Source organism: Notamacropus eugenii, chromosome 7 (assembly GCF_028372415.1).
Source record: "Notamacropus eugenii isolate mMacEug1 chromosome 7, mMacEug1.pri_v2, whole genome shotgun sequence".
Lineage (NCBI taxonomy): Eukaryota > Metazoa > Chordata > Mammalia > Diprotodontia > Macropodidae > Notamacropus > Notamacropus eugenii.
The window spans coordinates 145,188,624-145,321,803 of record NC_092878.1 but is presented as its reverse complement, the minus strand read 5'-3'; the positions used below and the strand labels follow the sequence as shown (position 1 = coordinate 145,321,803).

Sequence of the window (133,180 nt, the reverse complement as noted above, 5' to 3'; positions counted from 1 at the left end):
CTTCTCCCCAACACTTTCCACCTCTTACTCTATGAAGATTAGTCAAATCTATGCTATCTACCATTGCTTCTGTAAAGGGTAACACAATGAACTGCCCTGTTCTCTGTTCACATTTCTGTGAGTCCCTAGGAAAAAATGCTCCCTTCAGTGACCACATTCCCTTGTACTGTTTCCCTCTATTAGAATATAAGACCCTGGACTGTCTCATTTTTGACTGTGAAGTCCCAGAGTCTAGCACTTGTAGGTGCTTGATAAACGTTTTTCATTCAGTTATGTTGGCCAATTACAGAAAAATATACCTATGAGAAGCAGCAAGATATATTGAGGAAAGCACCAGACTAAAAGAATTTGAGATCTAACACCATCTCAGCCTTTTATGATTCAAGTTTATCCACTCGCTCATCCATTCAGTAAATTAAATGAATATCTGCTATGTTCTAGGCCCTAATGTACCTATTTAATACCGACAAATCATTTTTCCTCATTTCTAAAATGAGGGGGAATGGGATGAAATTTCTTCTAGCTCTCACAGTCTAGGATTCTAGTTATTTCATGTGTATCACATGAGTTAGTTGCATTCCAAATAGCCATATTTGTAAAACATATACCAATCTCTCCTGTGCTTTGGAATGTAGTAAGAGTATGGTGTGTTGTGCTGGTTTGGATAGCATTGCAAATAACTGAAAATTCCTCACTGAAGGTTACTGTAAAGTGGCTTCCTAGTGTATATGAAGACTGATATGTTTATATGCTCTCCCTACCTGAATATCAGAAGAGTTTAAAAACAGTTCTAGGTGATAAAATACGTAAGAATGCCTATTTATTTGTGGGGAAATGTCGTTCATTTTTCTCTGACGTCAATGTAATCTGTCAAGAGATGAAGAAAGGAAGAGCCAATTTTAAAGAAACATCATTATAAATTTCAAGGCAAAAGCAACAGCGTATGCTAGAAATGTATTAGTGATCACTCTATCACACTGAAGCCGAAAAAACCAATGGTAGAGACAATTGACATTAAGTAGGTTTGACCAAAGTATTTGAGGTTCAGTTGCTATAGAAATGGGTCAGTGTAAGTCCCTGGTTTTCTAGCTTGAGGTGGTAAATGCAGAGCAAGTATTGGAATCTTTTCAGGTCTGAAGTCTTGTTTGGGAATCTGATTATCTCTAAGCTTTTATGGGAGTAGACACATAAAAGGAATTGTTTTATGGTTAGAATAAATGACTTGCACTTTCTCCCCTTACGACAAGTCAGAGCCAGTTACCAAACAGCCTCTAAAATCCAAATAAATTCCCAACTATGTAAACCTATCTGTCCCAGATGATAGAGTATTTATTTTAATCAGCATTTAATATGACCAATTTCCCAGAGTGAAAGGAATTTTGACAGTCTTTTGGAATTCACTGTAATAGGATGTGATCAATGGTAGTTTATAAATGTCCCCATCATTTTTATCTCTACAAGATGAAAGATGTATGATAGCTGTGATAGGGCCATTTGGGAAGGTCACAATTCCCACAGGTGAGCAGAAGGTAGAATCACGGAAATGTGTTCTTAAGAATAATGTCTTTCCCCAACCCCAGTCCATCCCACATTCATTTTTAAGTAGGTCATATGTTTAAACACAATTGAAGACTAGGTCCTTAATCACAGGTCTTTCCTAAAGAACTGAGGAGGGAGGGGGAAGTTCTGGTCAGGAGTCTACTGAAAGAGCCAAATCTGGGAGTGTCACAAGAGAGTCTTCATCTCACATACAACAAGGCGCCAGCTGATGAATTAGGATCCTGGATGTTCTTTGGGATATTATCTGCCTCTCAGGATTAGTGTGAGAAAAGTACTCCGAAAATCCTCAAGTATGATCATTATGGGAGGAGTTGTAATTATTACTGACATTACCTCCATATCAACCATATCTCTCTTATAGATTCCCAAAGATGTGTGTCTATCTTGCAAGAGTGTAAAGTTCAAAAGGATTCAGAGACCAACTAATCAAATCCCCAGATGAGGAAACTAAGTACCAGGGATGCTAAGATACATGTTAAAGATAGCTCAGGTGGTCAGTAGAAGAACTAGGATTTGAACTCAGGTCCTGTGACTGACTCCAAGTTCAGCACTCTTTCCAATGCACACTTTCCAGTGCTGCCTCCCAGAGACTATTGCCAAAGAACCAGGGTATCATCTACTACAGGGACTTCTTTTGTTACCATCTTAAATCTGGATCTAATCTCATTGAGTAAAAATAGCTACCTAAGTCACTATCACCTTTAGAAACTACTTTGCTAAAACTTGTATTTGAAGTGTAGATGCCGTAAAATCCAGCATTTTGGAAACTGAACTGGGATTTTAGGTTCCAATATGGACTACGATAACCCCAGAAATTTATTTCCAGTTAACGAGATATAAGTGATAGGCATTTGTCTTTAAGCTTTATTTTTCCTTTATGCTGTTTCTGAATAAAAGTGTCTATCATCAATCATGTATTAATCTCATGGGCAATTGTCATATAGAAGACCTATGTATCAATATAACATGTTGTGAATAGCCATATTATTCATTTATGTAGTCTATGTGTTTTCATTTTCCCGTATTCTGGTGGTTCGTTAATGAGTGACTTAATCTCTTCTCTAACAAACAGTAACTAATGCTTGTACATTAGTTTCTTCCTGAGCCAAGGCTTGATTAGACTATCCTAAGCTAAGAAAAAGTCTTAAATTGCATTTATTATTGATCAGTGAGAAAGCATGGAATAAGCAGACATCTATGTATTTTTCTTGGGTATTTTATTTTAATGTAGTTGGTAGAAAATCCAATGATATCATCTCCTATAAACCAAAACCATGACAACAAAAATATAAAAGTTCTTGTAAATGTTTTAACTGAGAATTTCATGCTTGTACAGTTTGCCACAATTCTATATATATTTGTAAATGGAAAGAAACTTTAAAGATGCTTTTAATTTATTTTATGTCTATTGCCTTCCTGCACCAGTAATAATTTACACTTTTAGATGTTAAAAGATTGTTTTTCATTGTAGTTACCAATGAAATGAGAAGACTCATGTCTTTAGTTTTCATCTAAAAGACATACACAGTGCAGTGAAAATGGGAAGAATATTGGGTATATCAGCTTTGCATTATTTGCATCATTTCCCTCTGATGTTGGAGAACTTTTCACTACAAATTATGAAAATAATAAAATTACCTAATTGCAACTTTTTTCCTTCTTTCTTTTTTATACTTAGGGAACACTGAATTTTCAAACAACTTTTTATTTTTAATATATAGATTATATGATGGCTTGTATGCTTGGTGATTCAGACAGGCTTAATAGTTTCTTTCAAATGATATTTAGAAATGTAAGGTTCAAAGGTACAAACTACTATTAAAACAATATAGCCTAGGAATTGTGCAAAGAAGGTGACATGTTAGGAGACAGAGAAGCCCAGATTTCCATGAACACCACAGTGATGTCCTTAAAATGAACTAGAAGGAGCAGTAATAAACAAAAACAAAAAAATCAGCTACAAACTCCTCCATTCAGTCCAGCATTGGAAAAAAAAAGTGTCAGAATCCTATGGAAGTATATAGTGGAGATAAGATAGGGGAAGTAGATGACTGATCCCACAGTAGAAGATGGGGCTGGAATAGTGTTCGGCATAGGCAATCAAAAGGTACTATTATTAGAAGGAAAAAGGGAAGGATTATTATGCAGATCTAACACAGGGACCCCATCAAAGGCCAAAGACAGGGCAAGGATAACCAATAGGCAACTCACACCTATCTATATCCAGGCAGCCCGTATATAACCCAAAATCCGAGCACCTTTGGCCCAAATCACAGAATGAAAGAAAATCAGAAAATTTCTGCAGAATGAGACCTGCTCAGTCCCTGAATTCAAGATCAAGAGTATAACATCATCAAAGAGTATAGGCATGGAACCTGAACCTAAGCACATGCCCCAAATTCCAAAAACAGGTCGAAGATGCAAGCAAACAGGGGAAAATGTCAAACACAATGAATAGATAGATAAATAGATAGATAGATAGATAGATAGATAGATAGATAGATAGATAGATAGATAGATGGCTTAGACTTAAATATCATCTTAAATTTGGATATAATTTTGTTGAGTAAAAATGGCTACCTAAGTTACTATCACCTTTAAAACATGTTTTGCTGAAAACTCATATTAGTAGTGGAAATGTCACAAAATCAAGTATTTTGGAAATTGAACTGAGATTTTACATTGCAATGTGGATTACAATTACTCGAGATGTCCAAGATGTAAGACCAAAAGAGAGTAAATCCACAATAAGTCAAAGTTGAGCCTCAGAGAAAAGGATGCCTGGTCACAAGAACTATATAAACTGGAAGAAATTAAACAAGAATTGAAAAATGGAATAACTAGGGAAGAGAATTAATAATATAGAATAGACAATGACAAATCTTACTTAAGGAATTCAACTCACTAAAAATCAGAACAGGCCAAAAAAAAAATTCCAAGAGACAAGAAAACATATTCCAACAAAAGCAAAATTTAGGTGAACAAACAGAAGAAAATATAACAAATATAACATCAAAAACAACGGACTTGAAAAACTGGTTAAGGAGAGATAATCAAAGAATTGTTGGACTGCCTGAAAATAAAGCCCAATAAAAAAATGCGGGAATCATTTTTTTTATAACTAATTTATTTATTTTTAGTTTTCAGCATTCACTTCCATTAGATTTTGAGTTTCAGATTTTCTCTCCTTCTCTCTCCTACCCTCTCCCCAGATGGCATGCAATGCAATATAGGCTCTATTTATACATTCATATTAAACATATTTTCACATTAGTCATGATATAAAGAATTAAATGGGAGGAACTATGAGAATGGAGAAATGAAACAACAAAAGAAAAGGAGAGAAAATAGTATGCTTCAATCTCCATGCAGACTCCAAAATTCTTTCTCTGGATGTGGATAGCATTTTCCATCATGAGTCTTTTGGAGTTGTCTTAGATCCTTGCATTGCTAAGAGCTAAGTCTACCAAAGTCAAACCTCAAATAATGTGGCTGTTACTATGTACAATGTTCTCCTGGTTCTGCTGATTTCACTTAGCATCAGTTCATATAAGTATTTGCATATTCTGTAATCCAGCTGCTCATCCTTTCTTATAGCACAATAGTATTCCATTCCATTCATGTACCACAACTTGTTCAGCCATTCCTCAATTGGTGGGCATTCCCTCAATTTCCAGTTCTTGGCCACCACAGAAAAAAAAGAGCTGCTGTCAATGTTTTTGTACATGTGAGTCCTTTTCCTGTTTTTAATTATCTCTTTGAGATATAGACCTAGAAGTGGCATAGACATCTTTAAAACAAGTCATAAATGAGAATTGTCCATATTTCTTAGAACTAGGATGCAAAAAAAATAGAATCTACCATTCAACTCTTAAAATAAACCCCCATATTACAATCCCCAAGGTTAGAGCTTCCAGGTCAAAGATAAAAATGCAGCAAAGACCAAAAAAAAAAAAAAGTGTTTATCCATCCTTTGTCTGTTTTGGGTGAAAGTCAGGGATGCCTATTTCCCATAAGTCCCTTCACATTTTTATATTCTTCATCTAATACAAAGATAGCAAATTATTAAAATAATGAGTTCCCTCGCTTTCCTCTTCCTTTTCCCCCAGGATAATCACTATCCTTAGCAATCATCAAAGCAAACCAAACCACCCCCAGACCCTTTAACTATTTTAGTTAACTTTCTCTACAACCTTGAAACAATAGAGCTTTGAGAACACACTTGTTTCTCCCCTCCCCTACTAGCATGTAAACAATGCATCCTCATATAGTCCTCTATAATTTTGCTCAGGCTGCTACAGCAGTGGCTGCATTCTGGGCTACAACAGATTTACTGCAGAGGGACAAGTTTCTGGACTTGATGTAGAGCTTGACTCCACCTCTCATCTCACTTCTCCTCCCAGAGCCTTGGAAACACAAACCATAGCAATCAACCCCATAGTAGCAGTGGAAACTCTTTGAAGTACTGGTGCAAAAGCAGATAACTGTGGAACAGAGGGAATGGACAGAAGACCAAGTCAGGGAACCATGTGCAGGGGGGGAAGCTGCATAGAACTTTACTGAGCCTGAGAGAAAAAACCCAGTATCCAGCTAGGGTCAGTTGGGTCCCCCAAAAAGTTACCTGAGGCAGAGACCTAGGCTTGCGAACCATGGATACTCAGTATGGAAGGAGGCTGAGATGCTTTGAGATCCACGTCCCAAGGAAGCTACCACCAGACAAGAGGGAGTTAGAAAGTGAGCCACAAGGAGAAATAAAGGGGGAAACGACGGGAATTACCAAAGAGCCCAGGAAGAAGAAAGACCTTGAACATAAACAGATAAATCCATAGGGAAGACATTAACAAAAGAAGGAAACATGGCCTCTAGATTCAGTAAACTAATTCAGGCATCTCTGAATAAATGCTGGAAAACTAAGTAAAATGAAGTTTCACTTGATGAGACAGAGGGTTCTGTGGAATATAAAGAAAACATGAAACTACAACATGCTGTTCCTGAGTGGTTTCCAAGAGAAATGAGAACTGTGAGAACAAGAATTTATGACCTGCACAGTAAAAGTAATGGACAGAAGAGAAAAAAAATTGCATCTGTGATGGAAAGAATTAACAAAGAAACAGGAGAGATAAATAGACTAGGATACAAATATATAGAAATGAAGGACAATATAGAAGAGAAGCCAAAAAAAAAACTTTTTACATGCTCACTATTCAAGTAAAACATACTGATCTCGAAGACAGGATTACTGGAGCCAACCTAGGGATCATAGGCGTCTAAGGAAAAGATGACAGGTCAAAAAAAATCTGAATATCATAATATAAGAAATAAAATAAGAAAACTTCCCCAAGCTCCTGAATACAAAAAATGAAAAAACAATTGAAAAAATTCACAGATTGTCTCTAGGGAAAAAAACCAAGGCTAAAATCTCCAAGACATGTAGTGGTTAATTCAATTGGGAAACAAGTTATTTGAGTGATTAGGAAAATGACTTACTGTTCTGTTATCACCATAAAATGCAGGAGAATCAAGCATAATGTGTTCTAAAGAGCAATAGACCTCAGGATACTTCCCAGAGTAAACTCCCTGAAGGGAAGGTAAAAAAATTTTATGTGGATTTTCCAGATTGCAGGATGCTGCACCCCTTAACCCCTTCAATGTGGAAGAGATAGCTATATAGACATAGATGGGCTTTTTTAAGTCACAAGAATCATCCAAAAATCAAAAACCAAAAGTAAGCATGATATACAATGGGGATACACTTGATCCGTTCCTAATAAATATGAGAATGAAGGAAGGATGGCCATCTCCCCACTTTATTTGAGGTAGCTCTAGAAATTTATTTAGAAAAAAAATCTAGACTATTAAGGGAAATTATGAAAAAAAAATAGAGATGGAGAATAGCTCTTCCAGATGTCAAACTATATTATAAAACAACAGTAGTCAAAACCATCTGATATTGGTTCAAACAAAAAGATAGATCAGTAGAACAGATTAGAAAAGGAAGAATCAGAAACAATGGAACTCGGTAAATGATAAAGTGGAAAACATAATCTACTTAGAAAAAATTCCATATTTGATACAAACTTCTAGGAAAACTGAAAAGTAGTCTGGTAGACATTAGGCTTTGACTAACACCTTGCACCCTTCTCCACAATGCATTCTAAATGGATATGTGACCTTAAAGTTAAAGATCATACTATAAAAAAATAGAAAAGAAACAGATTCTATGCATATGTTTCATCCTAACCAAACAAGAGACAGAGGCAAATACGAAATATAAAAGAAATAACTTTGATTACATCAAATTGAAAAGCTTCTGCACAGATATTTCTTTCATTTGACTCTGGACATTTTCCCCAGCTGTCCCTCATACCTGGAATGGTCTCCCTCCTCATCTCCAACCATTGACTTTCTTGACTTCCTTGTCCCAACTAAAATCCCATCTTCTAGAGGAAGTATCTCCCATCCCCTCTTAATGCTACTGCCTTACTTTTCTTCATTATCTCTTTATATTGGTAGAGTTGTATATTGATTCATCCATTCTGGAGAGCAATTTGGAACTATGCCTAAAGGGCTATACAACCATGTATACCCTTTAATCAAGTAATATCACTACTGGGCCTGCATCCCAAAGAGATAAAAAACAAAAAAGGAAAAGGACTCATCGGTGCAAAAAAACTTACAGTAACTCTTTTAGTGGTGGCAAAGAATTGGAAATTGAGGGGATGTCCATCAATTGGAGAATGGCGGAACAAGTTGCATATGATTATGATGGAATACTGTTGTGTGTTAAGAAACAATGATCAGAATGTTCTCAGAAAAACATGGAAAGACTTATATGAACTGATACAAAATGAAATGAGCAGAACCAGGAAAATATTGTACACAGTAACAGTAATATTTTATTATGATCTGCTATGAAAAACTTAGCTATTCTCAGCAACGCAATGATCTAAGACAGTTCTGTAGGCCTTATGATGAAAGATGTTGTCCATCTCCAGAGAAAGAACTGATGGAGCCTGAATGCAGATCAAAGATACTTGTTCTTTATTTTCTTACGGTTCTTTGTGTGTATTTTCTTAAACAAAATGACTTACATGGAAATGTGTTTTGCATGACCACACGTGTATAACTTATGTCAAATTGCTTGCCTTCCCAATGAGGAGGGAAAGGGAAGGAGGGAAAGAATTTGGAACTCAAAATCTGAAAAAGAAAAAGGAATGTTAAATTTGTTTTTACAAGTAATTTGGAAAAATAAAATATTAAATAAAGTGGAAAAATGTTTCTATGTATAGCTTGTTTGTGTATATTTGTTTGGTTTTTGTCTCCCTCATTAGATGGTGAGCTCCTTGGGGTTGTTTTTTCTCCTTTTTTATCCCCAGCACTTACCACAATGCCTAGAACATAATAGGTGCTTAAGAAATATTGATTGAATGAATGAATGAATGAGCCCATGCACCTAGGAAAAGAAGTTGTTGTTGAGTTATTTTTCAATCATGTCTAACATTTTGTGGCTCCATTTGGGCTGTTATTAGACAAGATACTGAAGTGGTTTGCCATTTCCTTCTCCAGCTCATTTTTCAGGTGAGAAAACTGAGACAAACACGATCAAGCAACTTGCCCAGGGTCACAAAGAGGGTAAGTGTGTGAGACCAGATTTAAACGCACAAAGATGAGTCTTTCTGATTCCAGGCCCAGCAAGCTATCTGTTGCACCACCTAGCTGTCCCAGGATATGAAGAGAAATGGTCAAATGGGACTTCAGTATCCTTGTGATAGATGTGACATCTTTGGGGGGTATTATTTCTAGAAGATATTGTAGGTCTTCATAAGACTGATCAATCTTGACCTCTTCAGCATCAGTGGTTGAAGCATAGACTTGTATTACTATGATGTTGAATAGTTTGCTTTGGATTCCAACACATATCATTTGGTCATTTTTGAGATACTCGAGTACTGCTTTTCTCACTCATTTGTTGACTATGGAGCTCATTTTTTCCAAGGGATTTATGTGCAGTGATAATCTGAATCAAATTCATCCATTCCCATTCATTTAAGCTCACTAACACCCAAGATGTCATTTCATCTTTTCATTTCCCAGTTGATCACATCCAGTTTATCTTGGTTCATAGAGCTTACATTCCAGGTTCCTATGCAATAGTGATCTTTATAATATCGGACTTTCCTTTTGTCACCAGATGCATCTGCAGCTGAGCTTCCTTTCAACTTTGGCCCAGTTGCTCCATTAGCATTGGAGCAACTTGCAGTTGTCCTCCACTTTTTTCCAGTAGTGTACTGGATACTGTATGACCTGAGAGGCTCATCTTCTGATGTTATCTCTTTCATCATGTTAGTATTGTTCATGGGGTTTTCTTGGCAAAGATATTGGAGTGGTTTACCATTTCCTTCTCCAGTGGATCAGCTTCTGTCAAAATTCTCCCCCACAACAAGGCAGTGATCCAGAGTAAGGTGGTGGGGTGGTGGGGTAATGAACACATGTTCATGTAAATGTGTCCATTTAATGTCTAGTCAAATGAATCACTGAAAAGTATAGAAATAAAATTCTGAGAAGTGTGTTGACAAGAGTATACTACTATACTATGTCCACTATCAAGTGTCAAATCAATTTGAAAAAAATGAAAGAAATGACCAAAGTTGTATAGAATTGTGAGACAAATACTGCCCAAACATCATATTTATTTTGCATAGTGTCCTACCTAGCAAGCCATACTGAGGACTTTCCATGTCACAAACTTTGAGATCATAAATTTTTTTTAGACTACCACAGCAAATAATATTCTCTTGGTTCAAAATCCATGAATGCAAAATGATCAACTGAGGATACTGGTCCAATCTCATCTTTTTACAGAAGAATAAACTGAAGCCCAAAAGGGGAAATGCCCTGTCCAAGGTCACACAGCTAGTTTAGTTAATAGCATAATTAGGTTCCCCTGACTGGTGAGATCACTGGAATTAGAACATCTAGGTCTGAATCCCAGTTCTCCTACTCACTACTTGTGTGAACTTGAGCAAGTACCACAACCTCTTTGGGCATCAGTTCCTCATCTGTTAAATGAAGAAATTAAAAGGTTCCTTCTAACTCTAAATCTATGATCCTTCAATCCATTCTACCTCAAATAAAAATTGAATTCACTTATATCCATGTCCAAGATAAAGTTAGTTATTTTGAGTGAAGATAGAACACCCATTTAAGGACTGAGTCACAAAGACATACCAGGGAAATGCTAAGAGAGCAATTGACCAGAAGGTAGGTCCAGGCAGACTCCATGGGGTGGGGAAGAAAGGCCTTTCTTTGTTTTTATCAGACTCCTTTGTCTATATTAGCAGCGGCAATCATCAGATAAATACTGCACCTCCAGGACAACCACTGGTATGGTATTTCCACCTTCTTCAATTGATGTACTATTTCGACTCAGTCATGTCACCACTAGATGGAGTCCAGATATTAGCCCTGGAAGGCTGGCCAGTGAATATACACAAGGAAACTAGGTTGCAGAATTGTGGGACTGCTAGAACCCAGTCCTCAGTATAAAAGCATTCCCAGGCTCAGTTTCTCCTTTCTGATAATAAACACAACTATACAAAGGACAGTAGGACATGGGGGGAGGAAGAAAAGGGGAGGGAAAAACTTGGAGAGAGAAGAGGGTGATGTTTATTTTGGCAAGACATCATTATTGGGGCACAACAGCCCAACGAACTACAATGGCTGAATGTAATGGCATTTAGTGAAACACGGGAAGTTTCATATAAATTGAAATATCAAAAGAAGCAGGACAACATATATAATGACTTCAGTAATGTAAAGGAACAAATTAAAAACCAGTAATGGTCCTGAATAATGGAAAATATCTCCTCTTTCTTGGCTGAGATGTGGGAGACCACCAGATGACAATGTTCTATATTTCATCAGACATGGTCACTGTGTTGTACATTTCTGCTCAGTTGTTTTTCTTTGTTTAAGTCTGAATTCTTGGGTAGTGTGTGGGGCAGAATGTTTTGAGAAGTTACTGTGATATAAAAAAGAAATAGCATAAAAAGATATTTTAAAAATTTCATCTTTCATTTATCATCATTCCCATTGGAACACCTCTATATTCCCTTCCTTACATCTTCCCCTCTGCTGATAGACTCTCTCTGAGGTCCTTCAGGGCCACTAGTCACATTCTCCATGAGGTCTTTCCTGATCTTCTCCGCTGATCAAGAGTTATCTTGTACTAATACAGTCATGCACAATGACTAGCATTTATATGTCTATGTAAGGTCTGCAAAGTACTTCACATGTTATCTCATTTGATACCTGCACAGCCCTCCCTCACTCAAAACGAAGTCAAGTGCAAGCCATGTCATTATTTCTCTGATGGTGCGGTCTTCTTCGGCAATGAAGAATGAACACGCACACCACAATCCAGTGAGCTTGGTGCTATCATTCCCATGTTGTGGATGAGCAAACTTAGGCAGGTAGTGTCTATGGAAGAATATGAACTCGTCTTCCTGACTATAAGTTTAACACCATCCACTGTATACACCGACTAGCTATTTGAAGTTGTCTCTTAATAGAATATAAGTTCCTTGAGGGCAGGGACTGTGTAATTATTACCTTTATATTCCTGGTTCCTGCACAGTACTTGGCACATAGTAAGCATGTAGGCATGGTAGACTTACCGTTAAAGTGCTGTTTCCTTTCAGAGAACAGAATGGAATGTTGGGGATTCATCAAAAAAATGGAGGGGCTAGGAAATAAGAAATACAGGTAAAGGGGTATAGAAAGTTATTTGGCCCAACAGGACAGAGGAGAGGATGGAGACAAGGGCAGAGAGAAATGATGGAGGAGAGAGCAGATTGGTGATGGGGGCAATCGGAATGCTCGGTGTTTTGGGGTGGGGGGAGGGGACAAGGGGGGTGAAAATTTGGAGCCCAAAATTCTGTGAAAATGAATGTTAAAAGTTAAATAAATAAATAAAATTTTAAAAAAAAAGGAGGGCATTACAGTTTAGATAGTTTTCATTTAACCTAGAGCAGATGTCCCCAATATTTTTAATAATGCATAGCTATCAGTAAAACATTTGGAGAATAACCTCTCAATTTTGTATATCTGCTTATTTATAATTTATATATATGGGCTACTGTACCAATAATTATGAATATTATGAAATTTGAACAAAATAGACATTTTTAAGGATGAAAGAAAAGTGAAATATATTCAAATCTAGTGTCAGTAGGGAGACACCAGAGTTTATTAAGTAGGGGGAAAGTGACATGGTCATATCTGTGCTAAAGGAATCACTTTGGCAGCTGAGTGAAGGGTGGACTGGAGTGAGATAGAATTCAGAGAGGGGTGAGAGGTGATGAGAAGCTAATCTAGGCACGAAATGCTATAGAGGTAGAAAAGAAAATATTTAGCACAACTGATATGTGGGGCCAGGGATAAGGAGGTGTCTGAAATGACACTGACAGTGTGAATCTGAGTGATTGGAAGATCAGGGGTCCCCGGAGTTGTGGGTTTGGAAGGAAAATTAATATATTGAGGTTAATGATAAAGACTACACCACATCCATACCTTCCTGGGGGGACACTTACCGAACCTACAAGATGATTGTAGAATAAAGGGTGAGCACAGTTAAAATAGTTCTAACAGGGAGACTTTTGTCTTCACCTCCTTCCTGCCTTCTTTACAGATTCCTCATGGGAAAAGAAGTCTTCTACATGATTCCAAAGAGAGGTGTTTCACATCAAGCCAGTTCTCAACTGTCACTTCCAACAACCAATTTAACTCTCATTCTCCCACTAGTCTATCTGTAGCTCTGCCCTTAATGAGACTGTAACAATTTTCTATACTTTCTTTGACAGTTGTGTCAGAAGTAGATTGGAAATGCACCCGTTGATACACCTATTATCTTACCTTGAGGGCAGTAAATATTTTAGTAGCCCAATTTTCCTTGAATATAGGGTAATAAAGGGAAGTAGTGTGAGAGAAAACTGGAGAGGTAGGTTAACACCAGGATACGAATAGGAGGCTAAGGTATATTCTATCTGGTAGGCAATAGATAATCTTTGAAGATATTTAAGGAGAGGAATAAAATCAGAGTTGAGTATCAGGAAGAAATATATAAGCCTATTTCTTCTCATCTGATATTCATTGGAATCAGACAAATCCTTATTCAACATTAATCTTTATAATCAACTCTCATGTACTTGACAATGATTACTTTCTCATTTTCTTTAGATTTTATTAAGCCCTTACCCCGTGAGTCTTTCTTCACACTTACATTCTTTTATCCAATTTCTTTTTACTTCAATGTGTGAAATTTCATCAGTTTGGAATTTCCCTACAATGATACAGTTTGCATTTCATCCATGTCTCCCCATAGTAAAGCACTCTGGCTGCCCACCTACCATCCCTTTATGACATCCTTGATTCCTTCAGAGTTCCTGGTTAGTTATATGGTGCGACGTGCTCACATACCATGTGGCTTTCCATTGCCTTGTGAGTGAATCTAATTCTTAATTCTTCGGAGGCAGTGGTCTTCCACTTTCCACTGCCAGAAAGCAATACTCGTAAAGTGTTAGCATCAAAAAATGGACCTTTGCTTTCATGAGAGACTTTTGGTCAGTAAGAGATTTAAAATCTGCTTGGAGCAACCCAGTAATTTCTTCATAGCTTCTCAAAAACAAACAGATGCCAAATCAAACAGAGAACACTAAGGCGGAAAGGTTCCATTCCATATTTTTGTTGTACATTCCCATTAGCATACCTTAGCACTTACCTGCCATTTAAAATAGCAACATAATATTGTTGTTTTATATTCACATAGGTAGGTTTCTCTGAGTGATTCTCATTTGTTCTGCTTTATTTCCAAAATGGGGTTTTATTGTTACCTCATATACAATTTCTTCTGTGTATTTTTCCATTGTTGGCTAGCTCCTTTGTTCCTCCATGAAAAGTTTATATCTTCAGTAGGTTGTTACCCAAACAAATTCCAGTGTTATTTATTTCTCACTGTAATATTTTTCAATTTAACAAGGGATATTTAAGTAAACAAAACTATGTTGTTCTTCATGGCATCAAAAACACAAAACATTCTGGACCATTTTGAGCTAAGTATTTGCAGATATTTCAAATGTCATGAACTGTTTAGTTAATCTTGATGGAAACATGTTGTCAGCACCAAAGGAAAATTACAAATGCCTTCAATTATTCAGGGCACTAGGATTCCAAATTATTTCTTCCTCTTCCTTAGAGTTTCCATAGCCAACAAGCCAATGTGCCTACCATGTTTAAATTCAAAATAAGTTTATATCATCAAATTTGAGTCATACATTTTAGTATTCAAAATACTATGACAAGCCAATAAATCTAAAAAGGAGAGAAATATCTTCAAAGGCCTATTATGATAGCCTTTTAAGACTGCCAACAGTCAGTAGTTATATGAGGCTTTATGCAAAAAGTTTACAAAATCAAATATTTTATGATCAGTGACTTTAATTTTTAAAAAGTATTAAGAGAATGTAATGGTGATGATAGGGCTAGGTAGGCCTTTGTAGGAAGGGGTCCCTCCCGTAGAAGTGAGCATGTGCCCTCACCCCTTAAAATCCCCAAGGACTGACCTTTCACATCCACAATGACTGACCATTGGCAGCTGGGAGAAGAGGCAGAGTCACTACCTTACAGAGGTCTGTAAGTGAGTTGCTTTAGAGCTCACCTTTATTAAACCACTTTTATACTTTTTGTTTCTCATGCTTCCTCTCCCTTATACTTCCCTCTGTCCTGGCTGGAGTGAAAGAAGGAAGTCAAAGGAAAGGGAAAGAGGTTATTTTCTCTCCCCTTGAATAGGAGTAGAAAATGAACTTTGCCCACAGCTGGCCTTAGGTGTGAAGGCCAGGAAAGGCAGTTTCTGCACCTGAATTCAATTCCTATCTGTCTTTCATCTTCCTTTCCTGAGCACAGGTTAGAGATGAACTATCCTGAAAAAGGATTGTTTCCAGCCTTGGGATTGTTGCCTCTTGGGTAATGCTGAGTTCAAAAGTCAGGCACCAGGCTCTCAAAGTGAGATTTCTTTAATAGTGTGTTTGTCTGAGAAGCCCACCAGCAATGCAGCTGGGGGCACTAATGTGAGGTCCTGTGGAGCCAGGAGCTCTGTACCTCCCCATTCCTCCATGATACTCCTATGTTAGCAGGAACAATTTCACCCAAGGTAAATGGGGAGGGTTTGTTCAGCAGTTCCCCAAAGGCTCTTACTTTCCAGACAAACCCAATGGGCTTTTTGAATGTTCTGTTTTCTGTATTTCTTCATGGGCACTTCTGTCCTTTCAATCTTATATATTTTCTATGGTTCTTAAATTAAAGCTGTTAAACACATCTGATCTTCATACTTTACACTGTAGGAGAAAACTCAGTCACCCACCTTTAGGAAGATCTAGAAATGATTTATAACTAAATTCTCAGGGAGAATTAGCAGTTAGGGCATAATAGTCCCAAGAGAGAAACTGACCCATGGAGTCAAGCACTCAGGATCAAGTTTAGGACTGGATGTTCCCAGAGTCCTTTTGAGAGAGGGCTGAGACATGAGTGCTAAGAATACTTTGCACATTTTGTGCAGCACACATCTCAAAAATTTCTCTAATAGTTATGTATTCCATTTCATCATTGTGTAACCAAAAGTCAAGTGATGTCACTTGACCCCTCTAGAAGCTGACAGGATTTAAATCTGGAAGAGATCTTAGAGAGGGAATCCAATTTCCTTTTGCAGGTGAGGTAAGTGAGGTCAGAAGAGGAAATGAATTTTCCTAGAGACACACAGTTCATCATGTGCAAAGGCAGGATCTGGATCCAGGTCCACAAGCCTATGCCTGGTGCTATTTCCACTATCTTAAGAAAAGTTTCAGAAGGCTCAAGTACATAAGATTAAACTACAAAGTGAGATTAGGGGAATGGAAAATTTTTAGAGGGTAAAAGAGGAGAGTAAGTGACTTTCAAATATCAGAGAGGTTAGGGTAGCAATGGTCAGTTAGTCTAGTTGAATATGTAACAAGTACAAACGTCCTGGAAATTCAAAGGGAGATATTTAGGTTATAAAGAAGGAAGGACTTAATTTCAGGGAAGGTTGTGAGCCAGAAAAGCTCAGTTAACTAAAGTTTCCTCTAAAAATAGGTTAGTCATTTTTGGGGGAGGGGCGGCAGGGTGAATTTGTGCCAGTTCTTCCAGGAGGTGGTATGGAATACACTTACACACATATATGTGTGGATGTAAATAGTGTGTGTGTGTGTTATACATATAATCCCTTAAATTCTTTTTTCATATCATGTACCATATCCTGGGGGAAAAAATTGTAAGAGTGTACAGCCTCTAGAAAGCAAGTTTGGCTTTGAAAAACAAGAAAGGGGCAGAGCCAAGATGGCGGAGTAGAAAGACGCACATACACATAGCTCCGAACCCACAACCCATAGAACGGCTAGAGGGGACCAACTCACGGTGAATTCTGCACCCAGAGGCCACGGAATATTGGAGCGAGGGAGATTTCTGTTCCGGAGAGACCTGCAAAACTCTCGCGGGGGGTCCTACGCGCTGCGGACTGGGCGCCGGGACTGGGAACAGAGGGCAGCCCAGCAGCGGCCGTGACACAGTGAGGAAAAGATCCGAGCAGGCGTCCGGGACAGGATCTCCAGTAGCCACGCGGGTCCCTCCACCCATAGAGGGACCTGCAAACCTCTTGCAAAAGGTCCATCGCGCTGCAGACGCAGAGCTCAGCCCAGACCTGCTGCGGCCGCGGCTCCGAGAGGTACAGATCCGAGCAGGCTTCAGGGACGGGATCTCCAGCGGCGGCACAAACCCCTCCACCCACAGGTGACGGGGGTCGGTGAGAGAGTCTCTTTGGCGGGTCCAGAGGGGAGTGGGGTGCCCCCATGGCTCGCCCCCCCCCCCACGGGAGATAGAAGCTGAGAGGCGGCTGCAGACAGGGGCTCCCCAAGCGGGCTGGAGCCTGCATCCATTGTGGAAGGTCTGTACATAAACCCCCTGAGGGAACTGAACCTGAGAGGCAGCCCTGTCCCAACCTCACCACCTGATCTTAATCTCACACTGAATAGCAGCCCTGCCCCCGCCAAAAGCCCTAAGGCGGGAAGCAGCATTTGAATCTCAGTCCCCAAGCACTGGCTGGGAGGACCAGGAGGCGAGGTGGGTGTGAGGAGAATATTCAGAGGTCAAGTCACTGGCTGGGGAGAATGCCCAGAAAAGGGAAAAGAAATAAAACTATTGAAGGCTACTTTCTTGGAGAACAGACATTTCCTCCCTTCCTTTCTGATGAGGAAGAACAATGCTTACCATCAGGCAAAGACACAGAAATCATGGATTCTGTGTCCCAGCCCACCCAATGGGCTCAGGCCATGGAAGAGCTCAAAAAGAATTTTGAAAATCAAGTTAGAGAGGTGGAGGAAAAGCTGGGAAGAGAAATGAGAGACATGAAGTCAAAGCATGAACAGCAGGTCAGCACCCTGCTAAAGGAGAACCAAAAAAATGTTGAAGAAATTAACACCTTGAAAACTAGCCTAACTCAATTGGCAAAAGAGGTTCAAAAAGCCAATGAGGAGAAGAATGCTTTCAAAAGCAGAATTAGCCAAATGGAAAAGGAGATTCAAAAGCTCACTGAAGAAAATAGTTCTTTCAAAACTAGAATGGCACAGATGGACGCTAAGGACTTTGTGAGAAAGACAGATATCACGGAACATAGTGAGAAGATTGGAAAAATGGAAGATAATGTGAAATATCTTATTGGAAAAACAACTGACCTGGAAAATAGATTCAGGAGAGACAATGTAAAAATTCTGGGACTACCTGAAAACCATGATCAAAAGAAGAGCCTAGACATCATCTTCCATGAAATTATCAAGGAAAACTGCCCTGAGATTCTAGAACCAGAGGGCAAAATAAATATTCAAGGAATCCACAGAACACCGCATGAAAGAGATCCAAAAAGAGAAACTCCTAGGAACATTGTGGCCAAATTCCAGAATTCCCAGGTGAAAGAGAAAATATTGCAAGCAGCTAGAAAGAAACAATTCAAATATTGTGGAAATACAATCAGGATAACACAAGATCTAGCACCCTCTACATTAAGGGATCGAAGGGAATGGAATAGGATATTCCAGCAGTCAAACGAACTAGGACTAAAACCAAATATCACCTACCCAGCAAAACTGAGTATAATACTTCAGGAGAAAAAATGGTCTTTCAATGAAATAGAGGATTTTCAAATTTTCTTGATGAAAAGACCAGAGCTGGAAAGAAAATTTGACTTTCAAACACAAGAATGAAGAGAACCATGAAAAGGTGAACAGCAAAGAGAAGTCATAAGGGACTTACTAAAGTTGAACTGTTTACATTCCTACATGGAAAGACAATATTTGTAACTCATGAAACATTTCAGTATCTGGGTACTGGGTGGGAGTACACACACACACATGCACACACGCACACATACGTAGAAACAGAGTGCACAGAGTGAATTGAAGAGGATGGGATCATATCTTAAAAAAAAAATGAAATCAAGCAGTGAGAGAGAAATATTGGGAGGAGAAAGGGAGAAATTGAATGGGGCAAATCATCTCTCATAAAAGAGGCAAGCAAAAGACTTATTAGTGGAGGGATAAAGAGGGGAGGCGAGAGAAAAACATGAAGTCTACTCTCATCACATTCCACTAAAGGAAAGAATAAAATGCACACTCATTTTGATAGGAAAACCTATCTCACAATACAGGAGAGTGGGGGACAAGGGCACAAGCAGGGTGGGGGGGAGGAGAGAGGGGAGGGCATGGGGAGGAGAATGCAATCCGAGGTCGACACTCATGGGGAGGGAAAGGATCATAAGAGAATAGAAGTAATGGGGGACAGGATAGGATGGAGGGAAATATAGTTAGTCCTATACAACACAACTAGTATGGAAATCATTTGCAAAACTACACAGATTTGGCCTATATTGAATTGCTTGTCTTCCTAAGGGAAGGGGTGGAGAGGGAGGGAGCTAAAGAAATTGGAACTCAAAGTGTTAGGATCAACTGTAATGTTCTTACCACTAGGAAATAAGAAATACAGGTTAAGGGGTAAAGAAAGCTATCTGGCCCTACAGGACAAAAGAGAAGACGGAGACAAGGGCAGGGAGGGAGGATAGAGGAGAGAGCAGATTGGTCACAGGGGCAATTAGAATGCTTGGGTTTGGGAGGGGGGAGGGGATAAAAGGGGAGAAAATTTGTAACCCAAAATTTTGTGAAAATAAATGTTAAAAGTTAAATAAAAAAAAAGAAAAACAAGAAAAACTAATGATAAAGGAAGGGAATAAATATTGATATAATGTCTATTATGTGCCATGCAGCGTGCTGAGCAAGTTTTTACAAATATCATCTCATCTGATCCTCACAACAACCCTGGCAGGTGTAGGCTATTATCATCCCCATTTTACAGTTGAGGAAACTGAGGCAAACAGTGGTTAAGTGATTTGTCCAACGTCACGTAGCTAGTATGCGCCTGAGGCTGGATTTGAACTTCCTGGCTCCATCTCCACCACTCTATCCATTGCACCACCAGTTGCATCTGCTATAACACAATAATACCAGAATGAAATGACTTAGGTAATGTTGGATAGTCATAGCGACAGCAAATTTGTTGTTGTTGTTGTTTTTTAATTTAGGATTACTCATGTTCTCCAAGAATTACAGCTGTGAAAATTCTATGAGGAAAATGTAGCTATTAGAACTGTACAGAGATACTTAATACATCCACTTCTTATATTTGTACCTTCTCAGTTTAAATATGTAATTTAAATATACGTATACATACATATATATTTACATACAAGAAAATTACAGTATATACAATCAAATGGGAAAAGAAAAGCATTTTAAAAGATCTTAAGAAGTTCTTCGATAACTCCATCCTATTAAAAATGGTACTACTATATACAGTATACAATTTTAAAAAATGAATTCCATAAACAAAATGTTTTCTTTGGTTTAGCAAAATGATCCCAAATGAGAAAACTTATCTTGTTAGTTCTATCGATGTTGGTCCTTGAAATGCGACTCTCTTGTGTTAGCTGCTTCGTGCAAGGAAAGGGATAGAAGCACACAGCTGATTTTCTTCACTCCAGAATTGGACAATTCACGACAATTCGGTGAACATGTAGGACCACTGGAGGGGTGAGCCCATAGGTCATCTCACAGTGCAAAGTAAGACTCAGTGGTCCTACCAAAGTGGGAAAGCTAAGTCTCCTCTCTCACTTAGGATTTTCCCCACTGGTGGATATTCAATGGAATTCATCAGCATGAATTCACGTGGTTCTAATGTTGGTGTTCAATATTATCTATGATGCTGCAAATGTTTCATTTGGTAGGGCAGTGGTAGGAGGAAGGGAATGGAATCCTTATTGACTCATTTACTTAAAATTCTGTTATTTTACCAAGCTCCTGTTTTACTTTCAAATTTTTTAAAAAAGAGAAAAAAGTAGTTCGTTCCTCAAATGTCTTTATAAAGAATTATTGACTCATTGCTGATCATAATAATAAGCATTTATATAACTGGATTTCCTTTCAAATGAATTAGAGTAATGGTCTTTTCCTTGGATTTTCTAATGAGGACATTCATAGACATGGCTAAACATTTCAAAGCTTCAGAGTCAGTTTCCTGAGCTAGTGAAATTTATTTCTCCTTTTTTCAATGATGAAGAAATACCTTTTCAGTTTAGTTTCCATGTGCTTTTTATTTTAAGTATGAGAAAAAATAGATTTAAGGCCATGAAGCAGAGGGGAGAGTGATAATAAGACGCGATATCTCCCCATTGTCCAAGGGAGGGTGTTGCCTCCTTATACACTGTATCTCCCTTTAAGCAATTATTTTGTTTCCAATAAGGATTGTTTTCATGAAGGTATCAGGGCTAATCCCAGAAGATAGAATTATCTTCTCTTTTACAGGCTCACTTTACAGTATAACATCACAAATTTAGAATTGTAACTTCAATGACCATCTAGTCTAACCCCCTCATTTTATGGATTAAAAAAAAGGGAGGTTAAGAGAAAATAGGTGTCTGACCCAAGGTAACCTGAGTAGCAAATAGAAAATAGAGGATTTGAACCCAGGTCCTCATATTCAAAATTCATCAGTCTTTCTACCATCCCACTTTTATAATACACTATGCTGAAGCTGGCATGAGAAGTACTTCACTAAAAGTAGAAAAGTCCAAGATCTTCAAATATTCACGTTTTCCAGCATCTGCGTTTGACATATGGGATTAGTTGGAATTGTCATTTCGGACTTTAGGGACTGGAGGCTACCAGTACAATCTTTATACTGCCAGCGCCTTTTTATTTGCTCGTAACCAAACAAAGCTCCCAAGGGCTCTGTGACAGACATTTCTAAGGAGGTGCAAAGATGGCTATGAGGTGACTTGAAATGATGGAGCTGCTTCCTCTTTGTCCTTGCTTCCTCCCCCTACAAGACGTCTTACTGGCTCTCAAAAATGTTTGACTTTTGAAGGAATCTTAGGAAGGGAATGTGGGAGACAAGTAGAAGGCAGAAGAACCTGTGCTTCTTTCCCAGGAGTTGTTCTGGAGTAACCTTCGACATTTGGGGAAAGTGAAGGATACTGTTGATCGATACTGTGGCTAGCTAGCAGCTTCCCATTTAGATACTGGAATTCAAACACCCTCCCAATGAGCAGGGAATCCATGGGAGAGGAGTCCTCTTCCCTTGGCAGGCTTTATAAAATATATCATCATGAAACAGCTTCACACTGCTGGAGGGCGTCAGAGTGGGTGATCTCTTCTGTGCCTCTTCTGTGGTGTGTGACGAGAAGAAAACTCTTCCTTCAGAAGTCCTTATCCCAACCGGACATTTCATCTGGGGGTACTCCCTTCTCAGGGGGGTAGCTGTCAAAGTAGCTATGGTCAATGGGTCCATTGAGCTAAAAGGAAAACAGTGAAAGCAATTGTAAACAATATCAGTGTCCCAAATATGTGGTTCTCGGACAGCCAAAACGGTGACTTTTATGCTATGATCACTCTTTCTTTCTAACCAAAATAGAGAATATCCCACAACAGAATTTTTGAATCATCAATTCAAATCTAGATAACACAAATCTCATAACATAATTTTTCCATCTAGACCTGTGATTCCACTGGGGTGGAGACCCTAACGTGTCGAAACTCCTACTGGTGAAAGCTGATCCCCGGTATCAGATGGCTTCCTGGACGCAGGGAGGAGGAGGAGGAGGCCCAGAAGGAGTTAAATTTGGATCTTGTTGGCTTGAAGGCTGCCCTCCACCCTCTATGTCATTAGGCTCCCTCTTTTTATAATTAATATCACAAGTTGTTTCATATACTGCAATTCCAAAGGGTCTTTTGTTATTACAGGGAAGAGATGAAATGTTAAAAACAAATCTATTTAAGCCCATCCCTTCTCTAATCTGCACCCACAATGACCAAAAGAGAATCAAAAAGAGTGTTCAACAAACTAGGTATCCAAGGAATTTCCTTTTTTTCCCCTCTTCTTAAATAAAAATTTAAAACAAGGTCCCGAGACTATTTCTAGAACACACACTAGGAGTGCTAGGTCAGGTTAAATGTCTAAGATCCTTCTCCATCTCACAAAAGCTCCCTCATGTGTTATTAACCTAGGATTCATGAATTTTTTTAAAAAAAATATTTTGATAATTGTATTTCAATACAATTAGTTTCCTTTGAATTTTTTGGATACATTAAAAAAAATGTTATTCTGAGAAAGGGTCTCCAGGATTCCCCAGACCACCAAAGTGGGTCACAACACAAAAAGGTAAAGAATCCTATTCGTGGAACATTTTTTCAACTCGATTCTATGGAATCTTGCTGGTCCATGTGATGTGAAGAAGGGTTCTGTGAGAAAATTTAACTACCTGTTTTTTTTCTCTAAAACGCTAAATATAAAATTATGTATTATAAACATTGTTACATGTATCATATTGTTATGAAAACAAAATTTATGTTAATTTCCTCCATTTTACTCCCAGAGTTGTCTAACATCCACTTTATCTGGATCTCTCCTCACCCTCTGTTTTTTTCATTCCCTTGGGCCATGGATTAGACTTTGTCTATAGATTCTAAACCAAAAAAATGTTCTATGGCCAAATCATTTTGGAAAATGCTGCAGTAAAGACATACTTCAGATTTCTCCCTTTTAATCAAAATGGGATTCCCATCCTAGCGCTTTGGAATCAAAGGGTACCTTCTGTAATATTAATGGGAGTTGAAGATCTTCCCCTCCCATTAATGGGACTCACATAGAACTCATTAAGGAAAGCTTGCTTAGGGGAGATTTGCTTGCTTGAACACTTTCACACCTTTTGGTAATTAGGCAATGGGTTGTGATGCCTTCTGGATCCCTATATATTCTGAGGTTAGCATTTTGCTTTGGGGCTCACTCTTTGGAAGAGTATTCTCATGATTTGGCCAGATGAGCAGCTGCTAAGAAACCCCTCCCCCACTTTGAAAACACAAATGTTGGTGCTTGTCTCTCTGGTAACTACGCAGGTGTTGCTTTGGTCAGACAGCTGGATCTGTCTGTTGATATGTGCTAATTTCTCAGAGAGTAAGAAGCTCTGTCTGTTGATCGGTGCAATTTTTTCTGCTTGTAATTTCTGTTTATATTTTTGCTGATGTTCAGGGTGTTAACTTTTCCCCTGAACTAAGTGAATGATATATATGTTTAATTAAAGTGATTGTTGATCCCTTTAAAGTTGCTTTCCTTTAAGAAAAAGGAGATCCAAGAACCTGTGCTAGCGGTCATCCTGGGTGTGCTAGGGTGCTTGCTGTTACACTTCATGGTCCCTTAAAGCAGGAAGACCATCCCTCACAGTCATTTATCTCCCTCCACTATTTTCATTGTGGTTTTTTTTTTTATCCCTCTGACAATCTGCAAAAATGGTTCCCATGGAAACAAAAGAGTGGTTAGAGTACCTCTCTTTTTAAGGGTGATGGCAGGTTCCTTGCCTTCAGTCCCTCCCAGTTAAAGCCATTCAGCCACCTCAGAAGAAATGGGAAAAAGGGGGTTACCATTATGATAAATATGTAATGAATTTAACCAAATTCTACAAGAATTAGCCTTATAAGACTTCCTGATATGATATCCACATCACAGGAATAATATGATGTACCACATAGCTAACAATTTAAAGTTTTATGTGCTGAGGTACTTAAAAGAAAATCTTAAACTATAATGGCAAAAAATAATACAAATTTTAAAATTAAAAATTAAATTACGATTTTGAAAACCAACACAAAAAACCACAGCATTTTAGCAGTTGATTTAGCTGACCTTTTGGCTACCAACATCTAAAAAATCAGGGCTTTCAAATACAGAAACAAATTAATTTCCCCATTAAAAGTCAATCCCTTCCTAGAGGTTAAGCTTATTAAAACTGTAAGAAGGGATGAAGTTAATTATTCGGAGGCTTTAAATGGGGCTTCTCACAACTTGCATCCAAAAATTAGGCATACTAGAGTATCTATGAACTTCTTTTCACTGAGATATAAAAGTTATTCATTCTGAAACTATTAGAGGAATTACTGTTAGCTTTATTATTACAATTGTGGCCCTGGATATGACAAAGAAAATGATGGATAATATCTGGAAGTACAAAACTAAAAACTAGAAAATAGCTTTTGACTCAATAAGGAAAGCCATTTAGAAACACAACAAATTTTACTATTTATTTATTTTTCTGGGCAAAGAGAAATAAATAATTGTGATACCTGTGCCTCTTAATGTCATTCATTCCACTCTTCAGGTTTCCCAGCCTTTCTGTAGGATTTTGTCTCAAAAAAAAAAGTAAAAGTTTATATGAGTTTACAAAAATTTCACTTCAGTAAAGAAGCAATGTCAATTTTCTTCCTTTCACTCATATAGGTAAATTGGTGTGTCTTTATAGCAGAAACATTCTGAGTTTGTTAGAATATGACCTATTAAAAATATTTTCTTGTGTGACATTTTGGGGCATTATTGAGATCTACTGAAAATTAAAACAAGAATTATAGAAATCTTCCATCACAAGAGTTAAGGGAAGGATTTTCTGGGGGGAAATCTATGTAAAATGTAAAATTTGGGGATTTAAAAATAAAGCAAAAGGAGGTTTAGTTGATGAAGTCTGCAATAGACTATATGAGACTTTTAAAACTCATGCTAAGAATAACATGGATGTAAATCACTCACCACCTTACTAACTTAGAGTTCAGAATACTCTGTTGCACTGTACCAGAGAAAGATATTTCTCAAGATTAACCCTGACTGATGAAGAAACTGCAACTATCTGTGCAGCATGAAACCAACTCATGGTTTTAGACCTACGTATCCCGGAAAGTAAAATGTGGCCCCTCTTTCTGTGATTACAAAAGTTAGATATTGATGGAAAAGATTCTGATTTTCAGTCCAAACATGATTTTATCTGCAAAGGGAATTATTTACAATATTGCAGTTACTGGGGCCCTGAGAGGTTATACAACCTGCCCATGGTCCCATAGCAAGCATGCATGGGAGGTGGTCTTGAGGGCAGGTATTCCTGACTCCAAGGCTGGCCTTCTCCTCAGTAGATGATGCCATCTCTCAGTGAACCAGAAAGACACGTAAAATTAACCAAATGCTTTCTATTGTGGAGAAATGAGCATGGAGACTTAGGTTCTTATAAACAGAGGCTGTTTCAATCATACGCTACTCTCATTGGTTATGCTACCTGCAGAGCCGGCGAATCAAATCTTCAGGGCGTCGTGTTACCTTCTTGGGAAAATCTATTTTCTCAATTCCCTTGAGAATCAAATTGTAAGTCATCATTTGGTCAATCCCAGAAAATGGAGGACTAGAGAAATGAAAGAATAGAAGATATTTTTAAAATTCCCAATTAGAAAAAAAAATTCAAGCTCCAGTCTATGAAAGACCAAATTTAATCAGAAAAAAAGTCCTAAGCATTAATATAGAAACTATTTTGGGGGCTATACCTTAGTTTATACATGTAAATATTTTGATTATTGTTTGGTCTTAAATGCCACCCTGATTGCAATTCTTAGACATTTGGCCTAATGAAACTGCTTTGGACCTTTCACCTCTGCCACCTATTGATTGAAAAGATTAGGGAATAGTCTTTTGGGGCAGTGGTGTCCAACTGAAATTTAAACAGGGCCACTTATTCATACATAAAGGTCCCTGCAGGCCCATATTGACTTCATTTTAAAGTGTGATGTTACCTATGTTTTACTGTATTTTTATTTATTTTGCTAAATATTTCTATATTGCATCTTATTCTGGACTGATCTGTACTTGGGAGAATCGTCCCCATGGAGTGTTTGACATCCCTCCATCAGGGTGTAGAATCCATTGCACTCAAGCTTAGCCACGCGCTATTTCTTATCATCCCGGCCCTCAGCTCAGTGATTAATTTTTGCAAATGTCTCCTAAATTGATACTTCTTTTCTTCTAGGACAAAAAGAATTGCACTTATTAGAAGATAGCACTTGCATCAGTGGAAAGTAAAATATTGTATATTATTTATTTTATAAATGGCAACTGACTTTTAAAATATTTCTTTAACTGCAACCAAGTTCCTCTTCTAAAAATCTTTTGCTTTTAAAATAAAATAAATTTACCCTAAATGACTTTTCCTAATGTACTATCCCTCCCAAAGAGCCATCTCTTATAACAGAAAGAGGAAGAAAACTGGTTCAACAAACTAAACAAACAACACATTAAAAACTTTGAAACTGGAGTAATTGTTTCTTTGGGACCAAGCTTGGTCATTGTAATTTTACAGCAACACATTCACCCTAATTATTTTACTTTTTTTGCTTTTTAAAATTCATTTTACTTTCAACTCCAAATTATCTTCCAAATTTCCTCCCTCACCAAAAAAGCAGGGAAAACAAAACTCATTACAACAATGTATAGACAAGGAAAACAAATTCTTGCATTTACCAGGTCTAAATATGTATATGTGTGTATATATAAAATATGTTACATAACCCATATCTGTGTATATTTATGAATGTGTATACAAACACACATATATATGCCTAAATCTGCACTCTCTGTCCATCACCTTTCTCTCTGGAGGTGAGTGGCATGTTTCATCATGGGTCTTCTGGAAGTGAAGTTGGCCACTGTGTTAATCCTGTGGTCAACATAATGTTCCTAAGTCTTTCAAAGCCTTTACAATATTGGTGTTATCATATAAAATGGTTCCACTCATTTCACTTTGCATGGTTTGTACAAGTATTTCTGAAACTATTTGTTATTTCTTATAGCAAAATAGTCTTTGATCACATTAATGTTATAATTTGTTCAGCAATTCCCCAATTGATAGATACCCCCCTGATATCCAGTTATTTGCTACCATGAAAAGAGCTACTATATTTTTGTCCATATGAGGGCTTCTCATCTTTCTCTATTCTTTTGGGGATATGGAACTAGTAGCAGTATTGTGGGGTCAAAGAGTCATCACAGTTTAATGATTTTTGGGTGTTGTTTGAAATTGCTTTCCAGAATGGCTAGACCTTTTCAAAGCTCTACCAATCGTGTATTAATGTACTTGTTTTCCCACAGCCCTCCAGAATATATCATTTTACTATTTGGTCAATTTTGCCAACCTAGGAGTTACTTTAATTTGCATTTCTATGATTATTCGTGATTTAGAGGATTTTTTTCATATGGCTATTGATAGTTTCGATTTTTCTCTGAAAATTGCTACTGACATCCTTTGACCATTTATTAATTGGGGAATGGCTTTTATTCTTATAAGTTTGACTCAGTTCCCTATCTGTCTTAGAAATGATGGCTTTATCAGAGAAATTTGCTGCATAGATTGGTGCCTAATTTCCTAGTTTTCTTCTCATTTTAGCTACAATAATTTTGCTTATAAAAAAACTTTTTAGCAGTAATCAAACTGTAACTTTGGCATCCTATGTGCCTCTTTATTTCTTGTTTGGTCATGAATTCTTACCCTATCCTAATTTCTCAATAAATTTTTGAATAGTGAGTTCTTGACCTGGATCTTTGGGTTTAGACTAGATTCCCATGCTCATTTGTTTCTATATGTTGTGTACCTCATCTGTTCCACTGAGGACCTCTCCATTTCTTACCCAGGACCAAATCCTTTTATGACTATAACTTTGTAGTATACTTTGAGATGTGGTACTACTAAGCTTCCTTCCCACTTTTGTTCATGAATCTCCTTTATGTTCTCAACCTTTTGTTCCTCCAGATGAATTTTGTTACTATTTTTTCTAGCTCTATAATGTAATTCTTTAGTGGTTCGATTGACACAGCACTGAATAATTATTGTCATTTTTACCATATTGGCTTAGTTTACCCCTGAGCATTTAATATTTTCTAATTATTTAGTTTTGGTAATGAGTATTTTATAATTGTGTTTAAGAATTCCTATGTGTGTCCTAACAAGTAAAGTCTCAAATATTTTATGCTATATGCAATTATTTTAAATGAGGGTCTAATTTGTCTAAAATTCACTTCTTTTAGCTGTTGTTGTTAGATATATTAACATTGGGGGGGGGGAGTAAATTGGAGTCTCCCACTGCTATAGTTTTATTATTTCTTCTTGCAACTTATTTAATTTTTAAGACTTCAGATGTCACATCATTTGGCACATACATCTTTAGCACTGATTTTTGTCACTGGTAACTTCCAGCAAGAGGAAATTTCCCTTGTTATTTCTTTTCTTCAGGATTACTATCACTATATTTTCTATTATTAGTGCTCTGAAGTCATGATTGCTACCTCTTTCTTTTTAACTTGAGTGAAGCTTAAAAATTTTACTCCAGCCCTTTATTTTTAGCTGTGTGTGTTTCTTTTAAGTGTATTTTTTGTAAACAATATATTATCCAATTACAGTTTCTAATCTATGCTTCTATACTCTTTATTTTTTATGGGTGGGGGTTATCCCATTTGACAGCTGGGATTGCTAAGTATACATTTCCCTCCATCCTATTTTTATGCTTTTCCTTCTCTTCATTTCCCATCCCCCTTTAAAAGTTTGTCTCGCTTCTAGCTAATTTCTCACTTATTCTCCTTCTCCCCTTTCTCTTACCTTTACCCTTAACCTCTTTCCTTCTTGTTTCTTTGTTAGGTAAAGCATGCTTCTGTACTGAACACTCTGTGTGTGTGTGTGTGTGTGTGTGTGTGTGTGTGTGTCTGTCTGTCTGTCTCTCTGTGTCTGTCTCTCTCTCTGTGTGTGTCTCTGTGTCTGTCTCTTTGTCTGTCTCTCTCTGTGTCTCTGTGTCTGTCTCTCTCTTGTCTCTCTGTGTCTGTCTCTCTCTGTGTCTGTCTCTCTCTGTCTGTCTCTGTGTGTCTCTCTCTGTCTCCCCCCCCGTGTGTGTGTGTGTGTGTGTGTGTGTGTGTGTGTGTGTGTGTGTGTGTGTATGTGGATCCTTCTCCCCTTTGATCAGTTCAAAGTGAGGTCCAAGAGTCACCTGTTCCCTGCCCTTGGTGTACAGAGTTGTACTTGAGCATTCCATTTCTGTGTGAAAATTCTCCCCATTCTTTCCCCTTCCGTTGCATTCCTCTTCTCCTTTTCCATTTTTCTTTTAAAGTCATCAAAATATAACAGAATCACATTCCACCCTCTATTTCATTAGAGTTCTTCTGTGACCCCTGACAAAGACACAGTTCTGAGGAGATATATGTATCACTTCCCCATGTAAGAATATAAATAGTTTAACTGTTTTATCCCTGATGAATGCTCACTCATGCTTATTTTTCAAATTCTTCCTTTACTTCTGTGTTTGTATATCAAACTTTCCACTGACTTTGATCTTGTGATCAGGAGTATTCCATTTTCCACCCCACACCACACCCTACCCCAACCTGCCCTTGCAAGATAATATCCAGTACTGCTGGACAAGTTATTTCTGGCTGTAACCCTAGATATTTGGCCTTTGGGAATATTAGATTTTAGCTCTCCACTCTTTAAAGTGATGAACGTGAAATCTTATGCAATCCTGAATGTGGTACCTCAGCACTCAAATTCTGTTTTTATGGCTGCTTGTACTGTTTTTTTCTTGACCTGAGTGCTTTGGATTTTGACTATGGTGTTCCTAGGAGTTTTCATTTTGGGGTTTCTTTCAGGAGGTGATTCTTTCCATTTCTGCTTTGCTTTCTGCTTTTATTTTATTTTTATTTATTTTGCTTTCCAGTTCTGTGAGTGGTTTTCTTTAAATCTAAGGTTAAATATTTAAAGATTTCCTAGAAGATGAGTCTTAAATGATCTCTTCTCAATCTGTTTTCTAGGAGAGTTGCTTTTAAAATCTATGAAATTGTTTATTTTCAATTTTTCAATTAAAAATATTTCTTAATGTCTCATGTAGTCATTAGCTTCTATTTGGTGAATTCTTTCTTAGCTAAGGTTTTATACCTCTTGTTCCATGCTATTAATTTTCTTATTTTTCTTCCATAGTTCTCTTTTCTTTTCTCATTTTTTTCTCTTACTACTCTCATTTGGTTTTCTAAATCATGTTTTATCTCTGCTTTTCCTAAACTCTTGCTTTATCTTTTCCAAAAATTCTGTTTGAATTTGTGCCCAGGCTGAATTTTTCTTTGAGGTTTTGTTTGTCGATGTTTTGAAGTCATTGTCTTCTCTTGGGTTTTTGTCTTGACTTTCCTTATTACCACACTACCTCTCTATGGTGAGATTCTTTTTTGCCTGTTCATTCTTACAGATTCCTTCTTGACGTTGGACTCTACGTGAGGGCTAGCACACCTCTGAAGGCAATGTCTGGGCTGAGTTTCTTTCCTCTTGCATACTTCTGCTGCTTTCCCATTTCACACTTTCACATCTGTAAACTTTCAGAGCTCTCACAGTGATGTGATCTGAAGTGATCTTTTTCCTGCCCTCCTGCTATGGGCTCTGCAAGTTGCTGAACTAAGTTTGTCTCTGAAAGTTTCAGTAGACTGTTACTAGATTCTGAAACTTGAAGGCTTGGCGGGTTGAGAGGGAATGAACTACGGACTCCCGTTTAGTCTGAGGTTTCTGCCACGATTATTTCATTGCAAACTTCAGCACCGGCTTGAGGCTAGACCTGAGTCCCTGCCCTGTTATGGGGACCAGAGTCACACAGCTACTGTTTGCTTGTGAACTTATTTCACAGTTAGGATAAATAATTGAGTTTAATTATTTTTTTATTCTTCCTTGTAAAGTCTGTTCCACTGACTGGCTTTTTTATTTTTTTAACTAGTACTAAATTGTTTTGATAAGAAGATGATGATTTTGCCTGAACATGTGATTTTACTGATATTAGAGATATCCAGATGAGGAACCCCCTCTACCAATACAGGTCAATATTCTTTGCAACTTCTAGGCTTAGCGAGCTGCCTACTGCACTGTAACATTACATTGCTTGCCTACAGTCATATAGTATATTTCAAAAGGTAGAACTTGAACCCAGGTCTTTCTAGATCTGAGTATCATTCTCTATCCACTCATACCATGGAGCTTTGTAGTCTAGAGTCTGGAAATGCTTACTTCTCTTTCTTCCTAATTTTTTCATTATTTCCTTTGATATTATAGATCTTTTCTTCTTCCAAATAGTTTTCATTATTATTTTTGTTCAATGCTATAAAACAGATGTCAAACATATGGGCCACATGCAGCCCACAACACTCCCTGGTGTAGTCCAAACCAGATTAAAATGTAATTGGGAAATATTTCACAAAATAAATAAAAATACAGTAAAACATAGATAACACTAGTTTGTGGTTTTCTAAGCCAATTTGAGGCCTGCAAGGAACCTTACGTACAGCTTTGTGGCCCTTGTTTCTATTTGAGTTTGACACCACAGCTGTAAAATATTGCTCTGTCAATTTTGTTGGTGTAACACTATGCCAATAAATTAATTTGGGTAGTTCTGCCATTTTTACCATGTTGGTCCATCACAGCCATGAGCACTGAATATGACTCAATTTAGTTAAGTTGCTCATTAGGTGTTCCTAAGGAACATTTTATAATTACATAAGTAGTGCGTGTTCTTTGACATACTGCTTCCTAGATACTTTGTTCATTTTCTAGTTGTGTTGACCCCTTCTAGGTTTTTGTTATTGCAGTGTTTCCCCCCGCTCTGACCTCAAACTGGCAGGTTGGGTTCCTAGAGGAACAACTGCTATCTCGTATTCTAGGTTCTAGGTTCTTAGGTCAACCTATGTGTGACCACAACTAACAAGGTAGTCCCAGAACCCAAACCACTGTGATTCACGTTAACAATCACCTGAAATATTCAATTAGCTCCCCAAAAACGACATTTACTCAAATGGCATGGTAAGAATAGTAGTTAGAACCCACCCAAAAGAAATTCAGCCAACACACAAGTGGGCATAACCTTAGAGTGCAAAGTTGGTATGGCCAAGTCATTAAGGGGATTCTCAAAAGCAAAATTGCAAGGTCTCAAATATCTTTTCTTCGGAGAGTCTCCTAAAAGGTCCTTGCTGAATGAGGTGTTCATGGCACTGATGGAGCAGTCAGGACTGCTAGGCTGGGCTGACAACCACAGAGAACAGATGAGCGAGTCAGCCAGCCCTGCTCCTCGAAGGATGTAGTATTTGTTGGATGCGTTGGAATGGATTGGTTACTCAGCTGTGCTGGTTTGGAAAGCATACACAGACAAGTTTACTCTGTCTTATAGCTGATCACAATCAGGCAGCTTTCATTTGTACTCAGGACTAACGAGGTTTTCCTTCAACTCTCCAGGATATATCACGCCCTTTCACACTTGGCCCAGTCTAACACATCTATTTCCTTAGTTTTCTTCATCTTCTCCTCCTCAACCTTGGATTGTCCATCCAAGGTACAAACCGGAAGATTCTCTTTTGTTTGCTGACACTGAATGACATTGGTGTACATGAGCCATGATGTCCTACTACTGCCAAATTACTGTTCTAGTCTAAAGCATCCTTGCTATGTGACTTCAGGTTCTAAAATCTCTAAATTCTGTAAAATTCCAAAAGCAGTGCTTTTAAATTTTCTAGGAGTCTACCTAGTTTCTGATTTGGCCAGAAACTTGGCAGGTCTTCCCCTCCCTGATTAATTCTTTCAGGAAGGCAAAGTAGACCATCTTTACCTCGATCTTTATTTAGCTTTAACTACTGAATGGGCGTTGCCTCAGACAAACTGAGACCGGGGAAAGATCTTAACTGAAAAAGACCAAGGTTTCCTATTGTGTCCTGGGCCATCACCAGTTTTTCTGACCTATGTCTTGCCACTAGTATCTGATGACTCTGGAGGAAGGGTGAGGCTGATGATTTTGCACAGCCTGCCTCACTTAAATCTAATTCACTTGCAAGTCAGGACATCACCCTCCTGATCTCATTGGTCCTCTTTGAGAATGAAGGACAAACACCAAGGAGTCAACCTTTTTTCCCTTTCAGATTTCTGCCAGTGCCCTGGTGCTTTGGTTATATTTCTAAATCAAACGTCTCATGTTTCATCTCTGAGGCAACATGGCTTGGGCATTTCACATTGGCCTGTGATACCACTGCAGTGAAACACAATATGCCCTAAAACATGGAGGCCTAAACAGCCTCTGCAGTCATATCCTTGGCACTTGAGAGGTCTTTTATTCCAGGTCAGTCCTGAGAGTATCTGTCTGCAGATACTCCCTCTGATCATCCCATCACTACAGTATTCTCTCATTCGCTGTGATAGTCTTGATCATCGGTTACCATGGACCTTCTGAAATTCCATTATTGACAGGAATATCAGAGGGGTTCACATTCTCAGGTAACTCACAGAAAAAAAAAAGGCATCTTGTCATTTTCCTGCTACTTCTTAGCTGGTACTTTTCAACTGCATCTTACAAAATGCTCTCAATATCCTCTCAAGTTCTATAGTATTCTCCTATGCAGGAGTTCTCTAGGCAGCTCAAGCTGCATTGCTATGGATCAGAGCTCGATGGATGCAATATTCACATTGCTTATATCAGTCTCTATATTTGTAATGGACCCAATAATGCATCAGATAGCAGTACTTTAGCATTCAAACGAGCAAAAGTCATCTTGTAGGATGATTCCTTATAAGGGGAACACACCAGAAAAGAGGATGCTCAATTACATCCCAGAACAAAAGAAAAGTGTTCATTTTTCTCTAGGGGATTCCTAGATAATTAAGGGGTCCACAGACAGAACCCCAACAATGTCACACAAAAGTTCCCACACCATAGGGTCTTTGAGATCACGACCCCATTTTGCACAGATTAGGTGTCCAGGGGATGACCAGTCCTTCTAGTAATGTGTGTGACCATTCCTACTGCTATAACTCATGACCTCAAACCAATGTGTTTGCCATTAACAATCAGCCAGTAGACTCAACCAGTCCTTTTTTTACCCATATACTCAAATGGCAAAACAAAAACAGACGTTACAGACTATCTCTGCCAAAGCCTGGAGTTCTCTGTCCCACTAAGAAACAGAATGAAGAACTGGAGGGAAGGAAGAATGAGACCAAGGTAACTCCAGTTTTGTTTCTACAGGGCTATGGGTGCCCTTTCCTTTGAAGGGAGGCCCTGATGTTGGCAATGACTGTGATCTCAGCTGCTAGGCTTACTACCTGGCTCTCCAAGAAACATGGATTCCCAGTGATGGTGGCTCAACCAGATCTGCTTCTGAAAGCACAAGGCTAGTGTTTCTTCTAGAAAAGAATAATAGCTGCTGGGGGGGCGGGGGGGTCCTCATCACAGGTGCCAGAATGGACAAGTTGATTTGTTGGACTCCCTGGTCTGGCTCTTCAACGGTCCTGCAGCTTCAGGCTTGGAAGGATGTGAAAATCTGCTCTTTCAACTCAAATGCTACTAAGATCTTTCAGAAAGGTGGAGACCTTTTGGACTAGTGTTGGAAGAAGCTTCTCTAATTCAGCCCCAGACGCTACTGGCTTTCCAGGAATGGGATGGGAGAGGTTTCCCCTTTGTCCTTCTTCCTGCTAGACAATTCTTCCTGTTCAGTCTGCATCCTTCAGTGCAACCAGATTTATGATGACCATTTCCCAGATTCCTGCTGGATCTTAAGTGAAAGGAGTGACTGGAAATGAAAAGACTGAAGTAATTTGTGCCCAGAGATAAGGTATTTGCCTTTTTCGTATGCAAATGAAGTATTCAAGACCTCATAATCCCTTCCAACTAGTAGAAAGCTTCCCTTAAAAGTGAATGGGGTTCACACTTAGATTTAGTTTTCTCTGTCTTTTCCTCTTATTACCTTCAACTTTGCTAAAGTCAAAACTGAGCTCACTCTTTCATTACATAGAAATATTCTTGGTTTTTTCTGGTTTCTTTACTAAAACTGTTACTTAACTCAACTAACTGCTGTTCTCATAGATCCTAATCTAGAATTCTCTAAGTAAACCAAAACGTTATCAGAAAACGGGAAGATGCGTGTCTTCTCTTTGCCTACCTTGATGCAATTTCAGTACTTCTACAAACCTTCCGGTGTTTCTCCAATTGTCTCTTATCACACAAATCTATTCTTTTTCCTACTTGAACATTGTGCCTCCCCAATACTTGTGTTGGTTTTTCATACTTAAATGTTTTCCTTGTTTTTCTGGTTTGTTTTGGGGTTTTTCGAGCTTGTGGTTTTATATAGTTTATTTTTTATGTTAAAGAAAGATTCATCTCTGCCTCTATGAATGTGACAAGCACAAATGGGGTGTTGTACTTCAGTGGAGATTTTTTTTTCCAATTTATTGATATAAACATGTCCTTTTGGATGCTTCCTTTTCAATTTGATTATGTTAATTATTTTCCTGATGTTGAATTATCCTTGCATCCCTGCTATAAATCCAATTTGATTGTAATGAACGTTTTTTTGATAAATTATTATAGTCTTTTTGCCAAGATTTTTTTTTAAGTTTTCAGTTGATATTCATTCCTAGCCTTTGATCTATGATTCTCTTTGTGTATTTCTTCCCTGGTTTAGATGTCACTGATGTTCAGTCACGTCTGACTCTTCCTGACTCCATGGACCATGCTATTCATGGGGTTTTCTTGGCAAAGATACCAATGTGGTTTGCCATTTCCTTTTCCATTGAATCCTTTTGCCAGACAAACTGAGGTTAAATGGCTTGCCCAAGGTCACATAGCTAGAAAGTGTCTGAAGCTGGATTTGAACTCAGGTCTTTCTGACGCTAGGCCCAGTGCCTTATCCACTGAGCCACCAGCTGCAGGTTTGGATATGAGGTCTATTTTTATCTCACAGAAGGATTTTGATAGAGAACTTTCTCAATTTTCCAGAATAATTTGTGCATATGAAAATAACTTAATTTTCTTTAAAGATTTATAAAATAATCTAGTCTAGGACTTCCCACTCTTTTCCCTCGTCTACATCCTTGGGCAGTTCCTTTATAGCTACTTCACATTCTTTTTTCTGAAACTGGATTATTTCAGGTCTCTAGTCGGTCTTGTCCATGTGGACATTTTATATTTTTATTCATAAACTTCTATCTCTTTTGAGTTCTCAGTTTAGCTGAAATGTAATTATAAACAACAGATTCAGATAATTCTTTTAATTATTTTCTGGGTTTGTTTTTTTTTTTTTCTGTTTTACTGTGGTTCCTTTAAGCACATTATAATTTCCTTATTTATCTCTATTGGTGGCATAAATTCTTATTATTTCTTTGCCTCATAGCATGATCATGACTTCCTGCTATTTCAGATTTGCCTGATGCATAGCCAATGTTGGTCTGGCCTCTCATTCTGAAACTACTGACTTTGGATTTTAAGAAGTGTTTCTTATACAAAACAGTTGTAGGACCCCTTCATACTCCTGTATTCTATCAGCCCCATTATGGCTTCACTTGTATGTTTACAGACTCTATGATCTGACAGTTTCAACCATATTCTTACTAGTGAAGAAGGCTGATCAAGAGAAATTTGCGATCAGCTTAAAGAGCTTAACCTGTGAGGAGCTTTTATTTTGGACTTGGATTATGTCTCATCAGTTACGAATAAACCAGTTGGTTTGGATTACTCTAAATTGGAGATTAATTGATTGCTTTGGGGTTGGGGGGATGGAGCATTCCCCCCACACCTGACTCAAGAAAAAGAGGTCAGTTTTTGAGTTACTCCTTCTGTACTTTTCTCCTTTTTTGGAAAACTAGAAGCACTGAGAACAGATCTAAAGCTAGTGGGTGGGAGCCTGTCCATCACTTTCTCCTGGCCTGGGAGTCTGTACCAGCTGCCTTGGGGCAGAAGAGTATCTTAGCATGTGCAGTTGGAAGACATGTGCTTTGGCCCTGTAGAAAGACCCCAGCGGCTGGCTAATCCAACCTACGTTCTGCATAGCACCTCCAGCACAGCACACCCCACAAGTGGCCACACAGCCTTTGTCTGAAGACCTCAGAGATGACACTTGGCATCATCCTATGCAGTCCATTCCTCTTGAGCTAGAGCTGTTAGTAAGCTTTCCTGACATCCGGCTTATTAGACCCTAGCAACTGGGGTCTCAGCAGTGTGCTTTCCATTACAGCAGACTCAATTAGCTCTCAGCAAAGACAGTTACTAAGATGGTCTAGTAAAAAAGCAGGAGAAACAAAATATTTTCTCTAAACCCTGAAGGGCAGTCTTCCAAAAATACTCACAGTATTCTTGAGAAAAGGGAAACTGATCTCGTAAGTACGTATTGGCTCGTACAGCACATGTGTAAGGGGACTCATTTGGCAAAAGCTACTCACTCTTCTGTTAGACCTTAAATTCCTATGTCTCCTCAAACAGTCATTCTGCAGGAGTGTCAATCCTTGGTCAAAGCATTTCTGCCCTGTGGGCTGCTCCCCTGGGCTCCCTGGGTCTGTCCCTTTCCATACCATGGTACTTAATTTCATGAGCTATCTTTCTCTTGAGTCCATAGCTGGTTCTCTTTTCTCCTCTCAAAGGTCAGGTTCTTTAAGCTACTTTTAAGGATGACTTTCCCTGGGTATCCAAGTCTGTCTAAGAGCAGTGGTTCTCCAAGTATGGGTTGTGGACCCGTGGAGGTCCCCTCAAGCCCACTGCACAGTCAAAATAATTTTCACAATAGTACCAAGATATTGTTTGCCTATTAAAATATTTTTCCCTTTTCCAAATATGTATCTGTGTGAAGCCAGATTTTCTACAAACATTCCAACCAAAATAACGTATCACTACAAAATGAAGACAGAATCAAATTAGAGGATCCAGCTATCTTCTATCAATTCAGACATTAAAGAAATTTGTAAAAATATAATGCCACTCCTAATTTTTTTTAAATGTAGTTATTTTTCACACAAAAAAATTAGTTTGGTGAATTGATTAAAATAAGCAAGAAAAAAGGAGGAGAGAGGATAAATAAACAAGACAGCAGACAGTTGTGATTTCACTACTGTTAGCAAAGTGATGAGCCTGGAGCTGGGGTCAAAGCACAGAATATGCCCTGGCACCACCACACTACAGAATGGGTGCCAAGGGGCAGGGACATTCTTTCCCCTATCCTTTGTCCCTCTCTCCTGAGGGAGAGAGCAATATATTGTGGGTAATATATTCACCTTAAGCTTCCTGCTTCCCTTTTGTCTTGGGAAGTGGTAACCTTTGTTCTAAATGTTTATTTATTTCTTAGGCCAGTAAATGTCATAAAGTTAATCATCATAAACCCAAACTGTAATGATTCTACCTAGAGTCTATCTAAATTTCTATGTATATCAATATATCTATAAAATACCTACCAGTATTGACATGCCTATCAATATTGATATTGATTAACATTTATATCAATTTAAATAGCTATCTATCGATGAATTATGTGTGCAGTGTGTGTGTGTGTGTGATTTCTGGTTTAGAGATGAGACATTTTTGCCTAACTGAATTAGATTGGGAGTCTGGAATGATACATTAAAGTAGTCGGAGAGCATGAGGAGACTGGTGTCACACATTGCACTCCTGGCAAATAACTTGAGACCAGGACAGTCCCATTTTTTAAAAAGCCATTTTGAAAAGCCCCCAAAGCACTTGAGCAAAGCATTTTCTTCTCCCTTTTCCCAGGGGCAGTTGTTTGCTCTGCAGAGTTTGAAAAGAGAAGGATACACCCATAGGAGAAGGAGTAGAGAGTTGCTTGGAAAGGGAAAGCCCCTGCCTCGGAGCAGAATGAGCTGAGAGGGAAGCCCACCCCAGCCAACGGGGGGAAGTGCGCCCCAGCATCCTCAGACAGAGCCACTGATTTAGTGTGCCTCGGTTGCAGCACCACCTGGTGGCTGATACACAGACTAGACGCTTCTCTGCATTCATTATAAGACCATTGATGGATTACTTTCAAATGGAATGAAAAAAAGGCACTTACTTGCCAGTCAGCAGTTCATAGACTAGAATTCCTAGTGACCAAAAATCCACACTGAAGTCATGCCCTTTGTTGAGAATGACTTCAGGAGCGACATACTCTGGGGTCCCGCAGAATGTCCATGTTTTCTGTCCAGATCCAATCTTCTTAGCAAATCCAAAATCCACCTGGCAAAGGATGGAAGGTAACTTTTCAGCATCTCTCTAGATCAGGCTCTCCTCTCGTCCTCAAGCCTGACAAGTTGTAGCTCTTACCTTTTCAGGGACCTGAAGAGTCTAAATCTGTCCCTCCCTAGTCTACTGGAACCCTCTTCCCCGTGCTTCAATATTCCCATGTGTGACACTGTCTTCACTGTCCTTGTCCCCTCACACACTCCTACCTCCCAGACCTCAAGTCTGGCTGACTCAGGGAGCAACCCCCGAGCCCTCACAACCATACATCTGTATCTATCTGTCCTTCCAGAGGAGAGCTGAGCCAACTCTGCAGACCCTTCCCAGGACCTAGGGAGTAGGCCTCCTTTGGGACTTAAGGAGATTTCCTGGCAGAATGGAACCATGAAGCGGGAGGTTCAATAAACCAGGAAAAGACCCTGATCTGAAATGTTGTGCTTTATCATCAGAATGTTTCAGTGACTAATTTCCTTGAAATGGGGTGACTCCCAATGAGGAAACTCCATTTACCAAGGTAGCTTGGCATCTGCTTTGCAGAGGAGAATCTTATTAGGTGCCTGGAGGCACTGTCAGTTATGGTCACACAGACGATATGGTTCCTAAATAGGACTTGAGTCTCACTCTTCATCTACCCTCTACTACAGAAGGGTCGAACACAGCCCACGGTGCTCTCAATGATGTCCCAACCAGAACAAAATGTAATTTAACAAAATAAATGATGGTACAATAAAACATAGATATCTAAGTCTAAGTTAACATGTGGCCTGCAGGGATCCTTGGGTACAGTCCTTTTTGAGTTTGATGCCACCGGTCTGTACTGCACAAGGACTGGATGAATTAAAAGGCTCCCTTCCCCTCCCCACCATAGATATAACATACATATATATTGTATCTGGGTAAAAAGGCACTTGATTTCTTGATAATGTTGACATAGTCTTAACCAAAAAGAAAGAAGATAATGCCAGGTTTTGGATTTAGCAACTAGCCTCCAAGTTAGGAGCCAAACATTATTTATTTTTTGAGAAGGAAAAGAAGAGGAATAAAAGGGAAAAGAAAGAAAATGAAAGGGAATGAAAGTGGAAAGGAAGGTATGACACTACCACAGAGATAGACAGCTAGGCAGCGAAATGGATAGAGCACTAGGCCTGCAGGCAGAAAGACCTGGATTCAAATCCAGTCTCAGACACTTACTAGCTATGTTACCGGGAACAAGTCACTTAATTCTGCCTGACTCAGTTTCCTCATCTGCAGAATAGGGATAACAAGAGCACCAAACAGTGATGTAATATTTGTAGTGTTTAGCATAATGCCTAGAACATGGTAAGTTTCAGCAGCTCCTCAGGTGGGGACACCGCCAATTCTATTATCTGATTCTCAGACGTCAAAAACTCAAAGCTCTTCACCAACCTTATTTCCTTCCGGCAGATACTTTTCTACTTTATCGATGTTCCTCCACAAAAACATGGCACCCATTACTAAAAACCATACCACAAATACAATCTAACAAAGTCAACAAAACAGCAGGGCCATCACTTGCTTCCTCCTTGACACTAATAAAAAAATAATAATGATAGCTAACATTTGTATAGGACTCACTGTGTGCCAGACCCTGTATCTCATCTGATCCTCACTCTGATTCTGGGAGGTAGGTGCTATTATTATCACCGTTTTACAGATCAGGAAACTGAGGCAAACAGAGATTAAGTGACTTGCCCAGAGTGACAAAGCTAAGAAATGTCTGAGGTTGAATTTGAACTCAGGTCTTCCTGACTCCAGGCCCTGTGCTCTACCCACTGTACCACATACTTGTACCCTGCACCTAAGGGAGCATTAGCTTTCTTAGTGCCCACATCATACTTTTAATTCATCTTGAGCTTGCAACTCAATCCAATTTAAAGATCTTTTTTTCAAAAGAACAATTGGATAGCCCATCTTGTACTTGTGAAACTGATTTTTTTCACCCAAATGAAAGTTTCTACATTTTCTCTATTTATTCTCAGCTTATTAATATTGAATATTAACAATTAATATTCAGACCAACATTCAGACCTGTCACTATCTTTTAGAGTTATGATTCTATTAGCTAGTGTATTAGCTGTTCCTCCCAGCTTTGTGTCATCTGCAGACTTCAAAATCATGGGCATTTAGGCTGCACAGGACAAGCACAGATCCCTGGGGAATTCCACCAGAGACCTCCTCCCCATCAACCCATTCATAACTCCCTCTGGATTTGGCTATAACAATCAGTTCTGAAACCCCCTAATTGTACTACTGTCTCATCCATACTTTTCCATCTTTTCCACAAGTAAAGTTCCTTGGTGTCTCTCATTATAAGTGCTTTTAAATGTACAAGGTCCAGTTGACCAAGAAAATGTATTTTCCAAGTTTTAGGGTGGCAGCTGAAGTCAAAGAGTTCAGATAAATCCATCCTATTAGAGGTGCCTCTGATCCAAGAATGAACACCCAAGTCAGGGAAGATCCTCTCACCACCTTGAGAACACTAAAGCAGCAGCATCTGAAATGGGATTCCTTCACCCACGTCGGATTGCTCACTAGGACTATCGTACATTTATGAGACTGTCCAGGATATAAAGAAGCAATTTTGAAATGAGTGGAGCTCTTTATACCAAGCTGGGGAATTGGTGTGGGACTGCCTACCTAACTTTGCACGCCTGGAGTTTAATGGACAAGGGAGCAATGTTTAACTTTATTTTTATGTCCAGATAAATGAAAGTACAATCTTACGTTTGAAATTGCTTTTTTACTCATCTGTTCATTGCATTTAAATTCTCTCTATTTATGGAAGAGAGGAAGACCATTAACGCGTTTGCAAAAGTTGCTAGAGAAATACGTTTTAGTGGAACAACTGATTCCATGGAGACTTTGACTTGGAGGTCATGGAGCAACAGAATCTGGTCACCACTGACAGGCGTATTTATTGCTAGAAAACCTCCAAAGTTCATCTGGCAGCCTTTGGTTTATTACCTTTCATTCCGGATTCATGGGAGTGAGGAGATACTTTAGTAGGAAGAATCTTAGAAAAAAACCTTTCATCCACTAAACAAAATCGTACTTGGAGAATCTGGCTTTGCATGTGTTGATCTTCACACATAATTTGTACTGAGATGGAAATCTCCAGTAATAAGATGGCAAAAACCTGACAAAAGTGTTGTGGCAAAGTCTGAGAGACATAATTTCTGGGTTATTAATAATCATTTTATTAATTATGGCTAGCAAATAATAAAAAATGAGGTCAATTGCCCTCCCAGAAGTCAGAGAACCCTTGGAGACCCCCTGGATGCTTAATCTTAGAGAAGGAGCTGCTCCTGAAGGTTGGAAATCAATCAACTGGTTAACAATGAGAGAATAAATATTATAGTGAGAGATGGGTTTATTCTAATGAGGAGCTGGAGGATATGTTTGGTCTGGTCACTCTGGGATGAAGAGATTCATCTCCACACCCAGATCATTCTACCTCCAGCAAGTCTATACAAAAGGATCTACCTTCCACGCAGATCATTTAGTGTAGTGGAACAATGGGCCAGAACTCTACCCTTTAATTAGAAATTAGCTTTGCCAGTTGGGTGCTTCCTTAACACTTCCTTAGCTTCCTTAGGCTTAGGATACAAGTATGTGGTAGCATGGATAGAGCACAGGGTCTACAGCCAGGAAGACCTGAGTTCAAATTTGACCTCAGACATTTCTGAGCTTTGTGGAGAACGTTAACTCAATCTCGTCATCAGCCCTGTCCTTCAGACACTGATGCCTCTGAAGACTGTGACCTAGTCTTAAAATACGGAAATAGAAAGTGGGGGGAAAAACCTGGTCCCCCCCCCACATTAATTGGTTAATAATCATTTCTTTCAGTGTAATACACTATTAAAACCCACAAAAAGTGATTAAAGATAAAACACTGAGATTTCAAATATCTTGATAAAGCCTCAACATTTGGAAAGGGTAAAACTTATCTATTGTAGCTATCTAGTGCCAAAGTCTCCAGGAGATATTCGTAATTCCTTACGTTTTCTAGAACTGGGTCACAAATCAGATGCTTGTGTCTGGACATGATTAATTTTTCTACTTTCTTAATTCTTCTATCTAAAAGTGCACAAGTTAAAAGGGGGGTAAGGGAATGTATTGTAAATGATAAAAAAGACAAAGATGACGTTATGATAAAGATGGAAAATGACATGAGAAGAAATGTTTCATAGCAGAAAACAGCTTTTCTGTAGGTTAATGGTGATTCACTTATGTCTTAAAGATAGGGAAAGGGAAAGTGAGACTCATTACAATAAGATTAAAAACTTCTAGGTTAACCTTGTGGTGGGTCTTGAGAAAAAGCATGGGAAGAAAGAGCAAGGAGGAAAATGTATAACTTAATATTATTAGTAGTAATTGCTTCATGAAATACAAGCACAGTTGGTTCCAGAGGCAGCAGAAGACCTAAGTCCACATCCAGCCTCAGACACTGACTAGTTGTGTGACCGTGGGCAAGTAATTTCATCTATTGCTACAGTTTCTTTTCATATAAAATAAGGATTATATGAAGTAGCATCTACTTCACAGGGTTGTTGTGAGGATCAAATAAGATAATATTTGTAAAAAGCATTTAACACAGTGCCTGGAGCACAGTAGGTCCTATATGAATGCATATTCCCTTCCCTTTATAAAGTTTCTTTTTAATAACTGAAAGCTGTAAACTATTAACCCTCATTCAACCTGTAGATTGTGGCTTCTGGAAGAGCTTTCCATATACAAGAGTGCATTTCTGTCTAATTTGGTTTCTCTAATACCTATGGAAAATAACCTTAAAGTACTTATTTCCTTTTGATGGTTTAACTTCAAAAATCTTCAAAGAGGTTAAGAAGCATTAGTAAAAGGGACAGGATGAAGAGAAAGAATGATTATCACAGTGCTAGAAAATAAGATTGGGAAATGAACATGAAATACAACTCGTCTTGAATCAAATTATTTTTGTAAGCTCCTTCTAAAAGTCTGGATGGTAATTAGAGAAACTCTGAGATACCACCTCACACCTATCAGATTGACTAATGGGACAAAGAAAGAAAATGATAAATGTTAGAAAAGATGGGGGAAATTGGAACACTAATGCATTGTTGGTGGAGTTGTGAATTGATCCAACCATCTGGAGAGCAATTTGGAACTATGCCCAAAGGGCTATAAAACTGTGCATACCCTTGGACCCAGCAGTAGCACTACTAGGTTTGTATCCCAAAGAGGTCATAAAAAAGGGAAAAGGACCCATATATACAAAAATACTTACAGCAGCTGTCTCTGTGGTGATGCCCATCAATTGGGGAATTGCTGAACAAGTTATAGTATATGATTGTGATGGAATACTACTGTTCTATAAGTGATAAACTGGAAAAACTTCTATGAACTGAGGCTGAGTGAAGTGAGCAAACCAGGAGAACTCCGTACACTCAGCAATAAAATGATCTAAGACAATTCTAGAAGACTCCAGATGGAAAATGCTGTCCACATCCAGAGAAAGAACTGTGGAATCTGAATACAGATCAAAACCTACTATTTTCTCTTTTTTTCTTTTTTTGTTTCTCGTAGTTCTTCCCTTTGTTCTGATTCTTCTTTTAAAATATGACTAATGTGGAAATATGCTTAATATGGTTGTACATGTATAGCCCACATCAGATTGCATGCCATCTTGGCAAGGGAAAAAGGGAGGGAAGGAGAAACATTCTGGAACTCAAAATCTTATAAGTGAATGTGGAAAACTATCTTTACATGTAATTGAAAAAAATAAAATGTTATTAAGAGGGAAAGTGCTACAGAGAACATATATAAATAGAAATCAAAAATTACAAAAACAAAAACAAAAGTGTCAATGATTTTAAAATGCAAAGCATAGTTGTTTAATTCTCTCATTAGTTTCTCATATTCTTCCTTGGCTGGAACATATGAGAAATGATGGTAGCTATAGCAATAAGAAAGGAAAAAGAAATTTAAGGAATTAGAACAGGCAAAGAAGAAACTAAGTTATCACTCTTTGCAGATGATATGATGATATACTTAGAGAATCCTAGAGGATCAAGTAAAAAGCTTCTTGAAAAAATCAACAACTTTGGCAAAGTTGCAGGTTACAAAATAAACCCACATAAATCATCTGCATTTCTATATATTACTAACAAAGACCAACAGCAAGAGGTAGAAAGAGAAATCTCATTTAAAGCTATGGTAGACACTATAAAATATCTGAGAATCTACCTTCCAAAACAAACCCAGGGACTATATGAACACAATTACAAGAAATGAAATTATTTAGCTAACCTCCTCCTTTTACTAGTCTGACTGTCCAGTCTCAATATCTTTTGCAGGGTCATCACCTTCATGGGTAGGTACATACATAGGGCAGCTAGGTGGTGCAGTAGATAGAGCATCAGTGCAGGAGTCAGGAGGACCTGAGTTCAAATCTCACCTCAGACACTTGACACTCACTAGCTGTGTGACCTTGGGAAAGTCACTTTACCCCAACTGTCTCATCCTGGGTCATCTCTAGTAATCCTGATGATTATCTGGTCACTGGATTCAGATGGCTCTGGAGGAGAAATGAGGCTGGTGACCTGCACTGCCCTCCCTCACTCAAAACAAAGTCAAGTGCATGTCATGTCATGAAGACCATAATGGCATGGTCTTCTTCAGCAGTGAAGGACGAACACACTTTAGGTATATTCTTACTGTGGGTTTACTATGATGTATGTATGTATGTATACACACACACACACACACACACACACACACACACACACACACACACACACCCTTATCTCTCTCCTGACCTCCAGTTCCACATCTCTAGAGGACCTGTTAAACATCTTCACCTAGATGGCATCTCAAACTTACTATGCCCAAAATGGAACTCATTGTGCTCCCCAAACACTCTATTCATTTGTTTTAACCTATAAAATGTCATTTATTGGGTTTTTTAAATCTTTTTATTTAAAGTTTTGAGTTCCAAATTCTATCCCTGCCCCCTCCTTCCTGAGACAGTAAGCAACCAGATATAGATTATACAGGTGTGATTATGTAAGACATCTCCATATTAGTTGTTTTGTACAAGAAGACTCAAATAGAAGGGGGGAAATGAAGGAAAAAGTGAAAAGCAGCATGATTTGGTTTGCATTCAATCAATATCAATTCTTTCTCTGGAGGTACACAGTATGCTTCTGTCCTTTGGGATTGTCTTGGATCGTTTTATTGCCAGAAGGAGCTGTCATTCACAATTATTCATTGAACATTGCTATTACATGTACCACGCTCTCCTGGTGCTGCTCGTTTCACTATGCATCAGTTCATATAAGACTTTCCAGGCTTTTCTGAGATCATGCTGCTTGTCACTTCCCATAGCACAATGATAATCTATTATAACCATATATCACAGCTTGTTTAGCCATTCCCCAACTGATGGGCATTCCTTTAATTTCCAATTCTTAGCCACCACAAAAAGAGCTGCTATAAATATTTCTGTACAAATAGGTCCTTTTCCCTTTAAGGGGATGTCTTTGGGATATAGATATAGCAATTCTTTGGGTATAGTTCCAAATTGTTCTCCAGAATGGTTGGATCAGTTTACAACTCCACCAACAATGCACTAGTGTCCCAATTTTCCCACATCTCCAATATTTATCATTTTCCTTTTCTGTCATATTAGCCAATCTGATAAGTGTGTCCTATCAATTTGATCCTCCTAATTTTCCTGTTATTTTTCAGGGTATCACCAATCAGACAGTATTCCAGTATTATAATCTAGGAGTCACTCTCAACTCCTCACTCTCACTCTACCATATCCAATCAGTTGCCAAGAGTGCCTGTTGCTTTCTCCTCATCTCTCCCATCCTTTCCCTTCTCTCATTCATTCACACCACAACTACTGTAGCTCAGGCCCTCTTCATCTACTTACTGGACTATTGTAATATCCCCTTAACGTCTCTCTCTGCATCTGATCTCTTTTTTCCCACTCTCTTCTCCATAAAGTTGTCAATTTGATATTCCTAAACTACCCACCTTACCATGTCACTCCTCAAGAAGCTTCAGAGGCTCCCCATTGCCTCTAAAACAAAATACACACTCCTGTTTAGCATTAATGCTTTCACAACCTGACTCCAGTCTATCTTTCCAGGCTGATCACGTAGGATTCCCCCTCGAGCATCTCACATCAGTCAGATAAGACGTGTCTCCTTGTAGATGACATTCCATTTCCAACCTTTATTCCTGAACAATTCTTTTCATAATAAGTTATAGTCTAATCATACCAACCTCATCCTTTTCCTTTGTCCTTTGAGTGACCCAAATTTTATTTTTTTTCAGAGACTTTGATATCACTTGACTAGATACATTCTCTGGTAAAATATTGATATATTTAAAACAAGTTTTTGTTTGACAAAGAATTTAAGAGTCATTACAAGTGAGATATGATGTTGTAGAGTGGACAGAGTACTGATCTTGGAGTTAGAAAAACCTGGGTTCAAAACCTGTCTCAGACATTCTGTGCTCCTGGGCATGTCACTTAACCTCTGCTTGCTTCAGTTTCCTCATCTGTAAAATGGGGATAACCACAGCGATTTACCTTCCAGGGTTATTATAAGGGTCAAATGTGATCATGTATGTAAAAGTGCTTTGCCAGCCTAATGAACTCTCTTTATGCCAACTGTTATGACTAGGAGCTATTTCCCATTGGCAGTCTACCATGTGCTGTCCCTACTCCGTTCTGGGTTCACTTCATTGTCTATCTACCACTTAAGATAAGTGGCCTGTGGGACCAGCTTCTCTCCTCTTGCCCATTACTGTCTAAATGATAAGCATACTTCCTCCACTTGAAATTTCTTGTTGTGCATAGGTAGACCAAACTCTGTTGAGTGTTTAGGGATCTCAAACAGCACAATGTCATTGGCAAACTAGATCATTTAGAGAGCCTCGCAATCTCAAAGGAATCCTAATTCCATTCGGCTCTGCATAGGACATCCTGAGGCAGTTAGGTGGCTCAGTAGATAGAGTTCTGGGCCTGGAGTCAGGAAGATCTGAGTTCAAATGTGGCCTCAGATTACTACTATGTGACTTACTACCTATTTGACCTTGGGCAAGTCACTTAACCCTGTTTGTCACAGTTTTCTCATCTGTAAAAAAAAAGCTGGAGAAGGAAATGGCAAACCATTCCAGTATCTTTGCCAAAAAAAAACCCAAATGGGAGCACGAAGAATTGGACATGACTGAAAAACAGCTGAACTATAAAAAAAAAAAAAAAATGAAAAATGTGAAGCACTGTAGAAGGGTTGGCCATTATTATTACAAAGTAAAAATAAATGTATGTGCTCTAATGCCAGCTCCTCAATCCTATTGTCAAGTAACACCAAATAACTAATAATACTCCTAGCTCTATACATTTATTCAAAAATACTCCTGCTCCTTAGAGTTGCCTGGACTGCTTCATCTCCAACCATCTATGTCTTTTATTTACTTAGATATCTGGTTTAAAGCTAACTTTTCCAAAACACCTTTCCCAATTTTCCCCATCCTGTACATATTTTTCCCTTCCTCTACATTCCTTTGCCATCAGGATAATGTAGCATGCGCAATTAACCACCCAAAACACTGTCTTTCTTCTTTAATATGCTTATACTTTTAAACATGTTTCTTGTTATATTTTTTCCTTGTCTCCTCAACTAGATTGTGTACTTCACGAAAACAAAAAAAATGTCAGAGGGGGAAAATAAAACTTGCATGCCAGAGAGGCTAAGCCAGGTAACAGTCTAGCCAAGACTTAAAGCAGGTCTCCCAGAGCTCCTAAACCATGCCTCTTTCCACCATCCCACACTGCTTCCCTCATCATTTTTTCCTACCATCCTCCATACTAACTACCATGATGTTCATGAAACTCTCATCAAATAACTTGAAATACCATATAAACTCAATTTTAATGACTAAATAACACTTTGTAAACCTTTTGTAAATTTTCTAGTTTAACCATAAAATTTCCAGGTAACAAAACAGTATTCATCATAACATTTTAGGTGGTTAAGTGAGTAGTTTTTTTGTGGGGGGGTGTTGGGAAGAGTGCCAAAAGGACCCTGTAAATATGACAGCTGCACCAGATTAAAGAGAAGGATAGCAACCATGTACCAACTTTGCATTGAGAAATTCTGCAATCATTCACTTGCTACAGTAATAATCTTACCAGTTTAAGGTATCCCTCAGCATCTAGAATTAAATTCTCTGGCTTTAAATCCCTGTAGATAATACCCAGGCGATGCAAATAATCAAATGCTTCTGTCACACAGGCAACACAGAACTTAGAAGTGGCTTCATCAAAGCTGCCCCTGCAATCAAAATCATTTTTACAGTTGATACTTCCTAGTCTATGAGAGCTATTCCCCAATTAATAATCAATTAACCAATTTGAGAACAGTTCTTAAAAGAAGAATTGCAAAGTGAAAAAAAATTATATGAATCACTAATGCATGAGAAAAATGCAAATCAAAATACCCCTGAGATTTTATCTCATTACTAGCAAATTGGTAGAGATGACCAAAAGATGGTAGTATTAAATGTTGGAAGGTTCGTGGAGATACAGCAAATACACTGCTAGCAGAACTGTGAATCGGCCTAATGATTCGGGAAGTAATTTGGAATTAGGCTCAAAAAGTGACTAGCGTCCATATCCATGACCTAGAGATCCGTTAGCTAGGTATATACTCTAAGAAGGTTAAAGGCAAAAAGAGTGGTGCCAAATATACCAGAATACTGACAGCATCACTACTTGTGGTAGCAAGGAACTAGGAACCTACTCCTGTATCCTGCTTCAGTCACACACAAGGATGGTCATACTCTTGATCTTTCCACCTCCCCAAAACTGATCACCATTTTCATGTCCACGAACTCTAAAACTCCCTTATGTGAATACCATCCACTGGCTTTCTACCTCTCTCTCTGCCTTTTAACTCCAAACCCACACCCTGTTCTTCATCCATACTGTAACTTCCAAACCCTCAACCCCTCCATTGTCTCAGCCCATGACCCCTACGCAAGCTAGACTTGACTCATTTCCCCACTTTGAACCCTTTGTGAATCAGTTTGACTCCACACTGTCTCTTCTCTTGGGCATCTTGCCCCCTTATGATACCAGTGATCTTGCCAAAACAAGATCTGTCTTCCCTCCTATACACCCACTGCTACTGACCAAAGGCGGAGAAAACCACAAAACTTTGTCGACTACAAATTTGTTATCAACTGGACTATCAATGCTTTAAGGCAATTCTTTTGCATCTCCCATCAACTCACAATCTCACTTCAGTAGTTCTTCCAAGCCTTTTTATTCCTCACATGGCTCCCCTTCCCCCACTCCCTCAGCTGAAAACCTGGTTTCATATTTCAGTGAAAAAATTTAGACCATTCCCTGTGAGCTCCCTCTTCTTACCTCTTCCTCATCTCACATCACCCAAACATCTGCCACTGCTAAATTCTCCATCCTTGTCTCCATTCCCATCCCTGACCCTTCTCCTTGACAAGATAAACCATGCTAATATTGACACAGATAAAGTGACCTAGGGCTCTGGAATCCAATTCTTGATTCTACAGAAAGGCTTGGGAAGATTGTGTTCATTTTTAATGAGCATGACTTTTAATGGCAATGTTTTGGACAGTCAGGAATTTAGAACAAAACTATTCCCTGGTTCACCACCATGTTCCTATCTTGTGCTAGCCCATGACTAACTTCATACACTAACTTCCCAAAATATAGTAATGATTAGATTTATAAATATGCCATCCCATTAGGCTTATAAAAGTCTTAATATTTTTGTGTTGATGCATAGATACATTTAGAAATCCTTTCCCCTTGATTTCTGATGCTTCTGTATACTGAGTCAATCAATCAATGAGAATTTGTTAAGTGCCCACTCCGTGTCAAGCACTACTATACCAGTGCACCAAAACTTAGAAGACTTCTGTATCTTCTTCACCCATGTGGATCTATGCTGCTATAATAAATCCTTATCTCTCTCTACCTCTAGTATCTTTCATTTTTAAAAAATATATTTTTATTGATATCATTTGTTTTTTTTTACATCACCAGAATTACTCCCCATGTCCCTCACCCACACTCCTCTCAGAAAATCATTCTATATTACAAATGATATTTTTGAGAGAAAAGAAAAGAGAAAAAAATCAGAAAAATGGATCAATACATCAAAAAAATTGGAAAATGTGTGCAAGACACTTCACCCAAGGGCCTCCCAGCTCTGCAAAGGAGAGGGGTAGGATTGTCTTAGCATATCTTGTCTTTGAGGACATGTTTGTTCTTTGGAATTTTCCAAAGGTTACTTTTGATTGTTTTGTGGTGCTAACTGAATGCCCAGTAGATATCTTAAATTCAATATGTCCCAAACTCATTATTTTCCCCCCTAAACTCTCCCTGCTTCCTACCTTCCCTATTATTGCAGAGGGCAAAACGATCTTCCCAAAACCTTAGGCTCACAAAGTAGGGGTTATCCTTAACTCCTCATTATCTCTCCCCACTATATACACAAACACACATACATAACACACACACCCCTACACATACACACACAAAATCCTCCGCTGATTTCACCTTTGCAACATCCCTCAAATATACCCCCTTTTCTCCCCTGACACTTTCCTAGTCTAGGGTAGGTCTTCATCACCTCAGGTCTTTCCCCATTCTGATCTACCTTCTAGCCACCAAAATGAATTTTCTTAAAGGCCAGATTCAATCATGTCACTTCCCTCTTCAGTAAACTCCAGTGGTTCCCTATTGCCGACCTTTTATTTAGCATTCACAGGCCTTCATGGACTCTTACCTTTCCAGTCCTCTTATATCTTACTCCCTGCCAGATAGATGGATAAACAGATAGACAGATGGATGAATGTTTAGATTATAGATGATAGATAGATAGATGATAGAATAGATAGATGGACAGATAGATAGATAGACGCACAGACAGACAGATAGACAGACAGATAGATATACACACTTCAATCCAGTGACTGGCCTCCTGGCTGTTCCATGAATAAGACCCTCCATCTCTCTGCTCTTCACATTTTCTCTGCTTGTTCCCCATCACTGGAATGCTCTCCCTCCTCATCTCTGCCTACTGCTTTTCCTGACTTCCTTTAAGTCTCAACTAAAGACCTTTCTTTTATAAGAAGTTTTTCCCAACCCCTCTTAATCTACTGTCTTCCCTCTGTTTACTATTTCCTCTATACGGTGCACTGTAGCTTATCGGTATATAAATGTTTGCTTTCCCTTCAGACCATGAGTCTCATGTGGGCAGGGACTGTCTTTCGCTTCCTTTTGAACCCCCAGCACTTAGCACAGTGCCTGGCATACAAGCACTTGATAAATGCTTACTGGACTGACTGTAACCGATGAGATATTTCTGGTCCCTTGCCTCTTGTTGCCTTGCAACTCCCAGTTATAAGTCTTTCCCTTCAGCACTGGAGTTTATGTTTATTATGATTCCCTCACTGTGTTACTCTGTGTAGTAAGCCTCCTGCTCCCTCTCCCCACTCTGCCTATTTCCCTGCTGAGTTTAATCAATCTCTAAACCATACTCTGTGTGTGGGTGTAGGTGTGTGTGTGTGAGTGTCTGTGTATGTGAGTGTGTGTGTGTAGGGGTGGGTGTGTGTATGTGTTTCCTCTACCTTCCTTTGTCCAATCCACATGAAAATGAGGTTCATGGGATACATGTGCCCCCACAACACCCTTTTTTCCATGTTTAGACTGATCTCATGCACCCCTTCCCAGCAGTCTCATCCCCTTTCTCTTTCCTTTTCCAAAGATCATAAAAAACAGGATAAAACCATCCCACATCTTTACTCAGTCTTAATTTTCTCTATCACCCTCACAGAAATTAGCGCAACCAGAGGTCCAATTCCCATGCAAACAAATTTGCAAACCTTCTTTTGTCTCCTGAATTTACATTTCAGTGTTCTTTCTGGTGAATTTTTAGAACTTTAATGGGGTGTTTGTAAGGGAACTGAGCTCCTGTAGGTCGTAACACACTATCATCTTCCCAGCCTTAATATTTATAAACTCATCAATAAGCCATGAGAATCCCCCAATGACTCTCCTTACTCACAAACAAATTAAACCAGAGTTGGAAAGGATGGCTACCCCTGCATTCTGAAGAAAGTTGGGGAGAGTCAGCTAAGGTGGAACATTTAGATCTTTGCTATTTTTGCAAACTTTCCAAGCAAGACAACAAACAATGGGAATCAGGACCTTGTGATTCCCCCTGAGCACAAATGAGTTTTTTAGAAGTGATGTTAAGGACGGAAGTTGGTAAGCAGGAGGATGTTTTAAACAAGTTCATCCCTACTGCATCCTGGGCCATCTCCAGTCATCCTGATCTGTATCTGGCCACTGGACCCACAGGGCTCCAGAGGAGAAAGTGAGGCTGGTGACTTTGAACAACCCTGCCTCACTTAAATCCAATTCACATGCAAGTCGTGACATTACCTCCCTGATGCCATGGTGTTCTTCTAGAACAAAGGACAAACAACCACAGAACAACCCCTACTACTGTTCTATGCCTGGCTGGGATACTCTTGAGTAAGGACTAGAGGGGATGCCCTGAGGCAGGGAAAGTGATACCCCAAGTCTGGCTGAAAGGAAGATGAGATGGTGTCAAGGGTGAGGAGCTTGTTGCAGTGCAGTTGTGTCCAGCTCCTCCTGACCCCCTGGCCCATGACACACCAGGCCCTTCTATCCTCCACTATCTCTCCAAGTCCAAATTCACGGTCTTTGTTTCTATGAGGCTATTTATCCATCTCAGCCTCTGCCATCCCCTTTTCCTTTTAACTTTGATCTTTCTCCACATCAGGGTCTTTTCCAATGAGTCCATTCAAGAATAGTTACCATACTTCTCCTTCATCCAGGGCCTCATCACCTCACACCTGGACCACAGTGATGGCAGTTGGTGTGTGTGCCTGCCTCTAGTCTCTCTCCACTCTAATCCATTCCCCATTCAGTTGCCAAAGTGATTTTCTAAAGCACAGGTCTGATCATGTTACCTTCCTACTCAATAAACTCCAGTGGTTCCCTGTCACCTCCAAGGTCAAATACAAAATTCTTTGTTTGAAGTTCAAAACCCTTCACAACCTGCTCTTCCCTCCATCTTTGCACGCTTCTTACACCTTACTCCTCTTACCTCCATGTGCTCTGAGATCCAGCCACACTAGCCTTGCTGTTTCTCACACAACACTTCATCTTTCCACCCCAGACATTTTCACTGGCTGGAATTCCTTCTGTCTCTTGCCCTCTTTAAAGGAGGCCAGCTTTCTTTAAGTCTCAGCCAAAATTCCACTTACAAGAAATCTTTCCCAATCCCCTTTAGTAATCCTGTCCTCCCTCTACTGATTATCCAATGTATCCTACATAGATACTGTTTGCAGATAGCTGTTTGTACCATGTCTCCCCCATTAGGCTGCAAACACCTTGCGGATGATTCATCAACACTAGTTGCCTGACTGATTGAGTGGCTGGTAAGCTAAACACCTCTCATTGTAGACCTGTCACCTCCACAAGGGGATGGGCTCTGTGGCCTCCCAAGGTCCCGTCAGTTCTAATTCAATGGTCTTATGAGGCTAGCGTTTTACACCTAGTTTTGAAACTTGATTTTCCCACCACTACTACTCCCCTTCGTGATCCCATCAGCCCCCACGAATTTAATTACTGCCTCTATGCTGATGATTTTAAAATCTGTCAATCCTGCCTTAATCTCTCTGCTGACTTCCAATCTTGCTTTTCCAACTACCTTTTAGACATCTCAAAGTGGACATCTTGTAGACATCTTAACTCAACTTGTCTAAAACAGAATTCATTATCTTTCCCCTTAAACCCTCCTCCTCCTCCTACCTTCCCTGTTACTACTACAGAGGCCATCACCATCCTCCCAGATGCTCAGGCTCTCAACCCAGGAATCATCCTGCACTTCTTAGTCTCTCTTGCCATCCCTCCCCACTCCCATCCAATATATTTCTAAAACCTGTCCATCTCACCTTTGCAACATCTCTCCTCTGACACTGCCACCACTCCAGGGCAGGCCCTCTTCACTTCTCTCCTTCATTGCTACAGTAGCTACTGCTGGGTCTGCCTGCCTCAAGTCTCTCCCCATTCCAATCCATCCTCCAGTGAGCCACTATGGTGATTTTTTTTTTTTAATGTCACTCCCCTGCTCCATAAACTCCAGGGCATCCTATTGCCTCCAGGACCAAAAACAAGATGCTCTGTTTAACATTCAGAGCCCTTCACAAGCCAGCCCTGCCTACTTTTCCAGTCTTCTCACACCTTACTCCAAGTACTCTTCCCTCCAATGGCACCGGCCTCCCAGCTGTACCACAAACAAGACTCCATCTCTTGGCTCCAGGCATTTTCTTTAGCTGTCTCCCATGCTTGGACTCCTCAGCTCCAACTACTGACCTCCCTGGCTTCCCTAAGTCCCAGCTAAAATCTTGTCTTTGATAGGAAGCCTTTCCCAACCCCTCTTACTTCCAGTGCGTTTCTTCTGTTAATTCTTCCCTCTTTATCCTCTACAGAGCTTGTTGGCACATATTTGTTTGCTTGCTATCTCCTCTATTAAACTACAAGCTTCTTGAGGGCAGGGATGGTCCTTTGCCTCTTTTGTATCTTTTAGACCTGGCACACAGTAGGTACTTAATGAGTATTGATTGATTGATTTGGCATTCTCTACCCCCATACAACTCACTGATGCAATTCATGCTGAAACATTTACTTTCTAAATTTAATTTAATTAAATAAAATGAATTCCGTTTTAGACATTAAATAGACATACTGAAATTAAATTAGACATACTGAAATATTTACTTTTCTTGGATTGCTCTTGGCTTTTCCTTGTCCCTTTTTTCCTCTTATCAGACAACCTCCTCTCATTTTCCTTGTGAATAATATGTAGCTGTCTGGAGAACAGATCTCTTTTTTGTAGCTACATATGTGTAAAGAGGTATATATTTAAATAATTACAACTTTATAATTACCTGTCTCTTAAGATACTCCACAGTTCTCCACCTAAGCAGGCCTCCAAAAGCATGTAGACATACTTTCTGTCCTTGAAAGTGCGATAAAATCTGTGAAGATAGACAAGATAATCGTAAGCATAAGTTTAGAAATATCTAACCCTAAAATTAATTAACCATATCATCAATTACATGCCTAGGTACTAGCACCGAAAGTGTCTTGATACAGCCATATGAAGAAAAGTGGAGTATTGTCAATGAATCTAGGCCCTTTTCAATATCCCCTCTCTGCAGATGACGATAAGACCTTTAGAACCTCCCTCAATTTCTGGAGTTCAGTTCTCTATCTGTATTTGTGTGCTGGATATTTCTACCCATATGTCCCAGAGATACCTTAAATTCCAAAAATTCAAAGATAAACTTATCATCTTCCTCCTTAAACTTGTTACTTTCCAACTTCCATATCTCCACTGAGGATACTATTAGCCTCCCAGAATTGAAACCTCAGGTTAATTTCTGACTCTTCTCTGCCCCCTTACTCTCACATTTAATAAGTTGTTGAGTCATACTGATCCTCCATCCACAATATCTCTTTTATCAGTCCCCTCCTCTTCACTCACATGCTGATTTAGACCCTTATCTACTCTCAGCTTGACTTCTATCACTGCCTCCCAACTGGTCTCCCTTCTGGCCTTTCCCTTAGCCATCCTTCACAGAGATGGAATGTGGGATTTGTTCCGTGATGTTTGGATTCAGTCAAAGGATTGTATTTGAGAACCACATATGACCTCAAGCTTCCAACTACACCACTTGAATCAAACAACTCTTTTTCAGGTTATCAACAATCTTTTAACTACAAAATTCAGTGGCCTCTACTCAGCCTTCAATCTCTACAGTTTTTGCTACTGTTAAACCTCCTTTACCCACTTCATTTTCTTTGGCAAGATAATTGGGGTTAAGTAACTTGCCCAGGGTCACACAGCTAGTAAATATCAGGTGTTTGAGACCAGATTTGAATACAGATCCTCCCGACTTCAGAGATGGTGCTCTATCCCCTGTACCACCTAGCTGCCCCTCCTCCCCACATCTACCTCTTGACCTTCATAATACTACTATCTCTTCTCGTTCTCCTACTTGACCACCTTGCTCATTCTCCTTTACTGGAGCAGTGTCCTTCTGCCTACTAAAGGTGGATTCCCCCGAGGCCTTGTTCTATGCCTCCCTTGTCTTCTCTCTCTCTCTCTCTCTCTCTCTCTCTCTCTCTCTCTCTCTCTCTCTCTCTCTCTCTCCCTCCCTCCCTCCCTCCCTCCCTCCCTCTCTCTCTCTCTCCCTCCCTCTCTCTCTCTCTCTCCCTACTTCCCTTGATAGGCTCATCATTTCCCAGAGGTTCAATCATCTCTATGTGATTGATTCTCAAATCTCCATATCTAGCTGTAATTTTGGTCCTCACTCTGAGTCCTGCATTTCCAACTTTTTGTTGGGCATTTCCTCTTGGCTATCCTATAATAATCTCAAACTAAATATGAAAGCCATCCCTCCTCCAAATTCCCCCCATTCTGTTGATGGTACTTTCACCCTTCCTGTAACCTAGGGAGTTCCACACTTTGAGTCATCCTTCACTCTCCCTATTTATTTTCACCCAATATCTTGTTGGTTGGTGAGTCCATCTTAGCCAGCTCTGTCCTGCTCTCCCCACTCACCCTGCAGCTTCCTTGGTTCAGGCACCTACATTAATTACTGTTACACTGGTCTAACTGTGCTCCTCATTCCTGTCCTCTCACTTCACAATCCAGTTTCTGCACAGCCACCAAACTGATCTTCCTAAAACACCAATTTTATCATTCCCCTCCCAACCAATCCATAAAAGTCATGAATGGCTAATTACTGTTCTGCTTCAGTCATTGGAAATAAATGTCTAAAGAAAAATGCTTGAAGACACCTGCTGTTGACTTACTGTACAATAAAGGGGGAGCGAGTCTCTTCCAGAATCTTCTTTTCTGAATAGACATGCTCCTGTTGCTTGGTGTCCACAATGTGCTTCTTCCTGATACATTTCATAGCAAATGCCACATTCTCATTTTTCACTTTAACCTAGGGGAGAATATTTTTTTAAATCCTTCAGTGATATAATAAGAAATGGGGAAGATTGGTCATATGGGCTAAGAGAAATTCTAACCTATTTGACATTAATTTATTCATTAAATTGCATATGAGATTTTGAAATTCTTAGCTTACTAAGATTTGGTATATAGATTTCCTCTCATTGTCTGCAAAATTAAGGTTGTACTGATCTTTGACCCTGAAATTTCAATATAAAAGTTAGAAATAACTCTGGCTTAGTGCTTAGCCTAGAGGAGAGTGACACAACAACAAAGATGTGAAAGAACTTGGGATGCTACCGAGGGAATGAGAGGAAGAAAAGACTTGGAGGAGGGGGGAGGATGAACATGACAGCCATTTTCCAGTGGTTGAAAGACAATGATAAGGAAAGCTGTGGATTTAGGCTCAATGTAAGGGAAATGTAAAGGTAAATGTAAGGGAAAAGTTCCCAACAATTAAATCTGTCCCAAGTGGAATGGTCTGCTTAGGAAGTAATGAATTTCTCCTCAATAGATGCCTTCCAGCAAGGTGAGGTATGTTGTAACATCGTTGCTTCTTAAGTAAGGGGTTGGACTATAATGTCCATGAGGTCGCTTCCAAAGCTGAGAGTCCATGATTCTTCAAAACGTCATCGTGACCTGACTGTGTGACATGAAAACCCTGAACCAAATGATAAAAGAAGAATTTCTACTTCATAAGCTTAGAGCTTCAAATTAAAACACTAACTCAATCTAGACAGCTATTTTCAGAATTTCCCTTTTAAGGCAAGAATTTAAATGGTTGTGTGTATGACTGAAAGCACATGTCTGTGACGGGTTAAGAGACTCACACTTAGGCTATATGTGATGGACGAATGAGAAGTGCAGAAGCACAAGTGTTACCAGCCAGCAGTCAATGCTGAATCACTACCTGGGGGGAACACGATCACTTTCCGGTGGCCAAATCTGTTCTTTTCACAGCTTGGATAAAATAACTCCGCAATCGTGATAAATCACTCTAAAATCTGATATAAGGCAACATACTAAAAATAATTCTTTGAAGTAAGAAACAGAATGTTTGCCAGCTGAACAGAGATGTGGGAGCTACTAGAAAGGGTTTTTACTAGTATTCTTCCAGAACTGTTAGAACCAAGGGTTGTAGCAGATGGAGACTATCAACTTGGTTCCCTGTGGACGCTATTGTTTAGAAAATGGTTCAACGACAAAACCACTAAGGGCTCTGTCCTTTTAAAACCATGTGACCTCAGTAGGGTCACAGCTCTACATTCCAGTATATTCTTAGAAATTTAATCTGGTTGTATCACTACTGGCCCTTCACACAATTGTTATAAAAAACTGAGAGGTGACACAAACAAAGTCAACTGCAATTAGACCCTAAACTCTGTGTTTTTCATCTTAAGATGACAAATACTACAGCTGTCCTCAAGTAGTCTTTATAGCTAAAGTTCCTATTTAGACTATAAGATTTTAGATACCCCAGAAACTGGGAAAGAAGGAAGGAAGGAAGGAAGAAAGGAAGGAAGGAAGGAAGAAAGGAAGGAAGGAAGGAAGGAAGGAAGGAAGGAAGGAAGGAAGGAAGGAAGGAAGGAAGGAAGGAAGGAAGACAAGAGAAGGAATGAGGGATTATGTTATATTATGTATGTGGAATTTTATGTGTATAATAATATATAACATGGATATGTATGTATGTCACTCCACTACACAATAAGCCCTTTTTAAGCCTAAAGCCTAAAGTGTTCCCCTCCTTTGTGGCTTTAGGGAATTTATTTTAGATGAAAATTTATGGGTTCAATCACAATCACTCCCAGTCCACAGTTAGGAAAATTCCTAACAGTTAGGGAAGAAGCCAGGCTTTTTAACTAAGTTTACATTTATATCTATTTCTAGTTAACCCCTAGCCTCTCTGTGGTTGAAGCAAAATTCAGGTTACTGGAAATGTTTGGGTAATAAAACAGTAGATTATATTATAGTGTCTGGATAAACAGGCACTGGGAAGGAAAACTGGAGAAAGAGTAGGCTTTTTCTGGAGCCTGCCCTCACTCCCTGAATAGGCCGGAGTCTTGGTGGCATCAGCCACAACCTTCTGCTCTGAGATGCCTGTGGAGCTGAGGGCCCTCCTCCATCACTCCCTTCTTTGCCACAGCTCAGTCCCACCTTCTCTCTTCTCCTTTGGCCGGTTGCCCTGGGGCTGCTGGTTCTTGGCACTGTTCGGCAGCTTCTCTCCTTCCTCTCTACTTCCAGTCCTCAGAATTTTGATCTGTTTCTGAAATAACTCATTCCATTTATACAAACTAACTGGAACACAACCAAGTCTCTCACACAACAGTTTGAATTTGGAGGACTAAGTGACAAAAAGTACTCATACCTGTGACACACTGAAGCAAATCCCTAGAGGTATTGCAGGAATCAACAGAACAACCAAACTTCTGGACGCAGTACGCCAAGACCCTACCAGTATAAACGGATTATCAACTTTGATTTTAATGAATTCCTGTCTCTTTAATCTGATAGCAGAAAATTACAAGCAGCAGACTGGAACTCAATACCTGTGTACACTTTGACCATTCATACAGGTTGTACAGAAACATCTAGACTGGAGTTAAGTGGTCACAGTGAATGGCCTAAGAAACCTGGCCTTTCAGCCTCTGAAACAGGCCCAGGGAAATGTGATTCTGAGGATTTCCTGGTAGCAGATACATAAGCTGAGAAAGAGAACAACCATGTTCCCAATGAGTGAATGGTATGTGTCCAAAGAGGTGAGTCATAAATCAAATTCGTCAACTCTCAACTACTCTGGGAAAGAGCGAGAAGATTCCCTAATCTGTGAGTAATAACTTCTGAGAACATCTCAAGAACCTGTTGGTGAATTGGTATCATCATTCCAGAGTCCATTATCCTATCTATCTATATATATATATATCTCTATATATAGATATCTATATCTCCCATAGTAGTGATACTAAAGAAGAATGGAAAAATACATTTGTGCGTTGACTACCACATTTTGAACCAAAGAACCAAAGTGGTCCATTGTACCACCAAGACTCCAAGATATCATGGGCTGTTTATTGGGCAACCAGTAGCTTTTGGACTGGACCAAAGGCAAGGCAAGACAAGGAAAAGACTGCCTTCATCTACCCAGCTGAATCTCACTAGTTTTAGCATGTGCCTCAAGGAATCTTGGGGGTGTTGGCTACTTTCCAAAAACTAATAGAAAAAGTAGTTAGAGATACGAATTGACAGTAAGGACTGGTAGACCTTGATGACATTGTTGTCTTTTGGAAGACCGGAAAAACAAAAACAAAGACAGGTGAAAATGTTGGATTGGCTTGAGAAAAAAATCAGTTGAAACTTTACAATAAGAGAATGATGGTTATACAAAGACAGCTGCATATGTCACCTGAGGCCTATTACCCCATTCACAAGTTGGAGTTCCTCACAATGAAATGGGCAATCACTGATAAACTTAAAGGCTAAGTTTATGGAGTAAAGTTATAAGATTTGGCTGACAACTGACACATCCTGATGACTGTCAAGTTGGATGCTGTTTGCCAAAGAAAGGAGGCAGCAGTAGCCAACTCTGAGTTCAGCATATATCAACAGCCAGGAAAGACTAATGTAGATGTGGGTGTCCTGTCCAGAAGGCTATGGGACACCAAAATTGGGATCATACCTGAAGAAGCCAGGATACAGACAGAGAGCGAAAGAACTGAAAGCTTGGGATGTTCCCCAATAGGCATGCCACAAGCAGACATGAACTTCCCTCCCTGAGCCAAATCTCTTTTTCCTCAGCTATCTGTGGATTCCTGACAAAGAGATCAGAGGGCCAACAAAGGACTGTATGAATTAGCATAATCCTAGAAGCAAAATGCTAAATATCAAAGGGCTCAAGTGCCAATCCCTTGAAGGTTGAAGACAATGGCAAAAGTTGGAACTGGGCAAAACTGACACCAATCCTGAGTGTGGTACCAAGAAACAGTTGATACTACCCAGAGAATTCTACTCCAAGGTCAATGAGGAATTATATGATGCTTTTGGACAAATGGGTCCAGGAAGGGCACTAGAACAAGTACAAAACAGAGGTTCCTAGTCCAAGATGGCCTCATACAGAACTGAGAAGTATCAGGCTGGTGTCTAGCATGTATAAAGAAAAATATTCCCAAGTACTTCTATATATTTAAAATTAGCACCAGTAAAGAACTTTTTAACTCTTAATCTATCTTTAGAACTTTTCTCTCTTTATCTCTTGCTACCATACAGACAGTAAGAACACAAGTCACATACTGATGGTAACCAATCACTCCACAAGTATGTATAAGCATAATGGAAAGATTTCACAGTTGCTAAAATATTGCTAAAATAATAATTTGGTATATGGGCTTCTGAAAGTACTCTGTTCAAAAATGTTCTAGCTTTGACTGGCATTAGGAAGACTGTAACATGTCTTTACCATCTTCAAGAGCACCTATAACACAAATCTTTCAACCATGTACTAATAGACATGCTGGGCACACGCAATTTTCATGCCAAAATTCCAGTGAAGCTAATACAAGGCTTTTCCTGTACATGATACAGTGTCAGAAATGAAGCCACTCACTCTACTCTCTATGTATTGGTACTGGGGCATGCAGCACGCCTATCTATTCATTAGTGTTTTGGAGTCTCTGAAGGTAGAAAGACTTCAGACACCCACAATTTGTATACCTCTCAACCAAGATAAAAACTGAAACAAGCTTACCACCTAGCTTCAACTTCAGTCCAAAAGAATGCTAAAAGAAATAACAAAATGATACTCAAATTCAATACCAACACCTCAGTGAGGTGACAGCATTCTGCTGAGAAATTTGAGTGTCCACAGAACACACAAATTAGCAGATCTATGGAAAGAATCCTATGCTTAGTAGTATAGAGACTGGATGGCTTGTTTTTAAAACCATTCTAGAACCTTGTGGGGGCATTCTAAGACAATCGACCACAATCACTTATTACCAATAGATGAGTTAGACTCCCTAATGAGCAAATTGAGACTAATAAATACTTATCTCAGGGAATTCTAAGCCCACAAGACCTCCTTCCAGCCATACAGTCTTGACACTCACTAGCTGTGTGACCTGGGGCAAGTCACTTAACCCCAACTGCCTCATCCTGGATCATCTCCAGTCATCCTGATGAATATCTGGTCACTGGATTCAGATGACTCTGGAGGAGAAGTGAGGCTGGTGACCTGCACAGCTCTCCCTCACTCAAAACAAAGTCAAGTGCAAGTCATGTCATCATTTCTCTAATGGCATGGTCTTCTTCGGCAACGAAGGACAAACACACACATGCTACCTGACCCAGAGAGTAGCTCAGAAACAGACATTTTAAGTAAAGAAGATTTTGCATACTGTACCTCAAGAACCAAGAGCAATGCTAGGCAGCCCTGGCCCCCTACTCTATGACAGAGCACTGTAGTTTTGATAAGGACATAGATAGATAGACAGACAGATAGATAGATACATAGATGATAGATAGATAGATAGATAGATAGATAGATAGATAGATAGATAGATAGATAGATAGATAGATAGACAGATAGATAGATACCATATATATTTACCTATTTGTATATTCATATAATATGCTATGTATGTATATATTAGAAAGAGATAGAGAAAGGTAGCACACACATTGCTTATGAGATAAAAATGAAATCTCTAAGAGTTCCAAGGTGAGCCCTATTAAGCCCACTAACCTTTTTTTCTTACTGAAATAGGTCTTTAAGTTGAAATTCTATATCTATATTGATATCTTACAGTCCTCTTTGGGTGCTCCCCTAATTCACATTAAATAGTACAAAAGCTGTGCTGCTATAGGAAGCTTTCAGTAACACTTGTACTAGTTAACATTTACCTTGTAGTACAGATCTGCAAGTGTGCAATGTTCATCTAAATTCTGGTTTCCTTCCAACCTAGTGCAATGGGATATATCCTGGAAATCTACCTGATGACTGAGGTAATATAAAGTACTAAGGGGTGAGGGAAACTCATTTTAGGGACTTATACACATTAAATATTAAAATCATAATTTTCACTTGGATGTTTGAAACGTAAACCCCTTACAAGTTCAACTCTGCCGAACCCACCGACACCCAGTGTGGTGACAATCTCGAGGTTCTGGAATGGGGAGGAAGAGGAGAATTTGGCCACTTTCTCCTTCAGCTGAATCATCTCTAGAGACACAGTTTTGTTCTGCCTCCAGCCAGACATGGATCTCCTATGGGGAAAAAGTAAAATTATGAATTATTCTTCTCCTTAGCCAAGGATAATACTATATGTGAAGGGCCATCTTACCTTCACCTAGTGGTTTACTGCCTAGAGCTTCTGCAAAGACAATCTCATTTTTGATGCTAGATCACATGGGGGGAAATTTTCTAAAAGCACCAAGAAGCGGCCAACTTGGCTTTTAAGAGCCAGTGATTTTAAAAGTGTAATCAGAAACAGATTTCCTCTGTTTCATTAGAATGTCACACTGCAAAACTTCCCAAGGCAACCTGGGATTTTCATAACATCTTAACACTTCCTATGGATAATTATAATCATTGCTATGTGAACCATTAAAAATCAAATGTTCAATTTGTTTCCAAATATTGCTGTTCTAAAATAGCTATTCATCTTTTCCGATTAGCATTTGTTGCTGTGGGTTGGATGCCAATGAGCTGTCAGTACTAACATTGTACAACAGGATGCAAATTGCCATTATCTCCCTTACAAAAATGTGTGGGAATTTGACTGAATGTTCTCATTCTAATTCAGGTCTTCAATTTTCTGTTAGTTGTGGCTGTGTGATTTGGAAGAAATTAACTGGTGCATGTAGGCCTGGGCACTTATTAACATTAATAGGTTCTGTCTGCTTCTGCAGAACATGTCAGGAAAGTATTTGCCTCAAAACATTCTCAGGTAAGCTCAAAAGAATTTTCCATTAAAGAGAAAAGTTTCTTGATTGCTCATCAAAGAGGCGCTATGGTGTCGTTTCCACTCTGCCATATTTTAAAGACCTGTTTGAGCCCAGACAGTGCAGAGGAGGGGAGGGAAATGCCTTTAATCAAAGAATGTGCTACAGAAATCAATCAATAAATAATCATTTATGAAAATGCCTACTATGTGCTGGGGATTTTGCTAAGCACTGAGGGTACAAAGACAAAAGAAAATAATTACAGAACCATATTTGTAGGCTTGGGATGGAAGGGCGGTAGTGTCTGGGAGGATTAAGAAAGCCCTCCTCTAGAACGGGGTCAAAAGGCTGAGGACTTAAGGATCTAGATGGCCACACGTGGCCTCGAGGCTGCAGATTCTCTACCCTGATCTAGAAAGCAGTGCTTCTGTAATTCACATGTCATTTCCTCCCCTAGGTTCTCAATTATTTGACCTCAAGGATTATTTACCTTTTGTCTTTGTACCTCACCTTACAAGAATTTAGTGATTTCAAGGTGAGAGAGAGTACACAGATGTAAGAAATGCCCGGTGTGCAGAGCTACAGGTGGCCGGGAGGGGAGGACTGCAGAGCGTGTGGAAGGGAGGAATGTGCAAAAATCCTGGGAAGGCAGAAAGAGCCAGGGGATGGAGACTTAAGTCCCAAACACAGGGGTTTCTGTTTCATCCTAGGGGTACTAGGGAGCCACAAGTATTTCCTGAGGGGAGTGGGTGAGTGACACACTGAGATCTGTGCTTTCTCTTGGCAGCTGTGTGGCAAATGAATGGCTCAGAGCATAGAGAAGCTCCAAGTAGGGAGTGCAAATAGGAAGCTATTTCAGTAGTTCAGTGAGAGATGATAAAGGTTTGAAGCAGGTAGAGACTGTGTGCGTGAAGAGAAGGGGACATGTGTGAGAGATGCTGAAGATATCAGAGTATCTTTAGGCATATCATCAGAAGCCAAAAAGATGATCTTTGGTATTCCATCCCTTATAAGAACAGATCAAACAAGGCCAAAGGCAAGTAAGAATTTTATCCACTCAACTTTGGCCAAGCAAATGACTGCTCCCCAAAACAGGAGCTTGAATTATCAAATTTCTGGCCATTTTTGTCCACCTCTGCTGAAAGATACTCAACCTGATACTTTTATATATGAAAATTTGGCCATCAAGTCACATTACAGTTTACATGTGACAGATAATTTCTTGTCAATGTACATGACAGAAGCTATTTTTTCCCTCCTAATCAGTGACAGTGGATGTCTATTTGGTTTCAAGCAATATGCAAAGTAATTTTTCAAAAACAGGCTACCTTGGAATGGCTCCTTGGGTTCTTTGGAATTATTAAAAACAATACCCTAACTCTTTGAAGCAGTCGGCATTCAAAAAAAGTTTTTTGCTCTTCTCCCTCATCCTTCATTCTCAGGTATAATGAAGAGAGGGTATGCAAAGCCTATTTTCCCCTCTACAACTAAGAGGGGAACTAATGCTCTCCAGAGATGAATGATACTTTTGGGGGCTAGAGATGGCACAAGCATTCTCTCTTGGAATGTAACCCCATTAAAAGCAAGGATTGCTTCCTTCTTTGGTCTCATCGTCACCTACCACAATGCCTGACTTATAGGGGCTGAATTAATGAATAAATGTTTGTTAGTTGATTCTTAGACATTTTCACTCCTAGATTTCACACTTGTAGAGTAGACTAGATGGCAATCCAAGGAGATAACTTATTCTTAGGGACCTTCTTACCGGGAACACCTTTTTCACACTTCCTACATCATCAACAGAAAGGGCAAGTGTGATATCGATCACCCTGGGAATTTGGCAATAACCTTCCAAATCTATTTGGATTTTCTTTCCTATTTCTCACTTGCTATTTCCTGGCTGAAGAGGTATCCAGGGGGATTGACTGGGGACTAGAAGCCTCTTCTTACCTCACAGCAACTCTGATTGGCTGGATGGTTTTCCCTTCTTTGTGAGCTGCCAAAAATTGATGCCCACTCTGGGTAAAACCTCTCGCACTTACTTGGCATGCCTCTTTTCATCATCACGGTTCAGGTTAGCCACATATCCCTCAAGGTACTTCTGGAGTTCTTCAAAGGTCCCAACTGTTTGATTGAATGTTCTAAAAAGGAAAATGCTGACAGTCACCTTTCTCCCTATACCAATTAAAATATAACTGTTTTTAAGTTGATTTAAGTTGCAGAGCATTAGCTTTGTTTTTCTTTTGGCAGTGGCTCTGGGCCTTTTGTTTCATTGGTATGGGGAAGTCCCAGTATGGAAGATCCCTTCAACAATGCGCTGTTCAAATTGTCTGTAATTTGTAAAGTCTTGTAGATTGTCTGGGATTCATATACTTGCCCAGGCCCTCACACCTGGTGTAAAACCAGGTCCTCCCAACACTAATGCTGTTTTACTGTGCTACACAGCCTCTCACAGAATACTAACAAAGTTATATGGGGTGTCCCTAAACTATGCCATGAAAACTTAAAACTGCAAGAAGACTTTTAGAATCAGTTCTCTGGGTTCAAGAAAGTAATTGGGGTTATCAGTGAGAGGGTAAAGATGCCCTCTGGATTTTTCCACTGAAATCTAGGAGAAATGCAGCGGAACAGTTCATTCTTGCCAACAAGCCTGTATTATACTGGATATTTTGATCAGAGAGGCCAAGGACCTTAAATGCAGCTAAATGAGGCTTTTGTCCACTGAAAACTAAGGATGACATATTCTTCTCCCTGACCCCAAAATATTTTTCTTCTCTTCACATTTCTTCTTATTCTTATTTCTACCAATACCCCAAGAAGCCTTGACTTCATCTCATTTACGTCATTCATTCATGACTGAATCCAAACTTGAAGTTTGAAGATGGACCAAAGATTCAGTCAAAGGGTGGCACTTGAGGGCCTAAAGGGCCACATGGGGCCTCAAGGCCACAGGTTACCTGCTCCTCACTGTGGGTGTACCCTGAACTTCTGTCATGCACTCTCTTCTACTTCTGCACTCTCACTGTCTCTTGGCTATTTCATGAACATGGGTTTAATTATGATCTCTATGCAAGTGACTTACACATCTTTTTATCCAGGCCCACTCTCTCCCCTGAGCTCCAGTCTTGCAACAATTGCCAATTATTTTGAACTAGAGGATTGACTTGCAGATGAGTATATGGATCAGTATTTTTAAGTAGTGATGCAGGGGAAGAATTTCCCCTTGGAAATAGATAACAGCAAGGATTCCCAGATCATTGATAGCCTTTCCCTAACAATAGGAGGGTACTCACTCTCGATCAATAACCAAGCATGCTACATCATTTTCCTCTGCGATGATGTTAGCTGATCTGACGTCATCACTGTTAAGGAAAATAAAAGACATGTTCCACTTCTGCTATAGTATCTTGTATTTTATATAATACATAATTTATATATGCATGTTATATATAATTTATGTATAATATAAAATTATATATTACAATATATAATTATATATTATATTAGATATACATATAACAAAAGCACCAATGTTCTCTAAGTAATAATATCTCTGTTATATCACTTTCAATCAATAAGTGACAAGGAAGACTGATTGAAAGATGTACAGGCAATGGGGTATAGAAATCTATTTTGCCCTACAGGAAAGTAGAGGGGAGGAGGATAGAAGAAGGGTGGGGGGTGATAGAAGGATAGAAGATGACAGACTAGGGATAGGGGTGGGTGGAGTGCTTGCTATCCTGGGGTGGGGAGTGGGAAGAGATGGGGAGAAAATTTGGAATTCAAATTCTTGTGGAAGTGAATGTGGAAAACTGAAAAATAAATAAATTATGTATTAAGAATACTGATTGATTACTTAGTATTACAAATATCAGGTAAAAGAATTTCACTAAGTGTCCACTTCTATCTGTAGCATTCTTCATTCGTGTGTCTTCCCTTTTTCAGGGGCTGGTAGCCTCCACTTTGAGGTTTCAATAATATAACATACTAATAATCATGCCATCTACATCCCTATGTCTGATTCTTATCTCTGCATCCATCCATCCATCCATCCACCCATCCATCCATCCATCCATCCATCCATCCATTCCATCCATCCACTTATCTACCTCCCTACTTTCCTATCTATTCTATCTATATTTGGTCCAGTTTTGTGACTTTATTGGTACAAGGAATTCCTGGTGTGAAAACTCCTTAAACCACTGCAGATAAGCAATTGATCTGCAACTGATAGTCTGAGAAAGTTGCCTTTGGCACTGACACCGACACTAAATGACTTGTGGTCCCTAAGTTAGTAAGTATCAGATTAAGGAAATGAACCCAGGTCTTTCTGACTCTCTCTTGACTATGTAATACTGCCTCTAACAAAGCTACCCAAAAAATAAAGATATTCCCACTACATTCAGTAATGGAAACACAAATATACACGTGTTCACTAGTCTGAGAGTCACCGTCCTAAGGTGACCCCCAGAAGAGCACATATAGATGGGGGGAGGTGGACTGACAACCCCCTGCTCTCCAAACAATGCAGCCTGTATTTCCTTGAGGACTTTCTGCTATCATCCCGAAGAAGCCCTGTATCCAAGTGACACCTCTTCTTGTTCTTTCATATTCATTAGAAGCCTGCTAGAATAAAATAGCAAGAAACTGCAAAACCTTTCTTGGCAATGAGGAAGATGGCTCATCCATAACTGGTACATAGGAATTTTTAGGGATACTGATTTCAGACTTAGATTGTGGGTCATGTATCAGACATGGAAATTCCAGTTACAAAACAGAGGCAGTCCTCCAAATTCTCAAGAGAAAACAGTGCTTTAAATGAAATCTTGAGAGCTTATAAAGTTTATTTTTTGAAATCACTATGTGAACCCTTGCTGGGGATGGAAGCTCAATTCCATGTGGACAGTCTCGGGCAGGTAAAGGTGGGAACTTCTAAATCTTAGAGTTCTCACGAGGCCCCCCAGGAAACGACTGGGAATCGAGGTGAACCGAGCTATCTCGTGTATTTCCGCCTCTTCCCGTGAGAAACGTGATGGGAGAGAGCTCTCCCCACCCTCGAGATTGTCCCGGATCTGGGCACACCTAACAGGCACGGTATTCAGATGCAAACTATGCGGCTGGAGAGCTTAATTGGAGTCAGGAAAGCCTGAAATCTCTCTTGGGCGGAGGGGCCACGTGTGAGGACAGAAGGCTCCGCTTTTCCTCTCTCCGCTCTTCCCTCCCCCTCTCTCCCCACTTACACTTCTACTTCCAATCTCTTATTGTAAGATCTTTGCCTCCTTGGGAGATTCTTCGCTCCCTCCTAAGGAAGAATTCCCCCTGAACTTGTAACCAGAACCCTGAATAAAGCTCAACCCTTGTTCGACTCTGATAGGTCTCTTCTCTCATACAACTATCCGGTTTGACCAGCTGAAGACCTCCGATAGAGGTAAGGTAAGACTCGGGTAGCCCACAGGCCTCTAGGCCTGGCAAACCCTAAGGATTTATTTTGAACAGATTCTAAAAGCACCCCTGGGGTTAGTTTGTGTCCAACCTTAGAAATACAAAGAAAGCCATTCTGGCATGTTGAACAACAGTACCTCTAAGTAGTGACAGAACCAAAAAGCAAACAATACTGTTTGTGATCATTTTCTTTCTCTCTGACTTTAGCTTTGTGACACTGAAGTGGCTTTGGGGGTTGTTTGGCCATTACAAGAAGTTCAAATCATATTCTTCATTGAAATAATGAAAATCAAACTAGATAAAATGTATGACAAAATCTTTTTTAAACATCCAAAGGAGAAGATATATCCTTGTTCAGGGAGCAGTTTTAAAATCACAGCATCTTCATGAAGACTTGAGGTAATTCAAATCTTGGTAACCTGATTCACAGGCTTTGGAGGAAAAATATGTTAACGATTAAAATTAAATCTGCTTAAATTCAGGATGACTCATTAGGCAATTGTATATGCTCAGCACAACCAAAGTAGCTTCTTCCTGTTTCTTACAGACATTTCTATACCTTTACACTCTGCCTCCCATGACTGGAATGTATCCTCTCCTCATCTTTGCTGCTAGGAATCCCTACATTCCTTCAAAACTAACTCAAATGCTGCTTCCTATATGAGACCTTTACTCAACTTCCTCCCCCAAACTGCTTCTTTCTCCACAAATTTATCTGGTTTTTTTTTACATGTTAATATCTACCTATCTCTCCTGTCTGTCTGTATTGTATGTATTGTCTCCCCAGAACAGACTATAAGCTCCTTGAGGGTAGGAACAATTCAATTTTTTGTCTGTATTCTCAGCACCTAGCACAAAGTAGGCAATTAATATATGTTTATAGATTGACATGCATAATGCATTCTTATTTCAGATCTCATGACACATGAAAAATAGGTAGTATAAATTCAAAATTAAATTGCATTCTGTAACTAATATTTTTGAAATACACATAGCCTTAAGGAAAACAATTCAATTTGCTTTTAGCCTTTAACAATCTTTTTTCAGATTGTTTTAATATTATCAACAACCTAAATTATCAAAGATTAGAAGGTAAAAGTTGTCAGTTGGGAAAAAGTCTTTTGTATCGAATATCTCTGATAAGGGTCTGATATGTAAGATATATAGGCAACTAAAGAACTACATATGACCACAAGTCCTTCTTCAATGGTCAAAGAATATGGAAAAAAGTGAACCAGGGCCACGCAGCTATTGTCAAAGGATGTGTATGTAGGACTGTAGAACTAGAGATGAACTTCTTAGTCTCTTCTGATAGAGCACCACCTTTATGTTCATTTATTCAATTGCCCATTTCATCTCCTATACAAACTAGATCACTCTAAGATCGAGTCAACTGAAAAAAAATGTTTTAAAATTTAACTTAAATGTGTAATATTTACTGGTCTGGGTTAAGCAGAAACAAAATTTTTGCACAGGTTAGATTGGTTCAATTCATAAAACAGAATCCAAGATAAGAAATACATTTAAGAAATAGGTATATTGGGGAAAATTTTTATGACCAAACAAGGGAATAGAAAGGATCATAGAAAGACAAAAATAGGTAATTTTGATTATATAATATTTAAAAGGTTTTTGCACAATCAAATCCCACAAAGCCACTATTAGGAAAACAATTAGCTAGGGAAATTGTTGAAGAAAGTTTCCCTGATAAAGGTATCATTTCATATACCTTTATCTATCTATCTACATATATGTGTGTGTGTGTGGGTGGGTGGGTGGAACTGATACAAATTTATAAGAATAAGATCTATTTCCTGCTTGATAAATGGTCAGGTTATGAATAAGCAGTTCTCCAGAGAAGAAACCCAGTCTATCTATAATCATCTGAAAAATACTCCAATAATTAGATGTCAATTAAAACAATTATGAGATTTTGCCTCACAACCATCAGAATGGCAAGGAGGACCAAAAAGCCAAATTATTCATGTAAGAAAGGTCTCTGGGAAAATAAGCACACTGATATTGTATTAGTAGAGATATGAATGGGTCTAAGCATTCTGGGAAGCAATTTTGAATTATACACAAAAAGTTACTAAACAGTCCTTGCCCTTTGATCCAGGAATGCCACCAAAGAAAAAGGAGCTGTCCTATATGTACAAAAGTACCGTGGCAGCTCTTTTTGTGGAAGCAGGAGACTGGACACTAAGAGGATGTCTATCAATTGAGGAAAGGCTGAACAAATAGTAATATATGAACACAACGGGATATGACTGTGCAGAAAGAAATGAAATAGATGATTTCAAAGAGACGTGGGAAGAACTGTATGAGCTAATGAGTCGAATCAGGAGAACGAGTTCTACAATAACAACAGTACTATAAAAATCAGTCATTTTGGGGGACTTGTATAAACTGAAGAAAAATGATCAGAGCTACAAGAACAACTTGTATAGTAACAACACTAAAAAAGCTCGAAAAATTCTGATCCACGCAATGATCAGCCATGAAGGAGAGGTGATGGAGTCAGGCTGCAGAATGTGACAGATAAAGAGATAGATTAGATGGATGGATCAGATGGATAGATAGATAGATAGATAGATAGATAGATAGATAGATAGATAGATAGATAGACAGATAGATAGATAGATAGATAGATAGACAGACAGCAGACAGACAGATAGATAAGACAGACATTTCTACGTGTATACATACATAAAACACTCATATACAATACATATATTATACATACACACACTTGACTATGCATGTTTGTAAAAGGATTCTTTCTTTTTTCAAATGGGATGGGAATAGGAGGGAGAAGTAGATTTCTATTCATTAAAAATATAATTTAATTTTAAAAAGAAAAATGTAGACATATTCTCAAACAATGCACCAACCTGATGAGCGCCTTTTCTCCAAAGTAATCACCTTTTTGCAGTATTTTAATCAGCTGAGGTTGATCATAGCCTTCAGTACTCTGAGTGACTTTCACCTGGGTAACAATAAAACAAAAGAAGTTCACCAAACTCACGTTTTCATGACTCTGTTATCCATAAAAGAAATAGGCATGCTGAGCACATAGAGGGCATTCAATAAATGTTCTTTGAAGTCATTTACAAATTCTGATGGCAGCTCTAGCATGGCACAAGACTCAAGTCAAGTCCACAAGAATTTATGAAGCACAATGATAGGAAATAGAAATAAGAAAATGTCAGGATAAACAGACTCAGGAATGTACATAAAACGAATATTTCTTCCTCCAGTCTCTTACTAGGGCTGGTGAATATACATAATAACAGTGGGGGTTCTGGATGCTTATCTTCTAACAACAAACAAAAGGAAGGGTGTTTTGGTTCCAATAGAATTTTCATGTCAGTCTAAATCTTAATTTTAGATATACACATAACAGTTACAAACACATTAAAAGGTTATTTGTTTATTCACTAAAATTATATAACTGAGGAAATGAAAGACCAAGATCAGAAATGGAATTTATAAATCTATTCAGTAACTTAAGGAAAACTTTCTCATGTGATTGACTAGAAAGGTTTCCCAATAATGAGACAGTAAGGGAGGGGGGTTTCTTAATACAGCTTGCCTCTTGTGTCACATCCAGAATTGTGGGACAAGAGCTAGCTGCAAATGCCCGCTAAGGCTCAAGTGCAAAAAGTCACAGTGTTTAATCTCATGTCTAACTAAATCTATAGAATCTTGACAACTATATTGACTCATTTTGGCTGACAAATGAATCTCCATACTAAGCTGAATCTTCTAATAATGTATATGGAAACCATGTCAATTAGCTCAAGAATTTTTTTAAAGTATATTAAACAGAACATAACTCTTTTCAAACATTCCAGATAATTCAATAAAAGCGATCACTCTGATTTATTTAGCTTTCATTCTACGGCCACCAGAAGTTCAGTTAAACTCTAAAGTAGATCAAAATTGATCCAAAATAGCCCAGACAATCAGGTCAATGAAATATCAATCTTTCTGGAGTCCTATTGCACAGGCCCCAGGCTTTCTGTTTCCTTTTTACTCCCCTAGAATTCTCAGGGTTAATTGCCCCCTGTCTCTGGGGAGATGAGACACATATTATGATATAACCTTCCTAAGCACCAAAAGAAGGTCACTGAGAGGTAATGTGGCCACTGATAAAGGCAATCATGTGGCATGGGGAGTGGCTGAAGAAATGGAGGAGATGAGGAGAGGGGGACAAGATAAGGTCATCCTCTTCAATAATCTAAAAGGCTATAATGTAGAAGAGATTAAACTTGTTCTGTTTGACCCCAGAGATCATAACCAGGAACAACAGATGAATATCACAAAGGCTCAAATATAAGCTTAACGTCAAGAAAAATTCGGGAACTGTCTAGAAGTCAAAGGAGATGGCTTTAGATTCCTCCTCACTGTATGCCTTCATGCAGAAAATGGATGGCTCCTTGTCTAGGATGTTGTGATGAGGATTCTTTTTCTGGTATAAGATGGATGAGATAACTGAGGTCCCTTCCAATTGTAAAGGAAATTAAAAGCAGTAAGTAAGAAAGTCACCTCAGGAGCCCATTCACCAAAGTTTTAGAAATCTTCCTGGACCAAAGGGCCCAAACTTATTTCCCAGATAAATCCATCTGGAAGCAAAGTTAATTCCAACTATACGAGGCCTTCTCCAGTGTCTTGACTCACATTATTCCCCACTTAGTATAGTGGAAGTGTGAGAGTTAATTTGAGGGGCTCTAGGTAATTTTTTTTCCAGGAAATGAGATAGGGATATGCTTTATTTATGTGAATTTACAATTAGTTTAAATGTGTTAATTTTCAGTGGAAATTGCTTGGATGGAAATCCTGTTTTCCTTAAATTTCTAAGATATTACATTACCACAGTTTTTCTTCAATATGAATTCTATAATGTCTCCTCTCAAAGAAGAGCTTCACAATTTCACTTCAGTCGTAGCTATTTCCTGTCTGAATCTACCAATAATGATTAAACAACTTATTTTCGAGGAAAACCTACCTTCATTTTTCTGTCCAGTATGAATTACCTGATGTTTTATAGACCGCTTTTCCTTTTCCAGGAAAGGCATAACAACATTTGCTTCATTTATATGATTTCATTCTGGTATGAATTACCTGTTGTTCCCTAAGTTCTGTGCTCTATCACAAGGCCTTCTCATGGTCATTAGATTTATAAGGTTTCTCTGCGATATAAATTCTCTGATATTGAGTAAAATCTGAGCTCCACTTGACAGCCTTTTCCTATTCATCTCATTCCTAAGGTTTCTCTTCTAAATCAACTTTCTGATGTTCAATGTTTTGTCTTCCAACTGAATGTCTTCTTACATTCATTACATACAGAGTGTTTCTTTCCAGTATGAATTCTCTGATATGCAACAAGGTATGTTTTTTATTGGAAAGTCTCTCCACATTTATCACATTTATATGGTTTTTCTCCAGTGTGAATTCTCTGATAATCATTAAATCTTGTCTTCCAGCTGAAGGTCTAATCATATTCATTGTACTCAGATGGTTTCTCTCCAGTATGAATTCTCTGGTGCTGATTAAGTCCTATCTTCTAGCTGTAGATCTTCTCACATTCATTACATTCACATGGTTTCACTCCAACGTGAATTCTCTGGTGCTGATTAAGGCTTGTCTTCTGGCAGAAGGCCTTCCCGTATTTATTAGACTCAAAAGGTTTCTCTCCAGTATGAATTCTCCGGTGATCAGTAAGTATTGTCTTCCAGCTGAAGACTTTCCCACATTCATTACATGTATTGGGTTTCCCTCCGGTATAAATTCTCTGATATTCACCAAGCTATTTTCAGGCAAAAGGTCTTCCCACATTTATTACATTCAAAGGGCTTCTTCTCCACTGTGAATTGTCCAATGTTGAGTAAAGTTTCTTTTCCAAAGAAAGGCCTTTCCATATTCACAATATTCATTAAGATTTTCTCTCATATGAAGTTTCTGATTTAAACAAAGTGTATTTTCTGAAGGAAGACCTTACCACATTCATTACTTTCAGGATCACAGTCCTACATAGATCTCAAGTATAAGAATAAGGTTCCCTTTCTTTTTTGTTATTGGAAGGAGACACAGAAAATGTTGATTGAGTGTTCCTCGTCCCCAATCCAATCTTCATATTTTCTAATATTTAGATCTGGTTTTATTCTTCCTTGGTTTAAAAAAAAAATAACTTCAGTATCTCCTTGTTGCCTATCATGTAAATTTTAAGTTTTCTGCTTGACTTTCAAGGCCTTCCATAATCAGGGGTCATTCAACCTTTTCAGTCTAATCTCATACTCAAGTGCAAGTCATGTCATCATTTCTCTGATGTCATGGTCTTCTTCAAAAACAAAGGACAAACACAGACAGACAGACAGACTCAGTCACCTAAATGTGTCAGGTCTTCACTTCCCCAGGTCCAGTCCTTGGCTCACACTATTTCCTTTGCCTAGAATGGTCTTCCTACATCCTTCACTTATTGAATTCCCTTCCATCCTTTAAAACCAAACTCAAACTTTACCTTCTCTGTAAAAACTTCCTTGATCCACCTGATGAATAAAGACCTTCCCCCACAATCTCATCTAACACTTTGCTTCCACCTTCATAATGTACTTAATAAATGTTATTTTATATCATAATTTTCTGTGTTTGTGTCTATCTCCCTATTTGACTGGAGGTGCTATGAAGCCGATGGCTATGTCTGAACTAAACCCTGGATGTTCCCAAGCACTGTGCCCTGTACATAGTAGGCCCTTGATATATGTTTGTGAAAATTGTGGTAATCAACTGTTAAAAGAGTATTACAGTGGAATTGGCACTGGAGTCAGAGGACTTGTGTTGGAACCCTAATTCCAATTAATTACCTAGCTAATCTTTTAAACATCACTAAATTTCTCTGGGTAGAAACCTGGGCTCCTTCATCTTTGAAAAGAGATTGGACTTAAGGATACCTTAAGATACCTCTCAGCCCATGATTCTACCCACATCACATTACTTGGAGCCAAAATTCTCCGCCATCACAATGAAAATGCTCCTGTTAGGTGATGATATCACTTGTACGTCTAGACTGTGATGTGGTTACACCTGAGGTGTAGCTCAAGTCATTATGATGAGATGACGACATGTATATAAAGCCACGGCGAACTTGGGTTCACTTTGCATGACCGAACATCATCAAATCACCCAATCACTTAAATAGGGCTGTCTCTCTCTTTTCTCTCCAAAAAATTGAATATTCCCATTTCTCTTTGTGTTAATCTCTTCCCTTATCTGGAGTCATAGTTAATTAACAAATGACAATTATTGAGCTGGTAAAAGACCTCAAAGAAGATCAAATAGATCAAAAAAAAGGCTGATCTCATACCAGGTACGCAATGTTTAAATATACATAATTATATGTACATATATATTATTAGATATACTTATAGAATGTAATACATATATATGGGAGAAGGGCAGACAGTGACCCTACTATACATGTATTGGGGTATAAGTTGAATTGGAATATGGGTCAATTTGAACTTTTCAGTTAAAAGAAAAAATTCTCAAGTTTTATCCTATATTTTATTAATAAAGGTCAACCTTCATCACATAGTTTCTTTTAACAGGCCACAGCTGTTTGGCAGAGAAGCTCCTTTACCCTGCTGCTAAATATATATGGGAATCATATATTTAGAGCTCAAAGTGGTCTGAGAGGTTGGTAGGTCTAATTTCTTTATTCTAAATGGTAGCATTTCCCCACCTCCCCTCCCCTGGATACTCCTTCCATTTTGCTGTTGCAGTGGCAGGCTGGGTTCCCTTGGGTTCTAGGGCAACCCCGTGGATCCATACTTCTGACACAGTTCATCAATTCCCCTAAGTGTGATTCCCATTAATGATCAAGCAGTAGTACCTCTTAGCTGACTAAAGTGACAGAGTAATAAACAATAGCTACCCATTTTCTCCATAAAGCTAGGGCATTATCCCACAAATACACACAGGATACTCAGGAAATATGGGCCCAGACTTAGAAGGCACAGGTGGGAGGATACATGTGTGGCAAAGGCATACATATGGTGAGTCATATATGGTAATGAGGCACACGCATAGGATAAAGTGTGGCAATGACAACTAACAACTCAGACTTTCTTTGCAGAGCCACGTGCTGCTCCCCTCTTCCCTGCCCCATCTTGGCTGGGTGGTTTGCTCCATTGTTTCCCATGGTCAGCTACTCTCTATATCCAGCTGTCTTCTTGTTTTCCTGGGGTCCTGTTTCTCAAAGCAGCTTTCTGCCCTAACCGATTGCCTTTTACCTGTGTCTGTCTGACTCTTCCCTCAAGTGTGCCTCAAACTCCCGCAAACAGACAATTTTTTTGAAATTTTAAACTTTCTTTTAAGAGAATTTCCAAATACACAAAAAAAAGAGGATTCTATTTGGAAACTGCAAATCTCCATCTTATACAATATACTTTCTTTAAAAAAAAAAAAGTATGCAAGTTTTACATGTTACTTTCCAAGCTGTCCTCATCATCTGCACTTCCTTCAAAATTTCTCTGTTCTCTTCTGCACATTTTTTAAAAGGTCCAATGGCCCCTCTTTTTTGGCATCATTGTTACCATCATTAACCCTCCCTCTACTCCTTAGACCTCCCCCATTATCCTAGAAAAAGAAAAAGGAGGAAGGGGGAGTCTTTGTCACAAATAAGCCTAGTCAAGTAAAACACATCCACACAAGGATCATGTCCACCAAAGGATGTCTGCACCTTGTACCCATCATCTCCCTGTAAGAGGGAGGTAACATACCCCACCATGGGTTCTCTGGAGTCAAGGCTGCACACGGCTTTGATCAGATTTATTCAGTCTTTTAAACTGATTTTTCTTTACAATGTTGTTGCTTTGTTTAACTTATTCTCCTCCTTGGCTCTCTTCCCTGTATCAGTTCATAACATGCAGGATTCTCCAAAACCGTGTCTTTCATCATTTCTCACAGCACAATAATATTCCATTACATGATTATACTTCGATTTGTTCAGCCACTCACCAACAATCCAAGGATCTTTCTTCTTTCTCTCTCCTCTTTTAATTCCCCCCATCAGGACCAAGACCTTCCCTTAGATTTTAGTTCTTTTCTCCCCATCCCTTTCAATCTCCCTTGAAGATCAGGAAGCTTCTTGTTTTGCTCTTTCAACACACATCTCCTCCCCATTCCTATTTATTTCTCTGCTGAGCTTAATATACTTCCACACTTGACTCCGTGTGTATTCGACCCTCATTTGTCCACTTTAGAGAAGAATGAGGTTCATCTGATGCCTACCCCTTTGTCCACATTGGTATATGTTTTTTCTCACATCCCAATTATGAAAAGTAGTCTACACCAGGGTGCTTCTCCTTTTATCCTCCCTCCTCTTTTGCTTCTTAAAGCCCTCAGAAGTGAACCAAGGCTTCCCTAGTAACTTAGTTTTTCATTTTTAACTCCCTCAATATCTTTTGAAGACATTAAGGTCCTCATCAGGAGGAAAGATTATCATACAGTTGAAGGAATTATCATATTATCATAAAATCAATGAATTATATAGTTCCTTCCAATTGCTAAAATAAATATACTTTTTTAGGTGTCCTTGGACCCTTTAATTTGCATTTTTAATTCTCTACTCAGCACTCATATTTTCATCAGAAATGTTCTAAAGTCATCCATTCCATTAAAACTCCATTTTTTTTGCCTTCTGTAATATTGCATCCCAAGAATTCCTCTGGATTTTTAATAGAAGCTGCCAGGTCTTGGGGATCCTGATCCCGACTGTGATGACTTGGTACTTGAACTGCTTCTCGCTGGATGCTGACAGTACTTTTTTCCTTTGACATGGGAGCTCTGGTTTTTGACTTTGATATTCAGGAGATGATCAGTTAATTCTTTATCTTTGCTTTCTGGTCTTAGTAGACCTGGGAAATTTTCATTTATGATTTCTTGAAATAGAGTATCCATCCAGGCTTTGTTTTTAATCATGGTTTTCAGGGAAGTCAGTTATTATTAAAATCCTGTCCTTGACACATTTTCTAGATCAGTTATATTTTATATCTTACATTCTTTTTCTTTTTTATCTTTATATTTGGTTACGTAATTTTTTTCTATTTCATGAAGTCATTGATTTTTGTTTGATCTATTCTGGTTTTCAGGGATTCTATTTCTTGGGAAAAGTTTTACTTTTTCTTCAAATCTACTTATTCTTCTAATTCTTTCCTCCAAAACTCTTATTTTATTTTTAATCTCTTGCTTAATTTTTTCTTCTAGGCGTTCATGTAGTCCTTGTGGAAAATCTGGTTTTCCCTTTGAGTTTCCATTTGTAATTTTTAATTGAGTTAGACTTCCAACTTTTTTTATACTGGTCAGTGTTTTTCCTTGATTTACTCATCTTTTCAGCTTTAGTTATTAATTGGAACCTCTCTCCCAGGAAAAGGCTCTGCTCCTTGCTGAGCAAAGTTTTGGGTGGGACATTTGGTCCAGCATGGTCTCACCATGGGTTCCTTGAATTCTGCTGACCTTCAGGGTTAGACCCCAACTGAATCTCTGAGATTCATGGCTCTGGATCTTCAGGGCTCTCTCTGGTGTGTTGGAACAGAGTGCTAAGGGCCTCAGAGCACTTGGTCCTCCCCAGGGCTTCCAAGGTCCCCATCCTGGAACTTTCAGTCAACCTTGGGGCTTTCTCAGGTGAGCCTCTGCATACAGTAAACTACCCTCTGACCATGCTGGTTTGCTTTGCTAGGGGGTCCCCTTTTCTTTCACTATGGGACTTCTGGCTAATGTTTTGTACAGTTCTGGAGTGGAAGAAGCCACTGGAGTGTAAAGTTTCTCATCAGATTTCTGATCATCATTTCATCTCCTGAGAACTTTAGGATTTTGCTAAAAGAGGTATGTGGGAAGTAGGTCTGCCTCCTGTTCAGACAGCATCTCAGCAGAAACTCAAAATAACAAACTTTTGAATGGAAAGATGGAGTGTTTCCCTCTCTCCTGCGGGGTACCATGACCAATGGACCTAGAGTGAGGAGAGGTCAGCTACTCATTTTCTATCCAGCATGCATGAGTAGAGAATGGTCCTTCTGAGCAGACAGGCCAACTGTCTGCCCAACCTCCTCATTAGGGGAATGATTCTGTGGGTGACAGTGGTAGGCTGTAACTATTTAAAGCCTCCAGGGGTCATAGCTAATTGCTCCAGTAAATCCTGTTCACTTCTTCTGCCATTTGAATAAAACTGCTAAAAATGGGCTGGTAGAGGGAAGGGCTCAGATTCTGTCTGATGGTTCAGAATATGTCAATGCCAATTTGTTTTATCCTTATAAGGCCATCTTATATTGCTAAAACAGAACATAACAGTTATTTCTTTGGTTTTATTTTGATGACTGTCATATTTACCACTCCTTTTGCTAAAATGAAAAAGGTGCTTCCTTCCTCGCCCTCTCTGATGATGTAATCTCCTTTGTCATAATATTCCTGTTGGGATGAGAAAAAGAAAAGTATTAGAAGAGAGAAGTATTTCAGGGAAGAGCTGAAATAGCATTTCTAATCTTTTTGAAATACTGGCTACACAAGGCATCACTCTCTGCTCATTGTGGGTCCCAAGTCTTTCATCCATCACAGTCACAGGCCTTGGAAAAGTAAAGAGTCATAGCCAGCTCTGGCCTTTTTTATTGCCTTCCTCACTGAGATCATCTCTGGAACTTTGATGAAGAGACAGACTCAGGATGTCAAGGGAATGAGAACCCAGTTCCAGTCATTCCAGGTCACTTCACATTTCTAAGTCATAGCTATTTTTTTCCCTAAAGACAGAAAAGGAAGTAAAATTATATCTAATGGACTAAACCAGACCAAATAATACAAGTGCAGACCAGAAGAAAGTGAATAATATTTAAATAAACAATGTATTCTATCCATCAAGAGATAGGGGATTTCTGGATGACACAACCCCACCTCCCTGAAAGGCAACAGCAGAGAGGACATCTAGAGGCCTAAGTCTTCAGAATTCTCTCAAGGGAATGTCTAGACAACAGGGCAGAGGCAAAAGTAAGAGCTTCTCTCTAACTGCTCCTAAAGCAAGGGCAGAGTGATGCAAAACATATTTTATGTTTATAGTGCTTGATTTCCCCTTTTTTTTTTTTGCTAGTGTGACTAAACCAATTATCCAAAGCAAAACTGGTAGAAAGAACTGGGAATTGGCTCTTTCTGAATCTTTAATTTGAGCTTGTCTCATAAATTCATAAAGCTGTAATAATGTTATTTATTTTAAAATGACATAGTTAACAATCTTAATTTCTTCCCTATCCTATTATCTAAAGCAAATTCCTAATTTTTGGTAGAAAGTGTTTGGAATTGGCTTATTCTATGCATTCAGTATCTTGATCTTATTTCAAATATTCATAAAGCTGGGAGGGGTTATTTATCTAAAAATGATAATGATTAATAAGCTTAATTTCATTCCCTGTTTATTCCTACATGCCTTAAAAAGGGATGAAAAAACAAACTGCCTTATTTATGTAAATATCTAAGAAGTATCTACCAATTTAAAACCCGTTTACACTGATGGAATCATGGTTGTCATTGCCCTAGAGGTTGAACCTTTGGAAAGCCTGCTGCCCTTGACAGCTCATTCCTAGTAACTACTTACACAATCACTGAACTTCAATGCTGAAAGAGACCTTAGAAGATTATTCAGGGAAAGCTACTCATTGTTTCACCCTCAAGTTCTAGACTATGTATGCCCCCACATTTGTGTGTGGATCAGTGATAGCTAGACCTCAAAGGAACTACTTAACCTTTGGTGAAATCTGCATTCATTATGCTTTCCTTTCAATACGGAGTGGAACTACCCAGGGAAGGAAGTTTCCTGTATTTAGGTTAAGTAAATGACATGGATGGTGGAAATTGAAGACTATTATTTTCATGAGAACTTAGTATGCATTCTAACATTTTTTAAATTAAAAAAAATCAGAAATGAATTTGAATAAAAAGACAGTTTGTGGCAAATTCTGTATACATGTGCGAGCTACCCAAATTTCTGAACCTTAACTGGCTCATTCTATAAGGCCAGCAACTAGTAAACTTTATGAGAAACATTAAGAGATGCTCCCCTCTGTAACCTTTGTGCCTCCTGCCTCATTAAAGGTCCATTTGGTCAGTGCTTGTCACAGAGAGTTAAGTAACTTTATTATCAATACCATCAATATCTGTTTGCAGCTCAGAAATGGACAATCAAATCACATGTTTCCTTGGGAATGGGTTTGAGGAATGGGTCTCCAAGCTGCTTCCATTCTGTTCTGCATGGCCCACTTGGCCAGGTGTGTTGTTGGTGTATTATCATTGAAAGATTTTTCAATTTGATTCTGAATTGTAAAGTGCTTTATTATGTTCATCAATAAATTTTCACAATAAACCAATGGCATATATTAATATTATTCCTAATGCCATTCTGCATCTAAAAACAGGAAAGGTTCAAGAAAAGTCCCCTAAAATTAACACATGGTTAGTTTTATTCGTGCCAACATTTTGGATGTCTTAAAGAGCAAGTTTATATCAAACACTTAGTGACCCACCATGGGCAACCAGGTGGTGCAGTGAATAGCAGGCCTGGAACCAAGAAGACTCATCTTTGTGAGTTCAAATCTGGCCTCAGACACGTACTAGCTGGGTGATCTTGAGCAAGTCACTTGCCTCTGTCTCCTCATCTGTAAAATGAGTGAGAGAAGGAAATGGCGAGCCACTCTAGTGTCTTTGCCAAGAAAACCCCAAAAGGGTCATGAAGAGTTGGGCACAATTGAAAAACAGCATTCTGACCCCCATGCATATAAAAGAATGTCGCTCATGTCACAAAAATGCCTTGCTCAAGACTATACAGCCAGATGTGGATGCAGCTGGCCCTGGAACTCAACAAGACAGCCAGCCATACTGTTCTAAAATAGATAAGTGATTGCTTCTTGATAGGATTAGACAATTGAATTGCAACTGGTAAATACCAAGCAGCTTTCAGAGCTCAATGGACTCCATTAGCCCATTGTTAATTACTTTTGCCCTTGAGAATTTTCATTCAATAACATTTTATTTTGGATGCCAGATACAAACATAAAACATTTTCTGAATTATTTTGGTACCTAAGGACAGGCAAAAAGAGACACTGCCATAGTTTAATAGAAAGTACAAGATGAGACTTTTAAACTTGTAAAATCTGTAAATGATCCCTGGATTTGAGTTCCAATATACACATTCTGTAAGTACGTCCTGTAACTCTTTAAAGATGCTCACATGCCGTTTAATTTTAATGATACAAAAATTCAATATTTGTGGTCAGCATATAATTCTCTGGTGAATCTCCTTTAGAAATACCATATTAAAAACAGATTTCCTTCTCTAAAGGAAAAGATAGACTTTTTTAGTATACGGGGGAAACACACTAAAATTAGAATGAATTATTAATTGGTAACATCTGTGAAAGGTCTCAGGAGACAAGGGGCAAGCAGTCTTTTCCAAAATGACTTTCAGAACAGAAACCTCTGGGGGGGTTCAAGGTCAGGAACTATATCATCATGGTACATCCTTGATAATCTGCTAGATGGTTTTCATGAATTGTGAACAAAAACATTAGTGATGTCACAGGCGCTTAAGGATAAAGTAGTCTCCATTCACTTTTCAAGAGATATTACTCTGCATTATCTTCTGGGATTGAAAAAGACATAAACTTATTAACAATCAACACTGTATGGATTTTTCTCCACTGAGATTAGTCTTCTAAAAAGTTTGAAGGCTAGATGTGACTTCAGTTACTATTCTAATCCATCTCCAATGAATTCAGTAAGCATTTCAGTTTTCATTACCATTAATCAATCACACACACAAAAAAAAATGATGAAGGAAAGCTAACGTATCCAACTTTCTAATTTTGAGATCTGAAAAGATATAAATATGATGGAATAAAAATTACAATATATCACAGCGACAACCACAATGTGCGAGGAATTTTTCTGTTAGACTTAGTCCTTCACAGAAATGCAAGGACCTAAAAAATTCCCAGTGGATTCTTGAGGCAAAACACCTTCCACATCCAGAGAAAGAACTATAGAACTAGATCACAGAATGAAGCAGACCATTTTCTCTTGCATTGTGTTTTGTTTTGTTTTATGGTTTCTCCCATTCATTTTAATTCTTCTATGCAACATGACTAAGATGCAAATGTATTTAATAAGAATATATGTGTTGAACCTATATAAGATTGCACGCAATTTCGAGGAGGGAGTGAGAAGGAAGTGGGGAGGGGGGAATGGGGAGAGGGGAAGGGAAAAATCTAAGATATATGGAAGTGATTGCAGAAAACTGACAAAAAATAAAATAATTAAATTTTAAAAGTTTTTAAAAATTAAGGTACATGTTATAAATGTATTATTTTAAGAAAAATTAACAAGTTTTGGAATAAAACCAACCATCTGAGTTTTTCTGAACATATTTCAATAAGGCCCTTTTCTAAGGTGTTAAAATTAAAAGAATAACATCTGTGGGTATTTTCTTTTTCTACATAAAAGTTCATTTTCAAGGACTGAAAATAAAAATGGCATTATATTAAAGTACACTTACATATACTGATTTTTCTTCACTTTATTACAAGATATATTTATCATGTACTTTTCTTCATTCTAATGCTATCTCAGTTTCATTTCACTGATAGCTATCCATTATGCCAACTCTAAAAGAAATTAAGATATTCTTCAAATTCAAAATTCTTGTGTTGTCAATTTCATTGCTGTGAGTATCCTGTCTACTAAGAGAGACTGAAACCCTTCTATGCCTTAGTAAGGTTTCATGAGTTCTGTGGATAAAAAGATCCATCCCTTGAGGACTAACCTACTGGAGATGAGCCTCCCCAAACTTAGCTAGCCTGGTCTTCTGATCACAGATACATAGTTGGTTACAAAGACCATTCTCATAGCCTTCCCAGTTTGGTAGGACCTACTACACAGAATTAAAAATTAACTGTCATCGTCTTTGAGATCGTAAGTCACATCCATAATGGGTCATCACAGTAGGATGTTGGAAGAGGATTCTGATATTAATCTCAGAAAATTAAATGTCTGTTTATGTTAACATTTTAATTAACAAAGTATTTTTAAAAACTAAAAGAATGGTCAGCAATAAACATGCAAAAAAGTCTCTAAATATTTAGAAACTATTCAACTAAGCCTTTTCCAGTTCCTATCTTGATATGAGTATTTTTACTTTAGCAAAACTATTTATAACTGTTAGTTAATGAGCTGCTTATTTTGAACAATATTTAATACAACAAAATTCCAGTTTGACAATAGAATCTAGAGACAGGGTTAAAGATCATTTAAATGAAATTTAGTCTATCAACAAAGTTCTTTTAAAGTGAGGAAAGAATGATTATCTCAATTGAATATGATCTAGCATAATGCTCAAATTCTTAAGTGAATAATTACGTTGAACTCTAAATGCTCTTACCACTTCTAAGCAGTCGATGATCTTGGTGAGTTTATCTTCAGGTAAATTCTTCAGCAAACACACACTGCCAAAGGAAAAAGAAACACATTTAATTTCTTTTTTCTACTAACAATTCATGCATAAATCATATCTATATTTTGACTTATAACATATATACAGTTAATTCTGTAAAAACAACTTTAAGATGTAAAGCATATAAATTGGGAGTTTTAAGGGTTAATTAAGTAAATATATGATGTTTGAGGGGATGGGAGGATGGAGGAGGAAGAGAAATTGCCAATCCCTATCTATTCCAAGAAAACCAGAGAAGTGAAATGAATTATCAAAGGCTTTGAAACTGCCTAATTAAACCTTCATTACTCATGTACATCTCATCTCCTCTGCTCTACACTAAAGTCCATGAGGAAAGAGCCCATGTCTTCTTAGCCTTTGAATTCCCATAGTGATTGCCATGGGGCCCTGAATATAATAGGAATTAAATAAGTATTTCTGAAATGAATGGATAGAAAAATAAATAAATCTAACATTCCTGTATTAAAAATGAATAGCAGTCAGAATTATCTTCCTCTTTCATTCCAGTATCTTTTCTAACCATTCTATTAACTCTTTGAAAGAGAACTCCATCTGGAGGGGAAACAGATTCTAATTTGTCTGTAATTAAATCATGATCAGGGACTGAGAAATAAGAAAATTTAGGACTGGAAAACTGTTAGTCATGCTGTATTATCCTTTAAAATTACTGGTAGACAGAGGCATGTAAACAACATAAAAATAGTAACAGTGCAAATAATTAGCATCAGCAGCCGCTAGGTGGTGCAGCAGATAATTCAGGGCCTAAAGTCAGGAAGACCTGAATTCAAATCTAGCCTCATACACTTCCTGTTGGTGTGACTGTTGAGCAAGTCACCTAACCTCTCTCTGCCTCAGTTTCCTCATCTGTAAAATGAGGTTAATAATAATAATACCTGCCTTCCAGGGTTGTTGTGAAGATCAAATTAGATAAGCACTTAGCGCAGTGCCTGGAACATAGTGGGCCCTTAACAAATGCTTTTCCCCTTCTAATAATAATAATGATATACCTTAAATAAAATACAATAATACCAAAACGCAATGTTCCAACAAACAGTCATATTTTGAGCAATAAGTCAAACTTTCACTATGATAAGAGAAGTTCCTACAATACATGATTCAATGCTGTTCTTTTAGGCAAGGAAAATGTGCAAGATTTTTAGAGTATACAATTTTAATAACACGAATGAAATTATCTTAAAATTGACACCACAGGGGAAAGGGAGACAGAATGCTACATCAAAAATAAAAACAATGGAAACGGTGACTTTGCACCAAAAACATTTTCTCAAAACACATTCTTGGAAAATACAAAGAGCTACCTGTATGCTGCTAACAAAACCAAAATACATTTAAGTGAAACATTTTTTAATGAAATGTAATAAGAGAAAATAGTTTTCATGAGGGATCTTGTCTTATAGTTCCCCAAAGCTCAATGAGCTATGGTTATTAAGGCCTGTCCCCAGTCCTAATGGAGCATCCATTAAGTCTGTAAATGATCTTCCCTGAAAAACAGTCTTTCCTGGGAATTAACGGAGAAGAAGATTTTAAGGAAACGAGTTTTTCAAAGAGGGCCCAGATAGGCCATCTTAGCTATTTGTACTAGGCACCAGTTAATTCTTTGGGTTTCTTTTTCCCGTGGCAGAATATGTTGGTTTCCAAACAAGGTCTTAGACAAAGTTTGTTGTTTGTTGGGGTGTTTTCCCTAGCAGAATATCCCTAAGACATTACCAATCATGACCATGTAATCTGTTGGGGGGGGGGGGGAGGAATGAGGAGGGAGAGTATTATATTAACTTCAGAATGTTTTACAATATGAAGTCTTCAGATATTTAGGGCACCAACTTGTGCTTTCTACCTGAGTTAGTCACCCCAGGACTATCTACTACTATCTGGGAATACAGAATCCTGGAATTTTAGAGTGGGGAGGGAATTCAGGTTACATCAAATCCAACTCATATCAGAAAAGGAATCCCCACCATATTTTATTTTATAACCTCTGCTTGAAAGCTTCCAATGAATATATCTAAAAACCGAATGAGTATTATTTCAAATGAAGATATATTTTTAAATAAAATTTTTAAATTTTGCTTGTGTAAATAAGCAGAAAGGTCTGTAATCATCATTACTCTTTGACAAAGGACTAGAAATTCTAGATTTAGCAATAAGACAGGAAAAAGAAATTGAGAGAATAAGCATAGACCAGGAAGAAAATAAAATTATTGTATTTTGCAGATATGATAGTTTGCCTAAAGAAGCTCAAAGAATTAACTAAAATTAATTGAAACAATAACTTAAGCAAAGTCACAGAATACAAAATAAACCCACATGAATCATCAACATTTCTATTTACCACCAATTTAAATCCAGGAGGAAGAGAAAGAACATGAAATTTCATTAACACCAGTATAGCTAAAATCAGAAGACATGACAGGTATAGGAAGCAAATGTATTTGGAATAAGTTTCTGATTTCTAACATATGAGACCTTCCCCAACTGATAAATCATTAAGAAATATGAACAGGTAGTTTTCAGAATTAGAAATCCAAGCTATCAAAAGTCATATGAAAAAAAATGGTCTACATCACCACTAATTAGAGAAATTCAAATGAAAACAACTCTGAAGTTCCATCTTATACTTATTAAACTGGCAAATTTTAAACAGGAAATTAACCAGTCTGGAGGGGCTACAAAAACAGAAGCATATTCATGCCCTCCTGGTAGAGTTGTGGTTTGGTTTAGCCATTCTAAAAAGCAATTGGAACTATGCTCCCATAGTTGCTAAACTGTGCATACGTTTTTAAAGGGTGTTATATAATAACTTGGTCTATACCCCCCAAGAAATCAAAGACAGAAGGAAAAGACTCCTATGTAAAGAAAAATATGTAGTAGTTACTTTGGTAATAGCGCTGAAATAAACATTAAGAAGGTGTTCACTAACTGGGGAATGACTGAACAATTATGGTTTCTGAATACAATAAAATACCATTGTGCCATAAAAAAAAAATTGGTGAAAGAGATCTTTCAATAGAAACCAGGGAAGACTTGTATGGATATATGCAAAGTGAAGTCAGCAGAAGTAGGTAAGCAATTTATACTGTAAAAACATCCCCGTAAATACAGATAACTTTAAAAGACATAGGAATTCTCTGATCAGTATGAGGCCAAAGGATCAATCATGAGAATGCCACACCTCCTAGAAGAGAGTTTTTGGACTCAAGATGTAGAATGAAATATGCATTTTTTTTGATGGTCAATATGGGAATTCGCTTTGCTTGATTTTATACATTTGTTACATATTTGTATTACTGTTTCCCACTGGGGAGTTCGGGGATGAAGGACAGGGATGTATTAGGGAGAAAAAAAAAGTTATTTATTATATTAAATAAATTATGTTACAGGCAGCTAGGTAGCATAGTGCTCCAGAGTCAAGAAGACCTGAGGTCAAATTCAGCCCCAGACACTTACTAACTGTGTGACCCTGGACACGTCACTTAACCCCAATTACCTCCCCCAAAATTAAGTGAATTAAGTTAATAAAAAATGATAAAAATATTCAATAAGGGAGACCCATTCCTACAACAACTCATTCCACTTTTTGACAAATGTAATTATTAAGAAATCTTTGGTGGATTTGGGATTTTTTTGTCATTGTTTTAGTTTTTTTCAGGCATCCAAATTAAGTGTGCCTCTGAAATGTCTATGCACCCACTGTTTATGTTTTTGCCCTCTGGATCACAGAGAACAAGTCTGATAACTTTTTGCACATAGAAACCCTCCAGAACTTATAGGATCAAAGATTTAGAAGTCATTAAGTCCAACCCTGTCATTTCATAAATGAGGAAACTGAGTCCTCCATAAGTTAAGGTATTTGATCAACCACATACAGTCAGTAAATAAATATTCAAAGCAGGAACAGAGCCCAACAGTCTAAGTCCAGCTCTGTTCAATACATCTTAGTCTTTGCTCCAGGGTAAACATTCTCAATTCTTTCATTCACTTCTTCCACAGCATAGGGTCAAAATCCTTCACCACGGTGATTTCCCTTCTCTGGAAGCTCTCCTGTTCTGCTTAAAACATGGTACCCAGGACTGAATACAATGCTACTACCATGGTGGTCTGACCAGGGTCCAGCCTTAAGGGACTTTCACCTCCTTAGTCCTGGAAACTCTATCTTAGCACATCTCACAATTAATAGTAATTGATAAGGAATTTAGGAACTAATTAGCTAAGAAATAATTAATATTAATAAATAATTAATTAAGGGATTAATGTACTGTTGGCAGAATTGTGGTTATTGTGCACAATTTTTTTTGGCTCTTTTCACACTATTTCAAGAGTTACTTTTGTGGCAAGCTAATCTGATTAAAATAACAGGAATTTAAAAGACGCTATACTTTTAAAATTTTAATTAATCTCTAAAAAACAGATAAGTTAGAAAAAATAAAAGAAATGAAAAATTCAGATGAGGATTTGGGTTCCAGGCCAGAAGGTTCCCTTTAAGGTAATGCCATCTTCATCTCATAAGATTCTTTGTAGGCGGGGCTAAAATGTAGTTACCATATTTTATGAGAAAGTCTGGTGGTTTTTACTTCAAGCTGACAATGTCTTTTTTCTTTTAGTCTAAAAACATCAGAATGCTTGGAATAAGTATTATCAGAAAAATAAAATGCTTTTGCTATCAGTGAAATGTTGTGGGCCAGTCACAAGTCTTTGCAGGCTCTTTAACATGTGTTATCATATGTATTTCTTTTCCAGATCTAACATATTTATCAGAGAGTAGGATCTCCTGTTAAACATCCCAGGATGTCACTCTTACCTCCTAAGGAACTGTCTGTACTGTTCATCTCGAGCTTGAGTGGTTCTTCTCATAATATTCTGGAATACTTCTCTATCCAGTGCCCACGTCTTTACATTGGAGACAGCTACAGGAAAATAAAAAAGAAAAAAATGTTATTTGATCACTTTAATTATCGAAACTTTTAAGAAAAACCACAGAAATTCTTGATGTAGCCATTCATGAGCTGGTCTGCTTATCTGAAGGGTTTCCCACTGACATAAGTCCCCAGGAGATCACACTTTTGGGGTCCACTTTTATCTGGGTGCATAAAACACCCCCTTTGGACTTGGTTCACTCACTCTGAGCTGCTCTCCCTCTAGCAGACTGAAGTTCTCAGAGACAGATCACCACCATGAAGTCACATTCAAACGCACTCAGGATTCTAAGGATAGCCCGTTAAAGGTAAATATGTCTCCACAATACCACTAATTCTAGAGCCCCCAATTTGGACAACTGGACACAGTGCTAGATGTGGAGTCAGGAAAGCTTGAGTTCAAATCTGACCTCAGGCACGTACTAGCTGTAAGAGTCTTGGCACTTAACTTCATCTGCCTCAGTTTCCTCTGCTGTAAAAAAGGGATAATAATAGCACCTACCTCACAAATGCCATTATGAGGATCAAATGAATAATATTTGTAAAATACTTCGCATAGACCTTGGCATTTAATTTAAATGCTTTTTCCCTTCCCTTTTCTTCTCCTCCTTCCCAAAAAGAATCCAGTGTGTTTCCTATCTACATAACCAGTCATTCAAAATAATGCCAAAATAATGGATGTTAAGCATAACCGTTTACTTAATAAAAAGACACAAGAGATGATAATAATAATTGAAAATGTTTTAAATTTTGTAAGTAACAAAGTGTATCACAACACACACATAAACCCAGATTATACTCTTCCACGAATGCACTCAATTGCTATGAAGAAAATTGGACAAATTACAGGAAACTGACGAGGAAACTCACGAGAGAGGAAAGCTCTGGGGCTTAGAGTAACTCACAGCCCTAGACAGCAAACTTCAATGTGATTGGTCCATTCGGGATCACCTGCATCCCACAGAGATGCTCCTGTTTGACCACTGACCCTCTTCTCTATACTTCACTTCTCTATTCAAACAAAGCCTTTACTTTTAAACTAATTATCACTCTTAAAAAGGAAGCTAGAAACCATTAAAAAAAAAGTACACAGCACTTAACCCTGTTTGCCTCAGTTTCCTCATCTGTAAAGTGAGCTGGAGAAAAAAATGGCACTGTCTCTGCCAAGAAAACCCCAAATGGGGTCACAAGAAGTCAGCCACAACTGACATGACTGACTAACAAAAGGAACTCTTTAGATCTTACTGAGAAATAGCAGTTTTCCTTAAATTAAAGTGCAAAGCTCATCAGACTGGCCCCTCTCTAGGCTCTACCTATACACCAGCCTGGCCAGATGCTGTCTAATCAGGATGCAGCTCACACCAACACAACTCTTACTCACCATGGTACCAAAGCCCTCTTCTACTTTTTCCTTCTGAAGCCATAGAAGACAGAAAACAAACTTATGGGAAAACACCTTTTTCTAACTCTAGGTGGCGCTCAAGAGCAACACTTCTCCGAGGATGAAGTAAATTTCCTCCTCAGCCAATCAGGACTGCTTCTAACAGCCAGGGCTCCCACAAGGCAGAGCCTCAGACCCCCTGCTGGGGCTCAGGGTTTCTTCTCAGCTTTCTCTTCCCTCCCTGCAGTGGCAGCCATAAAGCGCACAGGGACTCAAACAAGACCCTACAGTCTCTCAGGGATTTACTTTTCACTGAAAAAAAATCACAACTTCCCCAAATTTGTCCCATAAAATCAATAGTCCTTTTGTAAACCACCCCCCAGGCTCTAAATGTTTCTCTCATTTCTCATGGTCTAAATTTTGCCTTCTTTATTCATCAAACATGTTTATGTTAATTAGTTGAAGTACCTACCCATAATGCTTGTAGCTCTGGAGTGCTCTCTTATTGGTACCATGGTAACAAAGTACTCAGTGGTGCCATGAAACTGAGTTTCTTAGTGATCCCATTTATCCAGTTTTTAATAAATTTTTAAAAAATCTTTGTCTCTTTATAACATTCAAATATTCCCAGAAAAGTAAGTTATTCACTCTACCTGGTTGTAAAGAAATCTAAGTTCCCAAGTCTATTTTACAGATCATTTTCTCTCCAAAATAGCCCAAATCTCATTTGAAAATTTACACATATATATGTATGTATGTATTTATATATGTGGGTATGCTTTGCTAGTACAGTGTGATATGGACATGTACATATGTGTATGTCCAGATACTCATTTACATATTATGCAAATGTGTAGCAATATACATGTGTGTAAATTTGCATGCTTATATTAGCATTGTATATATGTATGTGTATATATACTCATATATATTAGCAGTGCATATTAAAATATATATGTATATATGTACATATATACTCATATATATTGGCAGTGCATATTAAAACATATATGTATGTAGGTACATGTGTGTATATATACTCACATATATTAGCAGTGCATACTAAAACAAAGTTCTTTGTCTATTTGTGTTAAATATTAAAATGCTTATAACACTAGTAATATCTTACATCCTTTGACAATTAATATAAATCTCTTCTCTTGCATAAAACTATTTTTTCTGCCCTTATATTACTGCTATAACCAGCCTCATCCAAGAACCCTTCTGATCCCTATCCTGAACACCAGGTGGAAGTAAGGACTCATCACCATCTGTGCCACCCTCAATTTGCCCTGTCTAAACCTTGTTTGGATTTAGTTAATCATATGTTGTTCTCCTTTCCCACCTCATTTGACTGTGAACTCTTTTAGAGCAAAGACTGTTTTCTGTCTTTCTTTGCATCCCCAATATTTAGCACAGTATCTGGAGCATAGTAGGTACTCAAATACTTGCTGACTGACTTGCCTGACACCGGCTGTCAGTTCCTGACCATAGACATTCCTTAGACCCACTATAATGGAGGAGATGAGTTACTCAACATCAGAGGAAACATTAGCATAGAGATGATCTGGCCGATGTCTGTTTGCATCAAACAACATGAGTATGTTTGTGTAATCAATACTTCTGCCTCTAGTTCAGGTAAGAGTGAAGTTCATTCAATGTCCACTTCAACCACCGCTTCTTCCATGTTTGTAAACTCAAGTTCTATCCACCTTTCCTTCTTTCTACACTCATGTTCTTTGCTCTTCTGAAAGTCCTCAGAACAGAACCAGTCCACTCACCCCTCCAGGAACCTCAGTTTTTCTTATTTAATTCCTTCAATACCCTTCAGAACCTAAGGTTCTGAAGACATACCTGTTTCTTCTCACCCTCTACCATCATACAGCTCCTTTCCAATTGCTCATGTATACTTATTTGTCTAGGTTTCTCTGGACTCCTATATTTGCATTTCAACACTCTGTTTATCTTTACTTTTTTCATCAGAAATGTTTAAAAGTCTTCTATTCCATTAAAGTCCATTTTTCATGTAGGATTATACCCAACTTTGCCAAGTAAGTTATTCTTGGTTGTAAACCTACACTTTTTGCCTTTAAGAATATCATATTTCAAGGTCTTCACTCCTTCATAGTGGTGGTTGTCAGATCTTACCTGATCTCGTCTGCGATTTCTTGATATTTGAGCTGCTTCTTTCTGGGTGCTTGCAGTACGTTTTCTTTAAACTGGAGATTCTGGATTTGGGCTATATATTCCTGGGAGTTTTAAGTTTGGGATTTCTTTCAGGAGTTATCAGTAGAATCTTTTTTTTTTTAATTTCCACTTATAGTTCTAACAGATCTAGTAAGTTTTCATATAATTCCTTGAAATAAAGCAGTCAGGCCTATTTTAAAATCAGAGCTTCAAATAGTCCCACGATTTTTAAATTATCTCTCCTTGGCCTGTCCTTTTTGATATCAAGTATCTTAACATTTTCTTCTATTTTTTAATCCTTTGATTTTGTCCTAATATTTCTTGCAATTGCATGGAGTCACTGATTTCTGTTTGATCTATTCTGCATTTTAGGGAGTCCATTATTGGGTAAGTTTTACCACTTTCTATTCTGTTCTATTTATTTCCTTCCAAATTCTTCCTTCCAGAACTCTTATTTTAATTTTTATCTCTTGCTTCATTTCTTCCAAGTATCCAGGAAAAGTCTATTTTTTCTTTGGAGTTTCTATTTACAGTTGTTACAGAGTCACTCTCTTCTTCTTTGGAGGGAAATCTCTATATCTGGAATAATGTTTGATACTGGTCAGTGATTTTCTTTGATTTGTTCATCTCCCTAGCTGTAGCTCCAGATTTGGGGCTTGGTGCCAGGACCAAGCTCTGCCTCAGCTGTAGATTTAGGTGGGATGGTCAGCCCTGTTTGACCTATCCCTGGGTCCCTTGGGTTATTGCACTGACTCCACCTCCCAGGGTTGACTCCTTTGAGATTCATGAAGTTAGATATTTATGATCCTCTCTGGTTTCTCAGGACAGAGTTCTAGGGATATATCAGCTGGTATATCTGCATCAGTTTTGGTCATTGTCTTCTACCACTCTTTGGGCCATCCAAGCTTTCTACCCTGAGCTTCCTATTTATCCTAGGGCCTTCTCAGGGGAAGTCCTTTTTTCTTGCTGCCTCCAGACTTAGATCCTTGGAGCTGATATATATCCTATCTTTGATTGTGCTGTTTGACATTAAACTTTACTAGAGAAGCAGCCCTTCTGGCTGATTTTTGTGTGGTACTGGAGTGAAAGAAATCGCTTGATGTAAGTTCTCACTGGATTTCTTGATCATTATTTGGTGTGATATTAACTTCAAGGCTTTGTTGGAGAAGACATGAGGGGGCTGAGCAGTCTACTTCCTGCTCAACCAGTCATCTTGAGAAGAAGTCTGACTACAAGATTCCAAAAGGCAGAAGCTATGGACTTACAAACAAGAAAAACTTACCCTGAAAAGGTGAGTATAAACCTTCAAGGGTAGAAATGCATCTTTAATGGAATAGAAGACTTTCAAACATTTATGATGAAAATGCCAGAGCTGAGTAGGAACTTGGAAATGCAAACGTAATACTTCAAGAGAAACCTAGAAAAGTGAATTTATTTGAACACCTGGAAAGGACTACATGATGATGCAGTCCTAAAATTTTTATACTGGCCTCAGACACTTACTAGCTGTGTGACCCTGCTTGCCTCAGTTTCCTCAGTTACAAAATAAGCTAGAGAAGGAAACGGCAAACCACTCTAGTATCTTGGCCAAGCAGAGTCAGACATGACTGGAACGACCGAACAACAAACAAAGTGTGAAATAAGGATTGTTCTTTATGCTCTTATGAGTTCAGTTGAAGTATCACAAACTTTTCTCCAATTCCTTCTTTTTTTGGTATTTTGCCAAAGATTTTTATAAAAACATAAATGGAAAAAGAGGATAAAATAAAAGTATAGAGTCCACAGTTATCAAATTTGCAGATGATGCAAAGCTGAGAGGGATAACTAAGACACTAGACAGATAGATGGTGGAATGGATGCACCTGGAATCAGGAAAACCCCAATTCTAATCCTTCCTCAGATTATTTATTAGATGTGTGACTACGGGCAAGCTATTTCAATTCTTTAAACCTTTGTTAATAATAATAAAAATAAGTAGCTTATTATTATTGTTTGCCAGGTTTTAATCATCTTGATTCGCTAGAACATTGAAATAACTCTAGTGACATGAAATTTAATTGAAAAGAATACAAAATTCTGAGGTAACTTTAATAGTCCAAGAAGGGGTAAGACTACAGTAGTCTGAAAAAGACCTAGGAGTTAAATGCACTTTAAGCTCAAATTGAGCCAACATTGTTGACATTTTCTCAAAGGAAATTCTTGTTCAGGTAAGGATTAGACTAAATAGTCACTGATCTTCCTTCTAACTGTGAAATTCTGGGATTGTATGAGAAACAGAGAATTGATAAAAGGATCATGCCCTATTTCCCAGTATATAAGTGATCAAAGCACAATATATAATACAAAAATATTCACTGAAATCCCTTCCATAGTTCAAAAAGATGGAAATAAAGTTGGTGTTCACCAAATGGGAAATTATTGAATAAATTATGGAATATGAATGAAACAATATTATTGCATGATAAGAAATTATGAATAAGAGATCAAAGATATATGGGAAGGTTTACATGAATTGGTATAGAGTAAAGAAATCACAGGCAAGAGAACAATATGCAGAGAACCATACAAAATATACATCATAATTCAAATGAAAATAGCACTAAAAGATATTATTTGTATAAAAGGCAAAGAACAATTCTGGCTCCAGAGAACCAATAATGATGAATGCTTTTCTCCTCCTGGCAAAGAGGTGGTCAGTACAGATGCAGAATGTTGCATAATATATTGTCAAAATGTGGTTATGTTCCTTTGTTTTTAAACAAGAGAAAATTTTTATGGGGAATGTTGTTCCATAAATGCATTGCTAAAATGAAAAAAGCAATAACTTTTTTAAAAGAAAATTTTCCTAGCAAGGTAGAACAGGATATCTTGGAAGGTACTGAGCTTCCTCTCACTTTAAGTCTCTAAGTAGAGTCTGTATGATCCCCTATTTTGGATACTGTAGTGAGATTTCTTCTTCAGATATGGGTTCGACTAAGCCTGTGAGGTCATTTACAAGACAGAATCTTTGGCATTAGGTGTGTGATTAGGACTCACACTCTCTAAGGTCATGTTGAACTCCCTAAGTCATTGGGAGGTAGCTCAGACACATGCTGTCATACAAAAGGAAACTAGCCTGTGGTGAAGCCTGAAGATGTATAATTCAGTTGAAGATTCTTTACAGTTGAGTCTTTATGGTTTTTTTTGATACTTCTTGTGGTACTTTTCTATGGTACTTCTCCTTCTAATACTCTGGGGACTGGCATCTTGTGATAATATAGATAGGTTTTTCTTTGGGAAAGAATCCTTAACCAGCTTTACGGAGAAGGGTAGATAGAGAAGAGCAAAGATGAAGATGGAAATAAAAAAAGGCAAGAAAAGAGTAGGTGAATGATCATTTCCAGCTGAAGCTATGGTACTGAAATGAGAAAAAGGAAATAACTTTACATGAAAACCAAAGTGACATAGCTATAAAGATCAAATATGATTTTTAAAAAATTAAGAGATGCTACTTCCTGTTTTTTTTAAGAACAGAACAGTTTACCAACAAAGATGTATTAGATGCCTACTGTGTGTGTGTGTGTGTGTGTGTGTGTGCAAGGTACTTGAGATACAACAAAGACCATAGATTTAAAGCTTAAAGACACCTAGAATATCTTGTCCAAGCCCCTTACTTCACAGTTGGCCTTACATGAATTGTCTGTGGTCATGTAGACTATTGAGAGATAATACATGCAGACAAAACTTAAAAGACAACTTATAAGGTGAGCTGTGCATAGGAGTGATCACAGTGGCATGAGAGATCAAAGGGGATCAGTTTTAATTGATGGGCTAAGAAAAGTGTTCATGGGTGAAGAGTTGATCACGTTGTCAGAACGAGGGACAACTGGTACACTGTATGCTCCACTGGTATTCTTGTGATGTCAAGAAAAATGAAAGAAGGTGACAATTCATTGGATTAACCCCCTGTGATGAAATTATGAAAGATACAGACAAGAGTCCCACAAAATGGGCAAGAACAGACAGTCTACAATCTTCATTGTTACAAATAATGCCCATTTTGGCGAGGTCACAGATCAACTTCAATATTAGAATAATGCTATGAAAAGTCATTTTTATGTTAGATATACAGATAACCATGGGGAAACATTCTATTTTATTTAAATCACCTGGATGGTTTCAATAATTCTCTATTTCACTTTTCCAAAGTGCATTGCACTTTTGGCTCACTCAATTACTGTCAGTGTACATTTAGAAAAGACCATGAAAACACTTCACATCTTGTTAGAATAGTGACTTTAATATATTTAATATTTTTTATTAGTTCGATGTTATGGAAAATGTACCTTTTACTGAAGCCGTCCTTGTACAGTTGTATAAAATGGCTAGCTCGCCAAATGTTGTCCACATTGGGATTGGTGATAGAAGCTTGTTCCCTTGGAATACCTCTACTCTTCCCTCTAAAATTGTCAAGCACAATTTTAGAACAGGAGTACAATAAAATCAAGCTAGATTACATAAACTAAATGAGAAAATGAATCAAAAAGCACACAGATAAAAATAAATAACAAGGAGAGTTTTATATAACAAAGCTCTTTTCATATTCTGATGTATGAAAGAAATTAACAGGGTTTTGTTGATCTGCTTAAAATTAATTATCTACAATTTTAAATCATATAATGAATGCCTAAACGTCAATTAACATACTCTTTGATTTTCTTAATGCTATGGATAAAATGATGAACCTGTAAACAGCAGGACCTGAGTTCAAATCCTGATTCAGAGATTAACTAGCTGTGTAACCTTGGGAAAGTCACTTAACCTGTCTGCCTCTGTTTCCTCATCTGAAAAAAAGGGTATTATAATAATTATAATTATAATAATTATTATAATAATAAGACCTGCCTCCTGGAATTGTTGTAAAGCTAAAATGAAATATTTGTACTGCATTTTGTAAACTTTACATAAATCACTAGTAATATAAATTACCTCACACAGTCCATCACCCTGACAGTGGGTGTGGAAAACCTAAATGATGAGCAAACCATCACCAATAGTAACATCAACAACAAAATAGCCCCAACATGAAAATTATCTAGGAGTTTAGTAGAGGAAAGGCTATATAAGACATATCCCTCTTTCCCTACTGAGTTTGAAAGTATTCAATTTCATTTTTCCTCAATTCATTATGCAGATGCCGGATAACTTCTGAGTCATTTCTTGGGATATGTATTTTAAGAAAAAAAGAATTTATTTAAACTCAATGTCTACCAAAAAAATCATCGGGTCATTCTATAGAGTTTGTTAAAATGGGATCTTGCTTGATTTTTGTCTTTCTGATCTTACAGGAGATTTTGGATCCCAGTCATCAGAATGTGTATCTCATTGGAAGTCAACTGGAAATGAACCTGAAGCCTGTCACTAATTAGCTGTATGATTTAAGGTAACTCAGTTAAATCCACTCTTCCCCAGCCCAAATCTAAAGTGAGGATACTACTGTAAGATCTTGGACTTGGAAGAGGTCGTAGGAGTCACTGTAGTTCACCCCCCTCATTTAACCTCAAGGAAAGTGGGAAACAGAAAGGTGAAGAGTGAGTCATGCCCACAGTCATACAGGTAGTAAATCTCAGAGTCAAGATTAACAAAGCAGTCCTCTAGCAGGAAATCTGATACTCTTTGCACTATACCATACTCTCAGTGGACTTGAAGGATCAAGTGAAGTAATCCTTTGGTAACTCTAAAATCTTTCTCCATACCTGATCCCCTCTACAAAAAACAGCAACGGTAAAGTGAACATTTACACTATTAAAATCACTTTCCTTATAATAACCATTACAGGCAGGTGATGTGAGAATAATTATCCCCTTTGTAGAATTTAGGAATATGAGACTCAAAGAGTCATCACCTATACCTTCTTAGAAACCTCCAGCAATGAAAAGTAATCACCTCTCAATACAACCTATTCTACTTTGAGATAACTCTAATAACTAAGCAGTTTTTCTTTAAAATTGTAACTTGTCATTTCAATGCAGAGTGAATTACAAAAGTGTTAGAGATGAAGAACTCTTCAGAACAGAGAAGTAAAATGAGATTACCAGTCTCCAAAGACTGAGCCATAATGAAACTGCTAATGTACTGGTAACCATACCAACACTTTATAGGATTTAGCATTGGGAAAGGCTTAAGAGATAAGTTTGTATACCCCTTAGTTGTGACATGAGAGGACCAAGTGACATGCTCCAGGTTACACAGGCAGTAAATAGAAGAACTGGATGTATGTTGGGGGCAAGGGAGGGGGAATTCAGGAATTCTCACTGCAGCAATTCAGGATTCTTTCCACTATAACTTCCAGGGAATCTAATAGATAAAAGGATTGAGATGTGAAAAATGATATTCCATGAACAAATGAAATTGCATTTATGATAATACTTAAGCAATACTTAAGATCTGTTCAGATAATCAGAGTACAGAATCACAGTCTTCTGTAAGATGTGAACAGGAATATATGTACATATACATATATGCATGTATGTGTATAGAAGTTCATTACATATATACATGTATATTATGTATATTAATTCTTATCATGTTTGACTCTAAAACATGTACTCTTGACCTATAGCCTCAAGAACCAAGTCCAGTCAAATCATTTATTAGACTATTCAAGTCAACAGCCTGAAATAATTCTTTCATCACTCCAGTCTTAGTAGCCTAGTTTGGTACCTTGCACTCAAATGTCCAAACTGGGGCTAGTTTCAAACTTTGGCAAGCAAAGGGTTGAATAAATACTTATGATTCATCTCCATTTGAGAATTGTTCCCTTTTTAGCTTCTATTTCCAAATCCAGTGGTACTCACTGTCTTCCTAATCTTCCACAAAGGAGTATGGGACAGGAAGGGAAATATTTTAGTGGTTTATAAAAAGGACTGAAGAGCTCTAATCCTGCCACATTTCACTGCATTTATCTATGTATGGATTGGTTTCAACTTCTCATTCAAAAGACTGGTAATTTTCTTTGGAGTATATTAAAAAGAGTTTATTTTGGTCCAAGAAAGTCAACATCAGAATTTCAATATTAGCTGCAGTACTACAAGTCAAATTGTCTTTTTGTTTTTGAGTGAGAAGGAAATAATTAATGCTGGTATCTCTGGGATGTAATGCAGGATTTATGTATTACTGTTTCCTGACCTCAAGGCAGCTAGGTGACTCTACAGATAGAGTTCCAGGCCATGAACTCTCATCATGAGTTCAAATCTGGTCTCATATATTTACTAGCTGTGTGACCCTGGAGAAGTCACTTAACACTTGGTCATCTCAGTTTCCTTATCTATAAAATGAACTGGAGAAGGAAATGGCAAACTACTCCAGTTTCTTTGCCATAAAAACCCCAAATGGGCTTACAAAGAGTTGGATATGACTGAAAATAATTAAACAACAACAAAAAAAATTTGATAACCTCAGAAAAATTAATGAAATAAGTTTTTTTTTAATTCTGGAACACATCAAAATATAGCCAACAATATAATTATTGTTTATAAGAATCAAGAACCTAATTAATCAAAGACTCACCTGCCAATACAAAAATATGATTTCCTGGTTCTCCTTGCTTAATAATATAACTGCCTTGTGAGTAGTTTCTTCCATACATGCATTCCACCATGTCTTTGATCTGCTGTGGGTCCAGTCTCTTCAAAAACTGATTTTTATTCAGGGCTTCTGTGATGAGTTTCTTATCACTGGTGTTATAGAAAAGAAAGGTTAGTTTCCAGGAAATAAAGAACATATCATTTTTATTTTAATTTTTTGGTTTGGCTGCCAGCATCGAAGACCACAGAATTAGATTTTACAGGACTTTAGGGGCTATGTATTCCAACTCCCTTACTTTAAAGATAAGGAAAGGAAGGCCCAGAAAGTTTAGGTAAAGTGACTTGCCCAAGGTCATGGATACTAAATAATAGAGCCAAGATTTGAATGCAAGCCCCCTAACTCTTTCCACTACACCTTTCTGCTTTGCTGATAAGGAATTTCTGCCAATGGAAAGATGCTACATATATGTCACTGAGGTCTTTCAAAGATCAACAAAGCGCTTCATCCATAGAATTAAAGTATTCTGTTCTTTTGGAAGACTGCTAGAAAAGTGTGGATATATTTTTGCTATGTTTGTTTTTAAGTAAATATTGATTGACTCTCAAAATCATCTTTTCCAAGATTTCCTCTTTCTAAAATCTTCTACAGATAAAGATTTGTTCTTCAGAGTAGAAATATCACTGACTACTTAAAGTTCTTCTCCCAGTACACATGGTAGAGACAGAAAGGAAGGAAGAAAGGAAACATTGATTAAGCCCCACTATGTGCCAGACATTGCTCTAAGCACTTTATAAATGTCATTTCATTTGGCCCTCACAACAGCCCTGGAAGGGAGGTGCTATTAGTACTCTCATTTTACAGTTGAGGCAACTGAGATGGAGAATTTAAGTGACTTGCCCAGAGTCACACAGCTATTGTCTGAGAGCAGATTTGAACTCAGATCTTCCTGACTCCAGGCCCAGCATTGTATTCACTGTGCCATAGTAATGGTAGAAAGACTTACCAAAGCATTTATTCCAGGCTTTCCTTCTATCTCTATCCTCATTTTCACTCCAAGTATAGTCATGAATGGGTAAATTAAGACCTTCCCCAGTTTCATCTCTTTTGAAGGGTCTTTAAAATTGTATTCCCTTGACTTCCTTTCCATTTAAATATTATTTTAGAGCTGGAAAGGATTTTAAGGACCAACCCCCTTTCACAAAGAAGAAATTTTGCCACTAGTAATTACTACAAAATTCCAGCTTTGGAAGGGAAATCAGAGACAATAGAAGAGAAAATAGTAAGAATCACTTCTACAACATGTCATTCAGGCTATCAACAAGCCCTCATTACACACACTATCTGACAGGACTGGGTCAAGGTTATAATACTGTCACCCAGACACATGCATAGATGAACAGTTGGCAAGGCTCAAACCAGGAGGGCTGGAATCAGGCTTGACCCTTGATCAGACTGCGTATGGCACACGACAAGTTTGAAGGAACCCAGACTGATCCATCTGGCGTCAGCACTAGGAATCCAGGAGAACTCACATCAAAACCAAACAAGGCTCCAAGAGTCCCTCTTGATGTTCAGAGTGCCTGGCTATAACCCAGAGTCTCAATTTGGTTAGTAAGGCTACAAGAATGAGTAAACAAAATGACAACACAGACTCCCATCATCCATAGCTATTATGATGCCACTATCTTCCAAGACACAAAAATAGAAGACAAACAATATCTACATCTCCATGATAAGGTCAACTAGAATTGCTAGAGGAAATGAAGTCATGGAGCTTTTTAAGGGTTATAAAATAAAGGAATAAAGCCTCATGAGGAAAGAACTAGAAAAGAAAAGAGAGGGATAGTGCCAAGATGATAAAACAGCAGAAGGAATTACAGACAAGCTCTCCCCCACAATTCCTGCACAGAGATCTAGCAAGTGCATAAAATGACACCTGATGGAGAATTTAAAAATAGCCATAATAGAAAATCAAATTGAGTTATTTTTCTAGCACCATTTGGCAAAGGGAAACAGAAAGGTTTGCAGAACCTGGTGAAGGGGTCTAGACAGAATGATCTCACAGAGAATCTCAATGCAGGAAATAAAAGATGACCAGTGCTGTAAACCAGAGCAATGCAAAGTCCCAGACCCACAGAGAGGAGTCTAGCCTCATGCACGTTGTAGAAACAGGTGCCAACTAGCAAGCTCTGTTGCTCATTACCCAATCCCAGAGTCAGTGTAGGTTCAAAGAGGGGCCATGTACCAAGTGATGACATTCCAGAGAGCTAGGCCCAAGCTTGTGCACTAAGCAAAGAATAAGATAAAAAGCTAGCAACAACTGAATGACTCTGATCCCAGAAGCAGAGCAGAGTCTCAGTTCCAGCCCAAAGACTGGTCAGAAGCCTACCATGGGACAACCAGGGCAGAAAACCCAGACTATCAAAGCTTTCCAACTGTACAATAGTAGCTAAGTCCAACAAAAGTCTACTGACACTCCAACCAGGGGCAAGCTCATAAATGTGTTCCTGAGCAAACACAAGTCAGGAACTTGCGAAGTTAAGAGCAAGGGGTCAATGATCAGACTTTGCCCTAGATAAAATCACTTAAAGAGGAAGGAAAGTTTGCAGGTACCAAACCTGAATTGTCTGTGAGATCCTAGGATAACAGAACAATTAACACACCAAGAAAATAGCATTAGGACCCAAAGGGACATAAGTTCAACCTAGTGATCCCCTCCAGAAATGTGCAGAGACCAACTCTAATATGAAGTCTGAAGTTAAGTAGGCTGGAAGAATTCTTTTTGTAAAAAAAAAGACTCCCATAATAAGGGACTATTTAAGGACACTGAGACAAGGATACTCAGGACACAAATTTCCAAAAAAGAGAATGACCCCAAAACATCTATAAATAAATTTACAAAAACAAAATGATATCTTGGGCACACGTTTTACTAGAATTTTGAAGACACAAGGCAAGAGGTTTTTAAAAAGAGTTTAAGAGGATTTTATAAATTAAATAAGAGGCTGGGGAGTTTTTTTTAAAAGGTGGAATAGAAAGAAGACAAGTTTTGTTAATTGATGAAAATTTAATTTGAACTTTTTTAATGAGTCAAAAGTGGACAAAGAAAAAGTTGAGATAACCCTGAAATATCCTTCAGCCAAGTTTTCAATGGTTACAACTCCTCTGTTTACATAATTACTGAGAATTTTCTCATGTTCACCCTACACAATCCCTAGCCGCCTGGGAAAGGTGCATATGAAAAATATGAAAATAACACAGACCTGAGTGTGAAGAAGAGAAAAAATAAAAAAAGAGAAATTCAAAAGTCTTATGCCTTCTACTACCTGATGTTGAATTCAGTCAGTTCTCAGTGAAGGGGGAAACATGCAATTGGACTGCCTAACCCACTAGTCCTTGGTTGGCAACAAGGTCTGGCAAGAGATGGACTAAATGACTTCACACCATTAAACCTAAGAAATCTCTGCCAAAAATATGTAGTGATGAGAGAGATTCATTTCTTTTTTTATTTAATAAGCATTTCACATAACTGGAGCAGAAATCCAGCAGGAGAGGAAGAAATCAATAGAATAACTAGCTCAGGGTAAAATGAATCATTGGGTATCTGTTGCTGAAACAGGGGCCATGGGACTTGAAGCAGATATCTATGGATCCCACACAGAGAAAAAAAAAATCTCACTCTTGCTATATTGAAACCATAATGGTCTGAGCTCAGCTCACCCATTAATGAGGGCAACAGATGGGAATAATAAAACATTGATCACTGAAAGTCAGAAATTGTGAGAAGGAAATTAACTGAGCCATAGAACATTACATATCCCATAGTCTACTAGTCTCAACCAATAGCAGGAATGGCATCCCTGATCGATGACTATTTAACCCTCCAAAAATATGACAAGAGATGGAGCATGCATGAGTTCATGTGACAGCCCATTTCCTTTTAGAGCAACTCTAGGTGATAAAATATCATTTTCCCCCCATTCCTTCTTTTGCTCCTTCCTTTTCTCTTTTCCTTCTTCCCTTCCCTTCTCTTTCTTTTCTCTCCTTCCTAAATGTCCCTCCCTACTTTCTACTTAGGTAAGTAAGGGTGCAAAGATGAAAGTGCTGAGCTTGAAGTTCAAATATGGTCTCTGACATTAGATAGCTGGGTAACCTTGGGTGAGTCATTTAAATACTGTATGCCTCAGTTTTCTAATCTGTAAAGTGGGAATAATAACAGCATCTAATTCCAGAGCACCTGGCCCATAGTAGATGCTTAATCAATGATTGTTACCTCCTTATCTAACCACTCCATTTCCCTTCTTTATTTTTTTAAGTTCATTCTTAAATCAAGCCAAAAATGTGTCCCACCTGTTGGTTCTTATTCTGACCTCCACAGATAGAAAAAGTCTATTTGAGATCCATAATAATTGACTTTAAAGATTTCAAAGCAATTTATAATATTATTTCATTTGATGATCTCAACATTGTGAGGTATGTACTATGGGTATTGTTATATCTATTTTATGGATAAGGAAACTAAATCTGAGAACTACACTAGGGTCACACAGATAGTAAATTTCTGAGGCAGGATTTGAATTCAGGTCTTGCTAAGTCTAAGTCCAGTACCCTATTTCTATCTGCTACCCTATGTTACCTTTCTCAAAGCTGTCATCTATTTCAAAAGAGCTGACATATCACACATTGTCTTTTTTCCTCTAGATAAAACATTCATAGTTCCACATGGATGGAATATCATGTCTATGTTACAAGACATGATATTTAGACCTTGAAACACCCTCCTCTGAATACTCTAGCTTTCCAATGTTCCTGCTAAAAGGAAGAATCCAAATTTGAATTTTTGATGATACTTCAGGTAGAGTCTGATCAGAACAAAGTACAGAAGAGCCATTATAACCTGTGATCTGAACACTATACTTTCGGTAATGTGACCTAACATTATAATTGAGTTTTTGTTTGTTTTTTAGTGGTTGAATCACACTCTATGTATTAAGTGTGTTAACACCTAAGACCCCTTAGCCCTTTTCACTTGAACTATTTCCAAGTCAGTTTTCCCTACCTTAAACTTGCATGATTGAATTTTTGGATCTAGTTACAGAACTTTACATATCCCACAGTACACTTCATATTGGTGGTTTTGTCCTAACAATTAGGCTATTAATTCTTAATTGTATTATATCTATTTTTTCAATAATCCTTTACAGATGTGTCATCGGAAAAAAAACATGCCTTTTATTTGAAAATTTGATAGTCCTGACTTCTCTTCTTTACAAAGAACATTTTATATATGTGTGTGTGTGTGTGTGTATGTGTGTGTGTGTGTGTGTGTGTGTGTGTGTGTGTAGTCAGACTTGGTTTGTGCATTAATTTTGTTAAACTGCTTTTTTTTCTCTTCTTTCTTTTGTATTTTTTGCTACAAAGTTCCCTGGGCAGGGGAGGAAGAGAGAAATATTCAGAAATAAAGGTAATAGAAAAACAAAAAATATCATTTTCATTAAAAATAAATAAATGAGAGTATTTAAGAAAAGTTTTAGGAGGATTAGCAACATAGTACAAAAAGTACAAAACTTTGTCCAACAAATTCTCTGAAAATCAGAACAGGCCAAACAAGTTAATGATGTGAGGAGAAAACAGGAAAAATTAAAACAAAGTCAAAATGTGAAAAAATAGACGAAAATATAGGGTGCCTCATATAAAAAATGATTTAGAAAACAGAACAAGGGGAGATAACTGAAGGCTCTTTAGGCTACCTGAAAGTCATGACCCAAAGCATACGTATCATTTCAAAATTCTTAAAAGAAAAACACTCAAATTTCTTAGACCCAGAAGTCACAGTGAAATATAATCTACCAGTCACCTGCTAAAAGAAAAATACAGAATTGAAAATAACCAGGAACATCATGGCCAAAATCCACAGGATCTCAAGTCAAAGGCAAGATGTTACAACACAGGAAAAAAAAAGAGTGCAAATAAATATTAAGAAACCAGAGTCAGATAACACAGGGCTTGACAGCCACCACTATAAAGAAGATGAAAGCTTAGAATATGAAATTCCAAAAGGTAAAAGATGTAGACTTAAAACCAAAAAATAACTTACCTAGAAAATCTGAGTATAATTCTACAGAGAAGAAATAGACCTTTAATGAAATAGAGGACTTCCAAGAATTACTGGTGAAAAGGTCAAGTTACATAGAAACTTTGAAATACAAATACAGGAGTCAAGAGAAATATAAAAAGGTAGACATGAATAAGCAATTAGAGTTGAATACAGAAGGAAGGGGATGTTACATTTTAATAGGGAGAGATGATACAAGAGTTCTCTCAAAAGCCAAATGTCATCAGGATGCATTTATGTAGTTAAATAAGGCAGAGGACCCAGGAATAGTTTTGTTATGTTTTGATGATCTTTAAAAAAGAAAGGAAAGAGATGAAAAAGGAAATACACTAGGGAAAGAGGAGGGTGGGAAAGAAGGGAAGGTTTTCAAAATGAAGGTTATGCAAACAAGAAGAAAAGGGTGAGGAAAGCAGGTATATTTCAATTCTACTTAGATTTGAACTGATCAAAAGAATGTAAAAGACAGAATTTGTTGTACAAATACGTTCAACTCAAGAAAGAACAATGAGAAAGGAAAGGACAGAATAAGGAGGGTAGACTGAAAGAGGGATTAGTTATATACAAAAGAAACTCTAACCCTGGAAAGGAGTTTAAATGGGTCAGAATATGTGACTATGTGAGTCTAGGAGGGAAAGAGAAGAGGTGCAGTAGACTGGAAGCTGACAGCAGGAAGCCTAAAAAATAACTGCTAAACACACTCCTCTCTCATCACCATATCCTTCTTTGTTAGAGGAGGGGCAAGAGAAAAGACAAAATTATATAAGAAAATGGAATGGAAAAAATATACAATTAAAGTTAATTATGAATGGGATGAACTCAGCCATAAAAAGGACAAGTTTAGCAGAATAGATTAGGAAGCAAAATATAATAATATTCTCTTGAAAAGTAATACATTTAAAGTATAAAGAGTCACACCAAGGCAAGGTAAGGAAATAGAGCAAAACCTATTATGCCTCAGCTCAAAAAAGTAGGTATAGCAATAATGATCTAAGAAAAGATTTAAAAAAAGAAAAAAGAAAAAATCAAACAGGCCTAATTAAAACAGATAAAATAGGAAAATTTTATCATGCTGAAAGATAATAGAGAATTAATTAATTTCCATACTTAACATATATGCACTGATGTCATAGCAGCTAATATTTAAAAGAAAAGCTTGGTTCTAGGGAAAAAATGGGCATATAATTAAAATACTTAAAAACTCAACAAAAATTTTAAAACCTCTATTAAATGCCAAAATATAAATTCTGAAATTTAAGAAGAGATTAACACTTTACAATTACAATTGAAAACTTCCTCAAGGAATAACTCAAGTTTATTTAATTAATAAATTAATAAATAAAATTTATTATAAAAAATAAAATTAATAAATCAACTTATTAATTTAATTAATAAATAAAATTTGGAACTGGCTTTAAAAAAAGATATAGACAAGTCTTTGTGCCTAATTTGCTTTGGTTTGTTTGTTTTTTTTAAGGAAAACCAAACTACTAAGAAAAATGAACAAGAAATGAAGAAATACCATAAATTTAGGGCTGGTTCAATATAAGGAAAACTATTAACATAATTGATTACATTAATAGCAAACAAAAATCATGTGATTATATAAATAGATGCAGAAAAAGCTTTTGACAAAATACAGCATTCATTCATATTAAAAATGTTTGAAAGCATAGGCATAAATGAATTTTTTCCTCAAAATGATGAGAAACATATGGCTATAACCATCAGCAAGTATTATCTATAAATGGGATGAGCTAGAAGTCTTCTCAATAAAATGGGTAGTAAAGCAGGGGTACACATCATCACCATTATTATTCAATGTTGTACTAGAAATGCTAGCAATAAGAGAAGAAAAAGAAATAGAAGGGAAAAATGTACAGTGAGGAAACAAAATTGTCCTTTTTGCAGATCATATAATGGTAAACTTGGAAAATCCTAAAGATTCAACTAAAAAATTAGTTGAAAGAATTTTAGTAAAGTAGAAGGTAATAATAAAGTCATATAAATTATTAGCATTTTTGTATATCATGAACAAAGCTCTGCAAGGAGAGACAGTAAGAGATATTTCATTTAAGATCACCACAGAAAATAAAAAATACCTGAGAATATACCTGCCAAATCCAGGAAATATATGAACAGAATTATAAAACACATTTTATATAAATAAAGTCAGATTTAATTCACTGGAGAAATATTAATTGTTCATGGGTGGGGCAAGTCAATATAACAAAAATGGCAATTCTGTCTAAACTACTTATTCAGTGTCATCTCAATTAAACTACAAAAATGTATTTTATTGAGTTAGAAAAAAATAACCTCAAAATTTATTTGGAAGGACAGAAGTTCAAGAATATGAAATGTAAAGAAAGGCAGTCTAACAACATCAGATCTTAAACTGTTCTATAAGGCAATAATTATCCAAACAAAATATTTCTGGCTAAGAAATAGAATGGTGGATCAACGAAATAGAGTAGATATACAATACCCAGCAGTAAATGATTAGAGTAACCTCATGTTTGATAAATGCAAAGATCTAAGCTTTTGGGATAATATCACTATTTGGCAAAAATTGCTAGGAAAACTAGAAAACAGGCTGACAGAAACTATGTATAGACCAATATCTTATACCATTTACCAAGATAAAATCAAAGTGGATATATGACCCTAGACATAGGGAGATAGATATCTTAAGCAAATTAGAGGAGCATGGAACATACTACTTAACAGATTTATGGATAAGAAAAGAATTTATGAGTAAATAAGAGAAAGAGAGAATTCTGGGATATAAAATGGATAATTTTGATTACACTGAATTAAAACGTTTTTGAACAAATAGAAGCAATGGAGCCAAGAAAAGAAAAAAAGCAGAAAATTTGGGGGGGAGGATAAATTGATAGTCATTTTCTCAGAAGAAGGTCTCATATCTAAAATATAAAGAGAACTCAGTCAAATTTATAATAACATGAGCTATTCACCGATTGATAAATGATCAAAAGTTATGAACAGGCAGTTTTTGAGAAAAGAAATCAAAATTAGTCATATGAACAAATTTTCTAAATCATTACTGATTACAGAAATGCAAATTAAAACTACTCAGATACTGTCTCACATCTATCTGACTGATTAAAATGATAGAAGGGGGAAATGACAAATGCTGGAGGGGATGTGGAAGAATTGAGACACTAAATTTCCTGTTGGTGGAATTATGAACTGTTTCAAACATTATGGATAGCAATTTTGAATTATGCCCAAAGAGTTATAAAACTGTGTATACCTTTTAATCCATCAATACCACTTTAGGTCTATTTTCCAAGGTCATCAGGGAAAAAGAAAAAGAACCCATATGTTCTAAAATATTTATAGCAGCTCTCTTTGTGGTGGCAATGAATTATAAACTGAGGTTATGCCCATCATTTGGGTAATGGCTGAATAAGCTGTTGTATATGATTGTGATCGAATACTACTATACTGTAAGAAATTACAAGCAGGTTGGTTTTAGAAAGACATGGAAAGACTTCCATGAAATAATGCGGAGTGAAACAAGCAGAACCAAGAGAACATTGTATATAGTAACAGCAATACTGTTCAAACAGTAGCTGTGAATGACTAAGCTATTCTGAGTAACATGAACATGCAAATCAAGTACAAAGGACTTTGGAATGAAAATGGTATCCACCTCCAGAGAAAGAACTGATATGTGGAAGCATGTATTGTATGGTTGTGTGTGTGTATGTGTGTGTGTGTGAGAGAGAGAGAGAAATATTGGCCTTTTCTAATGCAGGGTGAGAAGATAGGGAGGTAAACAATTCAGAACTCAAAATGCAACAAAAAGAAAAAGAAATTTTAAAAGAAATGAAGGAATATAAAAAAATATTAAAATTATTTTGCCCAGCTATATACCAACAAATATCATCATTTAAATGAAAGAATGTTTAGAAAATATAAGACCCTTAGATTAATAGAACAAGAAATAGATAATTTAAATAGCCCCATCTCAGAGGGGTAAAAAAAAGACAGAAGAAAGCAAACTTAGTTGCACAGTGTTTGAAAAACAAAAGACCCCGGCTACCTTATTGAAAACAAAAACAAAAACTGGTAGATGTGGGGAATGTAATGGTGATCAGAAAGAAAATGGGGGAATGAGAAAAAAGTCTTTGGAACCAAGTTTCTCTAATAAAAGCCACATTTCTAAGATGTGTAAGGAACTGACTCAAATTTATAAGAACAAGAGCTTATTCTCAGTTCATCAGTGATCAAAGGCTATGAACAGGCAGTTTTCAGAGGAAAAGCTTCAAGCTATCAATAGACATATTTTTTAAAATGTCCCAAATCATTAACACAAATAAAAGCTTCTTTGAGATTCCAGTTCCCTTCCATCAGATTGTTCAAGCTGACAGAAAAGGAAAATGACAAATGTTAGAGGGGATGTGGGAAAAGAGACACATTAAAGGACTCTAGACAGAGTTGAGAATGGGTCTAGCCATTCAGTAAAGTAGTCTGGAACTATTCCCCAAAAAATTTACTAACTCTGCACATCCTTTTACACAATTATATGAAGGATATTGAAAAGGATACACATGCAAAAAAGTGCTTATAACAGTTCTTTCTATTGCATCAATAAACTGGAACCTAAGTGTGTCCATTAATCTGGGAATGGCTGAGCAAATTATTTGTTGTTCAATCATGTCTTTGTGACCCCATGGACTATACTGCCCATGTACTCCCATGTGATCATACTATCCATGGGGTTTTCTTGGCAAAGATACTAGAATGCTCTGCCATTTCCTCTTCTAGTGAATTAAGGCAAATAGAGGTTAAGTGACTTGACAGGGTCACATAGCTAAGTGTCTGAGGCCAGATCTGAACTCAAGTCTTCCTGACTCCAGGCCCAGTGCTCTATCCACTGAGCCATCTAGCTGCTTCTAAGCAAATTGTAGCGTATAACTATTATGGAATACAAGTGCATCATACGAAATGATGGAAGGCGGGGGTTCAAAAGTACTTGGGAAGCTTCTACACGCTGATTCAGAACAAAGCAGAATCAGAACAAATTTTACAATAACAACACATCATAAAGATTAAGAACTTTGAAAAGCTTTAGAATTTTCACCAATGTGATGATCAACCAAAATTCCCAAGGATGAATCATTAGGCATGCTAACCACCTTTTGTGGCAGAGACATGATGGACTCAAGATGCACAATGAGATATAAAGTTTCAAACATGTCCAATATGGGGAACTGTTTTGCCTTAAAATTATGTATTTTTATATGAGTTTTTCTTTATCTTTTTCTGTTTTCCACTGTGAAAAGGAAGAGAGAGAATAAGTTCTTCTTTATAGAAAAAAAATTTTAATTGAAAAATGTAATAATAGAGGGGATTATTATTTTCCTATGACTTGTATTCAAGACATAACAGGGAACTTTTCAAGAACTATGAAAATGGTTAATTACCCACTGTTAGTGATTTGCAGGGGCATAAATGATCCTTTCAGGAAGAATCTAAAAATTAGGCATATAAGCATATATCTCCTTTCCCAGTTCCTTTCATTTTAAAACCTTTTGAAGTGAACTTATGACAACTAAATAATTATATATTATATTATATATATAAATTATTACAAAACAAAACAATTAGCTAAATAATTCTTATCAGCCTTTGTTAATTAATATTTATTTCTGACCAAGAATCTGTCTCCCAGATATTTCAAGAAATACAAATTCCATCATCAGATAGTACATTCTTAGCCAGCTGATCAGAAGCATCGTATCTAACTCTGAAATCTTAACTTTAGCAACTAATAAGAAAAGGAAATTGAGGAAATAAGAACAGACAAAAAAGACATGATATCTATTTGGAGATGATAACATAGGATCATAGATTTAGAGTTCAAAAATTCATAGATTTTTGGGTGTCATCTAGTCCAAACCCCCTCATTTTATAGATGGGAAAACTGAGTCACAGAGAAATAAAACAGAAATAACTTTTCCAGGATCACACAGATAATAACGGCAGAACTGACATTTGAACACAAGTCCTCTGTCTACAAATCCAGAACTCTTTGCATCACATCATGCTCCCTGTGATAGTGAATCTCAGTGACTCAATGAAAAAAATCAAGACAGTAATTTCAGTAAAGCAGTCTTCCTGAATATAATTAACAAAACCCAATGAGAAGAGAGGGAAAAAAAGAAATTCCGTTCAAATAACCACAAAATCATAAAGTACATGGGGGTTAATCCCACCAAGACACATTTATGACTTATATAACTATGTATAGAAAATACTCTTTAATGAAATAAAAGAAAATGTAAATAATTGGAAAGGCACCAATTTATTCACAGTTGAGCTGTATCATTATAATAAAAATGGTGATACTATCTAAATTAATTTACAAATTTTATGACACACCAAATGAAATTCTTAAGAGGTTATTTCATATACCTAAATAAAATAATAATTAAATTATTATGTTATAATTAATCATCTGGGAAAAAAGAAAAGATGAAGAATTTTAAGGGAAATGATGAAAATCAGTAGGAATTAAGGGGGCATAATACTGCCAGGTCTCAAAAACAGAGCTTAATCTAAAGCAGTAAAAATCAAAATTGTTTGGTACTAGATAAAAAATGAGAAAGTTGCCAGAGTGGTGGCATATGCCTATAATACCTACAACTGAGAGAGGCTGAGGCTAGCAGATCATTTGAGCTCGGAAATTCCGATCTTCAGTACGACAAAACCCATTAAGTGTCTGGACTGATTGGCACCACTCTGGTGAACCCCCAAGAATGGGGTGTCTTTAGTCTTCCAAAGGACAGATGTAACAGTCTGAGTTGTAAACAGAGTAGTCAATAGTTTCTATACCAATCAGTTGTTGAAGTTTGGGGGCTGGCATGTGGTGGCATGTGTCAGTAGCATATCTGAAGGTCTCTCAATGTGCCCCATAAGCCTGAAAATCAGTTTTTGTCCCTGCCACGGAGCACAAGCTGATTGGGGAGGGGTACCAAGACATAAATCTAAGAATTAAAGCTCTACAAGACGAAGTCATAAAGATTGCACCTTGTCAAGATTCTCTCCTTTATTCTGAGCAACCAGTGGCAATTATTCTATATTTGGTACTTAATTCCTTTTTTTCATTTCCCAAAAGCTAGAGAGGTAAAGGGGTCTGGAGAAATTTCATCTTGCTGGTCATGAGACATAGAATTATTGCTTAACATTTTTATCAATAACTTTGATAAAGGAAATGATTATCCTTTCCAAATTTTTAGGTGACACGAAGTTAGGAGGGAGAGGTCACATGTTGGATTTCATCCAAACTTGACTGAAATGACTGAACAACAATGAAGATTCCTGAAAAGGAGATGGACAAGTCCTTTCAGATGAGGCATAATGGAGACAAAGGCTTCCGGATAAAAGATATCGATGCAAAATGATTTTCACTAACAAAAAATAAAATGAAAGAATGGTTGCTAAAGAAAAATAACTCTAAGACTCATTAGGAAGGAAAAGTAACAGATGATGGTTCCCCAGATGATGGGAGCAGTGAGAAAAGCCCATCTGCATAGTGTATTTTGTCGTTACCGTTTTTAACACTCAGAAGCTACAAAAGTAGGTAGCTGAATACGAAGGGGGAAGGAGAAAAGTGTGGAAGTAATTCTATATCGGAGTACCAAGGCAGAAAAACCTACTACATTTTCAATTTAATAAGTTACAATGGAGGAAAGGGGAAGGGAAAGGAGGAAAAAAGATTTTTAAAAAAGAAGAAAGGAAGGAAGGAAGGGAGGAAGGAAGAAAGGAAGGAAGGAAGGAAGGAAGGAAGGAAGGAAGGAAGGAAGGAAGGAAGGAAGGAAGGAAGGAAGGAAGGAAGGAAGGAAGGAAGGAAGGAAGGAAGGAAGGAAGGAAGGAAAAAAATCAACATTTCCTCCCTTAATCAGACTGGTCCTCGGTTGAATAACAAAGGTTCATTGTCTGTCTCAAGCTTTTCAATCAGATTGATTGAACCCACCAGAGCTTGCACTCAACTGGCATTGTCTGTGAATATCATATCATCTACATGACGTTACAGGGACTGTTCACATTTTTAGTACAGTGTAAAAATATGTTTAATATCATGACATATAATACTTGTTTTGATATAAAAAGCATTGGAAGGGATAATAAAGTATTATCATGATCCTTGGGGAAAGAAGATTTACTTGTATTAATAACTGAATCACAGATTCATAGAAATCATTGGTTTCCTATAGTTTAATTGAATGATTTTCCTGAAACCTAGGACTAAGTTCATGGAAATTTGGCTTGAGGAATAAAGAAGAAAAGCAGTTGTGGGTAGAGTGCCTAAGTGGAGGGCTTTGGAGATCGATCAATTACTCAATAAGCATGTGTTACCAGCCAGGAACTGCACTGGGTACTGAAATAATACTTACCCTCAAGGAGCTCTATTCCATGGTATGAAATAGCAGACATGCCTTTATGGAGATACAAAATAAATTTAAGGTGATTTGGAGGGAGGGTTAGTCAGAGAAACATGAAAATATCTCCCTCATGTAGGACATTGGGCTGAGTTTTTAAGGAAACAATAGGCTAAGCAGTGGTATAGAGGAGTTAGTGGATTCCAGACCTGGGGCACAGCCTGCTTAAGGGGATAGAGATGCGAGGAGACAACAGCAAAAAGGCCAATTGAGTTTAATCCTAAGTGTGAGTACAGAAGAGAACTTGGAACCAAACTGTGAAGAACTTTAAATGCCATACAGGAAAGTTTGCATTTGATCCAAGCAGAGAAGAAATATGGTTATACATGTGCTTTATGAATGACTGACTGACTAACTGGATGAGTGAATGAACGGAAAAACGTTTATTAAACACTTAGACTGTTCTGGGAAGATCACTTTGGCACCCATACTGAATGTAATAAAATCCTAAAGAGGCAAGATTCATGAATAAATCTTTTTAAAGGAGGTAGGAGGGCACCACAAACTGTTTCTTGGATTAAGGTTTTTGCCTAGAATGTAGTCAGATTTGGTTGACTTGTTGGGCAGTGTTGTCTTTCTTTTTTTTTTTTTTTTACTCTTTGTTACAAGATGAATCTCTCAGTAATGGAGTGAGAAGGTATATATTTGGAAATTAAAGTGATGTAATAACAAAAAGTATCAGTAATTTTAGTTGTCTAGAGCTACTTATCTCTTTTCATGTAAGAAAGCAAAGTGCACCTGGATTTATTGAGTTAAAAGTTGAGGGTGAGCCAAACGCCTTGAGTTAGCTAGGAGACAATTCCCATGGAGGGATCCAGACCATATTTGCTTAGAAATAAAAGGTGTCCAGAGAAAGAACTGATAAGTAGAAGTATATATAGAATGATTTTACATACATACATACATGCACACACACATACACACACACACAAATTTTGTGTCTAATGATATCCATCTCTTGGTTGGGGGAGGGGGTAGGAGAAGGAAAGAAAAAAAGGAAAACAAAAGAAATTTACATGATAACTTTATTATCTATTTAAACAGCAAGTTGTACATAACAGATTTGTAGTTTCATGTGTAATTTTTTTTATTCTACCATATAATGGAAATACTTGCTTTATTTCATAAATTATAAATAAAATTGTTTAAAAAGAAGTGAACACATGAGATATGTGATGATATGTAAGGCAACCTGTTAAAAACATAAGGACCATACTTACAACACAGCAAGTATGTATGTTTGAAATCTTTGAAGGAGATTTTTGCGCATTTTCAAAAGAACAGGAAAACTTACATATTCCACTTCTTTTGCCATCATAGAAAGATTTACAAAGTAAAAAGGCAGCAAGGTACACTAAATTTGGAGTCAGAGGACTTGAGTTCAAATTGTGACTCTTCTTAACATCTCAGTGATCTTGGGCTTAACTTCTTAAGTTAACTTCTAACACTTAACTTCTCTTGAATTCTTGCCAAGGCAAACTCATCTATGTACAAAAGTAATGTTGCTGCATACTGCCCCCTCTATCATCACTAGTCTCTCACTGATACTCAATCACTCCCTATCCATGCTTCCCTGTTGCCTAAAAACATGCCCATGACTCTCTCTTCCTCAAAATACCTTTATTTTATCTGCCCATCCCCAGTGGTTCTAGTAGTATATTGTACCTACCTTTTATTGGCTAAGTTCCTTGAGAAGGCCATCTATAATAGCTGGCTCTACTTTCTTTCCTCTCACTCTTTTTAACTTTTTGTGGTCTAGTTTCTGACCTCACCATTAAACTAATACTGTTCTCTCCAAGTTGATGATCTCTTAATTGCCAAATCAAATAGCCTTTTCCATCCTCAACCTTCTTAACTTCTCTGCAGTCTTTGACATTGTTAATCATCGGGGGCGGAGCCAAGATGGCGGAGTAGAAAGATGCACATACACATAGCTCTGAACCCACAACCCATAGAACGGCTACAGGGAAATAACTCACGGTGAATTCTGCACCCAGAGGCCATGGAATATTGGAGCGAGGGAGATTTCTGTTCTGGAGAGACCTGCAAACCTCTTGTGGGGGGTCCTTCGCGCTGGGGACTGGGTGCCCGGACTGGGAGCTGAGTGCAGCCCTGCCGCGGCCACGGCACCAAGAGGAAAAGATCCGAGCAGGCTTCCGGGACAGGATCTCCAGCGGCCACGCGGGTCCCTCCACCCACAGAGGGACCTGCAAACCTCTCGCAAAAGGTCCGTCGCACTGCAGACGCGGAGCCCAGTCCAGACCTGCTGCGGCCTCGGCACCGAGAGATACAGATCCAAGCAGGCTTCAGGGATGGGATCTCCAGTGGCCGCACAAGTCCCTCCACCCACAGGTGACGGGGGTCGGTGAGAGAGTCTCTTTGGTGGGTCGAGAAGGGAGTGGGGTGCCCCCATAATTCAGGCCCCCCCGGGAGGTAGAAGCTGAGAGGCGGCTGCAGACAGGGGCTCCCCAAGCAGGCGGGAGCCTGGATCCATTGTGGAAGGTCTGTGCATAAACCCCCTGAGGGAACTGAGCCTGAGAGGCAGCCCTGCCCCGACCTCACCACCTGATCTTAATCTCACACTGAATAGCAGCCCTGCCCCCGCCAAAAGCCCTAAGGCTGGAAGCAGCATTTGAATCTCAGACCCCAAACTTTGGCTGGGAGGATCAGGAGGCGAGGTGGGTGTGAGGAGAATATTCAGAGGTCAAGTCACTGGCTGGGAAAATGCCCAGAAAAGGGAAAAGAAATAAGACTATAGAAGGCTACTTTCTTGGAGAGCAGACATTTCCTCTCTTCCTTTCTGATGAGGAAGAACAATGCTTACCATCAGGCGAAGACACAGAAATCAAGGCTTCTGTGTCCCAGCCCACCCAATGGGCTCAGGCCATGGAAGAGCTCAAAAAAGAATTTTGAAAATCAAGTTAGAGAGGTGGAGGAAAAACTGGGAAGAGAAATGAGAGAGATGAAAGAAAAGCATGAAAAGCAGATCAGCTCCCTGCTAAAGGAGACCCAAAAAAGTGTTGAAGAAATGAACACCTTGAAAACTAGCCTAACTCAATTGGCAAAAGAGGTTCAAAAAGCCAATGAGGAGAAGAATGCTTTCAAAAGCAGAATTAGCCAAATGGAAAAGGAGATTCAAAAGCTCACTGAAGAAAATAGTTCTTTCAAAACTAGAATGGCACAGATGGAGGCTAATGACTTTTTTCAAAACCAAGAAATCACAGAACAAAGACAGAAGAATGGAAAAATGGAAGATAATGTGAAATATCTCATTGGAAAAACAACAGACCTGGAAAATAGATCCAGGAGAGACAATTTAAAAATTATGGGCCTACCTGAAAGCCATGATCAAAAGAAGAGCCTAGACATCATCTTTCACGAAATTATCAAGGACATTGTTAATCATCCTATTCTCCTTGATAATCTCTTCTCTCTAGGTGTTCAGGACACTGCCCTCTCTTCTAGTTGTCCTCCCACCTGTCTGACCAAGCTTTTTCCATCTGCTGGATTCCCCCACTCATCATGAGTGTCCCTCAAGGCTCTGTCTTGAGCCCTCTTCTCTTTCTACTATTTCATTTGGCAATGCCATCGGTTCTCATGGATTCAAGTTTCATCTTTATACAGATGTCTCTCTGATCTATATGTCCAGCCCAAATCTCTCTGCTGACCTCCCATCTCTCATCTATAACTATTAGACATCTCAAATCAGATGTTACATGAATGTATTAAATTCAACATTTCCAAAACTGAACTCATTTTCTATCTCTCTAAATACCCTCTTCCTAACTTCCCAATTATTACCAAGCATACTACCATCTTTCCAACCAATGGTCAACCTTGACTCCTTATTTTCTCTCACCCCACAAATCCAATCAGCGCCAAGTCCTATGATTTCTATCTTCATAACACCTCTAGTATATGCCTGTTTCTCTCTTTTGACACTGCAGCTACCCTCAACCAGGCCCTCACGTCTCACACATGGACTATTGCCATAGCCCGCTGATAGAGCTCTCTGTCCCAAGTCCCTCATCACTCCAATCCATCCTCCATTCAGCTGTCAAAGTGATCTTAAAACTCAAATCTGACTCCCTGATTCAATCAACTCCAATGGCTCTCCATGACCTCAAAATAAAATATAAAATAATCTGTCTCTTAAAAGCCTTTTGTTCCTTCTCAAGTCTTTTTATATTTTCCTCATTTCTATGTCCTCTGTCATCCAGTGACACTGGTCTTCTTGTTGTACTTCCCATGAAATACTCCATCTCTCAATGTCTAGAACTCTGAGCCTCCTCACTTCTACCTCCTATCATTTCTGACTCCAAGTCTCAGTTGAAGCCCAACTTTCTTTAAGAAGCCTTTCCCAATCCCCCTTAAATGTAGTGCCTTCACTCAGAGACTAAACTCAATTTATTCTGTACAGGACTTATTCACACATTATTATTTTCATATTGTCTCCCCATTAGACCTTGAGCTCCTTGAAGGTAGGGATTGTTTTTTGCCCTTTTTTGTATCCCCAATACTTAGCAAAGGGCCTGGCAGCACTAGTGGACTGACTGCCTTCTTTTTCTTTTAAAGAGGGAAGTAGAAGTCAAGAAGAAACATTATATTAGGACAAAATGGAAGCAAAAACAAACCTAACAAGTGATTTGTCTCATAAAACACATTCCAGGACAATACATCTGCCTTGCTTTTCTCAGACAGTGCATCTGCACAGTTATTTGTGAACTGTACTGGAGGCAATACTTGAACCAATATGAAAGCAAAAATGGATGAAAAAGTGTCCCAACATGCATGGAGAATAAACTAGTAGGATAAAGGTTTCTGTACACTCAAATTGCCATATTTGCTTGTGTGTTTTCACCAATCTCATGCTACAGCAGAATATAAACTCCATGAGGCTAGAGATTGCTTTGTTTTTGTCTCTGTATTCCTAGTACCCTGTGCCTTGCACATGGTAGTTAATCAAAGTTTGTCAAATGAAATGACTTATGATTTGCGAAGACCATCAGCGAACATCAAGTTCCCTCCATATGAAAGAACCACTCTGCATCTAGAACCATCTCAATGATTAACAATTCCCTATACATTATAATATAATATCTTTTGGTTGGGGGGAAAGAGTGTAACTTTATGTTGAGTGAGTATGAGCTCTTACAAAATCTCTAGATTTACATTTTCTTATTCCTTTGCAACTCTATTCATAAGGTACACTCCATATGGCACCACCAGTGAAGTCAATCACTATGAAAAATGTACAATTAGCATAAAAAAATGGAATAGTCATAAATGGCTTTTTAAGCTCTTCTGGTCCTCAGCAAAATCTAGCCATACTTTTATTAAATTCATGTCAGTAGATCCATCAATCACAAATAGCCTCAGTAACTTTTCAGCAAAAATTCATAGTTCCAAGGAAGCAGTCCCAGAGCTTGATTTCAGAAGGTATCCTTAATACTCTGCAAGCTCCACATGTTCAAGGCATGGGTGTGGGGAACCTGGGACCTCGAGGCTGTTCACAGAACAAATCCCCTTAATAAAAGGATTTGTTCTGTGAAACTTGGAGTCCGTCAAAGGGCTACACTTGAGGACCCAAAGGGCCACATGTGGCCTTGAGGCTGCAGGTTCCCCAAACCTGTATCTAAAGTGATTTGTTGTCCATCTGGACTGAAAATGAACTACAAGAACGTGGCCTGGGGCTGATGAAATGTTCACAAGAACATCATTATAAAGAGCAGAAATGTTTCCAGGTCAATAGTCTAGCAGGTATACTCAGTGATCATGTTTAGTATGGAAAGTCAATTTCCATTTATTCTCACATTTAATTTTCACTAGAGTGTAAGCCCTGTAAAATTCAGGCTGGCACAAATGTGGGCTTCCTTGAGTTTCCCCATGATCTTAAAAATGAGAAGAGGGTAATCATTTGGAACCTCTATTTCCTTTTATCTTTCTGTATTGACTGATATATTGTTGTAGCTTGTATTTTATGGGGAAATGACGAGAAGTGGACTTGTTGCCAATCAAGCTGTTCAGATAAGGCTTGTCGTCACATGTTCCTGCATGTGTCCACAGTTTCTGTTTCTCTTGCCCTCTTAGGAAATAAACCCTCCCCTAGAGAGATACAAAGCTATCACTGAGTAGGTTAATGAGCTGCTATGCACTACTAAAATGTAAGGAGTGATAAGAGAACCCGGACTTTGTTAGCAGAAACAATTAGTATCCAGTTAGCAAGAATAATTAGGCCAATCTTGGCCATGGCCCAAGGGCAGATAGAATGTGTGGATATGGCCAGTCAGCACTCATGCTGTAGACAAGGGCACTGAGGAGAAGGCAGTGGAGAAGGTCATCTGGGTTGCACTGAGGAAGGAGGAAGAGAGGGCAGATACCCTACCTCAATGAGTATATGTCCATAAACATAAAGGCATATATGTCCATATGCCTAACAGGATGGAAAAGGAAGGGGAATCAGAGCACCATTTACAGCAAGTAATTTCAGAACACTGAGTATTTAAAGGAAAAGAGAACGTGGTCACTCTTTCCTGAGTCAGAAAACATCATCTATTATAATTGTCTATAGAGAAGAGTTTAGACACCAGAAAAAGGTTCATTCATATTCAGCCCTTTCATGTGGAAAATGAGAAACATGAGATTATGAGAAAATGAGATTATGATTTAAATGCTAAAACTGAAATGCTATTCAGTTAGATAAGATGGGAATTAAACCACTGCAGTTTGAGATTATGATTGGCAGGTTTAAAGACGTTTATGCTAATCAGTCACCATTGAGCAGACTACAAGAGGAACTCAAATCAGCCAACAAGTATTTGTTAAGTACTGACCAAGTGCCAGACACCGTATGCTAAGCACTGGGGGATATAGAGAAAGGCAAAAGGCAGTTTCTGCCCTCATGGAGCTCACTGTCATATTCCTCTTGACATTCTTGCCAGAAATGAAACCAGAACACAAAAGGAAATTTCATCTAAAGGCTAAGGAAGTTCTTAGATTCTTCCTCAAGAAGTAAAAAAAAGGAGGGGGTGATGTTAGTTTAATTGTGCATCCCAAGGCAAAAAGAAACTTCACTCCATGGGGCACTTGGTCATCATACATCGTAGTTATGATTTGTATTTGCAAGAAGACCACCATGAAAATAAATACAGCTTACAGAATTACTTATGTCCAGCACTTAGCACTGCATCTGGGTCTGGCACACAGTAGGTGCTTTAAAATGTTTACTGACAAATTGCCAGAATTACTGTCTTTGTGACCCTGGATCAGTTACTTCATATCTCTGGGCTAGTTTCCTCGTCTTTAAAATGAGGAGGTTGGAAGATTCTCTCAATTTCTACATGAGAAACTAGAATAATTGTCTAAAGAACTTGATAAGCTCATCTATATCAAATCAACATATACTTTAAGATTCAGTGACTCCAGTGCAAAGACTGGCATTGTGGAGAAGAGGGGAAAATGTTAGAAAGTACTGCTCAGAAATAAGAAATATTAGAGATCAAAGGCATATATATCATTGTAAAGTTTAACTCCTATAAATCATGACAGTTTTCTGCACAAAGAAAGGCAGAAGTAATAATAGGAGAGAAAAAGAAACTGATGTGATCTTTACAGACCAGAAAGGACCAGATGATATAAGAATCCTCACTGAAATTGTCCTCATTCTGCTCACTTCACTCTGCATCAGTTTATAAGTCTTATTGTACTTCTCTGAATCTATCACATTTGTCGTTTTTATGATAGCAGGTTATAATATTCCATTGCATCCATATGTCACAATTTGTTCAGCCTTTCTATAACTGGGGGGCATTTAATTTGTTTCTAGTGATTTGATACTATGAAAAGTGCTGCTATATTTTTATGTATATAGATTCTTTCCCTATATCCCAAATCCTTGGGATACGTGCCTAAACAGTAGTACTAGTGAGTCAAAGATACATACCAGTTATATTACATTGGGGCATGGGGGAAAATCAAGTTCAAAAAACCTCAGAACTCTGATCAAAGCAATGAATAATAATTACTTCAAAAGATCAATGATGAAATCTACTTCCTATTTCTGGACAGAGAGGTAATGGACTAGAGATGCAGAATGAGATATGTATGCATTCTTAAACATGGCCAGTGTGTTGTTTTGTTTTGCTGAATCATACATATTTATTACTAAGGATGGGAGGGTGAAGTTGGTAGATTAGTGGGTAGTGATAGATATGCAAATAAAAGAGCATGAATCAAATGCTTTTTCAAAATACACATAAATAAAAAGAGCAGCTGTGGACACAAGTGGAGCAGTTTTGTTACTACCTTATGAAATTATACATACGTATCTACTGTGTGTATGTGTATATATATGTACATATGCTTCTTTTAAAACAATGTATTTAACAAGTTCATAGTTTCTTCTGCAAGCCCGTTATTCTTATTCTTGTTTTTGTTGGAGATTAAATTCATGATAAAAAAAAAAAAAAGAAAATTTAACCAAAAGCATAATTATCCCCTGCAGTCATACCAGAGACAAGTTTTACCTCCTATGGTCCCAACCATAATCACTCCCTCTTGGGTGGCCTCCTTTCTAGCAATTTCTTTGTATCCTTTGCATCCTTCTCACCATAGGGTATTATCTAGGGGATTCTCCCCAGTCAGATCTTATGCGTTCAGGTCCAGAATCTTTTCCTGAGTTTTCATCACTCCCCATCTTTGATATAACTGAATCTGTCTTTGCCCCAGAACATCTGTGGTATTTTTCCCATCTACAACAATTGCTAGTTATAGCTCTGGGGCAGTGCTTTCCCAGAAAAAGAGGCCTATGGGGCAATTCTATTCAGGGAGAGAAACAATTAATTAATTCCCTTTATTTAGAACAGATGTGACAAATTCTGGTAATCCAAAAGTATTTGGGTTCAATCCACTTTAGCTAGAGCCCCTACAGAATACTTCTGGGATAGGTGATCTGAGTGGGGCCTCACTCAATGATACTACACCAAGATGAAAACTGTGCTGTTTTAACCATATTAACCCTACTACTACCCAACCATCTTCAAAGCAATGAATTCCAGAACTATGGATTTAATACTGTCATCTTGCCAAGTGAGAGAAAAGAGTTTCCTATATTAGTTCCCTCCATCAACAAGTCAGCCTTCCCATGTCACCACGCATTCTGATGGTAGCTATTGTTGGAAGGGTACTGTTAATCATATATACTACTGGTACACACACACACACACACACACACACACACACACACACACACATACACACACACACATACATACAAACTTTTCACAAAGTTTGAGCTGGTTTGAGCCAAGTGCATAAGTACTGAAGGTCAAGTGTGTGTTTGTCCTTCGTTGCCAAAGAAGACCATGCCATCAGAGAAATGATGATATGACTTGCACTTGACTTTGTTTTGAGTGAGGGAGAACTGTGCAGGTCACCAGCCTCACTTCTCCTCCAGAACCATCTGAATTCAGTGACCAGATATTCATCAGGATGACTGGAGATGACCCAGGATGAGGCAATTGGGGTTAAGTGACTTGCCCAAGGTCACACAGCTAGTGAGAGTCAAGTGCCTGAGGTGAGATTTGAACTCAGGTTCAAATCCTGACTCCTGCACTGGTGCTCTATCCACTGCACCACCGAGCTGCCCCGAAGGCCAAGTGCAAAGCTTGATAAATACTCTTTTCCCACTCTGGATATGGATGGAGCCTATGATGTTCATCTTTGGTGCAAAGCTTCCCCCATGAAAGAATTAAATAACAAACATTTATTAGGTGCTTCCTGTATGCCAAGCACTGGGTTAAGTAGGCAGTGAAATAAAAAGAGAAAGCTAAAACAGCCCCTGCTTTCAAGATTTCATTCTAATGGGGGAGAGAGAGAGAGGATACATAAGTAAGTAAATACAAGATAATTCTACCAAGGTACAAACATTTTGAGCATAGGCCCAGCAACTTCTGTTTGTATACTGTCTATGGATCAGCCTAATTAACTAAGTGCAAAGGCTCATCACTAGATAGTTGTTACTCATGATGATGTTCTACTAAGATGTGGAGAAATTGGGATTTATATCCCTGGCAAGAGTAGACTGTGGCCAGTTGATACCTGAAGAGCTAAAATCATCCCAGATGTTTGCTATTCAATTAAGAGACTTTCTGTAAGATCTTGAACACTTCAATACTCAAAACTCTTCACCACCTGGCCTCTTCCTACTGCTCATCTCTTACACCTTTTTATCCGTAAAGTGGTTATAAGAACAGCTGTGATATCTATCTCACAAGGTCATTAGGATGATCAAATGAAACAAAGGATAAAAAAACACATTTCTCCTTAACCCACTCTAAAAATGTAAGCTAATATAATTTTCTTCTTCCATACAAAAATTCCTGTTGACATAGGGAAAGTTTTGTCTATATTTTGATATGTCACCCAATGATGCAGCATTGCCCCAGCAGGCATCACAGACACAGCGTTCTTTACTCTCTTTTCCCATCTCATTTCAACATATTACTCACTGGCATTTTCTACTTTTACCTATTTGACTCCCCATGGTGGGAGTGACAAATGAAAATAATTGTCCTTCCTAAAAAAGGAGTAGATACCAGAAGTTAAGAGGCAAGGCTTTTGTTTTGTCTTTTCATGAAAAACAAACAATGCTTTCAAATGATAATGTAGGCTTTCCTGTTGAAAGGCAGCCCCAGCAGCTTCATACCAGATGTCTCTGATTAATAGGCCTGTATACCAGTAAATATTCAAGGAGGTAATAAGCAAGAAGCATTTATTAAGCTCTTACTATGTGCCAGACACTTTAAAAAAAGTGTAATGGGACAGGAATGTTGCTCTACCAGGGCTAAAGTTTGCTAATCAACATTTACATAATACAGAAAATTAATTGTTTATGAAAAGTGTAGGCCTGGTAGCTTCTGATCTGTGCAGATCTTATATATTCACAAGACAAGTCAAACATTCCCAGTGGCTTTTCAACACTTCCCATTCATTGGACAATAATCCTGCCCTTTAAAAGGACTAAGTGTATTTTTCACACTGAAACACTCTTCTCCTGCACATACCAGACAACCTCTTTTATTACATATGCCCTAATGATTCCCCAATCTCCCTTCCAAACACCTGTAATCAAAGCATGGGATAAGTCTACCTTTGATGACCAAATTGGAGATCTGTTCCAAAAGTTCACAAGTGGAATCTGAGCTTTCTAATTGTTTCTCTTTCTTCTAGTAATTCAATTGTTGGCCATAAGATATGAATGCATAAAAGTGTTTAAATGATGCTGCCAATATTTATATTTTCATTAAAACATTTATCTTTGGGTTGATTTTGACATTTGATTAATGCAAGTGATGGCACGGTGTGGTGTGGTATAGAAGAAAGGTGTTGGTTTTACAGTCGGAAAACCCTGTATCTTAACTTCTCTGGGTCTCAGTTTCCTCATCTATGATATAAGGAGGTTGATCTATATGACTTTTAAGATTTCTTTGAATTCTAAATTTATGATCCTAAGTTTTACTGCCTCTTTTCTGTTTTCAAGACTTTTCAAGAAGTTTGTGTTACATATTGAAAATGCACTGTAATTTGAGGAGGGGAACCCCAAGATAGAAAGAATTTAAAGAGATGAAAAAGGAAGCTTACACTTCCTAAAACCTGATAAGCACATCATCCCGATGGCTTAGGTTTCCCATGAAAAGCCAACAAATTTTTGGTGTTCTTAAGCGAATTAGAAGTGATTTCCAGTAAATACAATAATCTATTTTGCAACTCAGCTATATGACACAAAGGAGCACAAAGTCCTGATGGCAAATTGGGAAAACATAACTCTCCATTCACAGAGATCTCTCTATGGAATATAAGCTCCTTAAGGGCATGAATTCTTTGTTTCTGTTTCTTTTTCTTCTTTGTATCTCCCAATGCCCTATGATGCCTGGCACAGAATCAGAGTTTAATAAAATGCTGGTCAATTAAATGGATAAATCCCAGTGAGTTAGTTCAATGAAATAAGTGATTAGACTGGAAGAAGAACCCACAACCAATACAGCATCAAGAACCAAGAGGCTTAATAAATATCCTTGTGAAGATGTGTAGTTAGACTGTGCAAAATGCTTACCTTGAGTCCTTCCTGACTCTCGCTTTCTCAAATGAAAATTCGGCAAAGGTCCTGGTGGTTGGTTCACCAGATACCCCTTCCTTGGCACCTCTCCTACTGTTGAGAGAGACTAAGCCTGAGGTTCTCCGGTTGATCTGAAGAGACACTTTGCATGGAGAAAACAGAAGGGAGTTTGCCCCCTGAATGTTTACTACATCTTGCAGCTTGTTCAGCTGGATGCACTTGTTTTGCAGCTCCTCAGTGATCTCAGCAAGAGCAATTGTCTGCTTTGAGAGCTTTTCCTGCAGCTCTCGAAGGTGATAGTCCCTCTGCTGTAACTCTTCATCCTTCTTCTTCAGCTCCCTTTCCAGTTCTATCACTTTGCTCCGAAGAGCGTCAGTTGTGCCAGAAAATTTCCCAGCATGGACATCTGGAATCTTGGACTGTTTGGGTTTCACTGAGCCATTTCCCATTTTGCCCAGTGACCTGCAAGAAAACACACAAATGTGTATTATTCAGCTAATACATATCCTCCTGCAACCCTCTCATCTCTCTGCCCTATATCACCCTTCTCCTTCACCTCCCTTGGCCCCAAAGCAAAGACAAAGAAATGATCAGTGGCTTGCTAAATAATCAGTTTCCATTTTTCTCGCTTTGAGGCATATCGTGAACTGAAATTGGCATTTATTAAACCTTTCGTCCATTCTAACTTCACTGGCACCCATTCACAGCTCTGCTTTTCACATAAATGGTCCCCTGTTCTCTCTGGGTATTCTACCAGCCCCTGTAAGAAGCGACACAACCAGACTGAGATTTGGATGTCAGCATGGCAGAGAAATAAACAAAAACTAGCAGCTGAAGAGCCAAGGCATGGGAATGTCACAGCTCACACTTCTCTTTGCTGTTGGAGCAAAGAAATCTACTCTTGATTTAGAAAGTATTCAGGTTGGTTGTGAAGACAGGCTTGGTATTTCGTCATTAGCAATTTTCTCCAACCATATACACCTTTCAGTTTCAATATTTTCTCACTATATTCACTGTAAAAACAATTCATTCAGCAATGCTAGTACTGTAAATAAATAGTGGAGGAACGGACTTTCTCTAGAATCTTTTCCTTTGTTCCCTCTTCTAAAACACAGGGAGTACCCACCTTCAAATAGGTGAGTAAATGTCTATCTGTATCAAAATCTTTGAGAAACAAATGATTGTTTCCTCAGATTAAACCTGTTCTCACACTTATGCTTCTATGCTAAAGAGTATTCATGATATTATGAATTCATTCATTCATGATATGAAACCCAAATTTTATCAGAGCAAATATCTAGACTTCTGAGTAGCAGGTATCCACTGAACATGATGGTAACAGAAGCCATTAAATCCTTGACTATGTCTCATTGTCCAAAATCAGAAAAGGTTTATTGATCTTTAGAGGTCAAGGTTACCCAGAGAAAACACACTGTACCCAGTAACCTTCCACAACTGAAAGGCAAGCAACCAAAATCCCCAGACTTATTCTTATGAACTAATGGTGACTTCTACAATGACAAATATGTCTATTTTTCAATATTCAATAGAAGGCAGCTTAATAACACTTCTCACAAATAATAGATTCTGTACATTGACAGACTCTTCTATGTGAAGGAAAGAAGTGGACGTTGTTAGAAGTAGAGTTTGAATCCCATAAAGCATGCATGGGAATGTGCTGCAGGAGCCATCCCATACAGCATGCATCATAGTTAACCAAAAACTTCTTGGTGGAAGTGAGGGGTGGTTTATGGCTCAGCACTTTAAGATGCCTTAGGATGACACAACCAACCCTAGATAGTCTTGATTCCCAACATCATGATGACTGAAAGCAGTGGGAGTCAAAGAGAACTGACCACTAAGCCAAGAAGAATGAACCACTCAGTAGACTTTAAAAAGGTAGTAGCTGCAACTACCCTCTCTCTTTCTTCAGGTCTCCAAGTGGCATCATGCCACCATGGGACTTCCTGTAAATTGTGGAGTAGGAATGGTCTTAGCCAACCTGATAACATAGTGGCTATTCTCACATGTCCGTTAGAGGATAGGTTTGGCTAGGAGAGCTGAGCTTTACCCTTGGGGCTTTGGAATACCCTTCATATTTTGTGTTTCTTTCCCTGAGCATTGATGCTCAAGCAGCAACATTAGGGTGGACAATACAGAAAGATGGCTACCCAACAAGGATCAAAAGATGGAAGAAGAAAAGTAAATGCTATAAAAAAAATCTGACCTGGAAAAAAAGACAAGAAGAGATCAGTTAAGAATCACTGGAATCCTCGAAAGCCATGATTTTTTAAAAATCCTAC

At 38.1% G+C, this 133,180-nt stretch overlaps 1 protein-coding gene across 2 annotated transcripts; it reads right to left on the bottom strand.

Annotated features, from left to right (window-relative positions):
• Window positions 1-20,261: 20,261 nt before the first annotated feature.
• On the bottom strand, window positions 20,262-131,326 carry PRKG2 (protein kinase cGMP-dependent 2). 2 transcript variants are annotated; one of them, XM_072623035.1, is made up of 18 exons: window positions 130,875-131,326; window positions 104,159-104,325; window positions 100,936-101,049; window positions 92,928-93,033; window positions 88,040-88,103; window positions 82,955-83,032; window positions 74,461-74,555; window positions 69,418-69,486; window positions 68,167-68,265; window positions 65,293-65,446; window positions 59,047-59,183; window positions 57,114-57,203; window positions 50,275-50,416; window positions 39,901-40,064; window positions 26,315-26,437; window positions 25,341-25,403; window positions 24,546-24,612; window positions 20,262-22,519 (listed from the first exon to the last, which is right to left on the bottom strand). In XM_072623035.1, the coding sequence occupies exons 1-18, from the start codon at window positions 131,324-131,326 to the stop codon at window positions 22,424-22,426; spliced, it is 2,280 nt and encodes a 759-aa protein (XP_072479136.1). In that variant the 3' UTR covers window positions 20,262-22,423. The 2 variants fall into 2 exon arrangements, with proteins under 2 accessions (XP_072479136.1, XP_072479137.1); XM_072623036.1 differs by having other exon boundaries at window positions 65,380-65,446.
• Window positions 131,327-133,180: the final 1,854 nt, after the last annotated feature.

What these genes read in the sequence shown, in the direction of transcription:
- PRKG2 (XM_072623035.1), bottom strand. Translation starts at nt 131,326, where the DNA reads ATGGGAAATGGCTCAGTGAAACCCAAACAGTCCAAGATTCCAGATGTC. An exon ending in TCATATTTTTGTATTGGCAG is followed by an intron (nt 101,050 to 104,158) that starts GTGAGTCTTTGA and finishes TGACAATTTTAG; the next exon opens with AGGGAAGAGTAGAGGTATTC. An exon ending in CGCTCCCCCTTTATTGTACA is followed by an intron (nt 57,204 to 59,046) that starts GTAAGTCAACAG and finishes CTATCTTCACAG; the next exon opens with ATTTTATCGCACTTTCAAGG.